The sequence below is a fragment of the Epinephelus fuscoguttatus genome, linkage group LG12 (genome assembly GCF_011397635.1).
Source record: "Epinephelus fuscoguttatus linkage group LG12, E.fuscoguttatus.final_Chr_v1".
NCBI lineage: Eukaryota > Metazoa > Chordata > Actinopteri > Perciformes > Serranidae > Epinephelus > Epinephelus fuscoguttatus.
In genome coordinates this window covers 41,971,350-42,104,923 of record NC_064763.1, presented here as the reverse complement: position 1 = coordinate 42,104,923, position 133,574 = coordinate 41,971,350, and the positions used below count along the sequence as shown (strand labels likewise).

General features: G+C 41.9%; 5 protein-coding genes and 3 non-coding genes across 20 annotated transcripts in view; 5 read left to right on the top strand and 3 right to left on the bottom strand.

The window, feature by feature from the left end:
• Positions 1-17,213: 17,213 nt before the first annotated feature.
• LOC125898662 (trafficking protein particle complex subunit 14-like) lies at positions 17,214-32,588 on the top strand. The gene is made up of 13 exons (XM_049592497.1): positions 17,214-17,424; positions 18,276-18,619; positions 19,393-19,488; positions 20,436-20,565; positions 21,465-21,551; positions 21,969-22,089; positions 24,281-24,428; positions 24,918-25,000; positions 26,417-26,568; positions 27,339-27,475; positions 27,567-27,645; positions 28,026-28,140; positions 29,050-32,588. The coding sequence occupies exons 1-13, from the start codon at positions 17,232-17,234 to the stop codon at positions 29,204-29,206; spliced, it is 1,842 nt and encodes a 613-aa protein (XP_049448454.1). The 5' UTR covers positions 17,214-17,231; the 3' UTR covers positions 29,207-32,588.
• Positions 32,589-32,702: 114 nt separating this feature from the next.
• On the bottom strand, positions 32,703-51,265 carry zgc:152891 (uncharacterized protein LOC767741 homolog). Of its 2 annotated transcripts, none has more exons than XM_049592495.1 (14): positions 51,104-51,265; positions 49,478-49,736; positions 49,017-49,098; positions 48,822-48,911; positions 48,616-48,731; positions 39,745-39,917; positions 39,511-39,654; positions 38,501-38,704; positions 38,269-38,355; positions 38,008-38,177; positions 37,313-37,428; positions 36,343-36,443; positions 33,582-33,752; positions 32,703-33,033 (listed from the first exon to the last, which is right to left on the bottom strand). In XM_049592495.1, exons 1-14 carry the CDS (start codon positions 51,251-51,253, stop codon positions 32,854-32,856), a joined length of 2,043 nt encoding a protein of 680 aa, XP_049448452.1. In that variant the 5' UTR covers positions 51,254-51,265; the 3' UTR covers positions 32,703-32,853. The 2 variants fall into 2 exon arrangements, with proteins under 2 accessions (XP_049448452.1, XP_049448453.1); XM_049592496.1 differs by having other exon boundaries at positions 39,844-39,917.
• A 3,438-nt stretch (positions 51,266-54,703) lies between these two features.
• trnav-uac (transfer RNA valine (anticodon UAC)) lies at positions 54,704-54,776 on the top strand. Its single transcript has one exon. It is a non-coding gene; the product is annotated as a tRNA-Val (tRNA).
• Positions 54,777-55,098: 322 nt separating this feature from the next.
• Positions 55,099-55,170, bottom strand: trnaa-cgc (transfer RNA alanine (anticodon CGC)). The gene has a single exon. It is a non-coding gene; the product is annotated as a tRNA-Ala (tRNA).
• Positions 55,171-56,859: 1,689 nt separating this feature from the next.
• Positions 56,860-69,898, bottom strand: LOC125897763 (NACHT, LRR and PYD domains-containing protein 12-like). Of its 10 annotated transcripts, none has more exons than XM_049591118.1 (14): positions 69,722-69,898; positions 68,253-68,369; positions 67,551-67,652; positions 66,933-67,034; positions 66,217-66,289; positions 65,827-66,055; positions 61,441-63,235; positions 61,185-61,358; positions 59,441-59,614; positions 59,029-59,202; positions 58,582-58,755; positions 58,008-58,181; positions 57,833-57,879; positions 56,860-57,734 (listed from the first exon to the last, which is right to left on the bottom strand). In XM_049591118.1, the coding sequence occupies exons 1-14, from the start codon at positions 69,727-69,729 to the stop codon at positions 57,142-57,144; spliced, it is 3,936 nt and encodes a 1,311-aa protein (XP_049447075.1). In that variant the 5' UTR covers positions 69,730-69,898; the 3' UTR covers positions 56,860-57,141. The 10 variants fall into 10 exon arrangements, with proteins under 10 accessions (XP_049447075.1, XP_049447073.1, XP_049447074.1 ...); XM_049591116.1 differs by having other exon boundaries at positions 66,217-66,299; positions 66,934-67,034; XM_049591117.1 differs by having other exon boundaries at positions 66,217-66,299; positions 66,934-67,034; positions 67,551-67,649.
• Positions 69,899-74,016: 4,118 nt separating this feature from the next.
• Positions 74,017-74,098, top strand: trnas-uga (transfer RNA serine (anticodon UGA)). The gene has a single exon. It is a non-coding gene; the product is annotated as a tRNA-Ser (tRNA).
• Positions 74,099-78,005: 3,907 nt separating this feature from the next.
• On the top strand, positions 78,006-123,495 carry LOC125897769 (rap1 GTPase-activating protein 2-like). 3 transcript variants are annotated; one of them, XM_049591147.1, is made up of 25 exons: positions 78,006-78,202; positions 78,962-79,070; positions 88,730-88,765; positions 104,876-104,960; positions 105,299-105,334; positions 107,355-107,387; positions 109,283-109,537; positions 110,302-110,405; positions 111,693-111,771; positions 112,587-112,640; positions 112,747-112,830; positions 113,098-113,198; positions 113,430-113,559; positions 113,939-114,094; positions 114,217-114,288; positions 114,364-114,450; positions 114,716-114,862; positions 115,839-115,943; positions 116,970-117,061; positions 117,216-117,320; positions 117,874-117,961; positions 119,261-119,327; positions 119,428-119,498; positions 121,126-121,154; positions 121,419-123,495. In XM_049591147.1, exons 4-24 carry the CDS (start codon positions 104,955-104,957, stop codon positions 121,135-121,137), a joined length of 1,884 nt encoding a protein of 627 aa, XP_049447104.1. In that variant the 5' UTR covers positions 78,006-78,202; positions 78,962-79,070; positions 88,730-88,765; positions 104,876-104,954; the 3' UTR covers positions 121,138-121,154; positions 121,419-123,495. The 3 variants fall into 3 exon arrangements, with proteins under 3 accessions (XP_049447104.1, XP_049447103.1, XP_049447105.1); XM_049591146.1 differs by lacking the exons at positions 78,006-78,202; positions 78,962-79,070 and adding an exon at positions 80,681-80,920; XM_049591148.1 differs by lacking the exons at positions 78,006-78,202; positions 78,962-79,070 and adding an exon at positions 82,805-82,950.
• Positions 123,496-128,813: 5,318 nt separating this feature from the next.
• Positions 128,814-133,574, top strand: part of ncbp3 (nuclear cap binding subunit 3) — a 9,113-nt gene continuing 4,352 nt past the window's right edge. Inside the window, exons 1-10 of the mRNA XM_049591143.1 lie at positions 128,814-129,198; positions 130,003-130,068; positions 131,375-131,480; positions 131,590-131,715; positions 132,135-132,260; positions 132,338-132,498; positions 132,601-132,709; positions 133,030-133,129; positions 133,205-133,314; positions 133,538-133,574. The exon at positions 133,538-133,574 is cut by the window's right edge and continues 279 nt beyond it. Coding sequence (XP_049447100.1) covers positions 128,887-129,198; positions 130,003-130,068; positions 131,375-131,480; positions 131,590-131,715; positions 132,135-132,260; positions 132,338-132,498; positions 132,601-132,709; positions 133,030-133,129; positions 133,205-133,314; positions 133,538-133,574 — 1,253 coding nt within the window. The 5' untranslated portion in view covers positions 128,814-128,886. The remainder of the gene's footprint in view (positions 129,199-130,002; positions 130,069-131,374; positions 131,481-131,589; positions 131,716-132,134; positions 132,261-132,337; positions 132,499-132,600; positions 132,710-133,029; positions 133,130-133,204; positions 133,315-133,537) is intronic.

The following is a 133,574-nucleotide window of genomic DNA, read 5'->3' as shown; positions in this document are numbered from 1 at the left end:
AAACACCTTCAGACATGGAACATATAACATTACTAGGTTCATTTATCTCTTATAATGGATTTGTGTCATTCAGACAGAGGTGTCCATAATGCAAGTGTTTTTTTATGGCTTTATTAATAATTTACTCTTGCTTGGCTGTATCAATACACAGACACATTTTTCTTACATAAATTGTCAATATTACAAATACAAATTAAACTTCTGATAAAGCCCCTCTCATACAAACATGCAGCCCCAAGTGCTTCACATGGCAAAACTGGAATGACAGACACACTTCAAAGAATAACACAAACAACAATACATGTTTTGCAAGACTACAAAATTACAACAAGACAAAAAAAGATTAAAATTCCACAGAATAAAAAGAGAGTAAATAAGAATACAATAAAAAAAAATACCAATAAAATGACTTAAGTGAGATGAACAGACTGTAAACTTTATCTTATTAGATAAAACAGGTGATGACTAGACTCAAGTCAGTCTTTAGACACTTTGCTTAACTAAAGACTGACGACTTTCTCCCTGATTTTGTGTTTAGATGGGCGGATACAATTTCAGAGTTTAAAAAAACTCCCTACATTGCAGAACCAATAGTAAATCCGCAGGGTGGTCCTTCGGTGGTTCGCTGAACTCTTGTGCTCGTAAACATAGTCCGACTAGAAACACATGTAGCGGTACAAAATGGCTCAAGTCGCTGTAAGTCCTTCATTTCCACAATCTTGTGGACTGAGCACACGTTTGATAAAATGGAGTTAAATCTCTCGGCATCCATTTTCAACCTCTCTGTGTGTTTGTTTCCTTGCGGACGAGAATATGGGGAGCGCACATTTCCAGGAGGACATGTCCTTTTCAAAAATGCAGGAGGCGTTGTTTTGTTTTGTTGTGTCAAACACACTTTAGAAAGGAGTGTCCCCAGACTATCAGAAGGCGGAGATCTCTGATTGGCTGGTGGCGAGACTAGGTGATGACAAAGTTTATTTTTGGGACATAATTTGTAGTTGAAACAAGTGATAAAACACAAAACACATTATCATAATATTAAGCACATCACAAAACTTTTAAAATCGCAATAATATTGAATCCTAAAAATATAGTGTGTCTTAGGGCCTCTGGTGATTCCAACACATAGTATTTATTACAAATATAAACTATTTTCTAAAATGATATAGGCCTATGTAAAGTGTTGTACCCAACATTCATAATTTCAATTATCATATTTTCAACAAACTACCTGAACCAATTCCAAGTTCTTTTATATTAACAACATAACATTTATCTTAAAGCTGCAGTAGGTAGAAAGCCTGAAAACAGTTGATTTTTAAATCTCATCTGAGTTAGGTTTCATTCGCCTCCGCCCTGAGCCCCTCCTACCAGATGATCACGAGAGTATTTTATCCTACTTGGTTCTATTTCTCCCTCTCTGGGAGCCTCGGCTCTCCCTCTCCACGCAGCAGTCCTCCCATCCCTCCCTCGCGGCCCCGCACTTACTCCCGAGCCTCGGCTCTCCCTCTCCACGCAGCAGTCCTCCCATCCCTCCCTCGCGGACCCACACATACTCCCAAGGCTCGTCTTTCCACAGAGAGCCCTCGGCTCCGCTCCCACGGCCGACCCTCGCGCCCTCCTGCCGGGCCCGGCCCCACCTCACCCTTCCCCTCCCTCCAGTGATCCGGGAAAACGAGTTCTGTATTCCTTTTTAAGGTTGTTTAGCCGTGCTGCTAAATGCTGGAATAGCTATTTTTACGTGGTGCACTGTTCGCCATTGTTGCTTGCTCTCCCCTTCTGCCGGCAGCACGGGAACGTTGTCTCAGACCACTTGATTTACATTATGCTTAGAGGATATTATAAAATTTTTACTCAATTATACCAAAACAATGTTGCCTACTGGAGCTTTAAATTAAAAATATCTATTCCTTCACAGTAGTTGCACTATAACTTTCTTTTTCTTCAATTCAAATCAGTTCAACTGACTCGCATTTCTTTTTGTTGTAATTTTATCCTTTTAAAATCATATTTAGTACATATAGGAGTCGCACCAACAAGGATTAATTTAAGTTAAGTTAAGCTCTAATCAGAATTTCGTAAAACTATGTTTTAAATTAGGGCTGCAACTGGTTATTTTCATTGTTGACTAATCTGTCGATTATTTCTTCGATTAGTAAACTAATCATTTTATCGAAAAATGTGTCAAAATGTTGAAAAATGTTGGTCTGTCTCTCCCAAACCCCAAAATTATGTCATCTAATGTCTTCTTTCGTACTCACGCCAAAGGGTTTTAGTTCACCATCATGGGAGAGTGTGTAAAGCTGCCAATATTTGAGCGTAAGAAGCTGCAATAAGTGTATTTTGGGCACTTTTATAGTACTTTCTCTATGAAAAATGACTCAAACCGATTAGTCAACTACTAAAATAGTCGCCAATTATTTTAAGTCGATTAGTCATTCATTAGTCGACTAATGCCAAAAGAATGCTGAGGCTGAGAATGCTGCTCTGCAGAATGCTCCATTTTCATGCAGCTGACACAAGAAAGACTTCAAAGGGAGGGGCTTTTCATTTGAAGTCAAGTATTATTGTGTTCTCCTAATACATTGAACATGCCACAAATAATGGCCATTTTTCCCAGTTAAGAGCAATCTTAGGACTTAAGAGCGCAGTTAAGAACATCTTTGGTAAGAAGGGTCAATAAGATGAAAGTGTTTCCCGGATGCCTTCTTAATGTCCTTCTTAGGATTGCTCTTAAGAGCGCTCTTTAAGACGCTCTTAACAGGAGCTGACCACTGCCGCGGTGCTGAAACTAAATCAATCGATGTCAGGCACATCGATCGCCCACCACTTCATCAGCGCGTAAGTCACACACAGCGCTGCTACCTAACGCACTAATTCCCTGCTGCTCGTGTGTATGTGTGTTCTAATAATTCTAAGACGATAAATATTTGTTAAAGGGAAATTTCGGTTTATTTCAACCCGTCTCCTGACGTCCTAAATTTGTTTCAAGTGACTAGTGACACAGAAATAATAGTTAGCATGTTAGTCGTTAGCCTAGATACAGCCGGGGCGCATAGTAGCGTCAGACCTGTTAAAACGTAAGTGAACGGGCAACCTTCAAGTGCAAAGTTAGTCCACTAAACAAGCTTTTTTTCCACAAAGACCGCCTCATATCGTTAGGATAAATGTCAGAGAACATATAGAAAACGACATGTAAACGTGTTGTCTTACCTTACCGGTGTGCTGCCATGTTTGTTTACCATCTAGCTCTGCTTTCCAAAGCGCGGCCGAAAAATATTTCGCCAGCTCTAGATAAAGCCCAGCTGGATACTACTCCAGGTGGAGGTGTCTCGTCCTCGGTCACATCCAGACCTTGAAAATAAGGCTGCAACCAGTCCCATTCCTTGCAACAGAGGCATTCCTCTTCTGTGGGCACTGGGGCACAGCATTCACAGGTACACCACCAATCTCCAGAGCTACGCAGCCTTGCAGCAGCCATTCCTCCTCTCTCGTCCTCTACCTGTTGCGCCTCTCTCTCTCTCTCCTCCGTTCTTCAATTTCATGAAGCTCTTCGTCAGTGTATCCTTCCAGCTGTTGCTGCTTGTTAAGGCACGCTATGAGATCGCTGCTTGTTCTCGCGATATTTCAGCCGCGCTTTGGAAAGCAGAGCTAAATGGTAAACAAACATGGCAGCACACCGGTAAGGTAAGACAACACGTTTACATATCGTTTTCTATATGTTCGCTGACATTTATCCTAACGATATGAGGCGGTCTTTGTGGGAAAAAAGCTTGTTTAGTGGACTAACTATTATTATTAACTTATTATTATTAATTATTATAACGAACTATTATTTCTATGTCACTAGTCACTTGAAACAAATTTAGGACGATAGGAGACGGGTTGAAATAAACCGAAATTTCCCTTTAATGACCTATTTTCATGACGAAAACAAGACTACATCTAAATAAGAAGTAGTCTTGGTAAGAGAATCATGAGGAAATGTATAATGTGCTGGGGGACAAGGGCCTCTGGATGAGCCATTTGGGAGCGGGGCCAGAGCAGCTCAACCAACCTCCCTGCCCCTCAGCATCAGCCTGCTAAAGTAAGGATGTCAAATCTACACACAGATGGTCCCAAGGAACTGATATAATTTCATGATTTATTCCTAAAGACTACTCATGACATATGTAAAGCAAACACTTTTGCACTTGACTGAACAGACTGCAGATGTTTTACATTATAAAAAATAAACCTCATTGCCTCTGTGCACTGCCTGTTGGCACCTACATCCTATCGGACTCAAACTTTGCTTTTGGGCACTTAATCATGATGTTTTCTTCTAACTAGATCTTGCTTTTGTTGTATTAACACTCAGATGCAACACTGAGGGTTTTTTTCACTTGCACGGTCGGGCAAGTTGGTCAGAGATCTACTTGCCCGAAGTCAGTTTTTACTTGCCCTAAAAAAGTCGTTTAATTTATCGATTAACAAAGACTGCAGTTATTTTTATGTTATGTAATCTTTATTCACACTGTATTTATTAATTAAAACAACATATGTCATATATTGTAGCTTAATTCCTACACAAATATGACAGTGTCAGGGCTTAAAGTGAAAAATTTGTCAATCATTCTCCATCTATAATTTTGCCCCCTACTTGAGCCATACCCACCTCTATTTATTTTTCACCCCTCTCTCTAGTTCTGCTGTATTAACAGGTGAAGCACACGCATGAAAAATAATTTTCACATGCGTGAAACATTTTTGTATGCTTGCAAAGCACAGACTGCATGGATGTTTCTATGTATCTACTGGCACCAGAAGGGCTCTTTAGGACTAAGTACTAGTGTTGCACGGTATACCGGTACTAAAATAGTACCGTGGTACTAGAGTATTCCAAACGGTACTATACTGCATTTGGAAAATACCGGTACTTTTTAAATTGATTTATTTCATTCATTTATTTAATTCATTTATGCACACAAACGCCTTCCTTGTTCCTATTAGAGTACATATTGCGCAAGTGGTGTGTATGACAACACCTGTATCAACATCCGCAGCTGCCGCATGTGAAAAAAGACAAGAGAGAGTCTGCCTCGCAAAGGGAGACAACACGAGACAACACAATCTTGGTGGAACATTTGAGTTACCAAACCATGACGTCCGTACCGAGGTATTTACCGAACCATGATTTTTTTGGTTCCGTTACACCCCTACTATTTATTGTTCTAAAGGTTTGTATCCGAAAGGACTTTTCCTTAGGAAAAGTATCCGAAGAGTATCAAAATTCATATTGGTATTGGTACCGAAACAAAGATTTTGGTATCGTGACAACACTACTGAGTACATACAGTACATGTGTGCACAGTATGAGCAGGTGAAATGTCTGTCTAGCTTACATATGAGGTGTCTAAAAATTTAGGAACATACAACTGTATTGAATATAATAAAAGTAAAAAGTCACTTGACATGCTGCTGTTTTGTGCTATGACGTATTTAAGTGTTGGAAGTTGTTATTTACGTGACAACGCCTGAACGCAACACAAGCTCAGCATGAGTGCCGTGCTGCGCTGCTGTGCGAGCAGCTGTTTGTCTGTGCGTAATGTGCAGTCTGTTGATGGTTATTTAGGCTACACACTGTCCATAACAATAACTTTGTCAGCTGACAAACTGCGCCGGGCTCAGGGTCAGGTTTGGTCAGGAAAATGCAGCCCGAGCCGCTCCAGCATGCTCACCTGTGTGCAGATAGATACCTCGATACAGATAGCAGAGGAGAATTGTTAACACGTGACCATGTAGAGACACAAATGACAAGATGACATAACACCAAATAGCACATTGTTATGTTATTATGTGAAGCGTCATATGAATATCAGTGGGGGCTGTGGGCAGGACATTGTTACGTGTGCCTGTGACTTCAGGCAGAGAGACCGCTGCATCAGAGCCGAAGGAGCACGTTTTAAAATACATTTATTTTATCAATTAGTTATTAACTTTTACTATTTTTAGCAACTTGCCCAATCGGGCAAGTGAGCTGTTAGTTTACATGCCCGACCTTGAGTTTTACTTGCCCCGGGCAATCGGGCAATCCTTATTGTCGAGCCCTGAGATGTACGTCGCTTTGGATAAAAGCGTCTGCCAAATGAAACTGTAACATTGTAAAGTGTGTGTAATGTGCGCCTCAAGCATGACACACGTGCGTCTTCCAGCCTGATGTGCACAGCACATACAGGAACACACTTGTTATTCCTCATACTTATTTCTATTATTGTTTTTCTTCCGCCAGATTTCAGTGCGTAACTTGTACCACAGCTTTGAGCACACAAGGTCTTCATAAAACATATAGATTCAAGATTCAATATGCACAGTAAGGACACGCGTTTCCCTGCAAAATGAAATTTGTTCTTTTCTGTCACCAATTAATGCTAAACAATCTAAATCTGAAGTATAAAATAGATCAAAATATATACGGTGCACACTGTTTTAACGTCTGCTTAGTGTAATATCAATGTGCCTGCTGCGGCTGCAAGGAGCTGTGAGCATTTGGTCGCTAAGAAGACTGGTAAGAGTGGGTCAACTCGATCCCACAACTCCTTCTTAGTGAAAGATCTTCTTAGCGCTAAGAGCGATCTAGGAAACGCGGCCAATACCAGTAGCCCATTATTTACTTTACTCTATATTTCTGTTATCGTTTAACCAGACTGGCTGTGGTGGCAGGGCTAAGTTCGGTAAGGATAGCTTCAATATTAGCTTGGGAAACATCGCATAGACCAGTGGTTGTCAAATGGTGTACCGCGCCACGCTGGTGTGTAGGGGTGGGCGATGTGGCCCTAAAATAATATCCAGGGCTTGACGCTAACTTTTTTCCCAAGGAGCACATGTGGTCCTAAGTTGAAAAAGTAAGGAGCGCACAAAGAACTTTAGGGGCACAATGTAAATTGATGAACTGATGCAAGTAGACATTTACAAGCAAAATTATTTAATGAATTTATATACTAAATGTACAGAAAGGTAAAATCATCAAGTTTTGAAAAAGTATTGCAGTTTAATTTTGTCTTTAATGTAATTATCTTATATATATTATCTTTGCAATATGATTATCTTATATAATGTTATTACTATCCTAAAACATTGCCCAGGTCCTCTGAAACTCTGCAGGACTTATTTCCACCCTGCCCCGCAGCGGTAACATGGCAAACGGTCCCTAACTGCGGGGAGAACGGAGCAGGCTTCCCCGGAGGGCCGCCGCTTTTCCTGGTCCCTCGTCTCCTCCACACTTTGCTGCCGACAGTGGGACTTAAATTCATTGTGCCTACCGTGGCTTGGAAAACCACCCATAACCGTGTCACACGGGGAAGAGGGAAGGCGGCTGGAGTTCCTCCAATATTTGTGGTTAGATTATCATATTTTTTTATTGACAAAAATATAGGCTGCGTCGGCTGTTTTTTTTATGCGCACATGTGCCCCTAAATATTTTATTTCGCAGTGTCAAGCCCTTACATCACAATATTTTTGCAATAGATATTCTTGATAATATGACAAATTAGTTTATAACACACACACACACACACACACACATATATATATATATATATATATATACATACACACACACATATACATACATACATACATATACATATATACAGTGGTGGAAAAAAGTTTTCAGACACCCTTAAAATTTTACACAATCTCAAATATTATCGTGAAATATTTGTGGAAAAATCTTTTTTTGTGTTTCAAAAGGTGTGGCTGCATTAGACAGATACAAACAAATACAAATTATATTTTTTTGCTTATTGTCGGTACTGTCGGTATCAAAGTCAACGAATAACAGAGAATGTGTTCAAAACTGAACAAAAAATAAATAAACCATCACATCATCAAATTAATATTTAGTAGTCCTGCCACTGGCACGTAGTAGAGCTCTAATCCTGGCTGGCATGTTCCCCACGAGCCTTTCACACTGTTGAGGGGTAATCTTGTCCCATTCTTCTTGAATTACTGCTTTTAATTCTTCTAAATTCTTTGGTTTATGCTTTGAAACAGACCTTTTGATAATCCACCACAGATTTTCAATGGGGCTCATGTCCGGGATTGAGCTGGCCACTCTAAGACCTGGATTCTGTGCTCCTGCAGCCAAGCTCTACTGGCCTTGGATGTGTGGCAAGGGGCATTATCTTGTTGAAACATCCAGTTTTTACCTCGACGGAACAGTGCACGCGCAGAAGGGAGCATGTGGGTTTGGAGAATGGTACAATACTTGGTAGAGTTCAATGTGCCATCACAGACAGTGAGATGACCAACACCAGCAGCACTCATGCATCCCCAAACCATGATACTGCCTCCACCATGCTTGACAGTAGGTACTGTACATGCTGGAGATAATGCTTCGCCTGGCCTTCTGCGTACCCTCACATTAGTAGGAGGAAGATAAAGTTGGAAACTGGACTCATCTGACCACAAAATCTTCTTCCAATTCCTGGCTGTCCAGTTCTTGTGTGCCTGGGCCCAACGACGCCGGGCTAACCTCTGTCTCTCATTGATCAGGGGCTTCTTGATAGCCTTGTAGGACCTTAAGCCATGATCTAAAAGTCGGCCACGTACAGTGCGGGTGGAACACTGGACACCAGTTTGGTTTGACCACTGCTGCTGAAGCTCCTGTGATGTCATTCGGCGGTTTTGCCTGCACATGCGGATCAGGATGCGGTCATTTCTTGCTGAAGAAACCCTTGGACGCCCAGATCTTGGTTTGTCTTCCAAGCTGTTGGTTCGTCTGTATTTCTGCAGAGTGTATCCAACTGCTGAAGGACTGCATCTGCACTTCCTGGCTATCTGGCGGCAGCTGTACCCTTCCTGGCTGAGAATCTTTATCTTCAGGCGTGTTTCCTGCGTTAGGTTCCTTGTTTGAGCCATTTTTGTGTCTGAAGAACTTTCAAATGTGCTGGCTTTATGTAGACACGAAGCTTGGCAACAAAAATTGTGTCTTTTAATAAAAAGAACGACCTTCATCACTGGTACCAAAATGACCCAATACTCAAAATTTCTTATGTATTTTTATGGAACCAATCAATTTTAAGTTTTTAATTGCTTTTTTAGGATTTATTTAGTATTTTGGCTGTGACTGTACTAAAAGAAATTGCACTTGAAGACCTAAGAGTGATTCTTAATGCAATATTTCACAAATGCATGGGGTGTCCGAAAACTTTTTTCCACCACTGTGTGTATACATATATTTATATAATTATATATATATATATATATATATATATATATATACATACACACACACATATATATATATGTATATATATATATATATATATATATATATTATCATTGATATAAGAAAACAGAATTGCACCAAAATCAGGGATCTTTTCTTACAGTTTGTCTTCAAATATTCAGTACAAACTTTAGTTTGTAAACAACAACAGTAACTCAGAGTGAGATTCAGATTCGGTTTTTGTACCTAAACATTTCATGGTTCCAGCTTCACAAATGTGCGGATTTTTTTTGCTGCTTTTGCTCTTTATTATTTAATAGTTTTAATGTTGAGGTTTAAACTGTTGGTTGGATAAAACAAACATGATAACGGTGTCACTCTGGGCTCTGGGTCACTGTGACGCTATCTCTCACTATTTCTAGAATTTTAAACCAAACAATCAATCGATCCATGGAGAAAATAATCAACAGCTCTCCTCGGAGGAATGGCAGCATGTACACCGGCATTGTGAGCTTTTATTCAGTTCTATCTGTGTGATAAATGTCAGTTAGGTTTTAAATAACTCATTCAGTATTGAACAGGCTTTGCAACCAGCAACACACTGACAGCTCCAGGCCGTTACACACACACAGTCACTACCGTGAGAGCTGATACATGCGCTGCTAGCTTTGTATACTCAGGCTTTCCATTTACCTGTTCGAGATTTTAATAACTGCCACAGTTTGTAATGACTGTTCCTGCCTGCTGTCCCAACTTAAGTTCATTATATTAGTGTGTGTGTGTGTGTGTGCGTGTGCGTGTGCGTGTGCATGTGTGTGTAATGAGACAGTTTCCCAAGTGACTTTTTTTTGGCCTCCTGTTCCTGCTCAGCTGCATTTGTGGATCTTAAAGGTAGGATCTGGAGGATTTTCAAACAAAACAATATATAGACATATACAAATGAAATCCTGCTTAATCATCACCTATGGGCTTCTACTCATGTATGGTGGTGACTCTGTTTGCAGAGCTCCTGCCCTTTAACCGTATTTTGATGTTCTTGTGAGCTCGGACCGCTTCTGGGCAGAGATTTCCCCAGCCAATGAGAGAGCGCAGGTGCCGTGCGCGAGCGTGTCCGAGCGTGTGCGAGCGTGCACCAGCGTGAGCCTTGCCTGAACCTCTTCTGTGAAGCCTTTTTCCATACCTCCGGGCTCCATACACCCAGGAGAGTTGAGGAGGGGCCAAATTTGAATGTGTGTTTACAAACAGCAACTGGAAAATCCTCCAGACCCTACCTTTAAGTAGAGATGCACCGAAATGAAAATTTGTGGCCGCAGCCGCAGCCGAATAATATTAAACGCTTGGCCGAATACCGAGTATCGAATACCGAATATTGTTGTTTAGTTTTTCATTAGTTTTTGCAGATGAGCCCCCTCCAGATTAGTGTTGTCAGGGTACCAATATTGGGACCCACTGTACGATACCAGTGAAAGTATCATGCTTCTGAGTAGTACCACGATACCACAGCGAAAATGAGGCAGATGTGCCTTTTGTCATTTCTAAAAAGATAAATCACTTTTCTATTATAGGCTATATCAATGATATTTCAATGGAATAAATTACTTATTGACTTATTCATACTTCAAAAACAGCATCAATGAGTGATGAACACAGGGGGGATCAAAATAAAATAAATAAATAAAATAAAAATCAACCAGCCACCCTCCTCCGCCGACAAGTAAAGAACAGTCCCTAAAGTGCGGTGAGGTTTGTGGACCATGAACGGCTCGTTTCTCCTCTGACATGTCACATACCTGTGTTCGGCTGGCTCGGCTGTTCAGGTACTTCTGGGCAGTCATGGCGCCAAGAAGAGGATATTATTGGAGCCGACTTCTCCGTCACCGGTAAGCCGATGGCCGCCGTATTTGACAGGAATGCATTACTGTCTGTGTCTGTGACCCCCGTTCAACCCACAATCGGTGGGATTCGCCTTTAGTTTCTGCTGCTGGTTGAAATCTGTAGGCTGCTCGCACAGCGTGCTGAATGATTTAAGCCTATTTTGCTCGCTCAAAACTATTTTTAGTCGCAAATGCGAGTGCGGTGATGGACAGATTGCCACACTGCCGTCATGGCACGCTGTTTGATTGCGTTATCAAAACACGCCGCTATTATTCGGCCTTGCTTTTAACTTATTCCACCGAATACCGAATGTGTGTGTGTTTTTTTGCAATATTCAGCCGAATGTAATCGGTTACCGAATATTCGGTGCATCCCTAATCTTAAGAGTGTGTTACTGTGTCAGCTGCTCTCTGACAGCAGCAGGTGTGTTACCTGAGCGGAGACTTTCACTCTGACCAGAGGGCTCAGAGCAGCAGAGAAAGTATTTAAACCCTTTACTCTAGTAAAAGTAACTACCCTGTAAAATACTCTGTTACAGGTCAAAGTCCGGCATTTAAAATGTTACTGTATGAAAAGTATGTAAGTTTGGTCAGGAAAATGTACTTAAAGTATCACACGTTAAAGTCCTAAATGTCCCCTGTGACTGTTGTAGTCCTCTGCTATAACATATCATCAGATGATTCTGACTCATTAATGTAAAAACAGGATTTTACTGTTAGAGTTGGTTGAGGTTCATTGTGAACTATTAATTAATGATTATTTTAATTAAGGGTTAATCTGCAGATTATTTTCTCCATGGATCGACTGATTATTTGGTTTGTAAAAATTCTAGGAATAGTGAGAGATAGAGTCACACTGACCCAGAGCCCAGAGTGACACCTTTATCATGTTTGTTTTATCCAACCAACAGTTCAAACTTCAACATTAACATATTAAATAATAATAAAAAGCAAAAGCAGAAAAAAAAATCGCACATTTGTGAAGCTGGAACCATCAAATGTTTCAGAAAACGATTCAGATAGTCAAAATAGTCATAGTTCCTGCTCCACATGTACATTTTTATGTTTTAAGTGTAAAATTTTAATTTGTAAAGTAACTATTAACTGAAGGTGTCAGATAAATGTAGTAAAGTAGAGGCAGACAGTGAATAGTACTGACAGTACCTGAGTAAATGTATTTAGTTACATTCCACCACTGGCTGCTGTTCATATTATCTTTATGAGTTTGTGAGTATGACAACTCGTGACTTGCTTGAATTCTAGCAACGACCCGACCTGACTTGCTTGATTTTCACCACAGTGCTCTGGGACTTGCTTTGGACTTGCACATGTATGACTTATTCCCACCTCTGATATAAAGCATATTAAAGGGTAAAAGTAAAAGCAGGCTAGTTAGCATTGCTAGATGTGTGTTAGCTTAAATGTTTGGTTATTGTTAACTTAGCTGTAAACATGCTAGCTCACGTTCTTACTTACATTTTACTTTTCCTCCGATGGTCGGGTGTCCTCCATCTTCTGAACACAAGCTGAGAATCTCTCTGATTCAAACCTTAGCAGCTAGTAAAGGTTTCCTTCAGGCTAACTTTACTTTGAGCTAACTTCGTTTTTTTACCCGCGGTTTTTCTCGTAGAGAAACAAAATGGCGACGGTGACGCAGATTAGTAGAAACCGGAAAACGCCACACAATTTGTAAAAACTGAGGGATCACGAGGAGCCAATCACAGAGCTCCGTCTCGCTCTGTCAACCGTCGATGTGACGTCTTTTACCGACCAAACAACCGTCAGCACCGGCGATGTCACCGACGATTTAAAAACATCTATGTGCCATTGGGAGCGACTCCGGGTTGCCAGATAATCAGCCACATCCCCTATTTCTCACTGCCCCTCTGCTCCGCCTTCCCGCTCCAATATAATAAATACAACCACTACTCTTCATCTGTCTTAATGACAAAAAAAATAATGTTGACAAATTAAGAAAAAGGCAACTTAAGGAAAAAACGGCTTCTACAATTTAAAAATCTAAAATAACAATAGTAATAATAATAATAATAATAATAATAATAATAATAAGGGACTGATTGTTACTTATGAAGGTCAAATAATGTCAAATAATTTTAAATAAAAGAATAAAATAAATAATTTTTAAATAAAAGCAGTGGGAAAGAGCTTTTGTGTTGTATTTAGGCTCACGGCCGGGCTCCACCGGCTGCAAACGTAAGCGTCATGTCAGCGTAGCGTTGTGGCGTATTCATATGGGCTCCACTGACTGTATACGGAAGCGGCACGTAGAGAAGCCGAGCCGAGAGGCTGCATGTAGGCTGCATGAAATGTTAAAGCATTTCCCACCTAAGTTATTACATATATTTGAGTTATCTACAAGTTTACTGTACTGTTTGTCATCTACTCGCTTTCAAATGTCCGCCACAGACATTTACACAATGTCACGGATAAACATGGGTAAATGCATGAAAAAAAATCATCACATATCACCTCTGATAATGGTTTGTTCATTTAAAAACACATTGTGCTCGTTTAGCACACTATTTCATGTAGTTTTTATCTGCTGGAGGGTCGCGTAGGGGAGCGTAGCGCTACAAAAATAGAAGAGCATCCTAAAATAGAGAGTTGTTGCGCGGCAGTCGGGAGTTGTCGTGCCGCTCCCGTTGCCGGTGGAGCCGCTGTAATTGATTAACAGGGGGCGAGCTGCTACGGGACTCGCGCTGCAGACATGTCGCGCCGCTGACATGCCCAGTGGATCTCGGCCGTTATGGTTGTATTTTGTATTTATTCTTATGCTAATTTTTAAAGAAAACATGTTTTCCAAACCTGCAGGCGTGTTTGGAAAACATGTTTTACTTTAAAAATTAGATAATTTAAATAAAAGCAGTGGGAAGGAGCTTATGTTTTTTTGTTTTGTTTAGGTTTTTTTGGCTTAGGACAGGAGTAGACATATTTTGATGGTTGTATTTTGTAGGCGTATTTATCTTATGCTATTGTTTGGGGGGGGGGGTCAGACAGCATGTTTTACTTTAAAAATCACAACCAGAAACTCTCTTTTGTTCTCATTTTGATATTAATTATTCATCATGTTCTTGTAAAACAAATTGTCACTTGTGGCATTTAGGGGTGGAGTTCAGTGTGAGCAGGTGGTGATTACATACAACACATCCAATACACAAACAAACAACATCACTCCATCATAACATACTAACAGACAAAAAAAAAAACGGCAGACAAAAACTAAACAATGAGCGCGTTTACATGCACACTAATAAACCGATCATTATCTGATTTCTGGAGTTACCTGATTATTCAAGTGGTCACGTAAACAGCATAATCCGATGTGCTTTATCAGATAAAAGCCATTATCTGATTATGAGAAATCAGATAAACACATCTAGGTTTTTCCCCAATAGTCAGATTATTCGGTGCATGTATACCCTTTAATCTGGTTTCTTTCGGGTTTTGCTATTTTATACTCCCACTCCACTACATTTTAGAGGGAAATATTGTACTTTCTACTCCACTACGTTAATCTGACATTTTTTGATTTTACATAAAATAATATATTTTTATATTCTCAGTATTTAAATTGTCACTTTTATTTTATCTTAGGCAAGGCAAGTTTATTTGTAGAGCACAATTCGTACACAAAGTAATTCAAAGTGCTTTACAGAACAAGAAAATGCATTAAAATCACAATACAAAATAAAAACATAAATAATCATTATAAAATGAACTTTAAAAGAGAAGAGTGCAGATAAGATCCTTTCAGTCATATGCACAGTGAAATAGAACTGTTTTGAGCCTAGATTTGAACATTGTCAGAGTAGAGGCCTGTCTCACATCTTCAGAAAGACTGTTCCAGATTTTAGCTGCATAAAACTGGAATCCTGATTCCCCATGTTTAGTCCTGACTCTGGGCACCAGCAGGAGGCCGGTCCCTGAGGTCCTCAGAGTCCGAGATGGTTCATATGGCACTAACATGTCAGAGATGTACTTTGGTGCTAGGCCGTGGAGAGACAGTACACAAGCAGAGCTGCTTTAAAGTCTATTCTCTGAGCCACAGGAAGCCAGTGTAGAGACCTGAGCACAGGACTAATGTGCTCGTACTTCCTGGTTCTGGTCAGGACCCGAGCAGCAGCATTCTGGATGTACTGCAGCTGTCTTACGGCCCGTTTGGAGAGGCCAGTGAGCATCTTATATGTTATGCACTTTGTGTGACAGGTTTATGTACAATACACTTGTATATTGCACTTTGCAGTACTTCTACTACGAATCTACCCAAAGTATGTAAAATTGGCTCCACATTGATAAACTACACATTAGGCACACACAGCAGTAGCTCAGTTGGGAACCAGAGGGTCGCCTGTTTGAGTCCCCGTCTGGACCAAAATATGGAGTGTGGACTGGTGGCTGGAGAGGGGCCAGTTCACCTCCTGGGCACTGCCGAGGTGCCCTTGAGCACTGAATTTCTCCCCCCTACTGCTCGGGGTGCCTGACCAAGGACAGCCCCCTCACTCTGACATCTCTCCACTTTGTGCATGTATAGGTCCTGTTTGTGCATGTGTGTGTCTTTCGGACCTGTGTGTAATTGACAAGCAAGAATGAAAACATTGAATTTCTCCTCAGGGGGATTAATAAAGTAAATAACTTAAACTTATAAACTACACATTAGAATGCTCTCACATGTATTTGTTAATGATAAAAACAAACAGTACTGTAAGAATATAAGCTGTCAGCATGATGAGTGCTTTATTTTGAAAATATATGACTTGCGTACTTTTAGAGGTTTTTCAAGGATATGAGTACCTGCTGTAACAGGAAGTTTGAGCTTTATGTCATGTACTTGGGAAGAAATCCAACTGAAGGACTGAATCATGTAAACCAGGTTTTTCTGATTATCAGATTACTGAAGTGCGCGTAAACACGTCAAATCGGATTATTACCATTACCTGATTATTCCCAGTTATCTGATTATTGTACGCATGTAAACGTGCCCAGTGTACCTCACGTGACACATGGACAAATAGTCATACAATCATAACAATATTGCAAAACTAGCTCGACCGCTACAAATTCAAATTGACAAAACAGGCATTCTTAAAGAGATAAGAGCAGAGACCATTCACAGTTTTAAGTTTCACCCCACATCTTTTCTCACCACCCCTCAGCTTCAATAAACTTTTTCCACCTATCTAAGTAACTTTGAATTGATTGATTATTTTGGCAGGATGTTATAACTTTAACCAATCAATTTTATTTATACAGCCCAATAAGACAAATCACAATTTGCCTCACAGGGCTTTACAGCATACGACATCCCTCTGTCCTTTGGACCCTCACAGTTGATCAGGAAAAACTCCCCCAAAAAACCCTTTAACAGGGAAAAAAAAGTAAACTCCTAAATGTTTAGCATTTTTCCAGTTGCTAGAAAGTTATGAATTAATTCTAATTGAAAGCTGTAAATGAGTCAACAGTCGACCAAAAATCAGTTTCCATGGTCTAAAGTATCCTCCCATTTTTAATAAGTAGCCTACTGTATGGAATACTTCCCAAGGACTGGTGTGTTAAATAAAAATTATACATTACATTCTATAAATGTATAAAATATATAAACATATCTACCTTCTTTATCTATACTGCAGTTTCATTCATAAAGTTAACATGAACATTATAGCTGAGCTATATGAAATGACCATTGTGTTTTTATTTAATGTCTCATGTTCTTGTCTTTTTAAATGCAGAAAATTACATCTCCTTTATCTCTTCCAACCTGAAGCACAATCTTTTTCTTCTTAATCACGTTAGTTAACTTTCAGTGATATCATGTTTAGGTCAACCATGAGACAGTTGAGAAGTCCATGGACCTGCTGTACCACTTTATATTTGCTGTCTTTTGTTATTTTATGTATTTTGACAATTATCCTGACATGTTTCGTGTTCTTTTCAATAACCTGTGATGTCTGACAGTATTGTTGTTGTTTTTGATAACAAACCACTGCGGGGCGCACTGGTCTAATTTTTCTGTAACCCAGACAATGTGCGTGCTTTTATTTTGAAAGCGACGACAGGAAGTGTGTGTGTTTTATTGTCTGTTGACTCCGGTCCTGTCCCTGCTCGCTCAGCCTCCTCCGGTCGTCGTCATGGTGCAGATGATGGAGTCGCAGTGCGAGTATTTCATGTATTTCCCGGCGGTGCCCATCACGGATCTGTCGGACCCGGCCCGGTACCGCACTCTGCCCCGCCGGAGTCACCTCTACCTGGGCGAGACGGTCCGCTTTCTCCTGGTGCTGCGCTGCAGGGACGCTGGGGCGACGCCAACCGAGCACGGCCCCGGTAAGGGGGAGGAGGTGGGAGGGCAGGAGGAGGATGCCCACATCCGACCGGCACAGGATGAAAGGGAGGAGGGAGAAAGATAAACCGAGATATGTTTCATGTCTCTGTAACACAGCCAATCACTGTGCGTTAATCAGTACTGAGTCCGTGGTGTCAGCATGCTGATGTTTAATGTCCTCTAATATTCATAGAGGGACTCACAGTGTGATGAGACTAAACAATATTTACATCATTTTATATTTTACTCAACGTGAATTCAAGGCGACACGGAGGGAATCCTGCTGTTAGATCAAATTCATTCTGTACCTTTCTCCATCTTTGTTTTTACCAGACGCTGTGCAGAGGTCATATCTGTCATACAGAGTCAGAGCAGGGACAAAACACAACCCAATAACAGGGTACATTTGATATAATGATTGTTGATGTATGTGATGAATATTGATGAAACCAGAGCCAAATCCCAAGAGAAGATTTAACCAAATCACCAGAGAGCACTAAACCAAATGAAGAACAGAACTCCGGACAATATTTCACCAAACCAGGGCTAATACTCTGCAGAATACTGACCCAAACCAGGGCTAATACTCTGCAGAATACTGAGCCAAACCAGGGCTAATACTCTGCAGAATACTGACCCAAACCAGGGCTAATACTCTGCAGAATACTGAGCCAAACCAGGGCTAATACTCTGCAGAATACTGAGCCAAACCAGGACCAAAATATTAAAAACACTGGACCAAATCAGGGCTAAAAGCAGAGACAGTATCAGGGGGTCAGGATTATACAATGACTGTAGCCAATCAAGATTGTCACAAGCATGAATTCATCTGTGTGTGCACATGATTTTCCAGCAGGGGCCACAGACGGCACTGCAGCCGGTTTTGGGACAGAGTCGGCCAGTAGCCGGGCGTGGAGAGAGCTGGCTGGCTCTCTGTGTGCCGTGGCCAGCGTGAGTCCAGGTGAAAGTAGCCGCCATCGGGGCAACCACCACCAGCATCACCACGACTACCAGAGCAGCGGGGATGAAGCCAACGATGACGGTGAGGAAGACTACATTGCAGCAGCAGAGGCAGCCATTGCGGCGCTCGGCAGCAGGGTGGACTCCCGGTGTCGGAGCTTCCGGGACTGCAAGCCTCTGCTCATCCACAACTCATCTGGGACGGCGGCGAGGGAGTTCCGCAGGGCGCCTGTTCAGGTACAGCAGTGTTGAGACTCACATTGATTGTCTAGAAAGGAAGGAGAACTAAATACCTCATCAACAATGGGATGGATTGATATGAAATTTTGTGCAGACATTCATGATTCATTCCCAAAAGACAAATCATACTGAAGTTGATGCCTTCATTACTTATCCCTCAGAGCCACAGGCAGGTCAGAGTTCTAACATATCCAATGAAATATCTCAGCAACTATTGGATGGATTGTTGATGGATTTAGTGCTGACATTCATGATCCCCAGAGGATGAACCCCTCCGACTTTTGCTCCCTCCTGATTTATCCTTTAGTGTCACCTGCAGGTCAAAGCCCGAATTGTAAAAACTTTAGTGATCCTCTGACTTGTCATCAGGTCAACATGTTAACATGTCCAACACTTTGGTTTATGACCAAATACCTGCAGAACTGATGACATTCACTTCAGCCTCAGCTGGTCTCTGTTTACTGCTAATTAGCAACAGTTAGCATGCTAACATGCTATACTAAGATGGTGCACACATTATACCTGCCCAACATCAGTGTGTTGCTGTGCTGTACATGCATGAAAAGTTATGTTATGGAGTGAGTTATAAGTGAACATCAGTGCCATTCTCCACCCAGTGCTTCCCTCTGCTGACGCTGGCATCTACAAACTGCATCACTTTTTTTTCATATATTTATAATACCTCTGAGCTGAGGTTACTGAACCCTGAGCTGCTGCTCAGTAAGGGTTCATCATGACTTCTCATCAGTGTGTCTGTGTCTCCATGTCAGTCTCCTCTGGACGAGCCAGTGGTTTTGACGGATGAAGTGATCTTCCCCCTCACCGTGTCTCTGGACAAACTCCCCGTCAGCACCCTGAAAGTCAAGGTCAGGAGGAACATCTGTCCGTCTGTTCTCCCTCACAGTCTGTTGGTGAAGTGTAAAAGCTGTTTGCAAACTCAGGTGGGATCCAAGAAATTGATCTTAGGTCCACTGCGAAATGGGGACCTGTGGTTTGCTTCTAGAAACCTTCAAGCTTATATAATTTCACAGAGTTCCAACATCATGAAGACATGAGACAGGTTAAGGATTTAAACATTAAGAGAATTTTCACCTATAAAATAATCATTTGTATATCAGTTTCTCACCCAGTGTTATGTTGAATCTTTTTACTTTAATTCCTCTTTGTTTTTTTGTTGTGTTTTGCTTTTTTTTTTTTAATGACATGCAGCAAAGGGCTGCAGGCCACGGCCGCTGCAGCAGGGTGGTGCCTCTGTACATGGGGCGCCAGCACTATCCTCTACGCAACCAACACCCCACGTTTTGTCGTTTAAAGACTATTTTTTGGGCCTTTGTCTTTAATCAATAGGACAGCATTAAGTATTAAAGGGGAGAGAGGGGGAATGACATGCAGCAAAGGTTGGGACTGAACCCACAGCCACTGTGGCAAGGACATTAGACTCACTGGATGAGATCGGCCTGCATCTTGCTGCAGGGCCTGACTCTAAAAACTGCAATCGCCTTGATCTCACGAGATTATCGCTGTCCACTTTTGTATGGCGTCAGAGCAAGTTGGTATGAAGTCAGACACAAAACTGCATCATGCTGCGATCGCCGGTGATCGAATCCGCGCAGGCCTGACTCATCTCAAATGAGCCTGTTGGCTTCATACATGCGACGCCCGCTGAGCTACTATGGCCTGAAATTTTTTCACAGATTTAGTGTTACACAGGGTGAGTTATTAATACACAAATGGTTATTTTTTGGGTGACTATTCCTTTAAGAGTCAGTATAGTATGTTTGGTCAGCAGTTTTCTTCTTCTGTGTGCGTTCAGGTGATGGTCACGGTGTGGAAGAAAGAGGCAGAGAAAGCGGAGGTGCAGGAGCTCGGCTACCTGAGCGTCCTACAGCAACGAGAGCCAACACACACCTTCAGACACGACCTGAACACCTTCAAAGCTCAGGGTACTACACACACACCTTTCTGCTTTCATACCTGTGAGGACCCTCATGAGTTAATCCATTTCCTGGTCTGTAATGCTTAAAACCAAGTCTGGAGACAGAGGGAGGCAGCGTGTCCCCATCGTGACGGCCAGGGGCCAGACGCTTAAACAATGTGTACCCACGCTTACGCCTTTCTGCACACACAGGGGCCGTACATGTGCCGCGTCTTTCTTTTCACGCCAACTTTCAAGAGCGTGGAGGCAGGTGGCGTCTGAAGTTGTTAAGCAACCATAACATGCACAGCATCATGGCCAACTTACCTGAAATCCTGAGAGCAGAGCTGATCTTCTGTTTGTCGGCCTCAGGGATAGACGTGACAGCTCTGCACTAACATGATCAACTTCTCCTCCGTATTTATCACAGACTGATATTTACTGAAGAAGGAAAGATTTCTCCCAGCTGTGATTGGTTGTTCCTCGTCACATGCGGTCCATACTGCTGTGTTCCAAAAGTTGAACTGGCAAACAGGCACTCAGAAACACATGTGCGTCACAAAGGCTATAGAGTGCCGCGCGTCTACGCTGAAAGCCATTGATTTTAGGGTGCAAAATACATGACGTGTATGGCCACATAAACTGGTATTCATAAAGGAGGAATGTTGGGACCTCACGCATTTTTCAAGGCAGGCGCACACACAACTTTAGCTAAGAGGCTTTGCTGCTCACCTTTGTCCAGTATGATCTTAGACTGAAATTATTTGGGTGTTTAACTGTTGGTCGCATAAAAAAAGATCAAAGACATCACCTCGGACTCTGGGAAATTGCGATTTTCACTTTTTTTGACATTTCACAGACTGAACAATTAATCTGTAATAAAACTAATTGTTGGTTAGTTAACATGTATTTTGCTTCCGTCCACAGTGAGCACCACTCTGACCGTCCTGCCGCCTCCCACTGTCCGCTGTAAACAGATGACCGTCTCTGGGAGGCACCTCGCCGTCCTCAAAGGTCAGCGATCATTCTTTTTATATTGTTATTATGGGATTCACACCAGACCAACAGGCTCATAATGTAAAAATAGTGGAGCAGAGGACAAAGCAGTGAATCTGGTTAAGGCAGGAAGTGACACAGCCTCTCAGATCATCCCACTGGACAATGGAAAAAAAGCAGAGGTGACGTGGGGCACTTTTCCACTCTGAGTTGAAGTTTTTTCATCTCAAGGAGTTCGGAGAGCTAAGGCAAAAATGTATTAAAATTATTACAAAAAGCCACTGCCAGCCGCTGAAACACTTCCTGTGTGGTCGGCACAAAAAAGCCATTAAAATAATCTTTGGTAAAAGTGAATTATCATAGTATTTTGTTTCAGAGTTTTGAACACTTTGGTCTACAACTAAAATACTTATTCTTATTCCTCCTTCCTGTCAGTGTTGAACGAGTCTTCACAGGAGGAAGTGAGTGTTCGGGACGTTCGGATTTTACCAAACCTCAATGCCTCCTACCTTCCCATGATGCCGGATGGCTCCGTGCTGCTGGTGGACAACGTGTGGTACGTACAGAAACATGTGGAGTTCTGTCATGTCTGACGTGTATTGTTTTATCATGTGTTACATCGTGATCCAGGTGTATACTGGATTCTGATTGGCTGCAGGGTTTCTGTTCAGTCCTGATTATGGATGGCTCCTGAGTTGCTCCAGTGAAACCGTCTGTTTACCACTTTAAATTAATGCACTGGTAACACACAAGGCACTTACGGAATTTTTTATAGTTGTAAACCGTGGTTTTATTTCGTGTTCACACCACAAGAACGAGGAATTATCACAGTTCTTAGAACGTCATTTTGAGGGACTTTTTTAGCTCCTATTTCAGACTATACTCCCCGAGCACAAGAGGAACTATGAGTATGTGGTAATTGGTTGAATGCAGCTGGCACTAATTAAAATTAATTAAAAACCTATTAGCTGTTTGAACAGCTGGTAAAGAAAAACTTGAAACGCACAAATGGACCAACAGTGAAGTCTGCGCTTTACAGAGCATATATGTGATGGGGAAATATGTCATTTGGTCATGGACTTTCCACGTCCACATATGACGTCCAAGGTACCCTGGGTGTGTTGGTTGTTGACGTTCTGGGACGCAGCATCAACTTCAGCCTGTTACATGCATTGTCTGTTTTCAAAATACACTTCTGTTTTCACAGGAAATGTACAGTTTGATACAGTCTCTTTCAAAATAAAAGCACTACGTCAATACAACACCACAATTTGACTTTTTTTTCCTTTTCCTTTCCAACAACAAAAACAGGTAGAACTTAACTTAATCATCACCCTTCTGAGTGCCTCAGATCTCTTCGTTTAAGTTCTACTTGTATCCCTAAACTGAAGAGCGCCAGAGGGACACCCTTTTCTACACCCAAGTAGCACTCCATGTATTTTGTTTTTTAACAGAAACATGTAATTGGGTTAAGGGAAAAAAGAACAGGGTTTGGCATTACAATCGTACGGGACACGAAAGTCGAAATCTCTCGGGTGAAAGTCTGTTTGACGGACCCATCCAGCACTCCTCCCGCCCGCCTCAGACAGACTTTTGCCACTTTAACTTTCGTCCTTGACCCACAGTGTTTCCCCCAACCTGTTTCAACAGGCAATCAGCTTGTAGTGAAGTCCACTGGTCAAGTCAAAATGACCGCAGATGGCGTGTTGTGCCGGTGTGAGACGGTGGGTCGCTGCTGCTGCTCGCTGTATGTGCTTATGCCCTGCCCACACACACATTCTCATTGACTGATGAATTGGCGCTGGTTATTTATATTATTGTGGCGTATTGATTATGAATACAGTCCATCTGATGCTGGTTTTGTTTCATCGCTGTAGCCAGTATCTCACTATCACTATCCTCATTCAGATTTTAAGAAGCTACAAATTATATTCAGCCACAAAATAAGTCTGAAAAGCTGCAAATCAGAACGAAGCACAGAGAGTTGTTGACTAGAGATGATACGCCGTCTCATGGTGGTCACTTCCTGTCAACGTTACAGATCAGAAGCACAGAGAGTTGTTGACTAGAGATGATACGCCGTCTCATGGTGGTCACTTCCTGTCAGCATTACAGATCAGAAGCACAGAGAGTTGTTGACTAGAGATGATACGCCGTCTCATGGTGGTCACTTCCTGTCGACGTTACAGATCAGAATCACAGAGAGTTGTTGACTAGAGATGATACGCCGTCTCATGGTGGTCACTTCCTGTCGACGTTACAGATCAGAAGCACAGAGAGTCGATGGCTAGAGATGATACACCGTCTCATGGTGGTCACTTCCTGTCAACGTTACAGATCAGACGCACAGAGAGTTGTTGACTAGAGATGATACGCCGTCTCATGGTGGTGACTTCCTGTCGACGTTACAGATCAGAAGCACAGAGAGTTGTTGACTAGAGATGATACGCCGTCTCATGGTGGTCACTTCCTGTCGACATTACAGATCAGAAGCACAGAGAGTCGTTGACTAGAGATGATACGCCGTCTCATGGCGGTCACTTCCTGTTAACCGCCAAATTGTTTGTTTCAACTCGTCTCGTTGTGAATTTTTGGTCTGAACTTGACCTTACATGACACCCTGTTTCCGTCTGCTTAGTTAAATTAAACAGTATTACCTCTGTTGCGAGTCTTTACATCTCAGTTTTCACACAAGTTTGATGGTTTAATGTGATGGTGCTCAAACTGCTTTGTGTCTTGCTCTGTAGCCATCAGTCCGGTGAGGTCGGCATGGCGTCTTTCTGCAGGGTGGACAGCCTGGCCTGCCGCCTTCCTAGCATGCTCAGCGCTTTGGAGGAGCATGACTTCCTGTTTCAGCTTCACCTCAATGACATGCCGCAAGACGACTCCAACGAGGTTTGTGATCTTTTATGTTTTTCTTATCATTGACTTTATTTCTGTTGTTTAACTATGGTCTTTGTGAGATTTTCTGTGGTTATTGGGGCCTGATTTGGTCGGGACATTTTTGAAAAGCAGATTTATATATTTTCTGCCAAGTTGTCCCAGTTTAAAGAAGGTTTAACATGTTTAGAAATCTATAAATCCAAATATTGAGAGACAAAAACTGTTGTCTGGTTCTTAGAAAACATGATTTACTTCAAGAGAGAAAAATGTTTTATTGCAGTTTGCAGAAAGTGGAAAACAATTTTTTGATAAACCTCAATTTCTTCTCCAGCGTTTGAAAAACATACATGATATAACATTTGTCTCCAGGTCCATGTTTCATGACTCGACTACACTGCTTCAGTATATCCTGTATTCCACCTGTATGAACTCCTCTTGTGGTCAGAACTTTTCCTTTATCTCACTACAACATGTTAGTTTTCCGTATGTTTTATTTTGAAGGGGCTGGAGGTTCCCCTGGTCGCTGTACTGCAGTGGTCGACTCCCAAGATGCCTTTCACCAACTGTATCTACACCCACTACAGGTAAGAACTGAGCAGGTAGGTGAAGAAGGTTGTCACCTGGGCGCCACCAGCAGGAGGGGAGTAAAGCGTAATTTGTAATTAATTTTAACCACCAATCATCTTCTACTTCTATGAAATCAGATATTTTCCTTTACCTTTTAGCCCCTCGTCCACAAACTGAGTTTTACAAAACGACTTCTAAGGTGCAGATTTTTTAAAACATTTGCATGTTGTTGCTGTGTGTAATGAGCCAACATATTCTCATAGAGTGTTTCATATGATATCCTACGGATTTGTGCCCCATGAATGACGTTACGTTACGTTCTTAACGTACAGTCATGTAGTTAACGTAAAGTTACTGTGGTTAGATTTAGGAAAAGAAACATGTTGAGGAAGTACTGTAAAATGACTCAAAGGTCACGAGGATTCGAACATGCGACTCCAGGGGAAAGTCCTGAGCGAAAGTCAGGTTTTTTCAGGACTGTTTCATTTTTTACTGCCAGCAGCACATTGGTCACGTGATTGCAGCCTTTCAAAATATGTGGGTTATGTACGAATTTGGGTGCATTGCTTGAATGAGCATGCTCCAGAAACAACAACGATGGAGGTCTACCAGTTTGTTTACCTCGTCGTTTGTCCACACGAGTCCCGTTTCAGTTTTACTGCACCTCGTGCACCAGAAAGATGTTGAATAAATATGTTTCAAATATGTACAAACAAAGAAATTATTAGCTTGTACTGTTTTGTTATTATTTGATTTGTTGGTATCGGCTCACTGCTCACACTCAGAATCTTCTTCTCTTGTATTTGACATATCGTTGACGTAGCCTTTATCACCACCCACTGGCCCGGCGAGTGTTTGGAGTCGTTTATATATTCTAGTGTGGACAGAAGGTTTCCATAAAACAAAGTTGTGGAGACTGGAAAATGAAAGTATCTGAGTAGACGAGAGCTTTAACGATTAGTCGATTAATTGAAGAGTAGATCTAAAGAAAACCAATCCCCAACTATCTTAACATTGGATTAATTGTTTCAGTCAAACATTTGCTGTTTTCAGCTGCTTAAATTTGAGAATTTATGACAGTAACTGAGGAGTCGTTGAGTTTTGGACATTGGTTGGACAAAAGAAACAAACTGAGGACGGCACCATGGGCTCTGGGAAATTGTATTTTTTAATTAATTGTGAGAATAATCTGGAGATTAATCAATAATGACAATAATAGTTGCAGCTCATGTGTAGGCAGGACCTTTACATTTTTCCCACTCACGTCTCTGCGTGTGTTACATTTTAAATGCAACATGCAGTTCACTTAAAGTGTCTTTTAAAGTTGTTATGAGTGAATTCAGTGTTCCTTGATGTCCGCAGGGACGTGTCCTGACTGTCTGTTTGTAAATCAACACATTTCTACCCTCCCACTGTCCTCCCGTCTCTCTCAGGTTGCCCAGTATCCGTCTGGACCGGCCGCGGTTCGTCATGACGGCCAGCTGTCCCAGCACCGTCAAGGTGAAGGAACACTTCAAGGTCAAATACATTCTGCTCAACAACCTGCAGGACTTCCTGGCTGTTCGACTCGTCTGGACTCCAGAGGGTCAGTCTGCTGATGCACTCTTTTATCTTTGTGAGGAGCAGTCAGTGTTAGACTGTGAGACATGTTGGAGACATGTTGTCTAGTCTTCACGTCTTCACAGAGCCAGTGTTATGTGTCAGCAGGGAGGGTTAGTTCACCTCCGACCTAATGAACGATTAGGTTTTGACTGTGCCTGATGTTCTGCTGCTCCATCTGTGCCCAGAGTCACTCTGCGCTCTGGGAGTGTGGTGAATAACCGACCAACAGTGACAGGTAAAGGTAGCACGCACATCCCAAAAAAACTTAATGCTGGGTGCTGGACCAAAAGGTAAGTATTTGCTCCTTGAAAATTTATTCACATGTTACGTTTCGGGCTCCTTCATCAGACTTGATGAAGGAGCCCGAAACGTAACGTGAATAAATTTTCAAGGAGCAGCTTCTGGTGTGCGGACTTTATCTTTTATTTCATTACTCCAACAGTGCCCCTAACGAACGCTCCAAGAGTGTCCACTAAACCTCTGTTAGTTACACCTTTGTGCAGCCCTGTGGGGAGAACACCACTTCACCACTGACCCAAATCAACCACATAAGACACCTTTAGAACAATTAAATCCACGTGCTTTATTAACATCAGACATGAAAACTCTTAAACACCTCGTTACTAGAGAAGGTGTTCCTCGTCAGGCGACACACCTGGGCAGAGCTACAGGAGATGGAGAAGGAGCACAACAACACATACAGCCATGATAATGTCAATAATTATATCTGTGTGTGTGTGTGTGTGTGTTGAGGTCGAGGTCAGGGTGAGGACGCGTCACTGGCGGCTGTGGTTTGTCACACTCCTCTCAGTAACCTCGGACACTGTCGCAAAGGCAGCACTCTGTCCTTCAGCGTGGCCTTTCAGATCCTCAAACCAGGACTGTATGAGGTACGCTGACTCTGATCTCAGACCAGTTCAAACACATTTAATCCTGAAGAAGCTCTCTCCTCTCATTAACTCCCTCTGTGTTTATCTGCAGCTGAGCCAACACATGAAGCTGAAGCTCCAGTTCACTGCCTCGGTGTCCAACCCTCCGCCTGATGCTCGGCCGCTCTCACGTAACAGAAAAACATCCTTTGATATTGTTATGAATATTTTAGAGCTGCGCTAACTATTATTTCTTTATGAGTCAATCTGCCTTTTATTCACTCCGTTAATCATTTAGTTTATGAAAGTGAAACATGTTCTGCAGTGTAATTTCCCAGAGCCCCAGGTGATGTCTTGAGATGTTGATGATCACTTCATAAATACACAGCTGTTCATTTTATTTTCATGTAGGACAAAAAAAAGCATCAGAACTCACTGAAGTGTTGATTTGATAAATAGTTTTCTGTTGATTTTGTCGATTGACTAATACGCGCAGCTCTAGAATATTCCACTCAGTGTAAATAAGATGCTAAAGTTATTGAGCGTGTCGTGTCCTCTCGTCACCGTCCAGGTAAAAACAGCCCGTCCAGCCCGGCGGTTCGAGACCTGCTGGACCGACACCAGGCCAGTTTGGGTCGATCACAGTCCTTCTCCCACCAGCAGCCGTCTCGATCCCACATCATGAGGTACGACCTGAAACACCGGGAAGATTTATTTTATTTACTCATCTAGCTGTAGACTGTGGATACTGTTTCACAACACATTCTCACTCCAAACTCGCCACATATCAACATTTGGTCATGGACTTTCCACTCCCCACGAGATATGACATGCAAGGTACCCAGGGTGTGTTTCACGTTTTGTTCTACAACATGAAATATGTCAGCAAATACCCTACTGTGAATTTAAAAGCTTTTATGTGTCTTAAAAAAGACGGTTGCTAACAAGCGGCTAAATGAGACTACAGAATGTCATAACGCAGACCATGGCCTCACAGCCTTTTTGGGGTGGAGACGCAACCTGGTCTTACTCTGAAGTCATCAAAATACAGTGCTTGGTCAGTGACTTTCTGTGTCAGACACAGACGAAAAAAGCCGTCCTTTCATGTTGACATGATACGCAGCTGGTCGCTGTTATTGTTTAATGGCCCCGGCGCTGTAAGGGGGAAACGTGGCGAGACAACAACGTAGGCAAAGGTGTTGGAAGTCCGAGTAACAAGCACCGACTTTCACTCGGGAGGCCGGTGATCAACACATTCTCACTCCGACCTCGTCACACATCGACGTTCGGTCATGGACTTTCTACATCAAAATATGACGTGCAAGGTACCCTGGCTGCGTTGGCTGTTGACGCAATACCTCAGTGCTGTACTTCAGTACTGAGGTACATGTACATTGTTATTTTTTGTAATCTGGACTGCGGGACAAGATCATGCAGAGACTTTAGGAAGAAAATCACCCTGAATTTGTTTGTGGGCATTACCTTATCATCGCAACTGCTGTAATGATCCCCACCAAGTTTCATCCAATCAGATTTCCGTGTGTGTGTGTGTGTGTCTGTGTGTCTGTGTGTCTGTCTGTGTTTGTGTGTGTCAGGACGGGCAGTGCCATGGAGCGGCGGGCCATCACTCCTCCCGTTGGCTCTCCGGTCGGCCGGCCGCTTTACCTGCCGCCGCAGGACAAGACGCTGCTGTCGCTGGACAAGATCGCCAAGAGGGAGTGTAAAGTGCTGGTGGTGGATCCTGTCAGCTAGGGAGCAAGGACGCAAGGAGGGAGGAGAGGAAAGGACAAGGAAGCAGTGAGAAGAGGCCTCAAAGGGAGGACATACTTCTGTTTAACCTGAGAAATCAATCAGTGAAAACAAAAAAAGTAAACATAAGACATGAAAAAATAAGATCGTGACAAGTTGTCAGTCACAAATAGAAACAGCTGAAGAAGAAGCGGAGAGGAAGATCATCTCCTCTTCAGCTTCTCTTCGTATTGAAAGTGAACCTGCTGCCTCGAGTTTCTGCAGGAGAGCATTTTAAACAGGAACACAAAGAAGAAAAAGAAACAAATGTCCTGATGAGAAAACAAACTGTCCTGCGATGAACAGACACTGTACGAAATGTGTTCACACTTTAAATGTCACATTTTAATGTATTATGATGTTTCTGTATTATTTAAAGGTTCTGTATGTAACTTCTTACATGTATTATTGTTTTTATTGCCAGTGGGTGGCTTACATAACTTAAAGACTTCCCCGTCTTTCTCTGTTGCCTCCAACAGCCTGTGGACTGACTTCTATGTCAAAGACTGGAATTATCCAGGAAAATCCAAAAAGGATGTGACATTACACGTTCCCAAGCCTCTCTTCAGCTAGCTCCAAAGCTAACAGTGAGCAATATTAGCTAAAGTAACACTAGGAAATGGAGTCCTCTAACTTCATGATGGTCCATGATAAACCTTCACGCAGCGCCCTGTAGCAGCTCGAACTCAGCCAGAGCAAGACCAAGCGCCCAAGCACCAAGGATCTGATCCCGGAGTCCTCTGTGGATCAGCAAACCTTCTGTTGCTGCCTTTACATGGTTAGACCCAGCACTGTTGCTGACCACCACCAGCTTACTGTGAACCCTGTGTCTGGGGTTTGCGCTAGCTGAATTCAAGTTGCAACAGCGCTAAGGTCTGAGCTGCCGTCCACTTTCCTGGAAAATAGTGTCCTAGAGGTGGGCGTCTCAGGTTCGATACCAAGGAAAAAAAACACTCATGTTAAAGGAACAGTGACATGTAAAATATATAGTGATAATGTGTTTTTAGTTGGCAGAGACGGACCTACATTTAGCAACTCATTCAGCCAGAACAAGACAGAGTTCAGAGGGTCTGATTTTGGACTGCTGTCTGATCCACCTGACTCCATGCCATCAGCAAATCCTCTGTTGCTGCAGTTACACGGCTTAGACCCCGTGCTGCTGCTGGCCACCATCCCGCTGTGAACCCGGAGGGTGGGGTTGTACTAGCTGAATTCAAATTGGTACAGCACTAAGGTCCGAGCTGCCGTCCACTTTCCTCCATGGGAGGTAGTGTCCTAGAGGCGAGGAGTGAGGTGAAGGGTCTGCAGACTGTGCTAGCTTACTAATTCTTGTCTTATTTGTGGTTTGATCCATTTAATTCAGCGCCCCATATCATAATTTTAGCACCACCCACTGCTGAAAAGAAATCCTGATGTTAGAGGAAAACACTGAAATATGAAATATAGGATTTAAATAGACTTAGATACTAAGTCCAAGTGCAGGAGCCTCTCTGGCACAAACTGGATCTTTAGTAACATTTTTATACATTTAAATACTATCTGAGTGGATATGTCAGTTGGCTAGCTTCTTGCCAAATTACTTCCCCAGCTAATATGATTTTGATACTAACTTAAGTATTATGATAAGACAGGAATGATTAGGCTATAAGCTAATTGTAAACTGAGGAAGGGTTAGCCAGCTAGCTTTGCTCTGCTTTACCTGGATCTGCTGTTGGTTGCTTCATAGCTTTAGCTGATAAAGTAATTTTCAAACAGTAAATTATCATTTAGCCGATGGTCCAAATGAAATATAGAAACATTAGTAACATTATTATATGATGGTTATTTATTTTGGTCAACGCCCAGGTGCCCGCTCGCAGCTACAGAGTACAGACAGTTAACGTCCTCAGAGAGAGGGGTCACTGATAACAAGATTTATGAAAGTAACATACAGAACCTTTAAAGGTGACATTACAGAGATGTTACAGGGAAGACAAACAGTTCACCTGGACTGAATTCATCTTTTATTTCAGTGTTATCATCAGTGTGTTCACAATCACATCCAACAGGTTTAAACAAACGTTAAATATAATCACAGCTCTCAGTTTCTCTCGTTCCTCAACCTGAACTGAAGAAAACAAAAACAGAAACATCTTAACTGTTGGACGGCTTGTGATTAAATGTGGTTTACTGCTGACTTTTTATGTGAAGGTTAACGGGCTTTCAGGCCAATGGGACATTTTTCAGGCTATTGAGGTTTCTGAATTATGAGCCGTCGGAACAATGACTGGTCCTTCTGACAAGAAGTGAAAATCAATTGATCATTTTTATCATGTGACAGCAGTTTTCAGTACCGTTGCTGTATTATCAATATTTTCATCTTAGACAGTTGTGCCTTCACATTTTGAGGATATGCAAAAAAATACACAACAAACAAATATACTGCATGTAATAAACTTATTTAATTCTCACTCAGATGCAGTTTTTGACTGTAAACAGTCAGACCTGGAGCCTGTTTCATGAAGTATGTGTGAGCACTGCTCAGTTCTCACATGCTCGGATGTTGAAAATATAGTGTTTGATTTGTGATTGATTGTGGGGTTTTTTTGTTTCAGATCACAGAGACGATGAGTCAATTAACCGATTAGAGGAAAATGGGCCCAAAGAAAATCACACTAACTGGGTCACTGAAAAAAAAATCTTCTGAGTTCACACAGTACTCTCCCTGTCATGTGACACTATGGGGACACCTTCTCATTTCAATCTTCTTCTTTTCAAATGTCAGTAATACATTTTGTGTCTGAATTATACAGTTTTCATCTCTGTCATAGTGGCTATTATCACAGAGGCCCGAAAAGGCAACGTCCAGTTGGCAGGAGAAAGTGTCTTGTATGTATAGTAGCTACAAAAGTTTGGGCACCCCTGGTGAAAATTTCTTTTACCGTGATTATTAGGTAAGTAGAAGATGAACTGATCTCCAAAAGGCATAAAGTTAAAAATGAAACGTAATGAAGCGTATGGAAAGCTGTGATACTTGCCAAAGGGGGCACTACTGAGCACTGACCATGCAGGGTGTCCAAACTTTAACTTCAGGCCATTTTCGTATTTTGGGTTTTTTTTGAAACGGGAAAAGATTGAAATTAAAAAGTGATGTTGCTTAAAATACTGAGGAAATGTTTCATCTTTAACTTTTTGCTGTTTGGAGATCAGTTCATCTTCTGCTTACTTAACTACTGACAGTAGACAAAGTTTTGACCAGGGGTGCCCAAACTTTTGCAAGCCACTGTAGGAGATAATATGCCAAAGGTAGGAAAAAATATCCTGTATGTCGGAAATAAACTTCAGAGAATTTATTCCTCTCACGGTTTATGTATATAACTGAAGGAAAGAATAAAACAACATTTTAACAGCTGATCAGTAACTTTTGAACAGCAGTTCAAGTCCAAAGAAGTAAAATTGATCAATTTTTGTAATCGAAACCAAAAAAAAAAAAAAAAAAAAAAAAAAGCTGACATGATGGAGAAAATGATTTAATCTTATTAATCCGGGATATAATCAAACATCACATCCAGCTGTTCACATTTCATTCATAATAATAATCTCTGTTGTTGGATGACGCTGAAGACGCAGCTTTAAATGGCCACGCTGTTCTCAATGTGTCCAGGACAGAGGTAAGGATACGGCAGCTCCAGCTGGCTGTTGCGCTCTGTGATGTCATCAGAAATGGCCTTGAGCTCAGCCTGCACCACCTCGACCAGCCTGCGGTGGGCGCCGTCTCTGAAAATCGCTTCCTTGTAGTGACACAGAGGAAGCTGCAGGGGGAGACACACAGACTCACTGTAAATGCTGTAGCATGTAAATGTACACTGTGCCGACATTTCGAATGTTAGCATGCTATGTTAGCATTATCATGTTAGCTGATGCATTTTAAGATAAGCTGAACCTTTGTTGATCTCCAGCACGTGGACAGAAATATATACGATAAATTATTTGAAGAATATAAAACTACAATAAGAATCAAAGTAAAAATGAAAATTATACTCTACAAAAGTGAGTGTAACTGGATTAATAGCAGCAAGTCAGCAAATTGTTAGTGTGTTACTATAGACATTTAATAGAAATATAATAAAGTTTGTAAAGTTATAAAACTGTATAACGAACAGTTTCCGTTGTCGTCCGCTGTCACTGGCAGCGTTTCTGTATTTGGTAGTTTTAGCGTTTTGCTGCATGTGTTGTCAGATCTTTGAAGATATGTTTTTAATTTGTGTGTTGAGCCCTCTGGGCTGCTGTAGCCATGTTTTAACAAAGGTATGTTTGATGTTTTCTGTGTTTAGACAGGACGGAGAGGATGGAGCCTCACAAAGTTGACGGAGGGCTGCGAGAGCATAGTCAGCGCCATCAGGACGCGACAGGTTGTGTTCACATCAGGCAGGAAGGAGATGATGTCGTCCTCCTTCACCGAGCCTTTGACCTGTGGAGGAGGACGCAACATGGAGGCGGGACAGTTCGGCATCCAGAGAGCGAAATCCAACTGAGGGACAGAGAGAGAGAGAGAGAGAAAGAGAGAGAGAGAGAGAGAGAGGATGACAGCAGAGCTCAGAGAGATGAGAAAACACTAGTTTAAAGAAATCAGTAAAAGATATTCATATTTTAAAGATAAGCATCACTGTCTCCAGGTGATTCCAGGTTTTTCCAGGTGTCAAGGACTTCTAATACACATGTTTTAACAGTCCTTCAAAGGAAATGTTGTATATCAGAAAACTATGGTTCATTAGAAAATCGAAAGGGTTCCCAGCTCTGACTGAAAGATTTTATCTGTGACGGGAGCAACACAGTTGATTAGATTCTTTACGTCAAAATATCTGAGACGATGAAACAAAACTGTCCAGTCGAAGAGAACAAGAGTAACCTGAGACTGTTTTAAATATGAAATGAGACCATTTGTTTCACTTATTCAGACACCAGAAACCTCAAAGACTGTTTTTATGATATGTATTTTTTTTTTAAAAAGTATCTCCTGACCTCCGCCTTTCAATGTGTTTTAAAGTAGCTGTGTCTGAAATCATTCACTCATTCACTCCTCCCTACTCACTATATTGGAAGTTCTACCTAGAGGACTGTATGGTGAGCTCATCCAAACTTTCGGACACTACTCAGGTCATTTTCTCAGCACCCTTCATGACATCATTGCTGTCACACAATTAAAACTATCAACATATGCTGGTGAACCATCCATAACAAATACTGACATGTATATTTACCCAAATTAATTAATAACTTTATAAAGTACTTTAAGTCCGTGTTCTGTGGTGATGCTGCTCTGCACACATTAAACGAATTAAAGGCCGGTCCACCTTAAGAGAGCCCGAGTAGGTTTGAATGGGCATCAGGTGTAGCTCATTCATGCTACTCTATATATATACTATGCAAATCCTCAGACTGCAAAGACACTGCTGCTCATTCCTGTGGTGAGTTATGTTGAAGCTGTTTGCTTTGTTTGTTTGATTTGTATGCTTTGCCAGCTGACACCGGGTGAGAGGCAGAGTTCACCCTGGACAGGTCACCAGACTATCACAGGGCTGACACATAGAGACAGACAACCATTCACACTCACATTCACACCTACGGACAATTTAGAGTCACCAATTAACCTGCATGTCTTTGGACTGTGGGAGGAAGCTGGAGCACCTGGAGGAAACCCACGCTGACACGGGGAGAACATGTCAGAGCACCTGGAGGAAACCCACGCTGACACAGGGAGAACATGTGGGAGCACCTGGAGGAAACCCACGCTGACACGGGGAGAACATGTGGGAGCACCTGGAGGAAACCCACGCTGACACGGGGAGAACATGTGGGAGCACCTGGAGGAAACCGATGCTGACACGGGGAGAACATGTCGGAGCACCTGGAGGAAACCCACTCTGACACGGGGAGAACATGTGGGAGCACCTGGAGGAAACCCACTCTGACACGGGGAGAACATGTCGGAGCACCTGGAGGAAACCCACTCTGACACGGGGAGAACATGTGGGAGCACCTGGAGGAAACCCACGCTGACACGGGGAGAACATGTGGGAGCACCTGGAGGAAACCCACGCTGACACGGGGAGAACATGTCGGAGCACCTGGAGGAAACCCACGCTGACACGGGGAGAACATGTGGGAGCACCTGGAGGAAACCCACTCTGACATGGGGAGAACATGTCGGAACACCTGGAGGAAACCCACGCTGACACAGGGAGAACATGTCAGAGCACCTGGAGGAAACCCACGCTGACACAGGGAGAACATGTCAGAGCACCTGGAGGAAACCCACTCTGACACAGGGAGAACATGTCGGAGCACCTGGAGGAAACCCACGCTGACACAGGGAGAACATGTGGGAGCACCTGGAGGAAACCCACTCTGACATGGGGAGAACATGTCGGAACACCTGGAGGAAACCCACGCTGACACAGGGAGAACATGCAAACTTTGCCCCTAAATTCCACCCAGCTTGGTAGACAGCTTCCTTCCCCCCGACTAACAGTTCTTAACCTACACAGCCACATTTTTGTATGTTCAGGTTTTAGCTTCACCTAGGACTGTCACATAAGTTTTTATGGTTGCCAAGAAATATTGTTTTTTACATCTTGTTGTTAGTTCATATATTTAATAAACATTATTGTTATTACTTTGACTACTTGTCTTTGCTGTCCCCTTCCTGTCAGACTGGTAAAGAGGACCAGCTGAAATGGTCCCAGTCCTCACCCTCTGGTCACATTATCATCGAAAGTTAAAAATCTACAGCAGGCTGCATTCAAGTTGCTCTCTCTCCTCTCATCTGTCTCTTGTGTCCATTCGATACAGTCCATCCGTTCCATTAGTGCAATGCATGATGGGATACGTTGCGTGGTGAATGACCATCACTTGTACACTACCTTTCTCAGTGCATTGTGGGATACTTTGAGTCCACTATATAGGGTATGATAATTCTCACTATACATTCAGACAGCACTACAACATGGCAAAGCCACTATTGAGTAGTGAGTAATTTTAAGCACAGTCGGCATGTGATGACATCAAGACAACATCGAGATGGAACATACAGTCATGTGATCATCCAGTAAGTCACCCACCTGGGAGAAGTTAACGGCAGCGTGTAGAGCTGAACAGGAGAAAATTATCATGGTGACAAACTTGGACACTTCTGCTTTGGTGTTAAAAGATGGAGGGAAACCTGGAGGACGAGAGGAGAGACAGTCCACAACACCAGTCATCTTCTGTTTGTCCTTACGACTTCAGAAAATAATAGACATAGCCGCCGTGACATCACCAAATGGTTTGTGAACTACTGTGCTGAAGCCTTGAGTTCGGCATGTTGACCGTTGCCATCTGGTAAAAAAAAAAAATGGTTTGGGTCTCTGTAGCTAATTCAAACATTCACAATGACTGTACGGGGGTGAATTAATTGATTATTATGGGCGGGCAGCTTTGAGTAACAGGTGGGCACTGTCCATTGACAAATTGCTACTACGGCGACAACATCGGTTAGTTAACGTAACCCCAGATTCACTGAGTATACGTGTAGCCGTAGCTGGCACTATTTCAGCCTGATTTCAGTTCATTAAAGTTAACTGTAACATTTAAATTGTCTATAAAGTCTTGTTTAGTGTTTAGTTGGATTTAAAGAAAGGAGTCAGATGTTCAGTTTTCCCAGTAAATACATTTTTGTTTTAATGGTTTTAAGCCTATTTTTAGCTAGCAAAAAATTAGCGTCAACATAACCACATTTAGCCATAGTTGCAAATGCACCGTGCTAACCAAGCTAGCAGCTAGCATTACTGTTAGCTTCAAAAATGGTCACTTCTGGCTCCGATAATCCACAATGGTAAGGGCCAAATACCACAAAACAATAGGTGACATCATAGAGGCCACATTTACTATTGACACAGTCTACTGTATGCTTGCAACCAGTGGAGTCACTCCCTGGTGGCCATTAGAAAGAATGCAGGATGCAACCTTAGCAATGGTTTCATCCACCCCTTTTAAACAGTCTATGGTTTGTTCTCTATGACATCATCAAGTGACAGATTAAGACTCAAACACCTGAGTGCTGGCTGAAGCCATGTGTGTTGATGTCAGTGATCCAGTGTTGAAGCTCAGAGTCCTGCTGCACCTCAACGTCTGCACTGTAATACAGATCGACCCAGCTGACCACAAACCTGCAACACACACACACACACACACACACATAAACACACATTCTCTCCTGCAGTGTTCAGTGTTGATTTTTGTTTGTGCCAAATTTGAAGAAACTCTCTCAAAGATTTCTTGAAATATCACCTCAACAAGACTAAGATGGAAGCACGGTCCCAGTGACCTTGACCTTGGACCACAAAATTGTATTTAGTCCGTTGTTGAGTCCAAGTGGATGTTTATGCCAAATCTGAAGAACTTCCCTCAAGGTGTTTTGAAGAGCTCACATTTACCAGAATGAGACAGACACAAGGTCACAGTGACCTTGAGTTTTGACCACCAAATTCTAATCAGTTCTTGGCTGAGTCCAAGTGGACGTTTGTGCCAAATTTGAGTAAATTCCTTCGAGTTGGTCTTGAGATATGTTCATGAGAATGGGATGGACAAACAGACGGACAGATGGTGAAGCGAAGGTATAAAACTTGTTTACTAGGGAAATATCTCTTTGGGGGGACAAGCAACTCAGAGACATCTGAGATGTGATGAGGAGACGTTCCAGTTTCTACCTCTTCATGTAATTACCTGCTAGAGGTCTGTTTGTTTACCTGTGCAGTGCGTCCCAGACTCTCAGTGCATCCTGGGCGTAGTAACTGTGTGGGAGTTTGTCCACGCCGCGGTCCATCAGGTCCTCAGGGACACACAGAGACTGATAATGAATCCTCTTTGACGCCCGGGAGAGGAGGACAGGTAACGCCTCCAGACCAGAACCAGCCGCCTGGAGGGACAAGACCAGCACAGGAACAGGTAAGTGCACCACACTGCTCTCTACACAGTCTCTGATACCTGTGTCACAGCTGAGGATGAACCTTATCAAACACCCCATCAGCTGCCAGCAGCGTCGCTCGGGCCTGAAAGTTGATCTGTAGTGACGTCCTGATGTGCGGCATCAGCAGCTGTCCGCAAAAACAACAGTCAGAGAACACACATTTAAAAACACATGACAGAATTTCTGGGTAGATCAAATCTAACACTGCAGTCGGTCACTGTGACGTCATTCTCTAATGTTCAGCGGTACAGGACGAAGGTGAGTTGGTACACCTGGTGCAGCGGGTGCGGCCCCGGCAGCTGGCGCAGCGTGGCCACGCAGCACAGCTCTCCCAGCATGTGAGTCCTCATGTAGTGGGAGACCAACTGGTGACACTGGAAGTCTGCGCTGTGAACCCAAATCTTAGCCAGCAGCCAATCACAGCCAGGGTCAGAGGGCAGGAAGACCGGGTTGTGAGGGCCGGGTGTCTGCTGCAACTGAAGAAGGACAGACAATAAATGACTGACTGACAGCGGTGGAACGTTACCTCAGTTCCTCCTGGATTTCACAAGATTTTATTGGCGATTGTTGCAACTGAAAATGTCTCACTTCACAGCAGCTTTTCTGAAAAACAGTATCATGATGCATGTTGTGATACTTTGAGGCTTTTTCCTACAATGAAATTAGAGGAGCAAGTCAAAATTGCAGTGGTAGCAATTTAAAATAATTCAAAAAAATTAATGCAGTTTGTTCCAGTGAGAACAAAACCACTGAGTAAATCTTCAACTCACCCTGATTCTTTCAGCACGTCTATTAGATGTTCAAACAACAGCCTGGCATGTTTGTCTTGTCTGTTTTCAACACATTTCAGAATCTCTCCGGCTGTGTTTTGAGGTTGAGAAGTATTTGTGTTCCACCGCAAAGTTGCACACGGCATAAAACAGTTAACTCTCTGCTGTGCAGAACATCAGGGAGTTGCTTTGCCTGACCTTCAGCAGTAATTTGTTTGGTTTGTAAATGTAAAAGTTTGTGTGGTCTGGTATCATGTCGTATTGTGTGGTGTGGTGTGATGTGCTGTGGCGTGGTGGGGTGTTGTGCCATGCTGTTCCACCAAATTCTAATCAGTTCATTGTTAACTCCAAGTGAATGTTTGTGCCACATTTAAAGAAAGTCCCTGAAGGCGTTCTTGAGTTAGGGGTACATTCATGAGAATGAAATGTCAGATGGGGGGAAAGACACAATGATGGGTTGCTTTAATTTATAATTATTTAAATGAGTTCTGTATGAAACACCTAGAGCTCACCTGGATGGCGATGGGGACCAGCTGTCTCTGCTGGTTCAGGTGGAGAAGGCACAGCGGAGCGGACAGGTACGTCTGCTTCTCGTTTATCACGTTGGCTGGGACGCTGTCCAAAACCTCGTAGTCCAGCAGGTAAATGTTCCCTCGCTGTTATATAATGAAACATTACAACACAGAGAGGCTGCGTTAAAGGGAACAGCTGGCATCAACAGCTGGAAGGCAGACAGGCATACCCACCTCTAGCTCCTGCTCGAGGGAGGAACCTCCAGACAGGAAGGGGCGGAGCATGTCAGAGGTGACTGATAGGTTGGGAGGAAGGAGGCGGGTCTGACGTACCAGCAGGGGGTTGCAGCCGTTCAGACACTGGTACCCAAAATACCAGTCCTCGGTCCAGTGAGCCTTAATAAACCCTAAGAGAGGAAATAACTTTTCAAATTAACAGACAAATAAAGTGACCCTGATCCTGCTGCCGACACTGGACCGTAATCAAAAATGATCTGGCCTGGCATCTGCCCAAACTCAGCAGACGACATAAGCAGGGCCTCGTCCGGTTGCCTGGCTAGGCTAAGACTCCAGACAAATGACATTCCAGAATCGGGCCAAATATTCTGGCCTGACCCCGGCTGCCGACACCACCATCACTGTGGTCTCTCTTCTTTTCCCTCCCATCTCTTTTGTGACGAATCTCTATAAAGCTTCAGCATATGCTTAAATTTCCCTCTGACACCGGTCACCTTGTGATGCCTCGGGTGACTCTGTGTCTCCTCCTTTCTTTAAACATCTTTGTTGTATGCAATCATGTTGCATCCAAGATTTGCCTTGCATTCTGTCTGAACACACAGCCAAAAACACTAACTAGCAACACACCACAAAGCCCCTATCGTTGTTCCAGCCCACTTTAGACAAAACCACACCCAATTTGTCGTCGCATAGATGAGACTTAAAATAAAAGAAGCTCAGACCCAGAGTTGCAGAGAGGAAGCTGCAGACATTTTATAGCGTCTGACAAACAAGCCTCTCTGTACACACACATTCAAATGGGCTTCCCATCACTTAAACTGTTGCTTCATGTTATTCAGATAACCAGATCTGCAAGTTTGCTTTTCCCCTGTTAGCACGTACACAGATTTGGTCAGAGAGAGGTCAGGTCATCTGCACTACAGCGTCCACATGGAGCCAGGTCTCACTCCGAAGTCGTTGAAATCCTGCACTTGTGCACTGACTTGTGGCATCAGATACCAACGGAAAAAGCGTACTTTAATGTCGGCATGATATGCGGCCAGTTGCCATTAGAGTTTCATGACACTCGGCAGCTTCAGGGGGAAACCCGGTGGGACAAGGACCAAAGTTAAGGCAGCAAAGGTCCCAGTGGGGCGGGTAGGAGGGGTGGTGTATGGGTCCAACAAACACTGACTTTCACCCGAGAGAGTGGTGTTTGTGTCCCGTAAGATTCTAAAGGCAAATCCTGTTCTTTTTTCCGAAACATAACCGTGTTTGTTGTTGAAGGAAGGAAGGAAGGTTATTGTACCGATGTAGAGCATTTATTTTGAAAGAGACTTTATGTAAATGTCAAATTTCCTGTGAAAACAGAAGTGTATTTTGAAGGAAAACAATGCCTGTAACAGGCAGAAGCTGACACAGTCCCAGAACATCAACAACAAATGCCTTGCAAGTCGTATGTGGACATGAAAAGTCCATTTAAAACCATCAGTATGTGACGAGATCAGAGTGAGAATGTGTTGCCACATGATGGAAGTGGGCTGCCTGGCATTAAGGCCCAATTAATAGCTGCCAGCCCACTGCTAGCCAGAGCTGATGAATGAGACTGCTGCTAACTAGTCTTTCCTCGCCACTCAGAGACTACAAAACCAGAAGGTTTGCTGATCCGGTGGGTAGCCGATGGGCCGGTCCAGACACTGAAGGTGTGTGAAATATGACCGCTACAGCAGCTTGTAAAAACGCAATATGGGTAGTTAAAGGGAAACGTTTCCAGGTTTCAACCAGCTCTGTGTCATCACAATGTGTGCAGTTTGTGCAGATGTTCAGTCTTTGGCTTTTGCTGCCAAATGAGCGGGGAGCTCTGGACACTGGCGGCACAAGGGGGAGTCAAACACTATCATCAACCCACACTGCAAAGACTGCAAAGTTTTCATTTAGCGGCTGTAGCAACTTCGGTTCATCCAGCGTAGACATACACATGTAAACAAGACATATTAGCCGCCTTTACACTTCCTGTTCAAGGCACAAACGTTGCACCTTTATTCCACTTCACAGTTCTGTATGAAAGGTACAATTGTGGAACGTGGGGATGGAGTTGTCTTGCCCTAAAACTGGCAGCAGAAGTAGTGTGTCATGTTATGTGTGCAGATTTTAAAAAGCAGTTACCAGTAGTTAGCAGCTAACTCAAAGAAAATGTATGCAAATCAGGAAAACAGTGAGGTCCAGGAGCTCCTTACCCTCCGAGCAGAGCATGAGATCAGTTGCCACATAACAGGGATGGTAACTGATTGTTATTGACATGTTAATGCCATTGTTATTGTTTATAAAGAGCTGCCGGCACAAATGTTATATGTCACATTAGAGGCTGATGCACATCACACCAGCCATGCCTCTTTTTCCTCCGGAATGCTGTCATACTGTTGACGTTGTTTGGCTCTGTATAAAAAAGCAAAGCCGGCATAATTAATGAACTTCATTGGTGCCTTACTGCAGGATCTCTGTGTAAAATGTAGATACATAAAGGAGGTAGCAGGGCATCGAACCTGGACTCAAAGGAGAGGAATTATGGGGGATGGAGTTCTTCGTTGAGTATGTTTACTTGACATTAGAGAAAACCAATTGATTGTTTTGGTCCAACTAAAATCGGATTAAGTCAAATTCAATGTAAAAGTCAGACCAACACGATAATGCGACTGGGAGTTGTATTCCTCCTGCATGTATACAGTCAATCAGACCCAAACTGGCCGAGGCGCTCTGAGCATTAAATGTGTAAGAGAAGAAGAAGCCGGTAACAACATGGAGAAATCTACATCCAGAGCCGTGACTTTTTGGATGGACCAAATGTACAGAGCTGTAAAGTTGTCCACCATGGTAGCAGTTAGCTGCTAGCTAACCGTAGCTAACTTGTTTGTCCATTGTTCGGTCTGTGACGTAATAGGTCAACAGGAAAAAGGTCCAATACTAACAAGCTGAAAGGGGGCATATCTCCACCTATCGTAGAGGAGTCGCACATACTTGGCTCAATAAATGGATTCCCCTCCCGTGCTTGTATACTGGGACAAGGACAGTAGGCCAGTTAGATGTCCTCGTCCAGCTGGGACTGCAGCTACACTTCACTGTGAAACGAGTGTGTTTGTGGACCCAAATGCAGTACCAGGTTCGCAGGAACAGTTGGTAATGACTTTTATTAGCACCACAGCAAACAGGGAATGCAGCAGGCAGAATAAACACAGAATAAAGTTCGTTCTTCGGGCAAGTTGCCCTCACACAGTCTCTGAGGCTCAGATGAGGGAAAGAGAAGCGGCCGTGATCAGCCACGGAACCGAGGGGAAGCTCCAGAGCCCCCGGTTCCACACAGTTCAAAACTCTTTCGGAGAGAGGGGAAGAGATGAAGCTTACGGCAGCCAAAGGTGGCGAGGCAGACGCTCCGTAGCCAGAAGAGCCGTCAGCGAAGGCAGAAGCACCGTTGAGGAGCAGGCAGGAGGGTAGACGAGGCCGGGCGGAGGAGTCGAGACCAGACGAGCAGGCAGAAACCAGAGACGCTGAAGCAAAGCACGAGGTCGGGGACAGAAGGCAGGTGAGTTTACCGGGAGGCAGACGAGGAGAGCAGGTCGGGGACAGGCAGAGTTGGCACCGGGAGATCAGGCAGGAGAAGAACGCTGGAGAGTCTCACATAATGCTAAAGAACAATCTGGCAGTGAGTGAAGGTGCTGGAGAGGCTTATATGCAAGGCTGGTAGATGAGCTGCAGCTGTGTAGGCAGGTGAGCAGAGTTGGGCTGATGAGGTGGGCGTGGCTGGCAGGTAGAGTGAAGCAGAGGGAGGAGGAGTGGAAAAACACTGCAGCAGAGTGGCAGGAGAGGACTGAGAGACAGGGATTGTGACACACTGAGCATGTAAACATACTGACTGTGGAGCATGCTCAGAGCGCCTCGGCCAGTTTGGGTCTGATTGACTGTATACATGCAGGAGTCACATGATCTGGGTGTGTTAGTCGCACTTTGGGAAATTTACTTCAGTACGATTTCAGTCACACTAACATGTTTACATGTATTTTAAAAGTCCAGTTTTAGTTGGACTGACACAATATATCCATTTTCTCTGATGTCATGGAAACATACTGATTGTTCATCTGACTCTGATTCAGTTCTTCTGGGCACTTCTTCATAAGAAAGATGGCTGACGTGCAGGTGCTGGCATTCGCTCGCTTGCTCGCCCTGACTTAATTCTCGTAAAATAAAAGTGATTAAAGTGCCCGCCGGGCACTACAACAACGAGAAAGCTTACACACACTGTTAAAATGGAAGATATTAAAAAAACTCTGGCCACAATCCAACTAGAGGTCGGCAAAATCGCAACGCAACAAACAGACATCCTGAAGCTCACGCAACAGGTGAATATGCTCCAAGCTCAGGTGAACGGCTATGAAGTTAAACTAAAGAAGAAAGATGAACAGATCAAAGAATTGGAAAAGAGACTGGATGACGTAGAGCAATACTCCCGCATCGATGATGTGATTATCTCTGGATTGAAAACACGCCACCGTGCCGTGGGACAAACGGAATATCCAGTTAACATCGGATGTAGGCCAACTTGAAATGGGTGGCTTCCTCAACCAGCGGACTGACAGTTTCCAACACGTGAGTCTGTGTCGATCTGCTAACAAGCTTCTTAAATATCTCTATGGCTTCTGTTAACTTACCCACCACTGACATTAACTCTTTAGTTTTCAACCCGTTTGAGCAGAACATGGACAGTTATGGCATCTATGATACCTTCTTTCATCCTGACATCAATCAATCTAATTTAAACTCATTAAAACTGTCTTGCAATTATTACTCTGAAGTACAAGTGAATACACTGTATCAAACCCTGAACCTCTATAAAAAGCTTTTCTCTACTTTCCACTTGAATATTCGTAGTATGGCCAAAAATTATGACGAATTTAAAACTTTCTTGTCTACTTTAAGTTTTCCTTTTTCAGCCCTGGCCCTTTCAGAGACTTGGCTGACTGATGATGTATTTAATTTATTCTGCCTAATTATACAGCATTTCATTCTTGTAGAAAGAACAGAAGAGGAGGGGGTGTCTCATTATATGTTTGAACACCTTTAATGCTGTTTCTAGAAATGAACTTAGTGCTGAATTTGACACCACTATCACTGAGTCTATATTTATTGAAATTCCATCATGTCAGCAATTTAATGGAAATAGCATTCTGATCGGTTGCATTAATAGACCACCAGATTCAGACATCAACACATTTATTGACGCACTTTATTCCACTCTCGAAATAATAACCAAAGAAAGTAAATTATGTTTTTTACTTGGTGATTATAATATTAATTTGCTCAAATGTGATTTCACACAAACGGTTGATTTCTTAAATGCACTTTATTTTTTTAATTTTTTTTTAATTACTAAACCATCCAGAATCACCTCTTCATCTGCTACTCTCATTGATAATATTTTGTTTAACTCTTATGAATTTGAGGTCACTTCAGGCCTCCTGATGTGTGATGTCTCTGACCACCTTCCTGTCTTCCAATTAGGGATGCACCGAAATGAAAATTTGTGGCCGAAGCCGAAGCCGAATAATATTAAACGCTTGGCAGAATACCGAGTACCGAATACCAAATGTCGTTGTTTAGTTTTTCATTAGTTTTTGCAGATGAACCCTCCAGATTAGTGTTGTCACAGTACCAAAATTGGGACCCACTGTATGATACCAGTAAAAGTATCACGGTTCTGAGTAGTATCACGATACCACAGCAAAAATGAGGCAGATGTGCCTTTTGTCATTTATAAAAAGATAAATCACTTTTCTATAATACATCAATGATATTTCAATGGAATAAATTACTTACTGACTTATTCATACTTCAAAAACAGCATCAATAAGTGATTAACATAGGGGGGATCAAAATAAAATAAATGAATGAAATAAGAATCAACCAGCCACCCTCCTCCCCTGACAAGTAAAGAACAGTCCCTAAAGTGCGGTGAGGTTTGTGGGCCGTTACCTGCCACAAAGAGAGAAATGTGAACGGCTCGTTTCTCCTCTGACATGTCACATACCTGTGTTCGGCTGGCTCGGCTGTTCAGGTACTTCTGGGCAGTCATGGCGCCAAGAAGAGGATATTATTGGAGCCGACTTCTCCGTCACCGGTAAGCCGATGGCCGCCGTATTTGACAGGAATGCATTACTGTCTGTGTCTGTGACCCCCGTTCAACCCACAATCGGTGGGATTCGCCTTTAGTTTCTGCTGCTGGTTGAAATCTGTAGGCTGCTCGCACAGCGTGCTGAATGATTTAAGCCTATTTTGCTCGCTCAAAACTATTTTTAGTCGCAAATGCGAGTGCGATGACGGACGGATCGCCCCACTACCCACATTTTATTCCGCCCGTCACCACATGCTGTTTGATTGCGTTATCAAAACACGCCGCTATTATTCGGCCTTGCTTTTAACTTATTCCACCGAATACCGAATGTGTGTGTTTTTTTGCAATATTCAGCCGAATATATTCGGTTACCGAATATTCGGTGCATCCCTACTTCCAATTTATCCACTCCAACTTTTCTAAGTCTAACAATCCTAAGAATGAGCCAAATAAATACCGTAAATTCTCTAGAAACAGCATTGATAATTTTAAGTCGGCCATTAGCTCTATCATATGGGATAGACCTCATCCCATAATGCATATGAATTATTTTTAAAGTCCTTTAATAAGGCAGATGTATCATTTCCTCTGGTGAGCACAAAATCTAGAAATAAATCCTCCCTTATGAATACTGAAACCTATAAGAAATGTAAAAACCAATTCACAGCCTTAGTAAGAAAAGCAAAGAAAACATGCTACTCTACTCAATTTACTCAAGCTTCCAATAACATTAAAACAACATGGCACCTCATTAATCACTTATTGAATCGCACTAAATCTCCATTTGCTGCCCCAGAGATGAATGGTAAGAAGGGGGTTCTCTCTAACCCTACTGATATTGCTAATGGCTTTAATGACTTTTTTTATATCTGTTGGTTCAGAACTAGCATCTAGCATCAATGGCTCTGACATAGACCCCTGTTCTATGATCAAAGGTCAGTATCCTCCACTCCAAAATTTTGACCCGCCAACTTTACAAGAGGTTCGTAATATCACTTTGTCATTGAAAAATGCAGCCCATGGTCATGATGGCATCAAAAGTGTCCTTATTAAAGAGACCATTGATTATATCATCAAACCCCTCACTCACATGCTCTCTCTGTCTCTTAAAACTGGAATTGTCCCCCAGGATTTAAAAATTGCTAAAGTCATACCGATCTTCAAGACTGATTAGACTATTCTAGATTATTTAATCACTTAGCAGCCAACAATATTTTATATAAACATCAATACGACTTTCGTAAATGACATTCTACTGAGCATGCCCTCATTCAACTTGTCAACTATATTTCATTAGCTCTTGATAATAAAAAATTTGCCCTTGGAGTCTTCCTGGACCTGAGTAAGGCATTCGATACGGTCAGTCATGATATGCTGCCCTGAAACGGTTCAGAAACTATTTAACTAACAGAGAGCGATATGTTCATTTGGCAGGCTTTACTTCCAAGAAATCACAAATTATGATTGGTGTTCCTCAGGGATCAAACCCTTTACTGTTTTTAATTTACATCAATGACATGGCCATGATATGCACTAAACTTCTCCCAGTACTATTTGCAGACGATACAAACCTCGTAGCTGCACACAAAGACTTTAATATTTTAATTAAAACTGTCAATGAGGAAATATCTTCTATTGCGAAATGGTTTCAATGGAACAAACTTACCTTCAATGCAAAAAAATGCAACTTCATGATTTTTTGTAATACTAATAAACATTATCCTATAGAATTAGCTAAAATCTTTATCAATAATACTCAAATTGAATTGGTTCAGCATACTAAATTCCTAGGAGTTATTATAGACAGCGGTCTTAAATGGTCTGATCATATCGACCTTGTCTCTAAGAGATCTGCGAAAATGTTTGGCATTTTGAGGAAGGTTTGTCCCTTCATTCAGCTTATTTAACCTTATACTATAGCTTTTTGTTCCCATTCATTAATTATTGTAACACTGTCTGGGCAGCAACCTATCCTACATACCTGAATAAATTAAGTGTCATACAGAAGAAATATCTCAGATTTATATCCCACTCAAATAGATATGCACCCTCGGCACCCCTATTTAAAAAATATAAAGTACTCCCCACTGACAAGGTAAATGTTTATCAAACATGCTTACTCATGCATAAGTTTATTTATAGGAAACAAGATCTTCCAGACATCTTTCAGAATTTATTCATCCCCACCACATATGTACACACATATCAAACTAGACGCAGCAACTACAGTCTACTCTTACCCCGCACATGGACTTCCAGACACCAATTTAACATTACTTTTAGAGGTTCTAAGCTCTGGAGTGAATTAAGCTCATCACTGCGATCAATGTCCCCCCTTTCTACTTTCAAAAAGCATTTGAAGAAACTTCTATTACCCGCCTGATCCCTGTGCTCCTCCTTCTCTAACATAATTTTATCAATCCTTCTGATTGTGGGTGGCTTGCTTTTGCTGCGTCTTTCCTGGGTTTAAACTGTATTTTGTTGTTGCTTCTTGTTTTGTATTGTTTTTGTTTGTTTTCTCTTGTTTTGTTTTTTTGTTGAGTGTTTAGCCTGCATGTCATGTGATTGATATGGGCAGGTGTGGAACTCTGTACAAGCCTGCAGAGGCTTCGTTCCCACCTTGCACAGTTTTGTTCTTGTACTAAACTTGTGCTTAACAAATAAAACTAAACTAAACGTCTGGGTAAAAGAAGAGATTTACTTTGAATGTGTGTTGTCTTGTTACATACTGGCGGTGATGTTCTGGTGTCCGCTGTGGGCGAAAACCGTCTCCAACTCTGTGAAACTCGTCCAGGCCTGCACTCGGCTGACAAAGCCCTTCAGATAGTGCAGGTTAATGGCTGGGCTGAGGAGGAAGAAACAAACAAGAGCTCAGACTCTTCTCCTGAATCTGACCAGACTTCAGTCAGAGGGTTCATTAATCATGTGACTTCACCTCTTGTGTGTGTAGCTGAGGTTTGGCCCAAGTTCAGACAAACTCTTCAGGTCGACACACTGTGGAGCGCCATGAACGAACTCACGCCATCTGTCACAGAAAAAGGTTTAGATCTCTCTGAACCAGTTGCTTCATCTGTTTGAACTTATGTTAAAAGCTAACAGAGATCCTGAAGATACTAAATGTCTGTTGTACCCGAAGAGCTTCTGTTGATGCTGCAGCAGTCCGAGCCGCTGCTGCTTCAGCTTCTCCTCCGTCTCGTCCTTCAGCAAACACACTGCACAGGGATAACAGTCAGAATAATCATCATAGTATTAATAATAAAAATAATGTCCCCTCAAGTCACTGAAAATATAAAATGCTTAGAATGAGCTATAAACATTGAATACAATCACTATTATCTCTGTTCTCTCATGAAGATGCATTTTAATGGACTTTAATGTCTAAATAGATTTATCCTATCAGAAGACACTTAATCACTTGTACGAAGACTCCGAAACATTTCAGAACAAATCCCTATTTTCAGGTAACATTTATAAAAAGAACAAGTTGAATTTAGTGTTCACATGAGGCGGTCGTTCCTTTTATGGCCTCGGACATGAAAGTAAAAATGGTGAAATAAAAAATCCTTTTTCTAACTTTTAATATGAACGTACATTTCCCACTCCGCAGCTCCACGTCGCCGTCTGCTGGTCGCAGCCATTGGTCGCACAGGAACACCTGTACGTCTGGATCTCTCTCAGGCCCCGCCGCACTTCGCCCTCCCTCCTTGGTCCCTCTGTCTGCCAACCTGCGGACCTCCACTCGGCTGCAGTGCCAGTCCAAGTTGGGAAATCCGGTCCGAGCCTCCAGCCGGAGCCGGACCAGAACCAGGCGACCCAGTGGACTGTTGGCCTGAACTCGAGCCGGACACATCTGTCAGGACACATAGAAGAGATCGTCCTTTGTAAATATTCTGTAGCACTCGCTGAGTAAAGATCATAAGTTCCTTCCAGGACTGAAGAAAAGTGATTATTGCTGTGTTCTTTATTTTGATTGGGCCGCAGCAGGGCGGGTCACCTTCACAGGCTGCTCACCACCTGCTCTGATGTCTCAAACAGAGTCTGTAGCTTAAGTGTGGAGTATTTAATCATTTAGCAGCAAGTGAATCGCCAGAAGAAATGTTGTCATTGTACATTTCTGCAAACATTACATTTATGTTACACTTGCATTACCTTACTGCGTAGCAGACAAAAACCACTTGGTGATAGGAAAAGATCACATACCAGTATGTATGCTTAAAATACTGGCTTCTTGTGGCACTATTCCCAGCAGGAAACTCAGAAATAGTGAGATACAAAACAACCACGTTTTGTGACATTTTTCTGGCAGGAAATGTGGTGACGTCCCAGTGAAAACAATCATTTTTGTGGTACATTCCAGCTGGAAATGCAGCAACTTCAAGGTAAAAAACAACCACTTTTGTGTCACTGTCTCAGCAAGAAATGCAGCAATGTCTTGAGAAAAAACAACCACATTATGTAGCACTAAATGCAGCAATCTGGAGGTAAAAAACAACCACTTTTGAGGCAATTTTCTGGCGGGAAACATGGCGATGACTCTGTAAGAATAAAGAGCCTACTCATTGTGGTACTGTCCCGGCTAGAAACACGGTGATGTTACCATGAAAAACTATTTTTGTGGTACAAGTCCAGTTGGAAACAGCAATTTCAAGGTCAAAAACAATCACTTTTTGTGGCACTTTTTCAGGAAACGCAACGTCTTGGTAAAAATAACAAACAAAAAACAATGCTTTATCAGGCCCTATCTCTGGAAACAATCCCAGCATGAAATGCAGCAGTTTTGAGGTAAAAACAACCACTTTTAATGGCACTTTACCGACAGCGAACGTGACAATGTCTCCAAAAAAACCCTGCTTTTCATGGCAGTATCACAGCTGGAAACACGGTGATGTTGCCATGAAAAACAATCACTATTTGTGGAAACAAACCCCGCTGGCAATGAAGCAATTTCACAATAAAAAAACAACCACTTTTGTGTCACTATCTCGGGAAGAAACGCAGCAATATCTTATAAAAAAAACAACCACATTTTGTGGCGCTGTTCTGTCAGGAAATGTCTCAGTAAAAAAAAACCTGCTTTTTGCAGTACAGTTGTTGTTTGTTGGTCTGCACTTCGGCTGGCGTCTACAACATGATTATGAATATTATATTTTATTTCTGGCAACAGATCCATTTGTACTTGCTGCTCTTTTAAAACAGAGGAAATATGTTGAAACTCACTGATCCTGGTAGCAGATGATCGTTGATGCTGATGGGCGGAGTCTCCCCCTCAGAGCCAATCAGGCTGAGCCACAGGCAGCTGAAAGTTCCACAGGTGGGTCCAGGTGAGGTGTGGACCGTCACCTCAAACTCCTGACAGGAAGCCATCATGTCGCAGACTGACTGCAGGTAGAAGAACGTTCTTTATTCAGTGTTGTAAAGTTGAACAAGTGGTGATGAATCTTCCTCCTGCCAACTCTGACAACAGCTCATTTGTTTACGCCTCAGATTTGACTTGGAAATGAGCGACACCGAGGGTGAGTGGTAGTGTGGGCGTCGAGTCACATGACCCTCACTGACAGAGGAAAGCTACACTCTTTCATCTGAAAGGTCACTTCCTCCTTTCACTGTTTTCCTGATGAGGAAACTTCCTGCTCTCAGTTAAACAAGATATTGTGTTTATATTTATATCATGTTACAACACTACACCTCATACTGCATCAGATATAATGTACCATATTATACTATCATGTGAACATGCCACTGCTCTGTAATCTGTCATATACCAACAGTATATACAAATCAGTCTGGTTCCTCACACACCTGTTGACTCCTGCTGCCTTTAAACATTACTGTCACGCTCTCATGTGTATAAATAATATAATCTAAATAATACTCTGTATAGATTCTATTTTATTATTATTTTAGTTTATTCACCTCATATTATTATTTCTTCATGTTACTTTCGACATGTAAGCTGTATTTAATTGTGTTTTTCTGCTGCAACAACAGAATTTCACCTCTGTGGATCAACAAAGGTTTATCTTGTTTTATCCTACATCATCTGATCTTCTCGTCTCGTCTTATCTTGTTACCTTATCAGGTCTGGCCTTGTCTTGTCTCATCTCGTCTTCTCTTGTCTTACATTGTTTCATCTTCATCTTATTTCACCTTATCTCATCTTATGTCATCATGTCTTGTCTTATCTTGTTATCACATCTATTCTTACCTTATTTCATCTTATCTAGTCTGGTCTGGTCTCGGCTAATCTTATCTCTTCTCTTCTCTTCTCTTCTTATTTTGTCTAATCTTATCTCGTCTTGTTTTGTCTCGTCTTATCTTATGTCATCTCATCTAGTCTTATCTTGTTATCTTTTCTCGTCTTATCTCATCTTCTCCTCTCCTGTCTTATGTTATCTTGTTTCATCTCATTTTATGTCATGTTATCTTGTCTTGTCTTGCCTTGTTTCGTCTAATCTTGTCTCATCTCATCTAGTTTTGTCCTATCTTATATTATCTTGTCTCGTCTCATCTAGTCTTGTCCTATCTTATATTATCTTGTCTCGTCTCATCTTGTCTTGTCCTATCTTATATTATCTTGTTTTGTCTAATCCTGTCTCATATTATCTTGTTTTGTCTAATCTTGTCTCGTCTCATCTCGTCTCGTCCCATCTTATATTATCTTGTTTCGACTAATCTTGTCTCATATTATCTTGTTTTGTCTAATCTTGTATCGTCTCATTTCGTCTTGTCCTATCTCATTTTATCTTGTTTTGTCTAATCTTGTCTCGTCTCATATTGTCTTGTCCTATCTTATATTATCTTGTTTCGCCTAATCCTGTCTCATAATATCTTGTTTCGTCCTATCTTGTCTCGTCTCATCTCGTCTTGGCCTATCTCATATTATCTTGTTTCGTCCTATCTTGTCTCGTCTCATCTCGTCTTGACCTATGTCATATCATCTTGTTTGGTCTGATCTGGTCTTGTCTCATCTTGTCTTGTCCTGTCTCATATTATCTTGTTTCGTCTGATCTGGTCTTGTCTCATCTCGTCTTGTCCTGTCTTATATTATCTTGTTTCATCTAATCCCGTCTCATATTATCTTGTTTCGTCCTGTCTTGTCTTGTCTCATCTCGTCTTGTCCTATCTCATATTATCTTGTTTTGTCTGATCTGGTCTTGTCTCATCTCGTTGTGTCCTATCTCATATTATCTTGTTTCGTGATCTGGTCTTGTCTCATCTCGTCTTGTCCTATCTCATATTATCTTGTTTTGTCTCATCATCTTTTCTTATTTTACTTTTTTTGTCTCATCTCGTCTTAGCTCATCTCATCTTGTGTTATCTTGTCTCATACCATCTTGTTTCATTTTATGTTATGTCATCTCATCTTCTCTTGTCTTGTGTCATCTTGTTTTGTCTCATCTCATTATCTTATTTGGTGTTGTCTCATTTTATATGAAATTAAAGGAGACTCCTCTTGTCTTGCCTTCTCTTATATTTTGTTATCTTGTCTATCTCTTCTTATCTTGTCTCATACCATCTTGTTTCATTTTATGTTATGTCATCTCATCTTCTCTTGTCTTGTGTCATCTTGTTTTGTCTCATCTCATTATCTTATTTGGTGTTGTCTCATTTTATATGAAATTATCTTGTCTATATCTAGTTAGTTACACAGTTCTCTTCAGAAAATGTTTTCTAGGAAATTATTTGGTTATTACAGACCCATTAATTTAAATCAGATATGTATTGATTGGATAAATATAAGCATCTGTTTTAACACAGAATAACTTCAACATAACAACAAAACCAAAGGATCTACAGTGTTTTTAGACTGTTTTACTTTATTTAAGATGAATAAATGAGTCACATTGTTGAGAAATGATAAAATAGAAGCTTTTGTTAACCTTCTGCTTGACTGTTTTATTTTAATACTGTTAAAGACACCTGATTTAACCATACAAGACAATTTCTGTGTTTCTTGCAATTAAAAATTATACGAGCCTCGTGACAGGGTGGATTTGTCGTTGGTGTGTCTGAGATTTTGGTGGTTTGTATGACCTCAGCAGGAATTTACATTCAACAACTAAGCACAGAAATACACACTGCGGATTTTTAAAGGCTAACTCTGGTTTTATTATCGTCATTATTCTACACAGGACGATTTCTTAGGTCGTAAAATAAATTAAAATAAATTAAAATAAAAGGATTTCTTTGCCAAACTGACAGAAAATATACTTAACAGTTAGATTAATATTGATGCAAGTTAATGGTGATTTGTATTTTTTGTCAAATTGATTGAAATGAATAAAGAACAATTTGAAAAAGTAATAGTCTGTTTCTAAAGTCTTGTTTACAGCTTTTAGTACACATAAACTGACAGACGGACGGACAGGTGAGCCTACCTGCAGAGTGACGCCTCCTCTCCTCTCCTGTGTGGAAATGTTGAGTATCAGCTGCAGGTTCACTGCACGTCTCTTTATTTAATGCTCCGCCCACCACAACACCTCCACTTCCTGTTGGTTGGGGAATTTATTGGATATGTGTTGTTTGCAGTGGTGAAAGAAGTGCTCAGAGATCACTGAGTAAAAGTAGTAAATACCAAAATGTATAAATACCTTAATAACTTTATGCATCCAAATGTGTACTGAAGTATAATCTCCACAACTTGTGATATTATGATATTTACTAAGAGATCTCAGAAACACTTTGAGTCTGCATTGTAGTTAATATATTAGAAAGTTTACGTAAATGTAAGTTACACTTTATACAAAAATAAAGATTGGGCACAACACGATGAGGTCAGACGTATGAATATGTCTGTTCTGAGCAAGGTACGTGACTGGTTCCATAGTGTAGCGGTTATCACGTCTGCTTTACACGCAGAAGGTCCTGGGTTCGAGCCCCAGTGGAACCAGTGTTCCTTTTCATCTGTAACACAAAAAAGAAAATTTAAAAAGCAGTAACAATGACACGCGATTACAAACCGACAGAGAGTATGGAGGCTAAAACACAGTTCGTTTTAGACGTTAAAATCTGATTTGATCAAAATAAAAAAAAAACAAGAACTTTTCACTGTGTTTTGTGTGTCGGCTGTCACACACACAACAACTTTCTGAACTATATAACGACAGAATCAACAACACACAAGACTTGTACGTTGTTAAACGGCTAACAGTCTTTCAGAGAGTCACCTGGTCACGTGGCCTGTGATGCTCCGGAACAGGAACAATAAAAAGTGGAGATGCCGGGGATTGAACCCGGGGCCTCATACATGCGAAGCATGCGCTCTACCACTGAGCTACATCCCCACGCGGCAGAAAAAATGGTCCGGAAATCAGTATTTAACCGTAAAATGGCGGGTGGTTGTGTTACACATTCAAAACTGGACACTTTCCCCGCCAGAGAATTATTTTTAAATTACCAACATTTGATCATATTCACTGATCTTTAAAGACCCACTGAATTATTTGTTCTAAGAATATGTAAACCGTATAAACATGAAACTAAAGAACAGACCTTATGTTTATTTTAAAAAACAAAAAAAACAAATGTATCCTGTTATTCCATTTCTTTTTTATCAACACTTGAATTTGTGCATTTTCGTAAATACAAATATTTTTTAACTGATAGTTTGACATTTTCATTTCAGACAAAAAGCTGAGAAAAATGCATTTTTGTCAGACACTCATTTCTCAATTTCAAATTTACATAGTTTTTTTTCTCATTTCCTTACGTCAGTTTGAATTATATAAATGAAAATAATAATAATAATTATTATTATTATTATTATATCCTCTTAGAGGTATAGTGGAACACATCAAGTTCAGTATTCTATTGTCTCCATCTCCTCTGTGGTCGTCTTGTCCGTGTGTCACTGTCATGTCGTTTCATCCCACCAAACACATCTGCTTTTTCGTTCAAATCGGAATGTTGATCAAAACAGGAAGTGCTGAAGTCTGAGTCCATCATCGTGTCCATGGCTTGCGCAACTGTAAACTTTTCCATCATTGCCAGTGAGGCGTGAGCAAAGGGAGAAGGAGGACTGTCGACAACGCCACCGAGGGGCATTTCACCTCCAGGAAATTATGAAGTTGGGTTTAACCACTTAAGCATACGACACACGGGTTCGTTGATGCACAGGAGACGTGTTCCAAAAAAATGTATCTTTATTTAACGAAATAACAAGTTAAAATAGTTGCATCATTATAAAGGTTTCGGTAAAACAACTGCCGGTAGGCAGGGGCATGCGAGAGACAGGGCTCAGATCATTGATTTCTACGGGACTTACCTTGTTAAAAATAGATAAATTAAATAAAAACACAAGGAAACGACTGAGACTGAGTATCTCAGTGCTGTGTTCGTGCTGAAGAGGAAGCTGAGCTGGAAGGCGACACTTTCAGTTTACGCCCCAACCCTCACCTATGGTCATGAGCTCTGAGTAGTGAACGAAAGAATGAGACTGCGAATACAAGCAGCCGAAATGAGTTTCCTCTGAAGGGTGTCCAGGCTCAGCCTTAGAGATGGGGAGGACCTCGGGCATCTGGAGGGAGCTCGGAGTAGAGCCGCTGCTCCTTCGCGATGAAAGGGGTCAGTTGGGGTGGTTCGGGCATCTGATCGGGATCCTCCTGGGCGCCTCTTGTTAGAGGTGATCCAATCACATCCCACTGGTAGGAGGCCCCGGGGCAGAATCAGAACATGCTGGAGTGATTATATATCTCATCTGGCCTGGGAACACCCGGGGGTCCTGCAGGAGGAGCTGGAAAGCGTTGCTGGGGGGAGGGACATCTGGCGTACTTTGCTTGGCCTGCTGCCCCTGCGAACCAGCCCAGAATAAGCAGATGAAAATGGATAAATGGATGGATGAATGGAACAAGTTACCATGTTATCTTATTGTCTCATCACGATTAAATGGAGACCTGACATTGTGTAACACCAACATACATACTACCCAGAAACATGACAAAAATATTAAAAAAATGACAAAAATACCAAAGAAATGAAGAATTAACAGTTTTTATTTATTGTTTATGTAGAATAAGCATAATATATTTTATTACATATTTTGTTATAGATTGCTACTAACTGTTTTACTGTTTTACTAAAACAAAAGCTATATATGTGAGGCATAAATAGAAGGTGGCAATCTGAATTACCTACAAGGCCTCGTTTTCTGCCCTATATATTGTAAGAGGGGCCATTTTCTCTATGGGCCGCCTCACCTTATGGGCCCAGTGCAACTGCCCAACCTGCACAGTCTATATTTACGCCTGTGGTCTGGTTTACTTGGGCCCTCTGTGAGTGTTGGTGTCCTCAGGAGAGGACTTTTTGTCTTCCAGCTGCAACAGAGAGACCGAGGAACCGAAGAATCCAAACCCGAATCTAAACCCAGGGTAGAGGGGTTCAGTGACTGTGCAGTAGAAGGTGTGGAGGTGGATCAGAGTGTCAGAGGACACTCTGTAGAAGGACAGAGTGCCGGCAAGACAGTCCACATACACTCCTACTCTGTGAGAGACGGAGGACGGGTTGGTGCATACTGCTGCTCGTCTGTCATCGTGCCAGACAAAGTAGTTCTCATCAGAGCAGTACACACTCCAAGACTTACTGCTTCCTCCGAGCTTGCAGTCAACACCCTGCCCTCTCCTTCTGATTCCACTGTATGCCACTCCCACATACACCGCTCCTCTCCTCTCCACCTCCCAGTAACAACGACCAGTCAGACCGTTTTTACACAGCAGCTGAAACCAGCAGTTGAATCTCTCTGGACGATCTGCACACTTGTGCTCGTGGGCTACAACTGTCACTTTTCTGAGGTCTTTGGACAGTTGAAGCTTTCTGTGTGCTGTGTTCGGGTCCAGTGTCAAATCACAGGTGTCTAAGGATGACGACAGGATTCATTTTTAATATGTTAAAAAAACAAACCTTTAGTTTTCTATTCTGCAATGTCTGATTTATTGCCAAAAACATACTCACACTTCCTCAGACCTGGTTTCAACCTCTGGAGTCCACCATGGTCAAGCCTGAGGGGACAGAAGAACAGTCAAGTTATTTTCTAACTCTCCTCCAAAGAGTTTTTGTGCATTAAAGTCATATGTCCCCACTGCTTGAGTAATTACTGACAAACAAACTGACAGCTTGTCAGTCCCACCTGAGAGTGTCCAGTCTCCAGTGTGGATCCTCCAATCCGGCAGACAGCAGCTTCACTCCTGAGTCTCCTGGATGATTGTAGCTCAGGTCCAGCTCTCTCAGATGGGAGGGGTTGGAGCTCAGAGCTGAGGCCAGAGAAGCACAGCCTTCCTCTGTGATCAGACAGCCTGACAGACTGCAAACAACCTTAGTGTAAGAACTAAAAGCTTGGTCATGGCGCAGAGAAATTTATCTTCATGAAATATGTGGTTCGAGAAGCTTGTTGACACAGTGACCACTTGCAGAGCTAATAGGTGAAATACACACAGCTAGCAAGATGCGATAGCTTCCTTCATGTTGGACTCTGTTCCCTCAAAGAGCAGTACTGTCAACATGGTCAGCTATGGCATGATAGCGCAAATTCACATGTCTCATGTATGTCAATGACCTTTTATCCATGACTAAGATGAAACATTGACAAGCTAAAAAATAGATCTTTGAAAACAATGATGAAATGTAGGTTTTGTTTTCGTTAAGAAGATGGGAGTAAGTTGTTAGTGTGTGGGCTGTGACTGGTGATATATCGAAGAGCTGACCTGAGGGTCTCCAGGGTACAGTTTGGACTCTCTAGTCCAGACGACAGTAGCGCCACTCCTGAATCCTGCAGGTCGTTGTTACTCAGGTCTAACTCTGTTAGAGTAGAGGAGTTGGAGCTGAGAGCAGCTGAAAACTCAGGACAGCTTTCGTCCGTAAGACTGGTTTGATTCAACCTGATAGAAAAAGGAATAGAGATATTTCTGGTGTTCAGCTTTTCACTGTCAGCAGACAGGAAGTGGTTCAGTGTCAGAACCATGTAAGTTTGTCAGGGAACATTGTTATTGGTGGGGGCATCTAAAGTGAGGAGGTGAAGGTGAGATAGAGCAATGTCTTAGTTCACATTCGCAATAACTGGGACCCCTGGAGGGGCGTGTCCCCTTTAAGAACACCAGTGGGGTTGATGCAGCCTGTGATTATGACAATCCAAATAAATGAATGAATCTAACCTGAGAGTCTCCAGCCGACAGTGTGGACTCTCCAGTCCAACAAGGAGCAGCTTCACTCCTGAATCCTGCAGATAGTTTCCATTCAGGTCCAGCTCTCTGAGACTAGAGGACTGGGAGCCAAGAACTGAGGCCAGAGCTTCACAGCTTCTCTCTGAGAGATTGCAGATACTGAGCCTGGGTAAATAAAGGGAAAACAACATATTTCTGAAGTTTAATAACATTTAATTGAGACTGAAGGACAGAGTGGACCTGAAGATCGAGGCTTAGACAGTCCAAAATGACACTCAGTAATCTAAACTGGCAAACAACAATTACTTGAAGTGGATCTGACACTGAGTTACAACCAAACCAGCACGGACTTTTTTAAAATCAAAACACCGCAGATCAGTTGAAACAAACTTGAAGGTCTTACCTCAGAGTTTTCAGTTTGCAGTGCAGACTTTCCAGCCCAGCACAGAGTTGCATCAATCCTGAATCCTGCAAGTTGTTGTTACTCAGGTCCAGCTCTGTCAGAGTGGAGGACTCTGAACTGAGAACTGCAGCGAGCACCTGACAGCAGTCTTCTGTGAGGCTTGATTGATATAACCTGATAAAAAAGGTGGAAATATTTTCTATTCGAGGGAGAGTGAGCCTTCAACCATAAGGCCCTGACCAGTCAGAGCACATTTTAGCAGCCTGGGGCGGCCTTGCCTAATAGTTTTCATCTGTTTTGCATTGCTGAATGTCTTGTGTTTTTCTCTATGTGCCGCACATTTTGCAGGAATACCCTGAATGCCTTGAGTTAAACGAACTTCAACTCAGAGTGGAAAAGTACCCAAAGTCAATGTCTAATGAAATGTGGGCCTTCTTTGGTGGCATTATCAAGCGCAGCATACATAGTTTGGGTTAAGCTAAAATTTCAGCGTTACCCTAGGCAAGTTTTTACTAACTATAATCAGACTCGACGGCTGACAGCAGACTGTCGAACTCCTAAAATAAGCTTTGAACCGACCATCAACCAGGTGAAGCTCCTGGACCAGCTGGTGGTACTCCCTGTAATTTCTACTCTTTCTGAGGGTGTCACGTACCTACACAGAGCTCTTTGTCCCTGTGGCCAACGTACTGTTTGAAAGTACTATTTGTTCCTGTCAGAGCTGGAACAGGTGCCCTCCACCTGTCCATTATTTTAAAGATTTTAAGGCACAGATATGTGAGTTTACTTCACAGTGGCTATGAAGTTTAGGACAGGTGATTCTGTGGTTGCATGGTTACAGTTAAAGCTAGAATTACCACCTCACAGTTGTGTGCCTAATAAGCATATGAATGTCACATCTTTCACAGGTCACAGTGACCTTTGATCACCAAATTCTCATCAGTTCCTTCTTGACTTAAAGAGGACGTTTGTGCTAAATTTGAAGAAATTCCCTGAAGGCCTATTGAGATATCACATTCACAAGAATGAGATGGATGCAAGGTCACGGTGACGTTGACCAATGACCACCCAACTCTAATCAGTTCAAGGCTGAGTCCAAGCAGATGTTTGTGCCAAATTTGAAGAAATTCCCTTTAGGTGTTCTTGATATATATTATGTTCATGAGAATGTGACAGAGGAGGTCACAGTGACCTTGGCCTTTGACCATCAAATTCATATCATTCCATCCTTGACTTAAAGTGGACATTTGCACAGTGCACATTTGTGCCAAATTTGAAGAAATTCCCTGTGGGTGTTTCTGAGATATCCTGTTCATGACAATGAGATGGGTGCAAGGTTTAGATGACCCTGACCTTCGACCTTTAACCACTAGAATCTTATCAGTTCATCCCTGCATTCAAGATATTTGAGCTAAATTTGAAGAAATTCTCCCAAGGCGTTCCTCAGCTATTGCCCTCACAAGAATAGGACGGACAGACGTACGTATGTACAGATATGGATATTGCCAGCGCGGAGGCATAAAAAAAGATGCAGCAACCTGCATGTGTTCTGTCTGGTAGGGGCCATACCCCCGAGGCTCTCCACTCACTTCGAGGTGAGCGCTGTCTAAAAGGCTTTTTTGGTCAATTGTGCTAATTCGCAGTGAGTGAATCCACTGATGGTGGCATTTCCCTTGAAAGGCTGTGACTTGGCCTTTCAGCTCCTCCTCTGGCACCAAAAAGATTACGTATGACTTCATCTCACCGTAGTGTTTCCAGCCTACAGTGTGGACTCTTCAGTCCAGCGGACAGTGTCTTCACTCCTGAATCCTGCAGGTCGTTGTCACCCAGGTCCAGCTCTCTAAGACGAGAGGACTGACAGCTAAGAGCTGAGGACAAAGCTTCACAGCTTTTTTCTGATAGCTTACAGACACTTAACCTGGAAAAACAAGAATGAACAAACAGTAAGTCACATTTGTATGGATTTAAAGGATATTCAATCAGTCTATCTGTGCACGCACAGAGCTTTGTTGGAGGCTTTGACCACTGGCAGCAGCCTCAGAAGAGCTTCCTCTGAAGGTGAATATTTTTTCAGGTCAAACACGTCCAGATCTTCTTCTGATGACAGTAAGATGAAGACGAGAGCTGACCACTGAGCAGGAGACAGTTTATCTGTGGAGAGACGTCCTGAACTCAGGGACTGTTGGATCTCGTCTTCTAGAGAATGGTCCTTCAGCTCGTTCAGACAGTGAAACAGATTGATGTTTTTTTCCGCACAGGGATTCTCTCTGATTTTCTTCTTGATGTAGTGGGCTGTTTGCTGATTGGTGGGTGAGCAACATCCTGTCTGAGTGAGCAGGCCTCGTAGAAGATCCTGATTGGTCTGCAGGGAAAGACCTACAAAGAAGCGGAGGAACAAGTCAAGGTGTCCGTTTGGACTCTCTAAGGCCTTGTCCACAGCACTCTGGTAGAAGCGTTTCACTGCAGATTTGTCTGCTGCTGGTGTGGAACTCTGGCAGGTTGACTGCTCCTCCATCAGGAGATCAACACCAGAGCTGATGAAGGTCAGATGGACATGAAGAGCAGCCAGAAACTCCTGAACACTCAGATGGATGAAGCAGAACACCTTGTCCTGGTACAGTCCTCTCTCCTCTTTAAAGATCTGTGTGAACACTCCTGAGTACACTGAGGCTGCTCTGATATCGATGCCACACTCTGTCAGGTCTGATTCATAGAAGATCAGGTTGCCTTTCTGCAGCTGATCAAAAGCCAGTTTTCCCAGAGACTCAATCATCTTCCTGCTCTCTGGACTCCAGTGATGATCTGTCTCAGCTCCTCCATCATACTTGATGTTCTTCACTTTGGTCTGAACCACCAGGAAGTGGATGTACATGTCAGTCAGGGTCTTGGGCAGCTCTCCTTCCTCTCTGGTCTTCATCACATCCTCCAGAACTGTAGCAGTGATCCAGCAGAAGACTGGGATGTGGCACATGATGTGGAGGCTTCGTGATGTCTTGATGTGGGAGATGATTCTGCTGGCCTGCTCCTCATCTCTGAATCTCTTCCTGAAGTACTCCTCCTTCTGTGGGTCAGTGAACCCTCTGACCTCTGTCACCATGTCAACACACTCAGGAGGGATCTGATTGGCTGCTGCAGGTCGGTGGTTATCCAGAGGCGAGCAGAGGAAGCAGTTCCCCCTGATGAGGTTTGTCAGCAGCACATCCACTGAGGTGGACTCTGTAACATCAGTCAGGATCTCATTGTTGCAGAAGTCCAGAGGAAGTCGACACTCATCCAGACCGTCAAAGATGAACACAACCTGGAACTCTTCAAACCTGCAGATTCCTGCTTCTTTGGTTTCAGTAAAGAAGTGATGAACAAGTTCCACCAAGCTGTACTTTTTCTCTTTCAGCACATTCAGCTCTCTGAAAGTCAATGGAAATGTCAACTGTATGTCCTGGTTGGCTTTGTCTTCAGCCCAGTCCAGAGTGAACTTCTGTGTTAAGACTGTTTTCCCAATGCCAGCCACTCCCTTTGTCATCACTGTTCTGATTGGTTTGTCTCCAGGTGAGGCTTTAAAGATGTCTTCTTGTCTGATGGTTGTTTCTGGTCTGTCTGCTTTCCTGGATGCTGTTTCAATCTGTCTGACCTCATGTTCATCATTGACCTCTGCAGTCCCTCCCTCTGTGATGTAGAGCTCTGTGTAGATCTGATTCAGAAGGGTTGGGTTTCCTGTTTTAGCGATCCCCTCAAACATGAACTGGAACTTTCTCAGAAGATTAGATTTGAGTTTGCACTGGCAAAATGCAGGAGTTTCTGAAAGAACATGAAAAAATAACAGCACTGAGTGGAAATTACAGGAAATGTAAAAGTTGCTCTAGAAGTGTGACACCATAATCAAAAGTGTTCTTGCAAGGTATGCCACTTTTGTTTTCATGTCCCATGCCAAATCTTTTTTCTTTTTTTTGTATGCCATTCTTTTTTAAGTGCCACATGCTAATTCCTTTATTTGGAATGCCACTTTTGTTAATACTTTAGTATGCCAGTCCTGCTTAAGTGTCATATGCCAGTTCTTCAGTGATATGCCGCAGTTATTTAATTGTTTCATGCCATTTCTTTTATGGCATGCTGCTCTTCTTTAGTTTCATATGCTAATACTTTTGCCTTGTGCCAATCTTGTTTTAATTTCATATGCCAGTTGTTTTTTCTGGTATGCCACTCTTGTTTAGTGTGACATGTTGATTCCTGCAAGGTATGCCAATCTCATTTAAGTTCTTTTATGGTATACCACTCTTGATTTAATGTCATATGTCATTTTTTATTTCTATGGTAGTCCATTGTTGTTTAGGAGTTATGTGCTAATTTTTTTCATTTGGTATGCTGCTCTTGTTTTGATGACATACTGTATCCCAATTATTTTATGGTATATCACTTTGGTTTTAATGTCACACGCCAAGTCTTTAATGGTGTGCCACTCTTATTTGAATGTTATATCCAAATTCTGCTATGGTATTCCACTCTTGTTTAGTGTCACATGCCTATTCCTGCAAGGTATGCCAATCTCATTTAAGCTCTTACATAGTATGCCACTCTTGTTTTAGGGTCATATGCCAATTCTTTTATGGTATGCCACTCTTGTTTTAGGGTCATATGACAATTCTTTTATGGTATGCCACTCTCGTTTTAGTGTCATATGCTAATCCTTTTATGGTATGCCACTCTTGTTTTAGGGTCATATGACAATTCTTTTATGGTATGCAACTCTTGTTTTAGGGTCATATGACAATTCTTTTATGGTATGCAACTCTTGTTTTAGGGTCATATGACAATTCTTTTATGGTATGCCACTCTCGTTTTAGTGTCATATGCTAATCCTTTTATGGTATGCCACTCTTGTTTTAGGGTCATATGACAATTCTTTTATGGTATGCAACTCTTGTTTTAGGGTCATATGACAATTCTTTTATGGTATGCCACTCTCGTTTTAGTGTCATATGCTAATTAATTTATGGTGTGCAACTCTTGTTTTAGGGTCATATGACAATTCTTTTATGGTATGCAACTCTTGTTTTAGGGTCATATGACAATTCTTTTATGGTATGCCACTCTCGTTTTAGTGTCATATGCTAATTAATTTATGGTGTGCAACTCTTGTTTTAGGGTCATATGACAATTCTTTTATGGTATGCCACTCTCGTTTTAGTGTCATATGCTAATCCTTTTATGGTATGCCACTCTTGTTTTAGGGTCATATGACAATTCTTTTATGGTATGCAACTCTTGTTTTAGGGTCATATGACAATTCTTTTATGGTATGCAACTCTTGTTTTAGTGTCATATGCTAATTAATTTATGGTGTGCAACTCTTGTTTTAGGGTCATATGACAATTCTTTTATGGTATGCCACTCTTGTTTTAGGGTCATATGACAATTCTTTTATGGTATGCCACTCTCGTTTTAGTGTCATATGCTAATTAATTTATGGTGTGCAACTCTTGTTTTAGGGTCATATGACAATTCTTTTATGGTATGCAACTCTTGTTTTAGGGTCATATGCCAATTCTTTTATGGTATGCAACTCTTGTTTTAGTGTCTTATGCCAATTCTTTTATGGTATGCCACTCTCGTTTTAGTGTCATATGCTAATTAATTTATGGTATACCACTCTTGTTTTAATGTCATATGCTAATCCTTTTATGGTACGCCACTCTTGTTTTAGGGTCATATGACAATTCTTCTATGGTATGCCACTCTTGTTTTAGGGTCATATGCCAGTTCTTTTATGGTATGCCACTCTCGTTTTAGTGTCATATGCTAATTAATTTATGGTGTGCAACTCTTGTTTTAGGGTCATATGACAATTCTTTTATGGTATGCAACTCTTGTTTTAGGGTCATATGCCAGTTCTTTTATGGTATGCAACTCTTGTTTTAGTGTCTTATGCCAATTCTTTTATGGTATGCCACTCTTATTCAAAGTGGGGGTAGGGATGCCACTAAAACAAGAGTGGTTTACTTTCAGCCACTTTTTTGTGCTGCAGCACTACTGGCCCCTCGTGGCTGAAATGTTTTAACACCCCATAATGCAAAAGTATCCCGCAGAATGAACAATAATCTGACAATTTGACTAATTTATGTAGAATAAGAGGAGATACATGTGATTATTAACATTAGTGGTAGAGGTGATCAGTTCTTATTATTAATTTGCCCTGTGAGGCAAATTGTGATTTGTGATATTGGGCTTTATAAATAAAATTGATTGATTGAAATTGATTAATAGTGTGTTTGTTTGTTTTTTTCTAAATATTTGCATGATAACTTGCATTGTCCCATTTAAGCAGACATGGATCTAATAAATGTTCTTAACTGTAGCTTCCTCTTTCCATTATGTTGTTAAAACCCTCTTACTGCTCTGCAGACAGTCAGCCAGCTCCTCCTGCTTCATTATCTTCAGGAAGTTCAGTGTGATCTTCAGAAACGCCTCTCTGCTGCTCCTCTTCTGCTCTTCATCCTCACCACCCAACACCTCCTCATCCTCACTCTGCCTGTCCAAGCACTCTGTGCTATCTAATGTCAGGACCCTCAGAAACGTCTTCAGCTCGTTCTTCACAAAACTGACAATGTTCTCCTCAAGCAGCTGGAATGAAACAGTTCAGTAATTATTCGTCATTAATACTAAAATTATGAAACACACTGTCAAGTCTGTACACGGACTGACACCTGGTTTGAAATGTCCATCACAGAGACCACTGCGAGCAGAATGTTTCCTTTTTAGTAAAATGTGTTGTACTCACGTACCATAAATATGGAGTCCAGGTCTGTTTGACGAGCAGAGTGACCAGCAGGAACCTCTGATGTCTCCTGATCAACTCTGAAAAAACAAAAACACAACTGCGATTATGGAGAATCACTTAAAAACAAAAGGGACTCAGCAGAGTGGTATGTATTTTGTTCCTCCCCCTTATAATCCTGTGAAGTGATTGGCTGATTTAAAACTGATTGGCAGCTGGTTCAGGCAGTGTATTGGTGAAATAGATTTTTGAATGACAGGATTGTAAGCCTCTGACTGGCCAAATTAAAATATGATTGACAGGTACCACACCCCTCAAAGTCTCCTGTCTGCAGAGACACCCTTCCCTGTTTTCCAGAAAACTTGCAGCCCCCACCTGTCAGTTAAGAGGAGTGAGGAGTCAGCAGTCAGTGACAATATAAAACAGTCAGTAAAAGGTTTTTTTTAAACAATTGGGAATCAACGCAACCACGTGAGATCCTTAAGCATACAGTCATAAATATGCACACGAAATATAAGGCTGATTGGTCCAGTAGTTTGTAAGATAAGCTGCAAAAGACAGAGGCACTCACATCCACAAAGCATAGGCATGATAAAGATAATAATAATAAACACAGTGCACAAGTAGAGAGTGATGTTAACACAGCCAACAGTCTGCTCCTTCACAATAAAACAGTCAAGTCATGAAACATATTTCATCATCTTCATCATTTTAAATTCATACCTTTTATCAACAGAGCAGGTTTCATCTTTGAAATTAAGAGGCTCAGGTAAAGACTGGTCACTCTTCATAAACAAACAGCTGGGGACAGGACTGTTTGGACTGCTAGAGAGAAAGATGCATTAATTAGACTTAGACTGTCAGTTAAGAGGAGTGAGGAGTCAGCAGTCAGTGACAATATAAAACAGTCAATAAAACGTTTTTTTTTTTAAACAATTGCGAATCAACGCAACCACGTGAGATCCTTAAGCATACAGTCATAAATATGCACACAAAATATAAGGCTGATTGGTCCAGTAGTTTGGTTAAGAGGAGTCAGCAGTCAGTGATAAAACAGGTTTTTCTGCTATTATGGATCATCGCAACCACGTGAGATCCTTAAGCATACAGTTATGAACGTGCACACAAAACATTAGGCTGATTGGTCCAGTAGTTTGTAAGATAAGCTGCAAAAGACAGAGGCACTCACATCCACAAAGCATAGGCATGATAAAGATAATAATAATAAACACAGTGCACAAGTAGAGAGTGATGTTAACACAGCCAACAGTCAACTCCTTCACAATAAAACAGTCAAGTCATGAAACATCTTTCATCATCTTCATCATTTTAAATTCATACCTTTTATCAACAGAGCAGGTTTCATCTTTGAAATTAAGAGGCTCAGGTAAAGACTGGTCACTCTTCATGGACAAACAGCTGGGGACAGGACTGTTTGGACTGCTAGAGAGAAAGACGCATTAATTAGACTTTATTTCTACACCAAACACCACTGCTCTGCTTTTAATATGTTGATGTTTTACCTCAGTAATAGCAGAAACACACACAGTGTAGTTTTGGCAACAAAATGTGCTGGAAATATGAAAGTAAAAGTATTATGACATCATTATGTAAGTTTAATGTTTGTTGAGGTGGAACTGCTTCATATACTCAAACAATACACACATTTTCTTAAACGGATCAAATTTTGTATGTAAAATCTAAAAAGTAACTTTGAGATGGGGTAAACAGAATAAAATAATATCAGATGTAAATTCTTAAGTATCGTACAGATACCTCAGAATTATACGTCCCTGCCAAGAGGAGGGAAATCATGTTTTATACTTAATATTTCACGTCTAAGGCAGAACAGAAGCTTTATCTCCGTGTATTTAAAATGTATTGAATCTTTTCATTTTATACTTTGTTAATGTTAATTTACAACTAATATACAACTATCCCCAGTCTGTTTACCACCCAATTAATAAATAAGTAATGAACCCAGTTTATTTACAGTCCAAGTACCACCCAGTGAGTATTAAAAGACTTATAAAGTTCACATACATGTCTTGTTGTTCATCCCTGAGCTCAGCAGGTTCTTTTGTTGAAAAATCTGTCTTCATGGACACTAGTCCAGGTCCTGGACCAGGTCCTGGTCCAGGCCATAACCATTGCTGTAACCTTTTAAACAGAGAAGAAAACGAATAAGACCAGGAGGTGATGTTACAATTTTAATCACCTAGCCTCTGTTTTTATACCTTTACACCGACCGTCAAATTCAGTACAAATGAATTTTAACTTGAATTCAAGAATGAACAACAAACAACAATCTGGCTTGTAACTGCATATTGTGATTTATACTGTGCTACATTTATTTGACTGCAGCAGTTAATGATTATTTTACTAATTTAAAATGTAGGCTAAATAATTTAATTAAAAGAAATAATGCATTGTTGAAATTAAACTTCCGAATAAAATACAATATTTAAAATTAGCTCTATTAATTACAACATAACATTCTGCACAAGTAAATGAAACAATACTAAAAAGTTTATGATATGATACGTACAAACATAAATTTTTCCATTTCAGGTAATGTATCAGACTCAAGACCACATCACCTGGTCTGGAGCACGAACATTACATACAATGATAGCAGAACAAAGACACACGGCATGGCTAAAGTACAACTAATGTTAGTTAGACAAAGGAAGGACAGACTTCAAAAAAGCATCTAGTTTACAATTAACTTTTGAATGAGGAACTATTAGTTAATGGTCAGTTCTTCAGTAACCCCTGATCAAATTTCAGAGGAGTAGTTACTGAGGAACTATGAGTAGGTAATGATTACTGAATCATTACCTACTCATTTCGATGTCTCACTTTACTTTAGGGTACACAAAAAGGGTAGGTAATGATTAAGTAATAGTTAGTTCCTCATTAGTTCCTCAGTAACTACTCTAATTTTGTGTACCTTAGTTCCTCAGTAACTACTCATTAGTTCCTCATTAGCTCCTCAGTAACTACTCTAATTTTGTGTACCTTATTGTAAAGTGTTACCGATGAGAAGTCTGACTTGACTGATGAGTCGAGCTATGAGCTCAGCTCGACTACTGCGTGCATGTAAACGTAGACAGAGTGACAAAGAGCTGATAGACCTGATGAAGGCCACTCTGCTGGATGAGCACTTTCAATTTTGGTACTTTACATGAAAGTAAAAGTTAAATGACCTGTACCTAAATAAATGTCATTTTATAATTTAAATTATAATGTAAGGATCTTTAAAGCTGAATATTGCTGCTTTTAGTTGAAGGACCTGGAAACTTCTGTCACCGCTGCTCATCTATCACCTTTCAGGGTGTTTTTATTATTAGTTGTATTTGTATTATATATTTATGCACAAAGTTGACTGAGTCTCTCACATTATGATTTATATGCCAATGTGTTCAAGGCAAACACCTGAGTCACTCCTCACCTGCTGAGTTACAGACAGGTTTTACTGTGTGGCAAAGGAATAAATCCAGAGTACGTACCTCTCCATGCTGCTGCTGCTGCTGCTGCTGCTGCCAGGCTGTGTGAGGCTGAAAGTGAAAGCAGATCAGACCCTCAGACAGGTGAAATATGACCCTCAGGGCCCCCTCTGAGTTCCTCTGTGTTCTCTCTGTGCATCTGTCTGCTTCAGCAAACCTGTTTATTTAGTTGGATTAAAGCTTCCACTCCCTCACAACTCAACCAGTCTAACCAGTTCAACAGACACTGAGTCTGCATAAGTTTGTTTTGAATGGCTCAAACAAAAGGCGGTGATTAATACAGGCATTTTCAGGTCTGATGACGCTAAAAATCTCTGCCTGGTTTGATATCACAGAGTGGGTGCATCAAAACCATCTGCAGCTCAACAAGAGCAAAACAGAGATTTTACTAATCGGTCCACACTGTGCGACTGAAGTAGTGCTTCAGCCACAACTCCCCAGGTCACACACACTGCCAGAAACCTAGGGGTCGTGTTTGACTCAAACTTCACCTTTAAAAAGCAGGTCAAGCTTCTTTTTACATAAGAACATCTCTAAAATAAAATCTTTGATGTCCTCCTGTGATTTCGAGGAGGTCATTCATGATTTTATCTTTTCTTGACTGTTGCAGCTCCTGATATTCCTGCCTCAGTCAGGAGCAACTCTCACAACTGGTTCAGATTTCAGCTGCCAGACTTCTAATGAGCGTTAACAAAAAGGAGCTCATTACACATTACATTTGGGAGTTTTTCCTTATCCGCTGTGAGGGTCATAAGGACAGAGGGATGTTGTATGCTGTAAAGCCCTGTGAGGCAAATTATGATTTGTGATACTGGGCTTTATAAATAAAATTGATTGATTGATACACTTGTCTGAGCATCACTGCTTTGGCCTCCTCTCCTTTTAGAATTAATTTTAGAATTTTATTACTCAGCTTTAAAGAACACCTTGAGTATAACCAGCTGCTGAGTATATAACAGATCTGTAAACACCCTGTGAGCTTGATTGTGCTCTGAGATCAGTCAGCTACTTCTTGCTGTTCCCAGGACACATTTTTCTCCGCTAACTTTTTAGCACATTAGCTAACGTTAGCTTCCATAGCAAAACAAACAAGTGTGGTCCTCCTTTGTAAGATTGGCTTCCTGTGACATCATCCATCCACTGAGTGAGAGCATACGGGTCGGCCAGTCTGGTCCCGTTGGTCAGTGTTTACTTATTCAAGTAACACTGGCGGTCCCGGAGAGTGAGTGACCTGACATGGTGCGTTGGTAAATTCAGTCTGACGCTCTACACTAAAATGAGAGCCCTGTTGGTGGAAGAAACGCAGCGTTATATTTCTACATGAATGAACCAACGGTTAAGTTAATCACACATTCACTCCGCTCGGCGCTCTGCTGCTCCGTCTCCACAGACAGAGTGTCCAGAGTGCGCTCTGCCACTCTGAGAGTGCGCTGCTCTGGATAACCCAACGCTACATTCAGACAGCGCTCCCAATTTATCAACGCTCCAGTTTGTGTCAGAGTGCGCTCCCACACTCACAATGAGTGTTTCTGAACGCACCACTCACATCATCTTCCTCCATCGTCTAAAACAAGACAACACAACTTGTTAGCTAGCGCTAGCTAACGTCTGTGGAGAACTGTTTTGCCTCCAGCTAAGCCCCGCCCACCAGAATACATCACACTGTTTACTAACAGGAAAAGGGTCTATAAAGGGAAATTTCAGTTTATTTCAACCTGTCTCCTATCGTCCTAAATTTGTTTCAAGTGACTAGTGACATAAAAATAATAGTTAGCATGTTAGCCGTTAGCCTAGATACAGCCGGGGCGCATAGTAGCATCAGACCTGTTAAAACGTAAGTGAACGGGCAACCTTCAAGTGCAAAGTTAGTCCACTAAACAAGCTTTTTCTCCACAAAGACCGCCTCATATCATTAGGATAAATGTCAGAGAACATATAGAAAACCACATGTAAACGTGTTGTCTTACCTTACCGGTGTGCTGCCATGTTTGTTTACCATCTAGCTCTGCTTTCCAAAGCGCAGCCGAAATATATCTGGCGAGCTCTAGATAAAGCCCAGCTGGATACTACTCCAGGTGGAGGTGTCTCGTCCTCGGTCACATCCAGACCTTGAAAATAAGGCTGCAACCGGTCCCATTCCTTGCAACAGAGGCATTCCTCTTCTGTGGGCACTGGGGCACAGCATTCACAGGTACACCACCAATCTCCAGAGCTACGCAGCCTTGCAGCAGCCATTCCTCCTCTCTCGTCCTCTACCTGTTGCGCCTCTCTCTCTCTCCTCCTCCGTTCTTCAATTTCACAAAGCTCTTCGTCAGTGTATTCTGGCTCAAATAAATAAGGGCTGCCATCAAACTCTGCAAAATCAAATTCCTCCTCCACAAAGTTGAAGTCTGGCAAAAAGTCAGCCATTATTCTATAAACCTTTCATAAAATAAATGAATGAACTTTTCAGGCTACTGTCTGGTTCTGCCTTCCAGCTGTTGCTGCTTGTTCTCGCGAGATTTCAGCCGCGCTTTGGAAAGCAGAGCTAAATGGTAGTCTGGGGCCGTTAGTGGCCGTTTTGGTAAGGAAACGGAACCAGGGCGAGTGAGACAGGATGGATGTGCCTTTCCGTAAAAATAAAAGCATCAAGCTAATAAAAATGCGGTGAAACTTTTAATTTAAAGAATATAATTTACAAGAAAAGCCCCAAGCCATTAAGTTAATCGATTCTTACACCCCTCATCACCCCAAATCGATGGTGCGCCAGAATTTAAAGTTTTACTATGGTGAACACTTTTAGTTTGGTGAATTTGGTGAATACCGCATGCGCTCCCTAGATCAGAACCAGAATCTAGACAAAATTCAGAGTGAATAGACACGGGGCTAGCTAAATGGTAAACAAACATGGCAGCACACCGGTAAGGTAAGACAACACGTTTACATGTAGTTTTCTATATGTTCTCTGACATTTATCCTAACGATATGAGGCGGTCTTTGTGGAAAAAAAGCTTGTTTAGTGGACTAACTTTGCACTTGAAGGTTGCCCGTTCACTCACGTTTTAACAGGTCTGACACTACTATGCGCCCCGGCTGTATCTAGGCTAACGGCTAACATGCTAACTATTATTTTTATGTCACTAGTCACTTGAAACAAATTTAGGACTATAGGATTTCCCTTTTCCTGTTAGTAAACAGTGTGATGTATTTTGGTGGGCGGGGCTTAGCTGGAGGCAAAACAGTTCTCCACAGACATTAGGGGGCCTTTTTTTTTTTTTTTGACAAAAAAAAGTCTCTTCTGGAAGTGAAGGGTGCTGACCCCTGTTATAGACTGTGGGTGAGCCCACAATCATTCACTCATTCACCTCTCCCTTCCCCTGATATAGAGGGGTTAATGACATCATTGCTGCACAGTTAAAACATGCCATATCAACATCAGCTTGTGAGCCATCCATAATAAATACTGACATGCATATTAGTGATAAAACATTAGATTATACTGAGCGTATTTTCCCCAAATTAATAAATAACGTGATGCTGCTCTGCTCACATTTAACCTATTAATACAATTACAATGACAAGAGGAGACAGACCAGCAACATGATGTCATTTCCTGTTTAACCTTTGTTATGTTGAAGTTTCTTCAACTGTCAGTCATGTAATAACTTGTGAATTTAATGTATAATGTTTACAAGTCCATCATCGTCCATCACGTCTGATGTATGAATTGAACAGTCAATGTTACAACAGTGTTATCGTAGTACGACTTCCGGCCACCATGTGGCAGCACTGAGCTTCAAACCGGCAGAGCGGCAGCACGCACGTCGACGTCTGTTTCTGTGGGCGGGAAAAAAACCCATCAAAACAATACGCCATCTTGGATTTCGTCTGGACAGCATTGAGTTTAATGAAATTTACCGTCACTCTGTTGGTCTACACCGAGTTTTTATTGTTTTTTAACGTCCTGACATCGGTGTAAAAACTCCTGAACGGTTGTTGAGACGTTGATCTGCTGTCTGACTGTCTCATAATGTCGTCACTCAACAATATAAAACTTTACTTCGCGGTCAAACGGTGGAATATCTGCTTCATCTGGGGAACCATCCGGGACGGTGCTGCATCACGGACACCTGAGCGTAAGTGTAAACCGCCCCTAACGTTACATCAGCTGACACCGGAGCGGCAGCAGCGATCGTTAGTGGTGTTTGAAGCGTTAATGCGTTGTCATGGTTAAACACAGAATAATAGAAATCCATAGACGCCATGTAATTGTTCTTAGTTTCATAAAAATAACACGATTCACGATTGTAGTGACGTAAGCTGCGATGGCCGAGTGGTTAAGGCGTTGGACTTGAAATCCAATGGGGTCTCCCCGCGCAGGTTCGAACCCTGCTCGCAGCGGAAGTCGACTCTTTTCCTGAGCTGAGTCATTTACATTTTATAGCTAAAGTTTGAAAAAAGACAACATTTAATTTTGGAGAAAATATCTTATGATACGAGAGAAGCATCTTACACTTCATCTTAGACATTTGGGGATATATGGTTGTTAGTTAGAGAGGATGAAATATTACCTGCATGTCAATAAAGCAACGTTACACCTTTTAACATCATGTAGGCTACAATATTACTTTTCAATATCAGGATTACTTGTAAATGTAGTGCAATATCATTTCCTCATAATCAATGTGCAGTACTGCCTCTCATTGCGAACAAAAGTGAATCCACTGATTTACAGACACCTCTTTTACATTGTTAGTTAATGGGAAAGTCGTATCACGTGACGGACCCCAGATTTTTTTTCTTTTTAGACTATATAAGATTTTATTTAGATTTTTCATTGTAAAAAATTAGCTTAAAAACCAGGCGCACTTCCTGGCGGCTTAAAGTAACGTACATAACTTTATCTCCTAAACCTACAGAAACACGATAAAACATCCGGTTAATTTTCAAAATAAAATACACAGTGTTCACGGCAGATCATATTTCCCTGCACTACACCTTAAAAACTACATAATGGGCAGAGGCAGGCTTGAAGTCAACAGGTCAGAGGTTTTCAGACGTCATTTCACTCCGTGAACACCATGGACGAGGAGATATTAATCATGGCAGTGCACAGAGATGTCTTCCGGCGGAGCTGCACCACACTGCACAGCAAGCGCAGCCGGTGGGTATTGACGGACGGCGGAGCACGCAGCGGATAACCAGCGCTGCCGTTCCGCAACGGACACGCATCCAGTGGAAATCCGGTGTAATCCTAAAATTCGTAACTTTCCTTTCCTAAAGCTATCGTACATTACTTTCCTTTCCTATAGCTAACATACGTAACTTTACCTCCTTAAAGCTAACATACGTAACTTTACCTCCTAAACATAAATGATGTACCTCTCCTTTCCTAAAGCTAACCTGCGTAACTTTCCTTTCCTAAAGCTAACCTGCGTAACTTTCCTTTCCTAGAGCTAACTATTAATTTTAATTTTAATTTGCGTAACCTGCGTAACTTAACTTTCCTAAACCTAAGCGACGTAGCTTTACCTCCTTAAAGCTGACCCACGTATTTTAACCACCTAACCCTAACCTGCGTAACTTTACCTCCTGAACCTAACCTACATAACTTTTGTAAACCATTTCTTTGTAACTTTCCTTTCCTAAACCTAACTTACGTAACCTTCCTTTTCTAAAGGTAACATAACTTTACCTCATAAAGCTAACATATGTAACTTTACCACCTAAACATAACTTATAACTTAACTTTCATAAACCTTGCCTACGTAACTTTCCTTTCCTAAACCTAACCTACGAAACTTTACCTCCCAAACTTAAACTACGTAACTTGGTTCATAGAAACAGATGGTTTGTTTGATGTCAAACTTGATTATCTGTATGTGTGTGTGTTGAGAATGGATGCCTATGTAGGCATAGAGTTGTTATGATGATGATGATGATGATGATGATGAAGCCAGATTATTGTCTCTCACCTCACAGGGTTGTTACTGTGTGTGTGTGTGTGTGTGTGTGTGTGTGTGTGTGTGTGTGTGTTGTGGCCACCTGCTCTGTCTGGTCTTTAACATCAGAACAAAATGTCCCTGTTCTTCAGCCACATGAGGTCTCTCTCCTCCTGTGTCTCTCTGTCTCTCCTCCTGTCTCTGTCTCACTGTCTATCTCTGTCTTCCTGTCTCCGTCTCTCCTGGCAGGGTTGAGGTGTCGTACAGCTCGACACATATGGTCTGTGCCTCACGTTGTTCTCTGAGCGTCGTCAGTCCTTCATGCTGTTTAACTGTCTGCAACACGTCTGTTGATTTTTGTTGGCCTGACTGAAGTGAGACCAGAGTCTGTGAGACTGTTAAAGGTTTTATATACTGGTCATGTTAACTCCTCCTCAGCCTTTAATGTCAAACTGTTATCATGGTTGAAGTCATATTTCTCGTAAAAACATTTCAGGCTCACCTCAGCCAACCACAGGAATAAAATTCCAGTTTATGTTCATACATGAGTCATAATGAGAACATATATGTGAAGGCTGTTCTGATGCACTGTTCGTAAGTATACAGACAAAAAGTAATGCACCAGAATTCGTATGTAACTCACATTATCGTGAAAGCTGTGATCACATGACAAATGCACTGACGAAAGTGAATAATGAAGTGGTATAAAGAGCAAAAGTCCGTATAAGGAAGCAGGTTAGGGTGGATTGTTCAAATAACCACAGGACTTTCCCCCAGGAGACCGTTATTTTTGTCCAGTGAAACCAAGTAAACATTACGTACATACATTTCATTCGTAACATGAAAATTGTCAACCATGATTCTTTTCCTAAACCTAATTTATGCAACTTCACATTCCTAAGCCTAACATGCGTAACATTACTTTCCTAAACCTACCTAACTTTTCCTAAGTTTAACCTACGTAAACTTTTTTACAATTAAACTACGTAACGTTCCTTTCCAAACCTAATCTACTTTGCTAAACCTACGTAACTTTATTTTTCTACGCCTAAACTAAATAACTTTCCTAAGCGTAAACTATGTAATGTTACTTTCCTAAACCTAATATATGTAATTTTACTTTTCTAAACCTATGTAACTTTACTATTTAACGCTAACCCACATAACCTTACTTTCCTAAGCCTAACCTACGCAGCTTTACTTACCTAAGCCTGAACTACGTAACGTTACTTTCCTAAACCTATGTGACTTTACTGTCTCAAGGCTAACTTACATAATGTTACTTTCCTAAACCTAAACTACTTGATGTTATCTTAATCTGCCTAACCTATCTAACTTTACTTATCTAAAACTAACCTTTGTAACTGTACTTCCCTAATCCTAACCTATGTAACTTAATTTTTCTAAACTTATGTAACTTCACTTTCCTAAACCTAACCTACATAATGTGACTTTCCTAAGCTTAAACTACGTAACGTTACTTTACTTTACAAGTCAAAGTCTTCTAATGATGTATGTAGAGGTTGTTCTCATGCACTGTACGTATGCATGCCAACAAAAAGTATTAACTAAACCTAACCTACGTAACGATATTTTCCTAAGCTTAAAATAAGTGACAATACTAAACATTAGCTATGTAATTTTACTCTTCTAAACCTACATAACTTTACTGTCCTAGGTCTAACCTTCATAACTTTACATTATGTACATAAAATGATGCCCAACCATGATTGTTATTATACCAAAACTAAGCAGCTAATTCATGGGGAGGTTATTTATTAAATCTCATACGAACCGTTGTGTGAGGACATGTTGGTGTGTTTCTGTTGTGCTGGCAGCAGTTTACACTGATGGATTCATTTATGTTTGTTAACTGAAGGAAGTCAGACTCTATCTGTGTGCGTGCATAATGTGACGGCACTCTTTATTCTCTGTAAACCCTGTTTTCTATTATCCACTCAGTGGTAATTAGATGGAAATGTATTCAGCTGCCGGAGGATTTTCACCGAGAATTAAACCTGAGAGAAACTCCCGAATCAGAGGAAACACACACACACACACACACTGTAAGACATCCAAAGCCATTTCATGTGTCCTCATTTAAATATCTCTTATCCTCCCTGATCTTTGTCTTTAAATCGCTGTAGAAAATAATTTCACTGTTTTTGCATCTGTGTTTTTGGTGACACGTTCCAGTGTTTTCCATCACAGCAGTGATGTATTAACCTCCTTCTACAGCGGGAGCCTTTAACTCCATTTACATGATTTAATACCAAACTGCAACAGTTTATATTTTACCACAGTGGTAGCTGGGAGTGTAGAAACACACCAGGTCAGGAGTCCAACTTTGTCCCATACAGCAATAACCCTCCGACAGATAACACCTCTGACTTGACGCAGCTGTGACGGACACTTTTAATCAGACCAAACAATAAATGATCCAGAAACTAATCAGTCATTGGAGCCTTATAGTCAAGTTTCCATCCAAATGTTGCACAGAGTCTTAAAAGTTAGACTCTTAATGATATAAAACAGACCAAAGCTGGAACTAGAGAGTTTTTTGGTGAGTTTGCTTGATGAGCTTTCTAATTGTTTCAGCTTTAGGTTGGCTGTAATTCATGCTCTTTAGTCTTTGATTGTCGTACAACAGTTACAGTAGGACGGACTCGAATGCTTAGATCATTGCCATGGTTCAGTTTTTATGTTACAGTTCATTCAGTTTTTACATTACCTCAAATATCCCCAGGCCTTTTCTTTTATTCTGGCGCTCCATCGACTCTGTCCATTTAGAGGAGGTGACATTTTATTGTTTTGTGATACAAATGTTTAATTTATTTTCTCTTAGTTTTGCTGACAGACGTACGGCTAGTCGTGTTAACATGTGGATACTTCGCACACTTCCATTAGTGTACTCCAATGAAGTACACTATGGACACTACGTGGTGCACTAAATTCAACAGGGTAGTGTTGTCTCAAATCACACACTGTTATTTTGCACTTACTTAGCAGCTTTTTCTTTAACTGCCTCTTCTTTTTCTTTGTCTTCTTTTTAAACAGCAAATTGCAAACGGACAGTGGAGCATTATCGCCAATATTTGACCGCTGTCCCCACACATAAACCAGACTTATATCGATACTGATTAAAATGTGCTGCCGCAACAAATGGTAACACCAGCTAGCAAGCTAACATTAGCACTTACATTAGTGTTGGCGGTACTAAATCACTACAGACCCAACACACATTAGTGGCGGCTTCTATTCGACAACAGTTTTGGTACTTAGTGCAAAAGTATGTAACTAACAGGCTCCTTGTTGTCTCCAGCTGACATGTCAGAAGCTGAGAAGTCTGCTACACCACAAAGATGGTGACCGTTGAGAGTGAGAGGTGTCCGTCATTTCACTCTTAACTTTTGGACCTTTTGACTGCGACAGTAAGTACACTAATTTCACTGTGAACGCACCTGTACACTCAAAATATGAAGTTTTTAGTACAGAAGTATGAGAATTGAGACACGATGATCGTGCCCACTGCTCACCCTCCGGTCTCCACTAGTTAGCTAACGTTAGTTAGTCGGGTGGGGGCTAGCTAGTGGCTCCGCTCATTCGGTGATTGCTGTTGGTAACACAGTCCCAGTGGTGGGACAGAGTAACTGCAGAAACATTGTGCTTCAGGTCACCTCATTGAGTAAGTGACTTCATTTTGAGCAGCTGACGTTAAGTTGTAGTTCATTTAGAGCTTATTTTCGGCAATAATTCAAAAGCCAATGGAAAAATCTTGTAGGCTTTTTGACGAGGGAACCAGTGCAATGCTAACTTCCGTGTCAGCCTACAGAAAAACGTCATCCCTGGAGCACTGAGTAATAATCTGCTTTTTAAAAATGACCTGTACGACTGTTTTGGGGGAAGTCTGGAGATAATTGTAATGAAAAATAGCAGTGTGCACAACTCCAAAAAACACATAGGGGGCTAGACAATATAAGAACTGCACGTGTAACATCGTTTATAAGGTCCAGGTTAAATCCAGCTAAATTTGACAGTGCCGGTATGTGCGTCTATATCTCTGCTGTTGAGATGCTTTAGCGTCATATTATATTCAGTTCAACAGAGTGACAGCGCCACCTGCTGTCAAAAGTTAGTTTTGGCATAAAGTGGTAAATAGTGAAGGATTGTGGGTAATTTTCAAAGCTATAGAGGATTTCCATGAGGTAACTGGCCTGTCGATGTTTGTGCACAAATATAAAGTTAACTTACTCAAAAGCCCATGGAAATTAAGCTGGCTTTATCTGGTTGTATATTTATTGTTTGTCATTAAGTTCGCCATGTTTATAATAAGTTTAATATTCGTTTTGATTTTTTTTCCCGCCAGTAAACATCATCTGTTTTGCTGTTAGCTAACATTAGCATGATGCCGTCTTTCCTGATAGATCATGAGTGGGTTGTCCACATGAGGTCACTTAACACCGTTGTCCTTTGCTTTTTAATTCAGGTACATTGTACTGTTGCTCCATTATGTGTTGTAATGTGTTTAGCAGGGAGATATAATGTTTATTGTTGTGGTTGTTAAAGAGAGAAGACGTCACGCCTAGGTCACACATGGTATTGGCGAAGAATTCACTTATTTAATATGTGCATAAACATATAGACACAGACACGTCTGTGTTCTGTTTTTTAAGTCATAAAATAGTGCAGATGTTAAAATAAAGGAATAAACTGCAGTAAAATATAATGTAATACGGTGGCAGACAGAACATGTAGCTGTAAACGTGTTGGGTTAAAGATGATGTGTGAATGTTGTGTGAGTTCAGGCTGCAGCTTCAGACCGTGCCATCTGTACGTTACATAAAATCCAGTAAACTGTATTCGTCCATTTACCTCCATTCATTATGTATGATAAGTTTTCAGAGCGGCAGCGACTCTACTGCGATTCTGCTTCGTCAGGGCGGGTAGAGAGAGAGAGGAACATTAACGGCAGGAGGAGACACAGCGGGAGGAAGAGGAGGGAGAGGAGGCGTAAAGGAGGGCGTCTGACAGAGATGAGAGTATTTATAGGTGGAGAGTGAGGAGACGAGGAAGAGAGAGGGAGGGGAGGAAGGAGGGAGGAGAGACGAGAGAGGGAGGAAGGAGGGAGGAGAGACGTGAGAGGAGAGGAAGGAGGGAGGAGGAGGAGGTACGGAGAGAATCCAGACACAATAAGAATAAAAGGAAGACAAAGAGGAGGAGAGGGCGAGCCAGAGACCATGCTGAGGAGGAAGAGGAGCGTGTCGTTCGGAGGCTTCGGATGGTGAGTGTGTGTGTGTGTGTGTGTGTGTGTGTGTGTGTGTGTGTGTGTGTTTCGTCCTTTGATAAATGGCCGAATGAGCTCATCACTTCTCACTCACACTTTCGGGGTGGGGGGGTATTGAGTTCATTCCCAATCTGAGCAGCACTGAAGTGACATCACGGTGACATCACGGTGGCATAACCCAGCAACCCCCCTTCATGCCCCCCTCCCCCCCCCCCCCCTCAAAAAAAAAATATTAAAATAAGTCAGAAAGCTTTTTTTTTAATTTTTGGGGATCTGCCGTCTTCCAAGATGAGAAGAAATCTGGACATTAGGTTAAATTTGACTTTTTTTGAATGAGGTTTGGTTGAGAACTTTTCCGTGTCAGTTGATTGTGTGTCTGCAGGTCTTTGTCGTGTGGGATACATTTCTGTTGTTTCAACTGATAGTGAACAGAAATGTTTTTTAAGCTGCCGTCATTCAATGTGAGAAGAGCTGTTCAGTTGTTATTTTTTTAATATTGTAGATAAGTAAATCTACACGACATGACGATTGTCAGCTTTTATTTTACAACATAACTTGACAGCGATATGTCTCTGTAAGCCTAGTGTGGGATACATTTCTGTTTCCAGTCGACTGACAGTGAACAAAAACCTTTTTTAAGCTGCTGTCAATCAATATGAGATAAATCTCAACATTAAGTTAAAATTTGACTTTTTGTAATGGGGTTTGGTTGAGAAGTTTTCCTGTTACATTGCAGATGATCTTCAGTGTTCACATGACAGAGTCGTTCAGTTAGAGCTGATAGTGAAAACAGCTGTTGGTCAATGTCAGAAGGAATATAGCAAGTTTACATGGTTGAAGTTAAAAGTCACTTTTTTTAATGGGGTTTGGTTGAAAAACGTTCTTGCTCTGTTCCAAATGTGTTTGTTGTTAATTCTTTGTCAGTGTGAGATACTTACTCTCTGTTGTCGATGTCTTTGTTTACAGCAGAATGACAGTGAACAAAACCCTTTTTTAACTGGTTTAGTTTGAGGTGAGAAGAACTCTGAAAATAAGGTTAAATGGTGACTTTTTTGAACGGGATTTGGTTGAGAACTTCCCCTGTTCTGTTGCAGTTGTTCATATAACCGAGAGTCGCCCGGTCAGAGCTGATGATGACCAAATAACTTTTAAAAACTGCTGAGGATCAATAGAAGAAATTGGAAGTTAAATTTTGACTTTTTTGAATAGCGTTTGGTTGAGAACTTTTCCTGTTCTGTCGTCCAGTCAGAGCTGACAGTAAACAAAAAACTGATGAGGTTTAATAGAAGAAATCTGAACATTAAAGGGATAGTGCACCCAAAAATGAGAATTCAGCCATTATCTACTCACCCATATGCCGAGTGAGGCTCAGGTGAAGTTTCAGAGTCCTCACATCACTTGCAGAGATCCAAGGGGAGAGGAGGTAGCAACACAACTCCACCTAATGGAGGCTGACGGCGCCCCAGATTCAAACGTCCAAAAACACATCATTGAAACCACAAAATATCTCCATACTGCTCATCCATAGTGATCCAAGTGTCCTGAAGCCCCGACATAAAAAGTTGTTTGGAAAAACATCATTTGAACTCTGTTTTTAGCCTCATTGTAGCCTGTAGCTCTGACTGCCTCTCTGTGTACACAGCGCTGACATGTGCGCGCTTGCGGGAGACCGTGAGACATGGGCACCGCCTTCATGTGTGTTCACATGCTTTCGCTGGTCTCGCACACACGTGAGCGCGGTGCCCAGAGAGGCAGTCAGAGCTACAGGCTACAATGAGGCTAAAAACAGAGTTCAGATGACGTTTTTCCAAACAACTTTTTATGTCGGGGCTTCAGGACACTTGGATCACTACGGACGAGCAGTATGGAGATATTTTGTGGTTTCAATTATGTGTTTTTGGACGTTTGAATCTGGGGCGCCGTCAGCCTCCATTAGGTGGAGTTGTGTTGCTACCTCCTCTCCCCTTGGATCTCTGCAAGTGATGTGAGGACTCTAAAACTTCACCTGAGCCTCCCTCGGCATATGGGTGAGTAGATAATGGCTGAATTTTCATTTTTGGGTGCACTATCCCTTTCAGTAAAATGCAACTTTTTTTTGACTGGGGTTTGGCTGAGACCTTTATTGCTTATTTTCTTGTGGTTTATCTGTGTTCACATAACTGAATATTTTTCAGTCAGACTTGGTACTTTCACAGCAACTGACGGTGAGCAAAGTTCAAGATGAGAAGAAACCTTGAACACTGACATAGTTGAAAATAAAATTTGATTTTTTTTGAATGGGGTTTGGTTTAGAAATTTTCCGTTGCAGTTGATTGGAGATCTCTGTAGCTAATTCTCTGTCGGTGTGAGATGTGTTTCCTTTCTGTTGTTTTTGCGTCTGTTTCTAGTCGACTAATGGTGAACAAAAAACCCTTTTTAAGCTGCTTCGGTTTAAAATGAGAAGAAATGAAAATTAAGTTAAAATTTTATGATTTTTTTAAATGGGTTCGGTTGAAAGATTTATTGCTTATTTACTTGCGGTTTATCTGTGTTCACATAACTTAATCTTTTTTGTCAGACTTGATTGTTTAACAGTGACTGACAGCGAACACAACCCTTTATTTGTTAACTGCTGTAGTTCAACATGAGAAGAAACCTTGAACATTAACATGTTAGAGTTAAAATTTGACTTTTTTTGAATGGGGTTTGGTTGAGAGCGTTTTGTGTCTGCAGTTAGGTCTTTGTCAGTGTGAGATATGTTTCCCTTCTAATGTCTGTGTCTGTTTTCAGTCAACAAAAAACCCATTTTACTTTTGTAGTTAATAAATTCGTGTTTTCTTAAGAATTCAAGGTTATTTCTGTTTTATATTGGCGGTGGTGTCTGTTGAGATCATTTAATTTGTACAGTGTTTAAAGCGTAAATTAGACGTGCAGTCACTGTGACAGTCGATTGTGACAAAATAATATTTTTCTGGAGAAAATCCAATAATATTGTAAAAACAAAAAATCTCTGTCCTGACAGCTGAGTTCATTTAGGATGAAATGTCACTGATTAACATGAAACATAATATTTATTTCATCACGTATTAAATCAGTGTGTGGACTGGATCTACCTGTAGTTCGTGTATTCGGACTGAAGTATGTTAAACTACATGTAACCATAGCAACAGAACGACCCAACAGCAAACACAACAGTGAGTTTTGACCTGAAATGAGATGATTTTTATATTTTAAATCTTCTCAGCCTGATGTTACACTCTGAGGGTGAACACCAAGCTCTGATTGGATCGGCTCTTTTTACAGGTGTCAGTGAACACAACGCCAGGTCTGTGACGTGATGTATGAGGCGTTCAGGTGTCAGAGCGCGGGCTGTTAAACTGAAATCATTATGTAAATGACAAACTGTGAACACTGAAGTGTGAAGCTCGTAGTTCAGATTCAAAGTGAACGTCATGTCACTTCCTTCGTTTGCACAGCTCGTAAATATAAATATTAATAATAAATATTTTCCGGTGATGATGACGATTATCTGCAGGATGTTGTTTGTTTGTTTGTTTGTTTGTTTGTTTGTTTGTTTGTTGACATCAGACGTGATGGTGCAACGTTGGTCAGAGAGAAGGAACAAAGAGGAGAATATAAAGTAGCTTCTCTGTCTGTCGTCTTCGCCTCGATGAATCTCAGTCGGCCTGTCAGACTCTGTGTGTGTGTGTGTGTGTGTGTGTGTGTGTGTGTGTGTGTGTGTGGAAACTCTTACACAAGCCTCCTTTTCAATCATTCACTCTCCTCCTTTTCTTTCTCTAACAACTTGTCCCTCCTCCTCTACACTTCCTCCATACCTCCATCTCTCCTTCTATACCTCCTTCTCTCCTTCTTTACACCCTTCTTTCCTTCCTTAGATCCTTCCTTTTGGTCTGTGAATCCTCATTACCTTGTATAGCTCCTTGTTCTCTTCTGTATATCTCCTTATATATGTCCTTCTTTCCTTCTGTGCCTCCCTCTATCCTTCCATAAGTCCTTTCTTCTGTACATCCTTTCCTTTTATACCTCCTTCTCAGTCTGTAGGCCACCTCCTTCTTTCCTTTTGTATACTCCCTTTCACATCTCCTTTGCTCCATACATCCTTATTTCCTTATGTGCTTCCTTTATCCTCCTGTGAATCCTTTCTCCCGTTGATCCTTCTTTCCTTATATACATCCTTATTTCCTTCTGTACCTCCTTTCTTCTGTCAGTCATTGTGTCCTTATGTACTTCTCTATTTCCTTCTGTACCTCCTTCTGTCCTCCTGTAAAGCCTGTCCTCTGTAGATCCTTCCTTCCTTCTCTACTTCCTTCTATCCTTCTGTGAATCCTATCATATGTAGATCTTTCTTTCCTTTTATACATCCTTCTATCCTTCTGTCCTCCTGTAAGTCCTTCTTTCCTTCCAAAGCTGCCTCCTTACTCTCTTCCATACATCCTTCTTCCTTGCCTGTTTCCTTCAATACCTCCTTCCTTCCATCTATAGATCCTTATCCACTCTTTCCTTGCACACCTCCTTGTTTTTCCTACAGTTCATTTTCTTCTCCTTATTTCCAGTATTTCCTTCAATGTTTCCTTCCTCATAGGTCCGACTGCTGCTTCCTTTTATACGTCCTTATTGTTCCTTCCTAACTCCTTACTTCCTTCTATACAATCTCATTTCCTTCATTTTTTCCTACGTCCTCATACCTTTTTCATTACCTCCTTGTTTCCTTCCCTGACACGGTCTCCCTTTAATCTCTCCGCCCTCCACAGCAGCTCCTCCTGTAAATTCCATCTGCACCTCCTGTTTCTCTTCCTCCACCACAATAATACACATCCAGACGGTAAACTGTTTCTCCTCGTCCTCCCTCCATCCTCCCTCCATCCTCCCTCCATCCTCCCAGTGTTTAGACTGAGCCCACTAATAGAGCTGTAGTTTTCAATAATGCAGGAGCAGCTTCAGGGCAACTGCAGGAACATTTATATTAAACCTCCACTGATCTCCTCCTCCGTCACCTCCCAACCCAAACCAAGTCCTCCATCAGCTCCCAATCCAACTCCTCCACTAGCTCCTAATACAACTCCTCTATCAGCTCCCAACCCAACTCCTCCATCAGCTCCCAATCTTTCTCCTCCATCAGCTCCCAACCCAACTCCTTTATCAGCTCCCAATCCATCTCCTCCACTAGACCTAATACAACTCCTCCATCAGCTCCCAATCCAACTCCTCCATCACCTTCAATCCAACTCACCCATAAGAACCCAATCCAACTCCTCCATCAGCTCCCAACCCAACTCCTCCATCAGCTCCCAACCCAACTCCTCCATCAGCTCCCAATCTATCTCCTCCATCAGCTCCCAACCAACTCCTTTATCAGCTCCCAATCCACCTCCTCCATCACCTTCAATCCAACTCACCCATAAGAACCCAATCCAACTCCTCCATCAGCTCCCAATCCATCTCCTCCATCACCTTCAATCCAACTCACCCATAAGAACCCAATCCAACTCCTCCATCAGCTCCCAATCCATCTCCTCCATCAGCTCCCAATCCAACTCCTCCATCAGCTCCCAATCCATCTCCTCCATCAGCTCCCAACCCAACTCCTCCATCAGCTCCCAACCCAACTCCTCCATCAGCTCCCAATCCAACTCCTCCATCAGCTCCCAATCTATCTCCTCCATCAGCTCCCAGTCCAACTCCTCCATCAGCTCCCAGTCCATCTCCTCCATCAGCTCCCAATCCAACTCCTCCAACACCTTCAATCCAACTCCTCCGTCAGCTCCCAATCATCTCCTCCATCAGCTCCCAACCCAACTCCTCCATCAGCTCCCAATCTATCTCCTCCATCAGCTCCCAGTCCAACTCCTCCATCAGCTCCCAGTCCATCTCCTCCATCAGCTCCCAATCCAACTCCTCCAACACCTTCAATCCATCTCCTCCATCAGCTCTCAATCCAACTCCTCCATCAGCTCCCAATCCAACTCATCCATAAGATCCCAATCCAACTCCTCCATCAGCTCCCAATCCAACTCCTCCATCACCTTCAATCCAACTCCCCTATCAGCTCCCAACCCAACTCCTCCATCAGCTCCCAATCCAACTCCTCCATCACTTTCAATCCAACTCCTCCATCAGCTCCCAATCCATCTCCTCCATCAGCTCCCAACCCAACTCCTCCATCAGCTCCCAACCCAACTCCTCCATCAGCTCCCAATCTATCTCCTCCATCAGCTCCCAGTCCAACTCCTCCATCAGCTCCCAACCCAACTCCTCCATCAGCTCCCAGTCCATCTCCTCCATCGGCTCCCAATCCAACTCCTCCAACACCTTCAATCCAACTCCTCCATCACCTCCCAATCCAACTCCTCCATCAGCTCCCAACCCAACTCCTCCATCAGCTCCCAATCCAACTCCTCCATCACCTTCAATCCAACTCCTCCATCAGCTCCCGATCTATCTCCTCCATCAGCTCCACATGGTGGCTGGGGACATCGATGAGTACGAACACTGTTGTCGATCATTAATGTTTGTGGGTCTGTGATGATTTGGTACTACAAACGATTATGTTAGTTTGCTAGCTAACATTAGCGTTCGCTAGCTAGCAAACTTGCTCCGAGCTACATGGCACATTTTAATCAGCACTGACACTGTGGTGTAAAATATGGTAGGCGGAAATAGTGGTCAGATGTTGGTGATAATGCTGCACCATCTGCCTTCATCACTTCCGGTAAACGCAAAACAGCAGTGGGCGATTTGAGACACCACCACCCTGCTGAAATGAGTTACACCAAACAGGAAGTATGTAGTGAACATAGTGAACTAACAGAAGTATGTGATGTGAGACACGCTGTTAGAGGGAGCTGTCAGCCATCTTTGTGTCGTCATGTGGTTTCTGGGAGAATGTGTGTGTGTGTGTGTGTGTGTGTGTGTGTGTGTGTGTGTGTGTTATTTATGAGCTGAGGGAGTTCAGTTTTTACAGAGTCATCATACATACAGGCTTTTAACACGGAGGTCGATCACTTTCCATTTCTGCACTCCTTCTCCACCTCCTCTCCTCTCCTCTCCTCTCCTCTGCTCCTCTCAGTTACATAAACAGACCTGAGATCATCTCAGTGACTGTAAATGTAACAGCAGAAGAAGAAGAGAACAAAGATGACAGGAACTAGATTTTATTTTTACCTCCTTTATTCTGGCAGAAGGAACCAGTTTATATCTGTAGTTTTCTTCCTCACACTGACGTTCACACACATTTATCACATTTATAATATTGGATCATTTTAGTTTCAGGTAAAGTTTTTCTGACGTAAAGACACAAACTTTCTTTAGTTTTTATTTTTACGGATGAAACAGTTAAATAAATAAAATAAAATGTCAGCTGCAGAAATAAACCAGCTCCTTTATTTTAATATTTATTTCATATATTTTTAGTGGTGTATTCTGTTGTGTGTTTTATAGCTGCTTTTAGACATGCTGTGTGTGTGTGTGTGTGTGTGTGTGTGTGTGTGTGTGTGTGTGTGTGTGGGATGTAAGTGTGTGATTTACTGGTGCTACAGCACTTTAATAAATAGGCCTTTTATTGCTGTGAACCTCTGAGATCACACCTCACACACACAGTAAAACCCACACATTAGCACAGCACAACACACACACACACACACACACACACACACACACACTCATTGTCACTAAGGTTAATAGAGTATTCAGATGTAAATCTCTTCCTCGTCGCCTCAGTAATGTCTTAATGTTCTTCCTGTTATTAGACTGTCGAGTGCAATATAGTTAACAGCTTCTCTGTCTGTCTGTCTGTCTGTCTGTCTGCAGGATTGATAAGTCTACAGTCAGCGCTCTGAGAGCTCGGTGAGTAACAACACAGACCTGTTTCTGTTGTGTCAGTGAGAGAAAAAGCTAAAGAAGGAAATGCATCATGAACATGCATTAGAAACATATGTGTGTATATATATTAAAAGTAAAAAATGAAGAACTAGTCAGGTTTTGTTGATTCAAACATTGACGACCATGTTTTCTATTTAAAAGGAAACAATACTACTAAAAAAATTTAAAAAGAGGAGAAAATGGATCCTTTTTTTGGGGGTTGCTCAATTGTCCGTCGCATCCTGGTGAACCCACTATCTCAAGATCACCTTGATGAAATTTCCTCAAATTTGGCTTAAACGTCCACTTTGGGTCACGGGGAACTGATTAGATTCTGGAAGTCAGAGATTAAAAATCACTGAGACCTTGCGTCCATTGCATTTTCATGAATGACATATCTCAAGAACTTCTTGAGGATTTTTTTTTTTTTTTCAAATTTGGCACAGACGTACAATTGGACTCAAGAATGAACTGATTAGAATTTGGTGCTCAAAGGTCACCATGAACTTGCATTCGTCTCATTCTCATGGACACGATATCTCAAGAACACCTTGAGGAAATTTCCACAAATAACACAAAGTCAAATAAGCACTGGTTCCAACCAAGGTGTGCAGAAGAGCATCTCTGAAGCAACAACACCTTGTCCAACCTTGAAGCAGATGGGCTACAGCAGCAGAAGACCACACCAGGTGCCACTCCTGTCAGCTAACAACAGGAAACTGAGGCTACAATTCACACGGGTTTTCTCACCAAAACTGGACAATAGAAGATTGGAAAAACCACACTCAGATGGAAGCATGGATCCATCCTGCCTTGTATCAACGCTTCAGGCTGCTGCTGCTGCTGGTGGTGTAATGGTGTGGGGGAGATTTTCTTAGTACCAACTGAGCATGGTTTAAACACCACAGCCTACCTGAGTATTGTTGCTGAGCGTGTCCATCCCTTTATGACCACAGTGTACCCATCTTCTGATGGCTACTTCCAGCAGGATAACGCACCATGTCACAAAGCTCACATCATCTCAAACATGACAATGAGTTCACTGTACTCCAATGGCCTCCACAGTCACCAGATCTCAGTCCAATAGAGCACCTTTGGGATGTGCTGGAACGGGAGATTCTCATCATGGATCAACTGTGTGATGTCATCATGTCAATATGGACCAACATCTCTGAGGAATGTTTCCAGCACCTTGTTGAGTCTGTGACACCAAGAATTAAACAGGAGCTCCAACCTGGTACCAGCAAGGTGTACCTAACAAAGTGGCCGCTGAGTGTAGGTGAATCTTTTGAAACTAGAAAAAAGTTGATCAGCAACAGTTTCAATAACCGATTATAAAGTTGCAGTTTTGAGTTCCAGCTCCTGACGTGTGAGTATTTCCTGTGATGACAAACTGAATATGTAACAAACAGGTTATACAAACACGTCAGAGACGAAACAGTTAATTGATTAATTTGTGAATTAGTCATCACATTGATTGATGAACACAGCTGTTAGTCGCAGCCCCACAGACAGTGATCGTGCATCATTAAACAGACAGAGATGATGATATATATAATAATTAAAGCTGTGTGAAGGTCATCGTGTCGCTGCTGTTGTTGAGACGTCGTGTGTTTGATCCGAGGACAGAAACTGTTTTTGCTCATGGAAACAGAGAGATGTCTGAAGACCGGCCTCGGGCTACACACTGCTGTTTACTTTGATATTTCTGTTAGAAACTCTGCGTCAGACGGCAGAGAGACGCTCTTGTTGTTCAGATGCATGATGGGATACAATCCTCCTGCTCATATATGGATATTTTTAATTCTTTTAGCTTCTGCTGCTGTTTGTGTGGTTGTATTCAGATCCTTTACTGCAGTAAAATACTGATGATGTACTGTTTATAAATGATAAGAGGCAGGGCCGTGATCAGACATTTTGATGGGCGGGTGCTCGAGAAAAGAAAGCGGCACCCCTCTCGTGATTATTAGTAAAGACTGAGTTTTGCATGCACTACAAGAAACTGAAGGAAGCTCATCGAACTCTAGATGTCATTAATGACACAGCGTCTCCTCCTCTACAGTGTTCCTGCAGCAGCACACTACATGTCAGATTTGTTTAAATGAATAATCAGAGCCAATGTGTTGGAGACACAAACATTATTTCAAGTTATGTTTTGGTTTATAAAAACATGTTAGAATGAGAAAACAGTTCGGAGTCTGTCTGTTCGCAGCTGACTGACAGAGTTTGACAGAGACACTGTGGTTTGTGGTCTGTTTGTGCACGTGGCTGATAACAGGCGTGTAGGCTCTGCTCTTCTAGCCACATGTACTATATATATATATATATATATATATATGTGTGTATGTAATCATAAAGAGTGCACACATGTGACTGACGTGTGTGTGTGTGTGTGTGTGTGTGTGTGTGTGTGTGTGTGTGGCCTGCAGGAAGGTGACCCGTCAATCTGACAGAATATTCAGCTCTTTTCCTTCCAGCAGTTTTTCTTCTGATTCACACTTTATCATCTGTCCATAAAATCCAACCTTTGGACCTCAGAACAACAACATGTCAGTCCGTCCCTCAACACTTCCTGTCTGTGTCCCTCAGCTCAGACCCCGTCGCTTCCTACTGAACATCTACAAAAAGACACAGATTCATAGTTTTATTTCCTCAAACAGCTGCTCACTGTAGGTTAAATCAAACAAACAGGAGGAAGTAAGGACCTCATTGAGGACGGTCTGTGTGAGTTCAGTATTAACTTCTCCTCTGTTGTTGTTGTTGTTCAGCAGTCGGACATGATGTGACAGTTGGGGCTCTAGTTTCGCAGACCGGGCGCGGCGGAGGTGCAGCTCCTCACCCTTAACTCCGCCATGCGAAGGCGTAATGAGAGTTTACTCAATTCGCCATGGCAGAAGAGAGCAGCAGCGTCAGACGGCCAAACTCCTCCCAGGAGGAAACTGATGTTTTGGTCCGGGAGGTCCAAGCTCGCAGTGTCCGAATATACGGAACTGCGAGCTTGGACCTCCACGGGCTGATGATGCAAAGGTAGCCTGGGAGGAGGTCACCACAACTGTAAATCAATGTTGCGTTTCTCTCGTGCGTGCGCTCTCTCTTTCTCTCTCGCAGTCTCACTCTGTTTCTTTTCTTTTGACTTTTCTAAGATGACAGATGCTGAATATATACTCCCTATCTGATGCTGTGGCTGTTTGTGGTTGGCTGAGAGGGATGTGAACTCATTAGTTTGCAGCTGTGTTAATCAAATCAGGTTGGGTTTCCATTACGCGTGCCAAACGTGCCAAACGGTGCCAATCCCCTTTGATCTGACATCAGATGTGACGGGACAGTCGATACAGAGATACATTTATGTGCTGATTGCAGATAGTTGCATTGAATAGTGGTTTGTGGCTATTTATTGCATCGTTAATGTGCCTGACATTCTGGAAACCTGCCTGTGAGGTTTTGGTTACATGTGCGCACTGTCCGCCGGTCAGCCAAACTTCGGCTTACACCGGATGCCCCCCCTGCGCTGACAGTAGACCTGGTTTCAGCTGGCGAGCTTTTAGTGCACCTTCGGCGAAGCCTTTTGGCACAAAACTGTCACTGCGCCAAGCTGGATCTGTCGACACCTCCCCCTGCTGCGCCACCACACCCATCTCAGCGCACCTCGGTCTGCCAAACTACCAAACTGAGCGCGCCTCGGGTTGCGCTGCTCGAAACTAACTCTGTGCAGGGTTCACCACCCTGTGCTGTGCCGGGAAACTAGAGCCCTTGGTCTTTGTGGTATTTGTCCCGCCCCTCCTCCGCTGCGATTGGATGTCAGAGTTAAAACTGACAGCGACTAGCACAGAGTTTTCCCCAAAGTTTTTTTAACTCTCAGCGACCAGAGAGAAAACTCCAAACGTGCAGCGCTCAGCATCTTGTCATGCTGCTGGAGTTTGTATCAAGAGAAGAAATGTGTTCACTTGAAGCTCTGCAGCCAATGACGAGAAGGTTTTTTTTCCCCCACTGACCAATCAATAGGCCGAAGAGTACGCATGACTTCAGTCGACCAAGGTTTTCTTTCACCTGTAGTTATGTGACGCCCTCCTCCAACCCAGTCACCAAAATACATGTTGGCATTGTTTCTGCAAACCACAGATACATTTGTACGTTTTTATGAGGCAGATACGATTTGGTGAACCTGTGGTTGGGTTTAGGTACAAAGATCATGTTTTTGCTTAGAATACCCAGGTGTGGAGGCACTGTCGCGACAGGAGATGCTGCAGTGTCTCAGCAGAAAACCACTGCTTTTCGTTTGCACCATCCTGGCAGCAGACGAAACAATGTCTTGGTAAAAAAAAACAAAAAACAAACAAACAACAAAAAAACACTGTTTGTGGCACTATTCTGGCAGGAAACGCCGCAATGTCTCGATAAAAAACTATCGCTTAATGTGGCAGTATCCTGTTGAGAACTGAGGGATTTCTTAGTAAAAACCAGCCACTTCTTGTGGCACTTTCTCAACAAGAAAAACAGCTGCAGGTTGTTACACAACATCTGCATGTGGTGCCTGAAAAGATGTCGGAAACAACACGAGTCACTAAATCACAGCAGCTTCTCATGTTTGTTGGTCTTGAACGGTGATCGGAAGTTCGGCCGAAAGAACCAGGAGACAACGTCAGTTTAGAAACACTGATATGATGCGTACGAAATGTACAGAAGTAATGTTGGCGGTGTGCAGAAGCGCCCACTGCCAACATTTTCCTTCCTGATGGGTAATAGTCCAGTAATCAGCAATGCTGTGACTTTGATGTAAACAAATATCAATTTTGGCAATTTGCTGAAATAGCTGATGCCGTCATCATCGTTTGGGAATGTAATTTACATTAGTTTAATTCCCCACTGTAATTTCAGTAAATTAAAAAAATTAGTGTTGGTGGCAGAGGTGAAATTGTCTTTATTGTCTTCTTGTTTTGTTCTCAGTCTTCTCTCTCTCTCTCTCTCTCCGTCTCTCTCTCTCTGAGCCACTCAGGGCGCCGTAATCCTGACGGTCCCTGACGTTACAATAGAGAGAGACAGTGAGACAGAGAGAGACAGTGAGACAGAGATAGAGAGAGAGAGAGAGACAGAGAGAGAGACCGTGAGACAGAGATAGAGAGAGTGAGACAGAGAGAGAGACGTAGAGAGAGCTGCTGTGTTAGATTTGAGAGATGCTCAGTTACCGACGGCAACGCAACAATGCCGCACGACCACTGGTGAGTCTGGCATTTCCCCTTATCCTCCATCTGTCTGTGTGTGTGTGTGTGTGTGTGTGTGTGTGTGTACGTGCATGCTGCGTTTTCTCACATTTTACCTTCATTAAATAATTTGTGATGTGTTCATGATGTCACGTCATAAACAGACCGCGATGCCTTCAGGTGAAATCGTGATGGTCAGGTGTGTTTACAGTTCCTCTCTGCTATAAAACAGCTGATGTGTCAGTATGAACTTTTAAACGCACAGATCGATGTGACTCCATCTGTGGGGAACTGAAACATCTGCACAGACACGTCACAACATCTGGAGGATACATCAAAGAGGAAAAGTTCATTAACTTGTTTTTGTATGGGAGGAAAAGAAATGTTACATTTCAGTTGAAATTCTGACTTTGAAGAAGCGTCCCGATGAGTTTGAGTCGGTCCTGACTACAAACACACACAGTTCAGAGTTGTGACGTGACTGAAGGTGACAGATGAAACTAAACTTTATTTAAAACCTTTAAAAACGAAACATTTCTGCATCAAAACTGATGAAACGTTTTGTTTTTATTTCTGCAGCTGCACATGAGTCAGATCACATTTCCCCCAAACGCATTAAGCCTGCTGTGTGTGTGTGTGTGTGTGTGTGTGCACAGCTAAAGGGCAGACGCTCCGTCTGTCTCGAAACAGAAGCCAGCAGCGTCTCTGCTCTCCCTGCTGCTGCTGCTGCTGTTGTTGTTGTTGTTGTTGTTGATGATGTTGTTGTTGTCGCTTTGTCTTTTTTATGCCGTCGCTGACAGCAGTGACTCAGACACTGCCAGACAGATATAATTAGACCCCCCAAAAAACGAGAAAACAGGACTGTGTGTCTGCAGAGGACGTCCCTGCAGGTGAAGGAGAGGCAGTTTCTAAAAGTCAGTAAACAGACGGGTTAATGTTGGTGCTCAGCAGCAGGCGCCTGGAGGTGTGTGATGGAAACTAACTGAGGACTTTCATACAGCTGATACGAGTCCAGTCATTTTTCCTGTAGAAACATTTCATGGTTTCTGCTTCACAAACTTCCTGTGAATGAATAATTTTCATAACTGTAGTGTGTCAGTGTTGATGTTGAGGCGGAGGTGGCTCCATCCTCATCATGTGAACTGTCACATAAGAGTTCTAGTAATTCTGTGTCTATGAAATGATTTTGGAGACACGGCGCTCTTTAAAGTTCAGACCAAAGATTCACGATGAGATGAGTTGAAACAAACAACTACTGTCAATGCTCCGTTCTGTAATGTAAATTCGTCCTGGTTGACAGGAAGTGACCACGATGAGACAGTGTCTCATCTCTAGTCAACAACTCCTCTTGTTGGCACCTCTTCTTCTTAAAATCTGAATGAAGATAGACCTGAATTAACTAACACACTGATGATGTCCCCATGTCAGGTCACTCACTCTCCGGGACCGCCAGTGTTACTTGAATAAGTAAACACTGAGCAACGGGACCAGACTGGCCGACCCGTATGCTCTCACTCAGTGGATGGATGATGTCACAGGAAGCCAATCTTACAAAGGAGGACCACACTTGTTTGTTTTGCTATGGAAGCTAACGTTAGCTAATGTGCTAAAAAGTTAGCGTTGCAGAGAAATCCAATCTTCCTCTTAATCCCTCCCCAGTTTCTGATGAGGTGGACATGATAACCCTTAATACACATAACCTTATTCATCCCTACAACAGGAAATACTTTTTCCCTAACCTGATATGAAGTGTGCGCTGCACATGTGAGCATTTTTGATGATGGCCTCCGTCCAGTCCTTTGGTCTTATCACATTTAACCATAGTTGTCTTTGTTTTTGTTGACGGGCAGTGGCGGCTGGTTTTGAGCCATGACTCCTTCTATTCTGGCTCCCAATAACACAACAAGACAAACACATTTTAACACTCCTATGGAGCCTACAGCCCTGTGGGGGAGAGGCAGCTGCACCTCCAGCTGATCACATGATGTCATCGTGACATCGGCCCTAATAGGGTCTATAGTGATAGTGAGATACTGGCTACAGTGATGAAACAAAACCAGCATCAGATGAACTGTATTCATAATCAATACGCCACAATAATATAAATAACCAGCGCCAATTCATCAGTCAATGAGAATGTGTGTGTGGGCGGGGCATAAGCACATACAGCCAGCAGCAGCAGCAGCAGCGATCCACCGTCTGTGTGAGTGTCGGCTGACGCCACACTGCAAAAACTCAAAATCTTACCAAGAATATTTGTCTTATTTCTAGTCAAAACAAATCTCATTACACTTAAAATAAGACTCATCACCTAAAAAGTTACTTGTTTTTAGGCAATTTTCACTTGTTTCAAATAAATTTTCACTTGAAATAAGTAGAAAAATCTGTCAGTGGACCAAGTTTTTTTTTGCTTGTAATAAGACAAAAAAACCTTGGTCCACTGGCCTCTTCAAGTGAAAATTTATTTTAAACAAGTGAAAATTGCCTAAAAACAAGTAACTTTTTAGGTGATGAGTCTTATTTTAAGTGTAATGAGATTTGTTTTGACTAGAAATGAGACAAATATTCTTGGTAAGATTTTGAGTTTTTGCAGTGCATCAGCCGGCTTGAGTTGAGCTCAGACCGGCCAGTTCACACTGCTGACACTTTTCTCTGTTCTGAAACAGTTTCATCTCGTCATGAATCTTTGGTCTGAACTGGACTTTACACTGAAGTTTTTGAATATTTTACAATATTCAATAACTCGGTGTTGCACTTTGTAGACGGTCCCTTTTTATTTTAATCTTAGCTGTTGGCAAAATGTAGATGAACCTAACTCACTTTAATAACCATAGTCCTACAGAAAACCTTCCTCCATTTAAAAGCCTTAAATTTAAGTGTCTGAGAGCTGCAGACAGCCTGAGCCTCTGAGTCTCTCAGAGCTGCTGTCGACTCAGTCTGGTTCTATTATGAGTTATTTTTAATTAAATCCAGTTTCTGTGTTTATTCTTGGCCTCGATAACTGCAGTGGACTAAACTGTCTGAACTTAAGGGTCACTTGTTACAGAGCTTTAGACTGCAGAGTTAATATCTGTTGTTTCAGAATAAACCGTCAGACTCATGGAGAACTCGTTTAAGCCGTTTTGATTTGCTGTGACAGGTTTAAGTGTTGTTTCTGTGGCAGAAGACGCCGCTGCAGCTCCACCAGAGGCGTCTGTCTCTTTGGACATGTGGTGGCTCGGCTGGCGGCGCTCGTCATGGAAGAACAAACTCCCTCAGACAACTGAAATCCCTCCAAAACTCTGATAGCTGTTGGCTTTTCTCTCTGCTGGACGCTAAGCTCTTGTTGTGTGATGCTCAGTGGATGTTTGGATGCTCAGAGGCCGAGGGTCGGACTGAGAGCTCCGACCTGTCGCTGACTCTGTGATTTTTGTGGGCAGAATGTCACGATGCAGTCGGAGTGTGGAGAGCGTCCGATGTGGTGATTTGACGATGATGATGAGGTACTGGTGGCTTCATCAGGCCATGACCTCCACTGGGCTCTGGGAAAGTTCAGTGTTTTCAGACATCGTCTTTGTTGGACCGTTTTACCGTCGTCCTTTTTACACAGAGACCGTCTTTATGCTGCCGTTGTAGTTTTACACAGAACCAAACGACGGCGGCATCGTGTCGCTCTAGTGTGTGATTTTAGACAGCATGATGACATCATGCAATCAAAAGAGGCATGACATGTAACACAACTGTGACACAACTGTGTCGGCCTCTAGTGTGACATTTAACATATGTGTCAGCAGCTCTTTATAAACAATAACAGTGACATCACATGTCAATAACAATAATTTAATGTCCCTGTTATATGGTGGCTGATCTCGTCCTCTGCTCGGAGGGTAAGGAGCTCCTAGACCTCATTGTTTTCACTATTTGTGGACATATTGGGCCTCGTCTTCTTTGACTTAGCTGCTAACTGCTAACAGCTATGTTTTAAATCTCCCACACACCTGTCCCACCCATGATCCTGTCCTGCCGGCTGTCTTTTTTACACAGACGTCCAACAAACACCAACTTCGACCTGAAAGAACTGTGTTCGTGTCCCGTAAGATTATAAAGCCAAACCCTGTTCTGTTTTTTCCTAAACCCAACCACATGTTTTTGTTGTTGAAGAAAACAAAGTCAATTCACAGAGTTGTACCGACATAGTGCTTTTATTTTGAAAGAGACTGTATGCAAACTGTACATTTCCTGTGAAAACAGAAGTGTATTTTGAAAACAGACAATGCATGTAACAGGCTGAAGCTGACACGGCGTCCCAGAACGTCAACAACCAACACACCCAGGGTACCTTGGACGTCATATGTGGACGTGGAAAGTCCATGACCAAACGTGGACATGTGACGAGGTCACAGTGAGGATGTGTTGGATCAGATGGTTCGGCTGTAATGTGCTCACACCCAACTCACAGCTGCTGGAGTTTTTTGGTGAATATTTGGTCTTAATGGTTGCTAATGCTAGTGGTTGTGCTGACTAAATGGGTTTGCAGTAAAGTAAAACTGAAATCTGGAATCATGTCACATTAACGCAGTGAGCATGGAGGCTCCGGGGCGGTTGCGCAAAAAAGTTAAGATTTTTAAGATTTTCCTTAAAGTCCTAGTTAAGGGTTCCTCAAAATAAAATTAGTTGCACATAGACTCTGTAAGCATTCATCTGGCTGTCCGTGTAGCAAGAGGTCCAGAGGTTGAAGTAATTTTGTAAATGTGTCCAAATCGGTCAAGTTGTGGGATGACTCACTTTTCTTCATTTTGGATCACATCCAACATGAGTTTCGGTTTTCTGATGATACCTGCTGCCTGCAGGTTTATCCAGCTCCTTTTATGTCGTCACTTTCCTCTTTAAATTCATGCAGTATATGAATTCATCACTTCCTGTCCTCCATCTGAATTCTGCACGCCACAATAGTCACGATTTCAAAAAGCTGTCAGCATTGGAGGCGATGGAGAGTTTGAGCGAGCGTGAGGCAGCAGGTTTTCAGTCACAAACCAAACAACTGATGGATCAACTGTTTGCAGTCTCTTCTCTCTGCCAGCTGATTTTACAGAATTTAACAGAACCAAACCACGCTGTTATTCTCATCTGAAACCGTTAAAGTGAAGGTTCAGCTGAAAGTTTGGTGTCCTGCTGGTGCCACTTCATGCTGGGAGAAGTGAACTCAAAGGGTTAAATTTAAATGTAAATGAAGAGCTTTGATGTTCCCTCGGAGCCCAGCAGGATCCTGGTGGGGAATAAAATTCATAAAAACATTTTTCATGACTTTACATGCTGGAGATTACCTGGAACCTCTCTCGTCGAGCACGCATGAAACTGAAGAGACGTCCGACTGTATCTGTGGTTTCCTTTGGAGACAGGAAATCATTTGTGACAGGACACATTTTATTTACACACATCTATGGAGGAAGGAGCTGTACGTGTTTAAACAATATCTAATCAGTAGTGATGGAAACATTTAATTTTTCATTTTCTGAAACCGCTTATCCTCTTGAGGGTCGCGGGGGGGGCTTATCTCAGCTGACACCAGTTAACTTGCATGTCTTTGGACTGTGGGAGGAAGCTGGAGCACCTGGAGGAAACCCACGCTGACACGGGGAGAACGTGCAAACTCTGCACAGGAGGGCTCCTCCAACCTGGCATTCAAACCATGTAAACAATGCTAACCATGTTAACCATGCCGTGCAACCACTGTGGTTAGCATGGTTACCACCAGCATTGTCGTCTCACAGCAAGAGGGTTCCTGGTTCAAACCTGGGGTGGGGGAGGCACGCATGTCTTGTGAACTGTGGGAGGAAAGTGGAGCACCCCGAAGGAAACCGGCGCTGACACAGGGAGAACATGCAAACTCCTCCCCCTGGGTTCAAACCAGGAGCCCTTTTGTTGTGAGGCAACAATGCTAACCAGCAGTGAACACATGGTGGATCTTATTGCAAATTAGAGGCTGAGTTAGGAGGATATAAACTGTATAAGATAATGTTTATGAAAGCTAGATGAGCCAGAAATTTATCTTCTGAATTTCTCCAATACCGACAGCAGAACATCGGAGCTTATCAACACTACAGTCTTTAATAATTTGGCCCCAGGGCCCATTAAATACCAGGTTATGGTACCCATCCCTAATTAGCACAAGCCTATGGCTTTTTATATTGTATAAATTAGCCTAGCGGCTAGCAGAGTTTTCCTCTACTCATATGAAGCCAGGGACAACAGCAACATTTAACAATGGTAATGTTATAAAATTGGGCTCCATTACAGCTCACAAGGTTCACTGACAAAACAACTGTCTTAATAATTTTTTCCCACAAATACAACATGCTAATGTTAATAGCACAAGCTTATGACATTTTCCATTGCATTAATGAGCCTAGTGGCTAGCAGAGTTTCCTCTACTGATACGAAGGCAGGATAAATTGCACACAGTTACAATTCTATTTTGTGAGCTTTTATTGTGTTGAAAATGTATCGTTTCTTATCTGTGAAATTAAAGTAAAAACAGTTTCCAGTGATTGAGCAGCTGGGAGGTGACCATCAGGTGCACGTCTATACAGAGTCAGGTTCAGATAAATCCAGCTTCACACCCTCGACAGAATAAAACAAAACAACAGAGGTTTCAGTTTTTCTACAGTAGAAACAACACAGAGTGATTCTGTTTGTGATTTCTGATGTTTGAGATGTTTTTGATAAATAAATAAAAGGAGACCGACAGACGACCTGCGGAGTGTTTGATGGATGTTTATTTCTGACATGAAAGTTTCACAATCGGTTTTTTAACGAGTCAGGAAGCCGACGACAGAGAATAACTTCCCCCACAGCAGGTCGGTTTGTTTCACATCTGGAACTAAATCTAGTTCCTGGTTCCTCTGGTCCAAACCCAGGTTTAAGTACCGAGTTCCTCTGAAGGTTCCTGTTCTCCCGGGAAAGTTCCTGCACTGTGAACAACCTGCTCGGTTTCTTTGTTGTTGTTGTTGTTGTTTGGCTTCAAACTCAACGTGTCGTTTGTGATGAAAAGACTCTGGAGGTGTGTTGCATTGTGGGAACGGCCCGCAGGAGTATTTGACATCAGTGTATCATGTTAACGTGTGTGTGAGTGTGTGTGTGTGTGTGTGTGTGCGTTTGATGTGAGGACGATGATGTGATGGGCTGTGACACACAGCTGTCAGCGGCGATAACGAACCAGCTGAGAGTCGAGTCAGAAGTGCGACTGGTTTTATTTTAAACTGAAGCTCAGGGGACACACACACACACACACACACTGACCTTTTCTCTCTCAGCAGGTTTCGTGTCTTGTCCTTCCTCTCTGTTCTTGTCGTCTTGTCGTCGTCTCTCTTTGACCTTTGTCTTCGTTCCTGGACTCTCAAAGTTCTCAGGACTCAAATTCTCAGTTTCTGATAGTTTTGTAATTTTGAATAAAAGCAATAAGTTGGCTCAGGACAGGAAGCTGTCGTCCTCAGGTCGATGCAGATTTCTTTACAATAAAATCTGTTCAGACAGAAACTGTGCTGGAAACGGACTAACAGAGCGTAGACAGAGCTGCCTGAGTGTTGGCTGTATGTGTCAGTGTGGTCTGTTGGCAAGTGTTTAACAAGTGAAGTTAGTGAGAACCGTCCAGGTGTTGCGTTAAACACTGTCCAGGTGTTGCATGGTGCTGTTGAGGGTCAGTCCTGTGTTTTTCGCTCCCTTATCATCCGTCATCATTAACGACAGACATTAAACTGTTTTTGGATCCAGAGTTACATGAAATAATCTGTTTCTGTAAAGTGAATCTGTGTCTCTGTCCTCTGCTCCACAGTTTCTATACCTCTCACACACATGATCTCACACTGTATCACATCAACCTGTTTTTTTACTCCGAGCTCTTGAATGTAGTGAAATTCTTCATTTACACCGGCAGTCGCTGCCGTTGAGCTCCATCCTTTTATTTCTTGTTTTCTTTCACAGGCTTTTCTGCAGCACTGCCGGCTTTACGTCCGACTCATCTGCATTCACACACACAGTCACACTCGGTCACGCTCGGTCATGAACCTCACTGTGTGGCTGCCGACCCTCCGGCTGTTCCTCTTTTATCTCGTGTTCAGTGGAAATGTCAGTTTGGTGAAATTAATTTGGTTTCATAAAGGACACTACAGGAGGAAGGCTGAGGATGAGGAGCAGGGCAGGGAGAGATTTCCAGGGATGAAGAACATTTAGACCATTTTATCTCACCAGTGTTACATAAACAACAAATATTTATTTATTTATTTATTTATTCTCGTCATATCAGAAAACCTTAAATCTGCCTTTTCATTTATTTTCAACTGAAATATTTTATTGAACCTGTTTTACTTTATTCATTCTCACAGTTTGACACGTTAATATCCAGCTGAGTCGTTCATCTTCAAATCCAAGTCACTGATGTATGGTACAAGTCGGCAGTTTTCAAGTTGTAGTCAACAAATTAAAATCTGAGCCAGTGTATGAGTTTTCAGTGTATAAGTCAGAAGTATGAAATCTTGATTCATTATTATTTAACTCTAAATCCACGTACGACTCGTCAGAATTCAATGGAGTTATCCATATTTAAGTCCAAGTCAGTGATAGAAGTCACGAGTCAGTGGTTTCTAAATTTTAGTCAACAAATTTCCAATCAAGTCAGTAAAATTCAAGTCTAAATTAAAGTATGAGTCGTTAATATTCTTTTGTTGACCTAAATTTAGGTCAACAAAATTTAAATAAAATCAGTAATATTCAAGTATGAGTCATCAAAATTCAAGTCTTGTCACTGATTCAAGTCACGAGTTAATGGTTTCCAAATTTTAGTCAGCAAATTTTCAATCAAGTCATTATTATTCAAGTCGAAATGAAAGTATGACTCATCAACATTCAAGTATGAGTTACCCAAAACTTTCAAAACTGAGTCATCAATGGTCAAGTCCAAGTCACTGATATAAGTCACGAGTCAACAGATTCTAAATTTTAGTCGACGCAATTTAAATCAACTCAGTAACATTTAAGTCTAAAGAAAGTCATGACACATCAATATTCAAGTACAAGTCAGTTCAGCATGAGTCAGTTAATTTCCGATCAAGTCAATATTATTCAAATCTCAGTCAAAGTATGACTCATCAATATTCAAGTCCTAGTCACAGATACAAGTCACAAGTAAGAGTTTTTTAAATTTAAGTCAACAAAATTCCAGTCTAGTCATTAATATCTAAGTCTAAATCAAAGTGTGACTCATCAATATTCAAATGTGAGTCATACATTTTTAGGCTCAGTCATCAATATTCAAGTCCAAGTCACTGATACAAGTCACGAGTCAGCAGATTCTTAATTCTAATCAACAAAATCACAATCAAGTCATTACTATTCAAGTCTGAACTTGAGTATGACTCATCAATATTCAAACACAAGTCAACAATTTCCATGTCAAATCATGAGTCATCAGTTTTCATGTCTAAGTCAAAACCACACGTTTACCAAACATCTGACAGCAGACCGATGACATGATGTGATTGGCTGCTGGTTCCAAAAGTTTAATCCAGGTCAACATCTTTGCCTTCTTTTTTGGGATACCTGATGAGAAACCATGGCGACCGCGTTAAGCAAAGTGAGGCTGAGTCGCCTCAGGGCGAAGGAAATTAACCAACGGTCCGTCTGGATGGTGATTACTGTGTGTGGCTCCTGACAGACTGAAGGTCGATGTTCAGAGACAGACTCATTGCTGCTCTGTGACAAACATGATGATGATGATAATGATGATGATGATGATGTGTAGCGCTCAGATAAATCAGGACACACACACACGGGACAGGAAGTGCATTTTATAAATACACATGTACTTTATAAATACTTTTTTTACGCCTTCAGTTGTTGCCACATTTCACCGTTATCACCTGCACTGATGTTCCAGTTGATTAAATCAGGAAAAACCAAAGGTTACTTTAAGTCCTGAAAACACTGGGACGTAAAGGTGTAAGTAGAAAAAAAAAACAGGTGCAACAGTCTGATGGAGCGAAGTCAGCTCAACACGCCCAAGTTTGCTGCTTTACAATGTGCTGCGACAAGTTCTCCATGTTTTTAGCCACAACCCAGATTTCTAACACAGTTTCACTGGACACAGCTCTGAGGACAGGGAACACCTAGTGGCTAGAAATTAAGTTAGCGAGTAACGTTAGCCTGACAGCATTTTACCAGACCTCTGAAAACAGTTGACCTAGTAGGTTGACAACAGTAGCTAAAGTTAGCTATCATTACCTAATAACATAAACCTGACTAAATTTCACCAGACCTCTGGAAACATTTGACGTAGTGGGTAGGAAATCATGTTAGCTGACGTTAGCTAGTAACACCAGCCTGCCAGTGTTTCACCAGCCTTCAGGGAACAGTTGACCTAGTAGGTAGAAAATAGAAGCTAAAGTTAGCTAATGTTAGCTAGTAGTGTTAGCCTGACAGTGGTGCATCCATGTAAAGAGTTGAAATATAAAAGAAAGTTAAACTCAAGCACATTTACTCAACTGACCAAAAATAAGACAGCAGTTGTTTCAGTTGTCGACAAAGCTGCACACAAAATAGTTATAGACTCCTGTACACTTTTATCACCATGTAACGATAGCAAAGTTCGGAGGTCAGGAGGACGAGGTCATTTGTAGCGTAGTGTTCATGTCCCGACTGGGAGCATCAGTTAAGTTGTGGGAAAAATGTATTTTCTTTGTTTTAAATAAATCACATCCAACATGAGTTTTAATTTTCTGACGACACCTGCTGCCCGCAGGTTCATCCAACCCTCTCATGTCTCACTTTCCCGTTTAAAGTCACGCAGTGTTTGGATTCATCACTTCCTGTCCTCCATCTGAATTTCACATCATGATTGCAAACAAGTTATTGTTTTTATTCACAGTAAACAGGAGCTCCTGACCATCTCTAATGTTGCTGTCGGAGACTGCCCCCCCTCTCCTCCCCGCACCGCACCCCCCACCATGAAGGTAACACACACACACACACACACACACTTCTGTCCATATGTTCATCTGAGGACCGTGATTTTTAACTGCTATACAAGGACCTTCATTTACTTCACCTGCAGAGGGACCTTTAATTTGAAACAGGTTTATATTGGAGACCTTTACTTCTAATTTACCCACTTTTATAAATATATGTAATCATATTTTAGTAAGAATTATCTATTTATTCGTGCTCATGTCAATACCAACTTTTATTGATGAATTTATTGCACAATTTACTGTAAATCCCAAAACAAAAACTTTCAGCACTGACAAACAAAACTCAACATTAACACACATTTTTCTCTGTTTGTCTCCAGTCGGCTCATTTCTTTGACATGATGGACAAGATGGAGGTAAGAATTTAATCTGAAATCTGCATTACGTGAACTCGTCATGGTTTACTGACATTAACGTCCACCCTGCTGTGAAAGCTGTAATGATAACCAGTGTGTGTTTGTGTGATTAAATACGGGGACAAATTGATTATTTTTTCCTCATCAGTAAACAAAATTAATATATTTAAAGATTGAGAATATTTTGATTGATAAAAACAATGGTTACATTTATCTTTTTCAGTATATCTTGAGTTGTGGACTTCACAGTGCTCTGTTAATAGTTGTTGGAAATGTTCCACTCACATGAGTCAGAAACAGTCGTACGCAGCCATCGCTGGAATCTGATTCAACAAACAGTATAATATTTATAACTTTAGTGTAGCCTCATTTTTATTTGTAACTGTGATTCAAGATTCATGCAAAAAAAAAAAAAGAAAAAAAAAAAAGCTGTGGGGCATTCAAATGTTGACGTTTTGAAGGACAACGCCCAACAGTGCTTCTTTTCCTAAACCTAACCTACATAACTACATGTTAAGTACAGAACTTTACTTCAAGTATGTAACATAATGATGCCTAACCATGTTTCTTTTCCTAAACCTAACCTACGTAACTTCATGGTAGGAATGGAACTTACGTTAAGTACGTAACATGATGACACCTAACTACGTTTTTCCTAACCTATGTGACTTTACTTCACTAAACCTAACCCATGGAACTTTAAGTTAAATACAGAACTTTACGTTAAGTATGGAAGGTGACGATGCCTGACCATGTTTCTTTTCATGAATCTAACCCTAACCTATGAACTTTTATTTTTCTAAAACCAACAGTAACTTTGCTGTAAGTGCGTAACATGATGGCGCCCAACCATGTTTCTTTTCCATAAACTAAGTAATTTTACTCTGCTAAACCTAACCTACATAACTTTAAGTTAAATATGTAAATTTTGTTAAGATGCTATACAAACTGTCATATGAGGATACGTTGATGGGGTACATATAATAACAAATACTTAACTTAATTTAACACAGTATTTCTTCCCCTTCTGACCACACAAGGTTTTTGATACCCGGGTTATATTCTTGACATTTTAAATGTTTGATAATAAATTGTTTTTTCTTTTATTTCTGTCTGTTACACTGTGTGTATCTACGGCCTGACATCTCCTCTTTCTCCACTGTTGTTAAAAACACATCAGTGTAGTTTATTTTATCCACTGTCCTGCAAATGCTTAAATGTGGATTAATCCGCCGCTGAAAATAGTCCCCCACAAAGTTTGAGTGACGTATGAAACGATACATTCTTCAGGAGGGATCGATGAGCTCAGAGCTGACGATCAGACAGACTTAATACTGTGTTTCTCTTCCTGACGCTGATGCAGCAGGTGCCAGAAGCTGCTGAGATGAAGACAATCCCTCCGAGACAGAAGGCACGTCTGTCCATCTGTCTGTCCTCACGTCCATCCGTTCACACTGTCTCATTGTTTCATTCATATTGTTCGTGTCCACACAGACGCAGAGCTCAGTGTCTGTGTCTTCACTGTTTCTCCATCCATAACTGTGGATGTGTAGACAGCAGAAGGAACACAGTTTAAAACACTCCTGCATGGCTTCACTTTTCACCCCTGGAGGCTGCGCTCACAGTTTTTGCTCAGGCGGGGGCGCTGCTCTGTTACCAGGCCAGCTTTTGCAGCTCTGATGCTGCAGTTTCATTTAGGGTCAGTGAATCACTCCTAGTCAGGCCCCTCACCTGGGACCACCTCAGGAGACCCGACAGGGAGCCTTTCCCTTCGATAAAGTGGAGACGAGCGGAGGAGTGGACTGTTAATAGTGTGATATGTCACATCAAACACACTCAGCTTCTCTTCAGGGAAAAATAACTGATGATTAATTTTGTTTATTTGAACAAAAACTGGACCATCTGTCACGTTCAGCATCATCACTCATGCAGTTTGTTTGTGTGTGTGTGTGTGTGTGTGCGCGCGTGTGCGTGTGTGTGTGTATTTAATGTGTGTAACGGCTCTGTCTTCCTCTTTCAGGATGACTACATTCCTTATCCGAGGATCGAGGAGGTGAGACTCAACATCTGTTTCTTTGAAACGCAGTATTAAGGCTTCTGCATCCCGACAGAAACCAACAGGAAGTCAGTGAATGAGTGAGGCGAGGTCACTGTTACAGAGGTGTTGGTACTTTAAAGCACAGGAGACAAGAAATACAAGAATTTAGACTGTTCTCTTTTCATTTACGATAAATTGTCTGATAAATGTGCAACCCAGTCAGCAGAAAAAATGTTGGCGTTGTTCATTTCATCAAGCTGAGTGTAAGTTACATTTGTACATTATAATGTGGCATATAACAGAGTCCTGCATGAGTCCAGTTTTCAAGATCCGACCCGACCCGACCCGGCGATGTATAAACCCGCACCCGAACCGCAAACTCGCGCATCAGGCCAATTAGTACCGCAACCTGGTCCGACCCATTGAAACACGACCCACAGCCCGACCTGTAACCCGGATTTAAAGTAATCATTTTGGGTCATATTGGCTGAATATTGAACAGCATGTCGCCACAGTTAAGGTGCCAGTGAGTAAACAACGACCTGAATGAAGCAGCTCTCACAATAAAAACCTGACTTCAGATCCATCATCAGCCCTCTGTGTTCTTCTCCCATACGAGTGTAAAAGCACTCGTTTGTTACCTTTAATGCTTTTAAACTTTTAATCTATGTAAAGGAACTTTACATGTGTAATAATGGACTTACTTTCTGTCCAGAGCGACGTTCAGCAGTTACGAGCCGTCACGTGTATTTAGAATCCATCGAGGAGAGAAGTAATCCTTCAGGGAAACACTTCAGAAACATTACAAAGTGATAGTTGTACGTTTTATCCACTTATTTCTCAAATACCTAAATAATTATTTACTGTTTTGGAAGCGGTGCTTGTTAGTCGGTGGCAGCCATGTTGATTCTGTCGTCCAATCACAAATTGTGTCATTAGATGGTGAAACGCGTGTAAACAGCTAAACCAGTGACCGTTGCGAAATAGCGGAGGCGATCCTCAGAGAGTAAATAATGACCAAGATAGTTATCTGTAGTTTACCGAACTAATGACTGATGTGTTTATCTAAAACCCGCGATCCGACCTGCATGTTATTTTTTCCACCCAGATCTGAACCCGGGAAAAAATGTTTTTTTTTAAAAACCACCCGCAAATCAGCTGTTTTTGCAGGTACCTGCTGGTTCCTGACCCAGTGCAGGACTCTGGCATATAAACTGAATCTTTGTGTTTCAACAATACTGTGGTGAATGTGGTTATATTAACTCACAAAAATCAAATTGTTTCAGCTTAAAACAGCTTAAAATGGCAGGGGAAAAAAATGCTATCCATGGCACTATCCCGGCAGGAAACAAGGGGATGTATTGGTCAAAAATGACAACTTTTTGTGGCACTATCCTGACAGGAACATGGCAAAGTCTTCGTCAAACAAACAAAAAACAAACAAGCCGCTTCTTGTGGCACTTTTCTGCCACGCAATATTGTCTCAGTAAAACCAGTTGCTATTCGTGGCACTATCCTGGCAGGAAATGCAGTGATGACTTGCAACAAAATCTCCTGACGACAAAGTTAGCCCAAATACGTTGCTTTAGAAATGTTGATACGATACTTATAAAAACGTACAAGTGTATCCGTGGTTTGCGGAGACTGATAATGACAATATTTTCTTATCTTTTACAAAAGTGAAAAATAATTTGTGTGTCCGCCCCGTGATTCAGATTTAGATAATCTGATCCGTGAGACTGGAGTCAAAATGAATCTAGATTCGCTGCTGGTGGCGTTAAAAACAACGTCACATTAGTTTCTTTGAAGCACCTTAGATTGATTTTGAGTAGAGATGGTGCAATGACGCCCATCACAATGCATGTTGGGTAACATATCTGGCTGTGTGTGTGTGTGTGTGTGTGTTGTAGGTGTTGGAGAGGGGCGAGCCGTACCCTCAGGTCATCCTGCCGGAGTTCGGAGGTTACTGGATCGAGGATCCTGAGGCTCCTCCGCCTCCTGCACCTCCTCCCGCCTCCCTGGAGATCAAAGGGGAGGAGGAGGAGGAGGAGGGTGAGGAGGGGGCAGGAACAGAGAAGGAAGATAGACCCCCAGGGGATTATGGGTACAGACTGGAGGAGATCAGTGAGGCTGCCCGGGCGTACAGAAAGCACTTTCTAGGCAGGGTGAGAACTGAAGCGTCTGTTACTATGGTTACGTACAGGTTAATACAGACCAGATCACCATGACATCACGCTAACAACAACACTCACTTCCTGATAGAAAACAGGCCGTTGAACGACTCTTTGTTGTCATCTTTAATAAACCACATCTACCAGCATGGAAGCTGAGCATCGCACTGCTGTGGACGAGGCTGCCGGAAAATGTGTTTTACCCACCAAAAAATAAATCAGTATTTCTGTAGGTGTGTGCTGTATTTGTATATTTGCTTCGCTTTAGCTCACACACTAACCAGTCGACGCCGCAGTAAACCAGCAACTCAGTGCTTTCCTAAGTTAAACTACTGTTTCTGTCAGTAAAGTCTGGAGGCTTTGATTCAGCAGTTTCAGTCCCCCGTCAGAAAACACAGTCTGGCAGCAAGGTAAAGTAAATATTTTAAATATAGTGTAATGAAACATTGTGATAGGGTCTGTATCCTGAACTCTAATTGGTGGTTAAACTATCGAATTATGTTAAGGTTGAGATGAACACAAACACCTGATAATCAATCAGAAAGCAGGAATTCCTGACGACGCTGCATAATGACTTTCTCTCTCGCTCTGTTTCTGACTTTGTCTCTGTTTCTGACTGCCTGTCTGTTTCTGACCGTCTGTTTCTGTCTGTCTTTCTGCTTCTGTCGCTCTGTTTCTGTCTCTTATGTCGCTCTGTTTCTGTCTGTCACGTTTTCTGTCTGACTTTATGTCTCCCTGTTTCTGTCCATCTGTCTCAGGAACATTTGAACTTCTCCTGCTCATCAAGCAGTGTTGGAAATCTGCTGCTGTCTGTGAGACATGAGGAGGAGAAGGAGCAGGAGTCCCTTCATGTGATCATCAGGTACAAACATTAACTTCATGTTTCTGATATGAATGTAATGATTAAATGATATATTTTGGTGGTTTGAGTTGAAGGTGTGAGAAAGAATAGTATCAGTAACATTGTTAACACTGTGCTACATTACAGAGAAATACAAACCGTACTAATGAACCTTCATTAATATAGGCCTATATTTTATCTCCAAGTGCACGTCACACACTGAGCGAGCCGCCTGTTAATGACGCTGTGGGCTAATGGGCATGTAGCTACTTCCATGTTTCAGATGATAGGTCATGTTTGTAGTCGACCAATGAAGATGAGTTTACATATCACCTTGGGTTCGTCCTTCACCTTCTCAAAATGATCCCACACTTTGGATTTCCTGCCCGACATGTTATTAACTAGCCTGTGGAATAACCGCCGGTACCAGCCCTGGAGATTAACCTGACTCCTGTCTGACTGCTGAGCGTGGACACTTCCTGTGTCTGTCCTTTCAAAGTAAAGTCACACATGGTCCAGTCAGATAGGTTTGGATTTAAGGCTGCTGTCAGCCCTAGAGTGGTCTCTTTTGGTCTGAATCAGGGACTCATGTTGTTCCAAAGTTGTATAACTGCCTAGAGTTGGTTCGTGTTCTCACGGCAGCATTTACAAGAGGACCAGATCAAATGCCTTGTGTGAGAAAGCTGCTCTTGATTGGTCAGAATTTCCATGTGGGAAAAATCCAGGAAGTAAAGCAAACGTTGAAGAAGAGTACACTTGCAAGATAAATGTGACACTTTCTAATGTCACAATGGAGGGACAACTACGCAGGTTGATTTTAGCGCTGCTCATCGTGGACTATATTGCTGTCATTGTTCATTTTAGTCAAAGCATACAGTTTGAAAACGAGGCAAACGCGGCTCCAACTAGAAAACAATGTTTTGATGCGTTGGATGTGCTGAATGTGCATATTAAGGCAGTACAGGAGGAGGTGCACATTAATAATCCTCCAGGACTGTAACATGCTCATGTTTAACCCAAACAATGTGTCATGTGACTGCAGTTGCTTCACATCCAGGTCAAAGAGACTAAACTGTGACACAGCTTCAGACCTCTCTCAAGTTAAAGTAGTTAACACAGTGCTCACAGTGTGCTTACCTTCATTATTTAACAGACTTTATATTTGGCTGATGAAAAAGAGAACAACACATTTTAATCTGCTTCACTTTAACCTGTAACCAAAGATGTAAACGACCTGTTTGAATCAGCTTTTTACAGGTCTATCCATCAGGTTCAGGTCTCTGAGGTGTGTGTCTCGTGTCTCTGCAGGTCTCGGGTGAAAAGCGTCTACCACAGATTGTCCCTGACAGAGCTGCCCGACATCCCAAGTGTACCAGAGCTCGCCAAGGTAACACAAACACACAGCTGAAGGATAAAGCCGATAGAAATTAACTGAATCAATCACATTAAAATATAAAACAAACGTCACATCAGAAAAACACTGAATTATTTTCTGGGTCTGACATCTTCTGGTCTGAGCTGCTGCTTCTTTACTTTCATGTTTTAAGACTTTAAAGGTGAATTATTCTGCTGGTTTTCAGGTTCATAGGTAAATACTACAACATGTTTATATGCTTTAATGTTCAGAAAACTCTTTATTTTCCTCATCCTGTCTCTGCTGAAACACCTGTGTTCACCTGCTGTCTGAGACGCTCTGTTTTAGCGCCTGTCTCTTCAAGACTCTCCTCCCAAACAAGCACAGTCTGCTGTGATTGGTCAGTGTTTATCTCCGCTTCTCTGCACTGTCACTGCAGCCAAGGACTGACCAACGAACGAGAATAGTGTCTGATCTGAAATCAACATCAGCAGCATGATTTCCCTGACATTAGCATGTAGCTACATGTAGCAGTGTATGTAACGTAGTGTGAAGTTATAAACACACAGGTGGTTTTGGTCCCCTGGTTCAGAGGGTGTGTGTGCTGCTCTAATTGGAAGATCAGCGGTTTGATCCCTGGCCCCTCCTTGAGCAAGATACTGAACCCAGATTGCTCCTAATGGCCCAAATTGCACACTTTTTTTGTTGTAGCTCAGCAACAAGTTGATCTTATGTTGTCTCAGTGCTGCAGCTGATGTAAAAAAAATAAATCTGAATTTATTTTTGTTGTTTGTTTGATTATTAGCGGATGTAAACACCTCTCTAACTGTGTGTGGTTCCTCCCAAAGCTGCTGTGTGACGATGCTGCAGGCCTGCGCTTTAGCCCTGTCCTCTACCCCAAGGTGAGCACCAACATGTGTCTGCTGAATCACAGAGGAGCTCATGTTGGACTGATTTCTATTAAATCTGTCTGTCCATCCATCCGTCCGTCCGTCTGTCTGTCATCAGGCATCTCAGCTGATTGTGAACTACGATGAACATGAGGTGAACAACACCTTCAAGTTTGGAGTCATTTACCAGAGGTTTGGACAGGTAACAACCTTTTTTTTTAGCAACTTGTGTTTTTTTCCTGTCAGCGTGGAGCCATGAAAAGCAGCTGTTTTTCACAGAGACATCGTTGCGTCTCCAGCGGTGATTTTTGGGGTATATTTAAAACCACAACATGATCTTTTTCTAACTATAACCCAGCAGTGTTTGATCCTGAACCTAACTACACGATAACCACAGTGTTAATGAAACAGATGTGAACATGTGTCTGAATGTGTCGTGGGTCTGATGACGTTCTCACCTGTCCGTCAGGTGTCTGAGGAGGAGCTGTTCAGGAACAACGAGGAGACGCCGGCCTTCACCGAGTTCCTGCAGCTGCTGGGAGACACGGTGGAGCTGCAGGACTTCAAAGGGTGAGGACGAAGAATCAGTCATGTTTATAACCAGTCAGAGTCCAGAAAACTGCAGGAAGCTAGTTAGTTTACACGTCACAGTCAGACTGAGAGTTGATTTTTGGGAACAGAACCTGGATTTCTGCTTCATGTTGTGTTTTAATGGACAATAATAAAGTCCAGTGATGACGTACGTCCAGCAGGGAGGAGGAGGAGCTGTAACTAAAAGGTGTCCCTCCTCCCCCTGTGCAGGTTTCGGGGAGGTCTGGACGTGTCTCACGGTCAGACGGGCTCTCAGTCCGTCTACACCGTCCACCGACAGCAAGAGATCATGTTCCACGTCTCCACCAAACTGCCCTTCACTGAGGGAGACACACAGCAGGTAGACATCATGACTCAGCAGGACACAAAATGACTCAGCATTATACAACATGACTCAGCAGGACACAAGCATGACTCAGCAGGACGCAACATGACTCAGCATTATAAGACTTGACCCAGCATTGTGCAGCAAACAGCATGAGTGACTCTAGTGACTCTAACATGACGAGGCAGGATGTCATGTATCAGCTTCACATAAAGCAAGATCTAGCCTGAGAGAACACGACACACGTAACAGCATGAGAAGATGTAACATGTGACGTGAACATATGACACAGCTGTCGAGCTGAACCTGACCTGACGAGATGAGACATTACAACAACAACAAAAACACGACATGTCACACTGTAACACGACAATAACATGACGATCTCTTTCAGCTCCAGAGGAAACGCCACATAGGAAATGACATCGTGGCGGTGGTGTTCCAGGAAGAGGCCACACCTTTTGTCCCCGACATGATCGCCTCCAACTTCCTGCATGCCTTTATCCTGGTGCAGGTGGAGGAGCCCTGCTCTGACACCACCTTGTACAAGGTGGCGACATGTTCCTCCTACATGTCTTTGAGCATGTTTAATATTGACAGATGACATGTTGTGAAGTTGTTGTTGTTGTTATTGTTTATGTCAGTGACAGTAGAGACTGTTGTGATTGACAGGTGTCAGTCACAGCACGAGAAGACGTCCCTCCGTTTGGCCCGCCCCTCCCGAACCCAGCTGTTTTTAAGAAGGTAAGAGGAAGAGGAGGGTTGACTCAGTGTGCAGAGTGTGACACAAACTCACGTATGCGTTGTTTGTGTGTTCAGGGTCCAGAGTTCAGAGAGTTCCTTCTCACCAAACTCATAAACGCAGAGCTGGCGTGCTACAAGAGTGACCGTTTCGCCCGGCTGGAGGTAAGAACACCTAAAAACATTGTGCTGTCTGTTCATCAGCAGAGCTGTGTAACTAAGTACAGTTATGGAAATACTTGAGTAAAACACAAGGTACCTCAAAACTGTACTGAAGTACTCAAATAAATGCGTTCAGTTTTGGTGTTCCTCAGGGCTCAAGTTTAGATCCTCTGTTGTTTTCTTTATACATGATTAAATTCACACATGCGACAATACTAATGAATGTGTGTGTGTGTGTGTGTGTGTGTGTGTGCATGCGTGCGTGTAGGAGCGTACCCGGGCCGCCCTGCTGGACACCCTCCATGACGAGCTGCACAGACGCTCCCAGAGCATGCTGGGATTGACGTCAGGTCTAGAGGAGGACGGGCGAGCTGAGAACGGACACGCCCACGGTGGTCTGCTGGAGTCCATCAAGGTGTGTTTGTTTGTTTGTTTTTATTTGTGTGCAAAACTTTAGATTTGTGCTCCACTTTGTTCATGGTGACGAAATTTACAATCACTGAAGGCCCAGACACACCAAACAGACTTAAGAGAACTAGCGGTCACAAAAGCCTCCTGCTAGGTCCCTGATGTCGCTGTGTCTCTGTGAAAAGTTGTGCATGAACACACTGTAAAGACTACAGTCGACGGTCAACCAGCACATAGTTCTGCACCTGCATGAGAGAAAATACCCCTGCACACCAGCAGACAGTGTTAATCTGTAATCAGGAAGACCATCTTGATGCTACTTAGTTGGTTAGCCAGTTAGCACATTAACAACACAATCCTGTCAGCAAGTAAGATGACATTCAACGATGACAGTGCCCAAAGTTCTGCGCAGGTTAAATGCAGTGCTCCAGTCTTACGGTGTCCCATCATCCCGACAACAATAGAGACGTGTTTGGAACGAACAGAGATCCTTTCCAGGACAACAGGACGCAGTAAAGTCACTACTGACGCGTCAGAGGACGCAGCCTGTTGTTTCCCTGATAATGCTACACTGTTAACGACAAATCTGTGATGACATCAGGAGGAGTGCTGGTTAACGTCAGCAGTTAGTTGCTTGTTAACATAAGCTGTTAGCTTATAGTTGCTAACTAAAGTGAGCTATTAGTTGCTCGTTTATGTGAGCTGTTGGCTGGTAATTGCTAGATAACGTTAGCTGTTAGGTGCTAGTTAACGTTAGCTGTTAGCTGTTAGTTGCTAGTTAACATTAGCTGTTAGCTATCAGTGAGTTTCATTATGATGCGTTCAAGCTATACTGATGTTTTTTGTTGTTGTTGCCTCCTCAGTTAATTTATATATAAACTGTGGAACACTTATAAATAACAGCGACATGTTTTATGTCCAGTGTTAATCCAGACGCTGGTTACTCAGTAGTACTGACCTGTCACTCTGTCGTTCTCCATCAGAGGGCGATGCGAGGGAGGAGCGTCTCCATGGAGACCATGTCACGGGGCGGGGCAGGTCTGCCCACCAGTCTGAGTGGGGGGGGTCTGGCTCACATCAGCATTGAGGTGAGATGAGTTGGGTTTTTTCATCCACATATTTTTTATACGCATTGTCAATTTGTGCATTAAAAAAAACCTGAGTGGAAACAACATCACAAGTTCAAGTGAGGTCATTTAGACTACGTGCAGTGGGTGGAAAAGAACATAAAATCACTTTTTTTTTTTTTTTTGCTGATTTGCTTCATTTGGATTGAAACCTTACTGATGAAAAACTTTTGTCCTAATTTGGTTGAGTTTTATTTGTTACACTTACTTTGTTAATTTTAATTTGCTTTATTAAATTGGTTTTATATATAAATATATTGTGGGAACATCGACTAGATAGACTCTGACTACCGTAAAACTTCAGTAAAACGCCCAGTCTCTTTTACCAGCCCGGTGTAGCTTCACATTTTGACAAATGAAGGCCTGTCTCAATTAGAGGCCTGGTCTGGTTGCCACGCAGTTTGTTTTATGAAACTTCTTTGGATGTATAAAACCAGGTTGTTTTCTACTTGCTGGAGCTAACTTTAGTTCGCTGCTTCGATCACCTAACAAATATAAATGTTTAAACTTTGTTTATTCTCTACAATTCAATCGTTCAGTTCATTTTACAGAAACCATGAGCACCAAAGAATATCTGCATTTATTTAGATTTAGAGACGCTAAAAGTGGTGACTCCTTCATAATTGATGTTATTCACAAACCGAAAATTTAAACTAGTTAATGTTCGCACTGATTTAAAAAAAAACAGTTTGACTGTATTTCCTGTCTTTGCAGTGCAGCAGGTTTGTGTAACAGGAATAAAAAGCCTGTCCCAAATATAAGCCGGGGCTATTAATTAAAGTTTTACAGTAATTCTATTCTTCTTCTTCTTCTTTGGTGTCAGTAACGTGGTGTCTGGATCTCAGTTTTTATCTCAGTTAACTTAGTTTTTTATTGAAGGAAAGAATCAGTATAAAAACATTAATATTACAGTTCTGTTCTTTATATATAAATTATATTTTTATTTGTCACAGTGTGTGTTAACAGCTGTTGTGTGTTGTGTGTCAGTGTAACGTGAAATCTCCTGTGAAGAGACGTTCAGGACTTTTTCCTCGTCTGCTGAGCGTCGACAGCCAAACAGAGAAACACAACCTGAGGAGGTAACGTCTTCTTTCAGGCTCTGCTGCTGAAACCACAACATTACATCTTATAACACACCTGTACAATCACCTGTACAATCTACAACATAACACACGACAGTCAGGCCGTTCTGTCCTCCACCACATGTCGTTCTTTAACTCTTTCCTGTTTCAGCCTCCTCAGCGAGCAGAGGAGCTTCGACAGCTGCCACCCGACACTGGAGGTGAGGTCAGAGCTGCCGTCCAATCCCAGCTCTCCAGAGGCGGGACAGCGGGACAGGTGTGTTTGAGCGGGCAGGTAGTTTGGTTACACACACATCATAAAGCGAGTGAAGAAGAAGACGGTCGGCAGATGAAGGTGGATGCATACAATAAATACAAACAACAGTTTTATCATGTAAATAATGTAAACACTACTGTTGTTTGTTTTTATTCAGTGTTTCTCACTAAGACTCAGTAATGTGATAAACACGGCTGATCATTTCCTTCTTCATGAAACACAAACAAAGACCTGGATTGTTTACATCCTTGTTTATTTACCATCAGTGTGACAAACACTGAATATTAATATAACTTTAATTTATTTAAAGTGAAACACAGAGAACCTTTAAAGGCTAAAAACACAAATCCAGGAAATACACAAATATCCGAAACATAGAACCAAAAATGTGCCAAAAGAAAAACTGGTGAAACAGTGTTCATCAGTCCTGAGAGAAACATAGAACCAAAAATGTGCCAAAAGAAAAACTGGTGAAACAGTGTTCATCAGTCCTGAGAGAAACATGGAAACAGAAACAGGAGTGTGTCGGCTGATGTTTTGTTTCACTCTGCAGGCCTCACATAAAGAAGGAGAGCAGTAAGATCTCCAGATCGACATCCAGCACCTGCAGCTTCAGCGTCCCTGCTGACGACACACACCTGGTGAGAAAATACACAGGAGTTCATGTTTGTTCCTCTGACAGTAAAGTCAAATTAATACCTTCAAACAGTGGTGAGCAGAGCTCAGATCAGAGTCCTGCAACACGCAACCTCCCAGTTACCCGTAAAGCTCAGTACCAGAACAGACCCATTACCTGTCATTATGTCCAAGTCAAAGCCACACCTGTGATCAAACCCCCCCCAGGCTCCAGTCCCTCACATGAAGCTGGTTCTCCGTTCCTGAACTGGACGTCTCTTTGACTGGATGGTGAAAACATTCAATCACTGCCAGGTTAGGAAACATGTTAGCATGCTCCTTCCACCACCATCAAACCTCCAAAGGATCTGAACTCCATGTAGGCTGCCACCTCATCCTCGGGCTGCAAAGTTTCATGGCTGGAGTCCTCCACGTCGGTGACCAATGTGACCACGGGGTCAAAGGTTACCCTTGTATTGCTGACTTTCAAAATAAAAGGAACTGCAGCTTGATAATAGTGATTTAGATGTTAAATATTACACATATACTGCACTGCTTTTTATTGCGTTTTATTCTGAAAAATAAAAATAATATTTTTGCTGCCCACCCGCGTGGAGTTCCTTCCGCCTCACTCCCTGCCGCTAAGACACTACTTAGAGTGGATGGCAGCTCAAACCTTAGTCGCTTTAGCAACTCAAAGTCAACCAGCTCAAACCCCCCAGCCCCAGGGTTCACAGCGGGCTGGGTCTAACCCATGTAACAGCAGCAACAGAAGGTTTGCTAATCCAGCAGGGACTTGGGGCAGTCGGGAGGGTGGTCCGGTAACAGAAACACAGTGTGTGTGGACTTGTGGTGGGTGCTGGTCATTTGTCGATGTTAACGGTCTCCATTTCTAAGCTAACGTTAGCTAGTGTTGCCAAGTGTTAGCACTGTAGCAGAGCTGAAGAGAGCCAGGGAACTCAGGAACGTGCATCACGCTGCATTTGGATTTTTTGGGAAAATTTGTCCCGAGTCCTTCACTTACAGTCAGTCCACAGGCTGTTAGAGACAACAGAGGAAGTCAGGGAAGGTCTCAGTTTTAAGTTAAGTTACAACTTGTTCACCCATCTGCAATAAACAAAACAGTTAACACTGGTCAAAAGTTCCATACAGAACCTTTTAAAAGGAGCTGAAATCACTTGAGAATGAAACTAAGGAAACACACAGTCTGAATTTATTGAGACAACAGGAAGTTCTGCCGTGGATCAACAAATTAAAACACTTTAAAGCTCATATTTTAATGGAGTTATCATTAATATTCCTCTGTCTGCTCTCTGTGTCTTCAGCTCGCCCAGGCTGCGCTGGTTGAAGGTCAAAGTTCAGCTCCGCTCATCATCTGTCGCAGCCCCACAGGTTCAACACACACATAAATGAACACTTGTGCTCGACTAATATTTACCTCTGTGTTAACCTGACTGTGACGACTCACAGTTTGTTGTCTGTCGTCTTTCAGAGGTGAAAAATAAAAACTCTCCCAGATCCAACCTCAAGTTTCGCTTTGACAAGTTGAGTCACTCGGCTGCAGTAAGTCCGACTTTATGTATTTGTGTGTGTGTGTGTGTGTGTGTGTGTGTGTAAAGTGACTCTGGACTCTAAAGCCTGGATGTCACCTCATCTGTTTATTTATCTATCCAATATGTTTTAAAGAAATATATTTTTCACATAATTGTGACTGTTTACATGCTGACGTCATTCAGTCAAACTTTATTTATATAAATCCTTTCATACAAGTCAGTTCTTCACAGCTGAGTCACAGTCTCATTATAAACTCTCTTTCAGTTCAAATTTTATCTAAATGTTGTTAAAATTTCAATTGAATCTCCAGAAAATGGTCAAAATAGAACTCTGATCTTAAGTAAAGGTAGAAATACTCTGTTCTAATTAAAACCCTATTTTCTAAAGTTTACTGATATAAATGTACATTTTATGTCACAGTGTGTGTACTTCATAATGAGTACTTTTACTGTAGGTACTTGTATTTTGATCTCAATAATTTTGTACTTCCCCACCAGCTGTTTATATGTCATACTTTTATTCATATGGAAATCAGACTTCAGTTTGATGTTATTTGGAGGATTTCCTGTAAAATCAGCCAAAATCTGAGTTAACTTTGGGTGGAAAGTTGAAAGTAGCAGAAAATGGAAATACTCTACATGTACATGTACCTCAAAATTGTACTGATTGAATGTACTTATTGTAAAACTTCAGTTAAAAGCGCAGTCTCTTTTACCAGCCCGGTGTGGCTACACATTTTGGCAAATAAAGGCCTGTCTCAATTGGAGGCCTGATCTGGTTGCCAAGCAGTTCTAAAACGTTATAATATATAAGAATAGATCTAGGCGAATTAATTATTTTGCAGCTTTATAGTGATCGGGAGATACATAATTGACTATTATTAATATATGAAGAAGGGGTGGGAATAGATAAGTTTGTACTTCCTCCTACTGTCGACTACTGTATGATTATTTTCTTTATTTGCTACTTAGATGTTTGAAATTAACTGCTGCTACTACGAATTAATTTTTATAGAAGTTGTTTGGATGTATGAAACCAGATTGTTGGCGACCCACTTGAGCTGACGTTAGTTAACTGCTTACATCACACATACAAATAAATGTTTAAACTTTTGTCAGTATAGAGATGCTACACATTGTTAGCTGGGTTGATTTCATTTTACTGAAATCGTATTTCCTAACTTTGCTGAGCAGTTTTGTGTAAACAAAATTTAAGGCCTGTCCCAAATATAGGCCTGTTGAGTTCAGTGATTTAAACAAAAAATATCCCGGGCTACTAATTGAAGTTTTACGGTATTTATTTAACACCACTGCAACAGAAGAAGCAGTAATTCAGAGAGCTCCAGTCAAATGATGGAAAACAGTGTGAAACAAAACACGATGGAAATCTGACATTTGTTAGTTTGATGTTTTAATGTGAGGACGGATACAGTCGTCACCTTTCAGCTCTTCATTTACATCATTCACTCAGTATTTCTCTGCTTTCATCTACAAAACAACAAAACATCCGGCAGCTGAACTCTGTCTCACTGTTACTGTGGTTAAATGTGGAGAAAATAATGTGAAGACACTGACGTGTTGAGATGTTTAAATATTTTCTGACTGTAACACTTGTGTCAACACGTGTCTGTCTGCAGCAGGGGAACTAAACTGAGAGCAGAGGGAGGTGAGTATCAGAGTATCACAAGTATAAATCCAACTTAAAAACAACACATACAAACAGGTTCTAGAAATGTTCACACTTCTCTCCAGACTTCTGACTTATTCATACTTTAAAGCAAATGTTTCATATCTTTCATACATTATCGGTAGAATTCGACTTTTAAAGCCAGATATTCGGTGCAGCTTCAGCTTTTCAACATCCAGCATTCACACTGAGGTTTCTACAGATATTTCCTTCTCTGGTTATTTGTCTCTTCTGCTTTGGCAGATTAACAATGAGGAGGTTCAGTCAAACGTCCAAGGAGGAGGAGGAGGAGGAGGAGGAGAACATTAATGTGAAGACACTGATGGACAGTCACACACACTGAGGATAAAAAGGGAAATCACTTCAACATATTCGTCCTTCGCTGCTGCAGCTGCATCTTTTCTGCTCAGAGGGAATCAAACCTGCAGGACTGTGCATGTCAACACACACACACACACACACACACACACACACACATTACTTTCCGTAATTTAAATCCTCACACCATGAAAACGCGTTAAATTTTCTTCTGCTGTGTCTCTGGAGGAGATAAATGACACAGATGATGTCATAGTGATGTCATCAGGGTCACATCAGACTGCGTGGGCTGCATTTTGGTGTCGCACTGATGCAGTTTGTCGATTTGTGAGTTTGATCTTTAACGGTGCCAGAATTGTGGTGCAACTTTAGAAACAGTCTTTATATGAGTTCATATTTAACATGTGCAGGTCCCACACAGCAGTAAGTTTCATCATGACAGGGACGTCCCTGTCTTTAAACCGAACACGCCCTCCTGTGACGTATGATAATGATCTCAACCCAAATCTAAGAGTGTCCCAGGTGAACCAGGTGAGCCGGGCCATCAAACACTAAATGTACTGAGCAGAGTGACTCACAAAAACAGAGTCCTAAATGACTGACAGAGAGCCTGCGCTCCAAACTGGAGGTGTTTGAAAGATCCATGTGCATTATGGGACATGTAGGATCTGGTGTTTCATAGTGGAAGCTTATGGTGCTTCTCAGAGTTGAGGATGCATTCTTGGTAGGACGGGTCCGACAGAGGAAAGGCAGGACTTCTTCCTGTCATTCTGAGAAGAAGTGTGCATCATTGGAAAGTCCTGCCTTTAAATCAAAGCAACAATTTCAGAATCCGTGAAAGAACTGCAATCCTTACAAATGAAGGTGGTGACAGCAAGACAGTTACGAACTCAACCAACCCAGTCGCCAGAATAAATGTTGGCATCGTACATTTCTGCAAACCACGGAAAAATGTGTATGTTATACATTATATATTATATATGTTATATATGTAATAACCACTTTTCACGTCACTATGCCGACCGGAAATGCAGGGACAGGTCGCTAAACACAACAATTTGTGTTGTTTGTTGGTGTTGAACGGTGGTCTGCAGGTTGGCAGGTGTCTCTCTGAGGTGTCACACCATCCACCATCAACACCTTATGTTGGTGTCTTTTAGTGACCTATCACTGCCGATAGGTCCCCAAAAACTTTTTCTTACCATAACCACAAGGTTTTTGTACCTAAGCGTAACCACACATTAACCACAGCACTGCTAAAAAGTAAAGTTTCACTGTATTCATATCATAACGTACAAAAGTGACGTATCTGTGGTTTGCAGAAACGTACAATGCCAACATTTGTTCTGGCGACTGGGTCGACGTCTGTTAAAGTCTGATGAAGTGTTTTTTTTTTTTCAGGGACGCTGAGCTGAAGGCTGATGTTCACAGGAAAATACTAAATAATATTTCTCTCATTTATCGCCTAATATTTAATTACCTAATATTGTTTTTGTTATTTTTAGTTTTAATAGACCCTATTAGGGCCGATGTCACGATGACATCATGTTATCAGCTGGAGGTGCAGCTGCCTCTCCCCCACAGGGCTGTAGGCTCCATAGGAGTGTTAAAATGTGTTTGTCTTGTTGTGTTATTGGGAGCCAGAATAGAAGGAGTCATGGCTCAAAACCAGCCGCCACTGCCCGTCAACAAAAACAAAGACAACTATGGTTAAATGTGATAAGACCAAAGGACTGGACGGAGGCCATCATCAAAAATGCTCACATGTGCAGCGCACACTTCATATCAGGTTAGGGAAAAAGTATTTCCTGTTGTAGGGATGAATAAGGTTATGTGTATTAAGGGTTATCATGTCCACCTCATCAGAAACTGGGGAGGGATTAAGAGGAAGATTGGATTTCTCTGCAACGCTAACTTTTTAGCACATTAGCTAACGTTAGCTTCCATAGCAAAACAAACAAGTGTGGTCCTCCTTTGTAAGATTGGCTTCCTGTGACATCATCCATCCACTGAGTGAGAGCATACGGTCGGCCAGTCTGGTCCGCTTGGTCAGTGTTTACTTATTCAAGTAACACTGGCGGTCCCGGAGAGTGAGTGACCTGACATGGTGCGTTGGTAAATTCAGTCTGATGCTCTACACTAAAATGAGAGCCCTGTTGGTGGAAGAAACGCAGCGTTATATTTCTACATGAATGAACCAACGGTTAAGTTAATCACACATTCACTGCGCTCGGCGCTCTGCTGCTCCGTCTCCACAGACAGAGTGTCCAGAGTGCGCTCTGCCACTCTGAGAGTGCGCTGCTCTGGATAACCCAACGCTACATTCAGACAGCGCTCCCAATTTATCAACGCTCCAGTTTGTGTCAGAGTGCGCTCCCACACTCACAATGAGTGTTTCTGAACGCACCACTCACATCATCTTCCTCCATCGTCTAAAACAAGACAACACAACTTGTTAGCTAGCGCTAGCTAATGTCTGTGGAGAACTGTTTTGCCTCCAGCTAAGCCCCGCCCACCAGAATACATCACACTGTTTACCAACAGTAAAGGGTCTATAAATGTAACATGTTTTGGTATTTGTTTTTCCCATCAGCAGATACAAATATTAATGAATGCACTTTGACATTTAAGTTGATAAAAAAATGAGTCATTATCAGATTACAACCTGAAGGTACCAGAGTGACGTCTGGTTCATACTCTGTGATCAGCATTTATTTATTACATCAGAAACATGACTTTGCGTCTTTTTTGGCTAAAATTTGAAAAAAATAAAGTTTTCGCACATTTAAAACTTTAAATTCAGTTTTCCCAGAAAGTTTTGCTGCAGACAGAAGTCAAGATTTTACCAAACACTTCAATTAATAATTTTTTAATCAGTTTCCTGCTGCGTGTCCAGGTTCAGGTCCCGCACGTTAAATTAATAATATAACCAGGGGTTATGGTGATATCCTGCTGAACAGAAACATGCCATAATAATAAATGAATCCTAATTTATCAGTCAATAAATGTGACATTACTGCAATATTTTTATGATTACATACAAATGTATGTGAATTTACAGCAGTTATCTGTAATTGAAAATGTCCTCTGTTAAAAAATGATTTATTTCTGTGATGGAAAATCAAAGGAATGTTTAATTTTAGGGTAAATCACATAAATTCTACATATGCATGTCTACATTTACATTCAGATTCTAAAAGAAAACATTTCACTGTAAAAACATGTTCGCTGCATTAATTTATCCTTTCATGTGACATTAAAAAGTTTAAATGTAACCTGCAGAAGCGCTCGCAATAATCACTTTAAACTCTCGACAGCCACAGACGATCACTGCATGTACAGTGTTGTGCAAAAGTTTGGGCACCTCTGGTCAAAATTCAGTTTACTGTGAAAAGTTCAGTGAGTAGAAGATGAGCTGATCTTCAAAAGTCATGAAGTTAAAGATGAAACATTTATTTTCTGTAAGATGACTTTTTAATTTCAATGTTTTACAGTTTCACAATAACAAAAAAGAAAAAGGGGCTGAAGCAAAGTTTGGGCACCCTGCATGGTCAGTGCTCAGTAGCGCCCCCTTTGGCAGGTACCACAGCTTCCAAACACTTTCTGTCTCCAGCTCAGAGTCTCTCAGTTCTTGTTTGGAGGATTTCTTGCAGCTCTGTGAGATTCTTGGGCCGTCTTCACGCTCTGCTCTTTGAGCTCTATCCACAGATGTTTGATGATGTTTAGGTCGGGGGACTGTGAGGGGCGTGGCCAAACCTTCAGCTGGCTCCTCTTGAGGTCGTCCATTGTGGATCTGGAGGTGTGTTTAGGATCATTGTCCTGTTGTAGAAGCCATCCTCTCTTCATCTGCAGCTTTTTTACAGATGCTGTGATGTCTGGAATTTAACTGAATCCATTCTTCCCTCTACCTGTGAAATGTTCCCCGTGCCACTGGCTGCAACACAAGCCCAAAGCATCATCCATCCACCCCCGTGTTTAACAGTTTGTTCTCCAAACATACCTCAAAGTTCTATTTTACCTTCATCAGTCCACAGGACTTGTTTCCAAACAGCATCAAGCTTGTTCAGATGTTCCTTTGCAAACTTGTGATGCTGTAGAACAGTGCACCACCACTCCAGAGTCTGATCAATCTTCCTGCAGGTCTTTTGCAGTCAAACAGAGGGTTGATTTGCCTTTCTAACAATCCTACGAGCAGCTCTCTCAGAGAGTTTTCAGCTTGACCTCCACAGTTCCTGTTAACTGCCATTTCTTACTGACATGACCAACTGAGGAAACAGCTCCCTGAAAACACTTTGCTATCTTCTTCTAGTCTTCATCAGGTCTTTTAGTTTTCAGAGTGCTAGGCAGCTGTTTAGAGGAGCCCATGGCTGCTGGTTGTTGGGACAAGGTTTCAGGAGTCAGTTGAAATCTGCATTACCTGGCCTTTCCTAACGATGACTGTGAACACTTTTGGACGATGTTCCTTTAATTATTATTTTTTTTACTCTAAAATTGTACAAAACTAAAATGATACACTGATCTTACTAAAATGTTGAAAAGCATTTTTCAATCTTAACTTTCTTCTACTCACTAAACTATTCACAGTAAACAAACTTGTGACCAGAGGTGCCCAAGCTTTTGCAGCCACTGTGACTCCGTGTTGCTCTGAATCTAAATATTATAAATGTTTTTCTTTGTATCTTTGATGACGTCTGTATGTTCACTCCGTTTTAAATGTAAACATCATCTTCACGGCCGACGCTTGTTGAACCGTCAGTCTGTCGTCATCACTGCAGCCGCGAGTCAAACAAATGCTGTGAAGACATTAACGTGAACGCGCCGAACACGACAGACTGTAAACCTGCAAAAACAGGAAGCTTCACTGCCGTCTGATGCAAAAACTGACAGGAAACAGGAATAATTTGCACTACAATGACACGTCGCTCTGTGGGTGTTATATATATGAAATATGAAATATGTACAGTCTGAAGCACCGACCGAACTGTAACTGTCTCCACTGCACTGAAAGCACAAACTGTTCCTTCTCTTCTCGCTCTGATTTCAGGTGTAAATCTGTTTCTTTTTTTCTGTGTTCAGATTTTTTCAGAATAAGAGTAATAATTTATTTTGAAAGGGCGATGATGACAGGAAGATGTAGCATAAACAAAGATGTCGCTCTGTGTGTGTTCAACGTTCTGCATTGTGATGGAGAGACATGAAAATCTGAAGTTATAAAGTTTCTGCAGGACGACAACGATATTTGTTTCTTCTTCTGTGGTGTGTGTGTGTGTGTGTGTGTGTGTGTGTGTGTTAGCTCTGATTGTTTCTTGGTACTGTTATAAACCTTCCTTCTGTCCCTCTGCTGATAGATCAACAAACACTGTTAAAACAAAATGAAATTAATTAATTTCATAATAATAATAATAATAAAATTAACAGTATTTTAAAAGAATTCACATTTTGAGCCAGTCCAACTAATTTTTATTTAGTTTCTAATCAGTCAGATGTGTCACTGCTGTCACTTTATCTTGTCATTTTTGTCTCCATATGTTCTTGTTTTGTTCTTCTATTTTTTTTCAGACTTTTGTTTTACTTTTCATGTCTTATTATTTAATCATTTATTTTCTCTATTTATCTGTCATATTGCTGTATTTGTGCTAAAATGATTTATCTTATTGTTTTATTACAAATTAAATTACATGAATTTATAATAAATTACAGGAAATCACATTGTGGTAAATCAAATCGAGTTAAATACAGTTAATTGGAATAAAATTGTTTTGCAGTAAATTAAATGAAGTCAAATAAAATTATAGTAAACAATATTACAGCAAATTAAATCACAGCCTGTTATTTTACAATAAATTATATCATGGTAAATAATATTACAGTTAATTAAATTATAGTAAATTACATTATGGTATATTAATTTATTTTGCAATAAATTAATTAATAGTATTCAGTGATATTACTGTGAATTCAATTAATTTCACTTAAAATATTACAATAAATCAAATTAAATTACAGTAAATATATTAAAGAAATGAATTTGAATTACTGGAAATTATATCACCATAATTTGAATTACCGTCAGTTAATTTACAAATAAATTATATTGCAGTAAATAATATAACAGTTAATTAAATTATAGTAAATTACATTATGGTAAATTACATTATATTGCAATAAATTAAATGACAGTAAATTGTATAATGGTAATTTACACGATAGTCAGTTATATTACTGTAAATTCACTGCAGTAAATTATGGTGAATCTAATTAAATTAAATAGATTACTCATGGTAAATTAAGGTAAACATATTGTAGAAATTAATATAAATTACAGTTAATGATATTACTGTAAATTAAATTGCAGTCAGTTATTTTAAATTATATTGCAGTAAACGATATCACAGTGAAAGAAATTAAATTACATCATTGTAAATTAAATACAATTACAATAAATATATTAAAGAAATTAAAGGACAGTAAGGCGGCACGGTGGTCTGGTGGTTAGCACTGTCGCCTCACAGCAAGAGGGTTGCCGGTTCGATCCCGGGCGTGGGAGCCCTTCTGTGCGGAGTTTGCATGTTCTCCCCGTGTCAGCGTGGGTTTCCTCCAGGTGCTCCAGCTTCCTCCCACAGTCCAAAGACATGCAGGTTAATTGGTGACTCTAAATTGTCCGTAGGTGTGAATGTGAGTGTGAATGGTTGTCTGTCTCTATGTGTCAGCCCTGTGATAGTCTGGTGACCTGTCCAGGGTGAACCCTGCCTCTCACCCAGTGTCAGCTGGGATAGGCTCCAGCCCTCAGTGACCGTGAACAGGATAGGCGGTTATGGAAAATGAATGAATGAATGAATCAGCCGCAGTGGCAGGTGGACAAAAAAGTTAATTTCCAACCCTGCGTTCCACTTTTCCATATTTTGACGTGATAAACAAAAGTTAGAGCATGTTAATTGGTATACGCACGGCTGCATGTAATCAAAACCCAGTGTCAGCTGGGATAGGCTCCAGCCCCCCTGCGACCCTCAAGAGGATGAAGCGGTTAGAAGATGAATGAATGAATGAATAAATGACGGTAAATTAAATGAGTTTGAACTACGTAATATTACAATAAAATAAATTGAATCACAGTCAATTATTTTACAATAAATTATATTACATTGAATTAAATTATATCATGGTAAATTAAATCAAATTACAATAAACATAGAGAGATTAATTTAACGTGAATTAAATGAGTTTAAATTACAGTATATAATATTATTACAATAAACTAAATTTCAGTAAGTTATATAATATCACACGATCGTCAATAAGATTACTGTTAAATTTAGTTTGATTTAATTTCATTTATAAATGTCAGACTGAGGCGATAAAAACACAGACACACAGTATCCACCGGGTGGCGCTGATGCTCCGGTGTGACGTCTGTTCCCGCCTCAACACCACCGAAGAAGAAGCGGGAGGACAGAATCATTACCGGGTTACAAAACAGCCGCAGCACCTCCAGCAGCAGCGGCCGTTGTTCGCAGCTCGCGCCATGGCGGCAGTACGTAGCTTACGGGTGTCGGTGAAATCAGACAGCGGCTCGGACCGCTCGGACTCCGACTCCGACTCCGAGTCGGACAGAGATGCCCGCGAAGCCGAACCGATGGAGGTGGAGGAGGGAGAGCTGGAGGCGGAGGACATCTCCGTTAACCGTTCCCTGAAGGAGCTGCTACCGGTAAGTGTCCGGTTGAGGCCTTGTCAGACCGGGGACTGGCGTCTCTGGCGGCCGGCGGGAGCGCACCAAGAGCCGGCGTGTGTTAACGTCGACTCCGGGCTGTCTCTCTCCGGTTGTAGTTGTTAGCACTGTGACCGTTAACGGGCCAACGGTTACCGGCTGTTACCACGAGCCGGTCCAGAGTTAAAACGTGTTTGTTTAGCGGCCGCTCACTTGTTTGTTATTTCACTCACTTGTTGCTGGAAGCTGCTTCATGTAGCGTGTTTGGATGGAGTCACCGTGCCACCAAACCTCGGTAAGAACACTGGAAATTAAACGTTTTTAACGGCGAAATAACGGAGCGTTTTAATGATTATTAAAAACGTTTGATGATTCTGACACACACAGAGTCTCTGATCAATTCGGCACGTTAATAATCACATATTAAAGAGAAATTGATGAACTTTTAGAGGTAGTTTTACCTCATCCTCCCACCAGCACACTAAAGTCAGCTGCGGAGGTGAATGGATCACTGCAGGTCTCCGTCACCTGTTGGTTCACCTGCCTCAGGTGGGACAGGGTGTCTAGTCACTGTGTTATTGTGCTAGATAAGAATTGAAATACGTGTTGTTTGAACGGGAGTTTGGTGTAACGCTCAGTGGAGGTGTTATGTCAGAGTTTTAGTCTGAAAGGAGTTTTCATTTAAACTGTTGGTCTCAACTTTAAATGTGACATCATCAGGTCAGTGTTTGGTTGAGTCACAATCAGAGGGGCTGACAGGTGTCTCATTAAAGGGTCTTTGTGCTGTTGGATTTTGTTTTGAAGGATACGAGCCGGCGATATGAGAACAAGGCTGGAGCGTTCATCACCGGGATTGATGTCAACTCAAAGGTACGACAGACAGACAGACAGACAGACAGACAGACAGACAGTCAGTCCTCCAACCATTTTATTTAGATGTTCTCACTGTCTTACAGCAGCAGGGATCATGAATTGCCACACATATATACATCGACCACTTTATTAGGTACACCTGCTCAACTGCTTATCAATGTAAATATCTAATCAGCCAATCAGGTGTCAGCAGCTCATTAACATTTAGTCATGTAGACATGGTGAAGAAAGGTGATTGAAGTGACTTTGAACGTGGCATGGTTGTTGGTGCCAGACGGGCTGGTCTGAGTATTTACTGGGATTTTCAGCACAACCATCTCTAGGGTTTACAGAGGATGGTCCCAAAAAGAGAAAATATCCAGTGAGCCAAAATGCCTTGTTGATGCCAGAGGTCAGAGGAGAATGGCCAGACTGGTTCAAGATGATGGAAAGGCAACAGGAAGTCAAATAAGCACTGGTTCCAACCAAGGTGTGCAGAAGAGCATCTCTGAAGCAACAACACCTTGTCCAACCTTGAAGCAGATGGGCTACAGCAGCAGAAGACCACACCAGGTGCCACTCCTGTCAGCTAACAACAGGAAACTGAGGCTACAATTCACACGGGTTTTCTCACCAAAACTGGACAATAGAAGATTGGAAAAACCACATTCAGATGGAAGCATGGATCCATCCTGCCTTGTATCAACGCTTCAGGCTGCTGCTGCTGCTGGTGGTGTAATGGTGTGGGGGAGATTTTCTTAGTACCAACTGAGCATGGTTTAAACACCACAGCCTACCTGAGTATTGTTGCTGAGCGTGTCCATCCCTTTATGACCACAGTGTACCCATCTTCTGATGGCTACTTCCAGCAGGATAACGCACCATGTCACAAAGCTCACATCATCTCAAACATGACAATGAGTTCACTGTACTCCAATGGCCTCCACAGTCACCAGATCTCAGTCCAATAGAGCACCTTTGGGATGTGCTGGAACGGGAGATTCTCATCATGGATCAACTGTGTGATGTCATCATGTCAATATGGACCAACATCTCTGAGGAATGTTTCAGCACCTTGTTGAATCTGTGACACCAAGAATTGAAAAGTATGAACTAGGTGTACCTAATAAAGTGGTCAGTGAGTGATAGATAGATGTTTGAAATAAATATCAAATGCTGTAAACTGTACGTGCACCCTCTAACCTGTGGATGAGAGTGGTCGACAGGACGTCTGTCTTTAACACAACACAGACGAGAAAATACAGTTAAACTCAGAAACACTTTCAGAATATGGTCCAATGTTGACGTGTGTTTTCATCGTCAGGAGGCAATCGAGAGAAAAGAGAAGCGAGCCAGACGTTTCCATTTCCGTCCAGAGGAGCATGTCGATCAGAGGAACGTCTTCCTCGATAAAGACACCATGAAGAAAGGTGGGAGGAGTCGCCTGACACCTGCATGTCACATGACCACAGAGTGACCATTTACAGGTGTTTGTATTAACCTGTTGTCATCTTCTTCTTCTTCTTCTGTGGTGCTCAGCTATCCCCAAAGTGCGCATGGAGGCCATCTACGTGACGGGCGTGGACGACATGAGCACACAGGACGTCTTCGGATACTTTAAGGAATATCCTCCAGCACACATCGAGTGGATCGACGACACTTCCTGTGAGTGTAACACACACACACACACACACACACACACACACAGTGGTGGAGGAAGTATTCAGATCCTTTATTGTGGTAAAAATACTAATTCACAGTGTAAAAATACTCTGTTACAGTAAAAGTTACAAAAAGAAATTAAATTCTTCACAACATCCTTTTTCATCAATTTTCATCAAGCGTTTAAAAATAAATAATTAATAAGATAAAATGAAATAAATTCAAATTTAATTTAATTAAAGAAAATAAAATGAAAATAAAACAAAGTGAAATAAAATGAAATTAAATAAAACAGAATAAGATAAAAATAAAACAAAATAAATAAAATCATGTTTTGAATGTGACTGTTAGAAAAAACAAAACCTGACACCAGAGCTCAGTGAGGACCTGATGGGTCTTAACACCACCTGATTGTTTCCTAGGTAACGTGGTTTGGCTCGATGACAACACATCCATCCGCGCCCTCATCAACAGCAGCCGGATGCCTGACGAGCAGACAGTTACCGCGGAAACAGAAAGGACGGAGCGAGCCGGCGCACAGAGCAAAGGTCAGTGTGCGTACGGAGACACACTCAGCAGGTTCTCAGAGGGATCAAAACTGACCGTGTGTTTGTTCACCCGTCAGGTCGCCGGAGTCAAGGGTCAGATGACGATGAGGACGATGAAGAGGAGGAGGGCGAGGTGGAAGAGGACGAGGAGGAAACTGTGAAGAAGAGCGGTGAGGAGATCGAGGTGAAAGACAGCGATGGAGAGGCGGAGCAGAAGACGAAGGCGGAGAGCGTTCAGGTGGAGCAGAGTTCACTCCGACACATCCTGATCAGGTGTATTGATCCGTTCCAATAACTGATGGACGACATGAACAGCTGAGTGTGTGTGTGTGTGTCTCAGGTGGACGACCTGTCGAGGGCAGAGAGAGAGTCTTTGCTGAGAAACGACCTGCGACCCGCCACCAGAGCCTTCAAAGGAAACAAACTCTTCCTGCGCTTCGCCACACACGGTGAGTTCAGGTCAAACCTCGCCATCCTCAGTTAAACTTAAAACTCCAGTTAAAACTCAGTTTACTCAGTTCAGAGGCTTCTCACCCTGAACGCCTGTTTGAAGCTCCGCCCTCAGGGAGGAGCAGCATTCAGTGTGAAGAAGAAAAGGCGGTGCGGTGCGCCTCATGTTTTGTAACCTGCAGCGTGTTCTCTGTGTGATCGTGGCCTCAGACAACACTGTTTTAAACCCGTCCTAACTTTGAACCACAGCTGACAACAAAGGTTTGATTAAAAACACAAAGACAAAAACATTTTACTGACTCTGTGTTTTCGTCCACAGATGATAAGAAGGAGCTGGGCGCCGCTCGTCGCAGCCGATACTACATGAAGTACGGCAACCCGAACTACGGCGGCATGAAGGGGATCCTCAGTAACTCCTGGTGAGACTCAAACATGGTTCACTCGCCGGATTGTTTAAAGCAGCAGTTTGTCTTTAACGTCCTCTGTGTCTGCAGGAAGAGGAGGTATCACAACCGGAGGATCCAGCGAGACGTCATCAAGAGCAAGAAGCCTCTGATCGGAGACAGCATGGGACACACGCCGCCATACACACATCGACACTCTGGTAAACACTTGATCTCACACCTCAGTCTGAGCAATAGACACGAAACCTATTTTTTATTGAATAAAACAAGCTGATGCTCTAAAAATGCTAAATGTGAGAACGCAGGCGAAACAGGAAGTTTAAAATACTGTGTCATTAATTAAATCAGGAGCTCTGATTAAAGGAGACGCTCCTTCATGGACACAGCTTTCACTCCTCTTCCTCCTCTTCCTCTTCTCTCCAGCTGACCTGGTCAACCTGCCCGAGGAGCCCATCAAGGA

What these genes read in the sequence shown, in the direction of transcription:
- LOC125897769 (XM_049591146.1), top strand. Translation starts at nt 80,877, where the DNA reads ATGCTGAGGAGGAAGAGGAGCGTGTCGTTCGGAGGCTTCGGATG. An exon ending in TCGTTCGGAGGCTTCGGATG is followed by an intron (nt 80,921 to 88,729) that starts GTGAGTGTGTGT and finishes GTCTGTCTGCAG; the next exon opens with GATTGATAAGTCTACAGTCA. An exon ending in GAGGCGGGACAGCGGGACAG is followed by an intron (nt 117,321 to 117,873) that starts GTGTGTTTGAGC and finishes TTCACTCTGCAG; the next exon opens with GCCTCACATAAAGAAGGAGA.
- LOC125898662 (XM_049592497.1), top strand. Translation starts at nt 17,232, where the DNA reads ATGGTGCAGATGATGGAGTCGCAGTGCGAGTATTTCATGTATTTCCCG. An exon ending in TCAGCACCCTGAAAGTCAAG is followed by an intron (nt 19,489 to 20,435) that starts GTCAGGAGGAAC and finishes GTGTGCGTTCAG; the next exon opens with GTGATGGTCACGGTGTGGAA. An exon ending in GAACACCTTCAAAGCTCAGG is followed by an intron (nt 20,566 to 21,464) that starts GTACTACACACA and finishes TTCCGTCCACAG; the next exon opens with TGAGCACCACTCTGACCGTC.
- LOC125897763 (XM_049591116.1), bottom strand. An exon ending in AAAGCCTCCAACAAAGCTCT is followed by an intron (nt 61,359 to 61,440) that starts GTGCGTGCACAG and finishes TTGTTTTTCCAG; the next exon opens with GTTAAGTGTCTGTAAGCTAT. An exon ending in TGTAGGCTGGAAACACTACG is followed by an intron (nt 59,615 to 61,184) that starts GTGAGATGAAGT and finishes CTTTTTTATCAG; the next exon opens with GTTATATCAATCAAGCCTCA.
- zgc:152891 (XM_049592495.1), bottom strand. Translation starts at nt 51,253, where the DNA reads ATGATGGCTTCCTGTCAGGAGTTTGAGGTGACGGTCCACACCTCACCT. An exon ending in CCCTCGAGCAGGAGCTAGAG is followed by an intron (nt 39,655 to 39,744) that starts GTGGGTATGCCT and finishes ATTATATAACAG; the next exon opens with CGAGGGAACATTTACCTGCT. An exon ending in CTGATGGGGTGTTTGATAAG is followed by an intron (nt 38,178 to 38,268) that starts GTTCATCCTCAG and finishes TTGTCCCTCCAG; the next exon opens with GCGGCTGGTTCTGGTCTGGA.